This window comes from Podarcis pityusensis (genome assembly GCF_964106645.2).
Source record: "Podarcis pityusensis genome assembly, chromosome: 7".
Lineage (NCBI taxonomy): Eukaryota > Metazoa > Chordata > Lepidosauria > Squamata > Lacertidae > Podarcis > Podarcis pityusensis.
In genome coordinates, this window is record NC_138031.1 from 30718962 (window position 1) to 30863140 (window position 144179).

The following is a 144179-nucleotide window of genomic DNA, read 5'->3' on the forward strand; positions in this document are numbered from 1 at the left end:
ATCTCCTCTGAACAAGGACTATTCATAACACTAGATGGCCTGTCTAGAAAGTCTGTTTTTTGTGTGCAACTGTTGTTCTGTTTTCCTGGAACAGTATTTGCAAGCGAGACAGTTGGATCAATTAGCGTCTATGAAATAGAAAAAGGAAAATATATTGCAACATTTTCTATTTCTCCATCTGTTTTTGTTTCCACTTGCCTATTCATTAAACTTCACAGCTGAAAACTAACAGGGAATGGGAGTGGGTAGAAGTAGTATCAAGTTTGCAAGAACTTGGGGTCCAAGCAATGGTTCAGTTCCATGATGACCACATTCTACCTCCACCGTCAGACATAGTATGCCTCTGAAAAACAGTAGCTGGGAATTGTAGGTGCGCAGAAGCTTGCAGGCTTCTAATGGGCATCTAGTTGGCCAATATGAGAACAGGATTCTGGAATAGATGGGCTATTGGCCTGATCCAGCAGGCTCTTCTTATGTTCTCCAGTGAGAGTTCATCCATACAATATGCTAAAATTGTGTAAGGCTGCTTTGTGTGTCTCCACTCAAATTTCCTATATTCTCCGGTACATGGAGAGTTGCAATTTTGCCGCGTATGCTATATTCAGAGCAAATAGTTACCGTATCAGCTGGTTCAACTTTCTGCATCTCTAGAGAAGTCATGCACTATGTTTGCAGGTGTAGACTGAGAAAATGTGCATCTATTGAGCAAATCCCTTTATATCAAGCTCTACTTGCTCACTTTTGCCCACCTTTTTTTTTGCTTTAGAAACAATTGTGGAAATGCTTCTGGAGCAAATCAAATGAGGCTGGCAGAGCAATCAACTCAACACAACTGATAAACCAGGGATGGCACACCTGTGGCCCTCTGGCGGTTGTTGGACTACAACTGGTATTATCCCTATTGGTCGTGCTGGCTGGGGCTGATGGAAGTCGCAGTCCAACAACATGCTGTAGAACTTCCTGCTGCTCAAAATGTTGCCCGTAGGAGCTGCTCGCGCTCTCTCTCTCTCTCTCTCTCTCTCTGTCTTCTGATTGCAGAGTTTTGAAGACTGCAGAGAGAACTAGAAAGAGAGAGACTTAACAGATGACAGAGAGGAAGGAACTCAGAATGGTGTGTGATGCCTGAGACCTATACTTGCATCCCAGGTCTGTATAGCCAGACTAGTCTGAGAGACTTTAACCTCTCACCCATGTGTAACTCATGTTATTGGGACTCCATACTCCTTTAATCTGTTGCTCAAAGATACTCAAAATTGTATACCTACCCGACTTGTTTCCCTTCCTGTCAAACCAATCCTACCTCTTGGATTTTCTTAAGTTGCCCACTGCTTCTTCTCCCCTGCCGCCTTTTGAGAAACATGAGGTCTACTGGGCAGAAACCTCTCAGCCTGAATGTGTTGTTTCTTCCTTCCGTATCTCCCATGCCACTATTGTCCTCAGCTCCCACACCTTAGAATCTGTGATTTGCTTATAAATTTAATATACACACATACGCTATAGACTCACGTTCTCTTTAATAGTTGGCATAAATTAATCTGTCTTGAGTGATCCCAACAATGCACATTTCCTTAAAAAATATAATAAGTGCCCAGTCAAGCATTCCTGGCAAAAAATCTCAGCAACCAGCAGGCACTGAAATATTTTTCAAAAAAATTGGCCAGCGGACTAAGATCTCTCTTCCACCTACTTTACTCATGCACCATGTCAAATATGCATCATGGAAGCTTTCCTAGAAACCAAACTCGTGTATCAGACTTGTCACTTTTATTGATCTCTGTCTAATATAATTAGTGTTCTTATTTAAAAATGTATGCATATGTGACGGTAAAGATGAAATGAAACGTAAGAGAAGCAGGTCACCAGAATGGAAACCACATTTCTAATTAGGTTGTGCATGTTTAAAGTCAAACCTCAACCATAAGTGGACTGTTCTTCAATTAAAATAGGAGTCTGATAGCTAGTTAAGCATCAAGGAAAGGACCTTCTAAATAAACTAGAGGTGTAGCAGGAGCAAATTGTGCTAACGAGCCATAAACATACTGCTGGGTTTGTTATTTATTCAACACTAATTACTGAACTCAATACTGATTAGAGAGTTTACACATCTCACACACAAAAAAACCTCTAAGTGACAACTAACCACAATATGTATATATTGTAGAAACAGCCGTGGCCACAACAGTAAAGGTTGTTTCATTAACCAACGTTCAAATTTACTAGAAAGCAAAATTACACTAGTCCTTTAGTAAAGTTTATAAACATTTTTAAAAAGTGCATAATATCTGAAACAAGAAGAAAACAGGACATCACTTAAAAATAAAAATAAAGAAAACAAATTGGGATGGGGAGGGGGACTTGTGATTGCTGCTCCACTTGATTGCCACAGGAATATTCATGTTTAACTCCAATCTCAGCTGCTTAGAGACAAGGTAACCCCAGTTCTAAACACTACAATAAATTTATGCTTCATTTCAGGACACAAGTATTCAGCAACTTTCTGGGGCTTCTGTTTCATCAGCTGCCAACATATTATTTCTCCTTTAAAAAAAAAGTTGTACTGATAAGTTTGCTCTTAAAACCTCAGCACGAACATCATGTTTGTTTTTTGGCTTTTTAGTGGAAAAGGCCAGTTCCCTAAGGGATGAGATTAAATAAAAGATTCTGTCTGAATCTTGGATTTCCAACCATCTACAAGCAAAGTGACCGAACTGTACTGAGAAAACAACAAGACACACCAGACTATACGTTAATTACACTGTATGTTCTTATAAATGAAAGAATGCAGTTTCATCAGATTAGCAGCTGATTTGATAATCTTATCATGTGCACAACCCACCACACTATGCGAAAATAAAACCCTAGCCCTTTTAAAACAAGTGGTAGAAAAAAATCACAGTCACAGAAGTTGCCTTCATAAGCATTTTGAGAAGGGGCAGTGTGGCGCATCTAAACTGTACAATATAAAACATTGTAAGTAATAGAGCTGAAAACACAGAAGCAGAGTTCTTAAAAAAACAAACCAACGGTGCTTCCTTGACAGGTGATTTTAATAGGTGAACACCCTCTGAAGGTCAGACAACCTCTGAAGATCACTGGAGCCATTGTCATACAACGCAATTCAAGCCTCTGGTGAGTTGAGGGCTGTTTGCTACACGATGTAGTTTGCTCTACTTCCTACGAGCATTTCATCAAGTGGTCATTTGTGGTGAGATCCATGTTGAGAGAGTCTCGAGATGAGCAACCAAGTCTCAACCATTGCTAACAGAGGTAGAGAAAGTTCTGTCTGCTGCTACAGCCTGCTTTGCCCCTTTTAGCATTGGACCGGGCAGCTCCCAGGAACGAGGCGCATCCATTTTCATTTTTTGTTCAATCAGCTTGCTCACAAAATACCTTTTTCCCCAATAGGCTTTTGCGATTTGAAAACATCCCACAGTTGCGGCTGTCGGTCAAAATAGGATGTCAACTTTCTTGCTTTGCTGTTTCCCCCTGGGCTTCCCCAGTTTGCTCAGTGGGATTTCTCTGTGCATCTCCTTCCCCTTCTGCAAGAGAAAGAAAAAGTTAAGCAGTGGTGAAATAGCATCCAGACCACATAATCATAGAGTTGGACAGGATCCTCCAAGGGTAATCTAGTCCAACCCCTTGCAATGCAGGAATCTCAGCTAAAGCATCCATGACAGATGGCCACCCAACCTCTGCTTAAAAACCTCCGAGGAAGGGGAGTCCGCAACCTCCTGAGGGAGTCCGTTCCACTGTTGAACAGCTCTTGCTGTCAAAGTTCTTCCTGGTGTTCAGCTGGAATCTCCTTTCTTGAAACTTGAAGTTGTTGGTACGGGTCCTACCCTCCAGACCAGGGGCTAGCAAACTTTTTCAGCAGGGGGCCGGTCCACTGTCCCTCAGACCTTGTGGGGGCCAGACTATATTTTTGGGGGGGGGGGGATGAACAAATTCCTATGCCCCACAAATAACCCAGAGATGCATTTTAAATAAAAGGACACATTCTACTCATGTAAAAACACGCTGGTTCCCGAACCGTCCACAGGCTGGATTTAGAAGGCGATTGGGCCGGATCCAGGCCCCGGGCCTTAGTTCGCCTACTCATGCTCCAGACCAATCTAGTTTAAGCCTGCAAATTCCATGGCACTGAAAGACATGGATGGGTGTTTGGTTTGGCTTCAACAGTCAATTAGTTTTAGAAATGTGCCTGGTAACTAGCTAATTTAGAGTACATAAAGAAGAATGGAAGTTCTGGGGGTATATAGAAACGCGTGATGTACTTCACACTTGGATGTACATTGCTTGAGACGTAAGCATTATGTCATGTTATAACTGTGAAGGTCCATACACTCATGCAACTGTGTGTGCCATCCAGCTTATTGTATTTAGCTGCTAGAATTATTATTATTTAAAAGAAGAAGAAGAAGAGGAGGAGGAGGAGGAGTTTGGATTTGATATCCCGCTTTATCACTGCCCTAAGGAGTCTCAAAGCGGCTAACATTCTCCTTTCCCTTCCTCCCCCACAACAAACACTCTGTGAGGTGAGCGGGGCTGAGAGACTTCAGAGAAGTGTGACTAGCCCAAGGTCACCCAGCAGCTGCATGTGGAGGAGCGGAGACGCGAACCCGGTTCACCAGATTACGTGTCCACCACTCTTAACCACTACACCACCCTGGCATCAAAGGAGTGATGGGAAAACCCTTGGCTTTTTTCCAGTACCATTCAGAAAAATTAAGAACATGGCATTTATGTTATGGCAAATGGAATCCCATAGGAGGGACGAATTCTCTTTTGCGCTCACATTCCAACCACTCTGCAAATATTCACTAGTGGATCTTTCTGCAAGCTGTTCCCAGGAACTGGGAGGTGGTTTCAGCCACTTCCCATACAACCTTTATTACACCAAGAAATTCCATGCTTAGGTAGAGCTGTCATAACTTGTGTCAGTTTAATAGAAACAAGTTTTTTCAGACACAGTAACACAGCCAATATTTGTACCCCACACATGGGAAATAGCAGGTAGAAATAAAATGTCATTTTATTCCCTGCTGCAGCTCTGTCCCTTGAGCGCGGGGAGGGTTGCCTCACACCTCTGCATTCCTCTTTATGGTACCTAAGAGTATAGAAACCTCGCAGAGGCATGCGAGAATGGCATGAAAGGGAAGGCGTTTGCCCTTTGCTCCCTGTACATGCCTTCTTACCTAGAGAGTCCCCATGGAGCAAGTGGCCAAATAAACCCAGGACCCGACAAGTATTGTCCCCACTGTAATTACAAGGCTACTCTGCTGCAGTGATGTGGATGGAAAATGTAAAAAGGAAAATCTCTTTCATAAGTTCATTAGTAGCAATCAGTGGATGCCAACTGCAAATACAGTATTAGGGAAGCTTGGCAGTTTCACAGTTTTTAGCTGTGTTTGCTAAATACAAGCAAAATAAACATGCCAAATTGGATCGCTCTCTAGGGTATCAGGAAATCGAAAACTAAAAGGAAATTCTGATGCAAATTTCCAATGCAAAAATTTCCAGAAAGCCAAATCATTGCTCTGCGGGTAGGATTTCCTGGGGTATGTTAGCTTCGTGGTAGATGGTTCTGAGTTGCTAAGGTGTTGTTGGAGACCGTCTCCCATCAGCTCAAGCCAACATGGCCAGTCGTCAGCGATGAGAAGAATCAGTGACATTCTGCACAACAACAAGTTTCCCCAATCCTGTGCTGAGCAGACAGACTTAAGTGGTTCTTATTAACACCATGAAACTTTCTCTGTATTACAGAGCTCATGTCCATTGTGGAGATATTGGGGTGGGGGAAGAGAACTTCCTTCGTAGAATCTGGAAAGACTGAGTGGTATCCGACTAACTCCTTCCATCAGTGCAAGGGAATCCGCTTGCGCAATGCAACTCCACCCCTCCCCCTGTGTGTCCCCGAAATCTGTTCTGGGGGTTCTCCCAACCCTCCAAAGCAGATCTGGAGAGAGCATGAGAGGAGAGAGGAGAGGAAGGAAATAACAGACAGAAATCCTTGCACTGTTGGGATGCGGTAGGCCACAACTGCACCATACATTTAAAATACTAGTATACAATATTAAAGCTGTATACTAGTTGTATACAACATACATATAAAGTCGTATACATATCTATTAGATATGGCTTCCCCAAAGAATCCTGGGAAATGTAGTTTGTAATGAGTGCTGAGAGTTGTTTGGGAACTGTAGGGTCTGTGAAAGGAATAGGGGTCTCCCAACAACTCTTAGCAAGCTGTACATGGGTGTACTGTTTGAAGTGGTATAATAGTGTTTTAAATGGATGGTGTGGGTTTAGCCTTAGCTGGTAACCCAGGGTTATCAACTGGACTCCTCAAAGCACATTTTTTTTATACATTTCTCTAATATAGGCCCACCAGCTTGGCCAAAACTAACCAGCCACATAAAAGGCTAAATGACAATCCATCTGTTTTTGAAGGGGGAAGTTAGCATATTGTAGGTGGGTTGTGGTAGCCTGCATTAACTCAAAAAAGCAGAGATGTCCTTTTTATACAGCAACATATTTCATGAACTAGTCTACTATTCTGCTATGGCCTTGCACTAGACAGAAGTACATAAAATGCCCTCATATACAAACCAGCTAAAGACTAATTTTTAACACTGAATTTTAAATTTTTGTAGCCTGCTTTGGAACCTTAAGGAGAAGAGCAGGTAAGACATTTAATTTTTTTAAAAAAGTAAATAAATTAATAACAATAAATGTGAAAAGCCACTAAAGCCCAGCATGTTGTTTCCATAAATGATGTCCCTTGCAGACTTATTAATGATTTTTCTCTTAACCTTTCAGATTAGTACTTACCAGTTTTGTTTATATCAAGTTCTGATAACTTCAAGGATAGTTCACTAGAATTTCCACTTGCAGAGGACACAAGGATATCATGAAGGGCATTTCTTCTCCCGGTTCTCCCAGAAGCAATGAAATCTGCATATGTAGATTCCACATCAGTCATTGCTAACCAGTATCCACATAGCAGTACCTAAGAAAAAACAAAGAAAATCAAAAGCTACATTAGAGATAATAGGAGGGCATGAAGCAAGGAGACAAATATGGAATCATTAGATGATTAACTGGTAAGACAATTTCACACCTTGTATCACGGAAGGCTTTGGGGAAGGGATAGCTAACCTGTGTCCCTTCAGGTTTTGTTGAACACCAGATCCTGTCAGCGCCTGCTAGCATGGCCAAAGCTCAAGGGTAGTGGGAGCTGAAGGGCACCAGGTTAAAATAAGCTGATCTAAAAATGATGTTAATCTATTAATTAACATCATCAAAAATGGTTTAGAAACATTAGCTGGTGAAAAACGCCATGGCTGTCCATCATTTGCTAATAGGTCAGCCAAAGCACATTAGACTGGTGCTGCATCAGCTGCTTCTGCAGTTGCACAACATCTGGAAGGCACAATATTGTCTACCCAGTGTGTCTGGTTTATCTGACCAGCCTGAGGTTCGAGGTTCTCAACTAGAAAGAAGGGAACATTGGTTGGAGTCTGTTGGAGGGCTCCAGGTTGAGGAAGACTCCTTTATATCAATTCCAAATTCATGGTTGAATGAGGAGATCTGAAATAATGATTCACGTCCATCGCTATCCCAGCCCCCTCAGCCTCCATGTCTTTCCTGCTTTCAAACGGAATCATACACCTAAAATAAGCCTGCTAACAACAGGCATTTGCCTATTTTTAGCCTCTTTACTTGTGTCTCCCCACCCCCCCGCCGGCCCCCAGTCTTCCTTTCGATCAGACAAGAGACAAATAGTTACATGAGCCTTCCTGGAGCCAAGTGAACAGTTATTGGAGAAGCTGGCAGAAGGGGATTAGGTACAACATTTTATACGGGCTAAATATAGCCATATCGAATGTCTCTGAGCAGTTTATCCACACAGGGCTTCACACCGACAGAACTTCCGAGAATGGCATGCGGCAGGGCCATCAGCCCGAACAATGATACACTAACGTTAATGCTGTAAACAAGATCTAACATAAGGCTCAAAAATTCATTAAAACAAAGCTACACACACACTAACACAACAGCAGAGAAAACGTTTCTCAACAAACTTATTTCTAGCTTCCCTCACATCTCCGCAACACATATAGCTAACAGACCTCATTCTAGGGCCGAGGTAAAATAATACCCTGATACTATCATACTAATGTGTGCCTAAATTCATCACCTTTGGGCTAATGATAGAAAGAGATAGTACGGTGGTAGCGGGCCTTTCTTTCTTTCTTTCTTTCTTTCTTTCTTTCTTTCTTTCTTTCCTTCCTTCCTTCCTTCCTTCCTTCCTTCCTTCCTTCCTTCTTTGCTGCTGCCTATGGAAGTGGCAATGGCCATAACCAAGCTGGCAAAGTTGTTCTTCTTTGGTGTCTCCAGCCACCATTTTGTTTCCCCTTCCCAGACTGCCTTGGGCCTGGATAGTGTCATTTGGGATGGGAATAAAGCACCATGATGAAAGACATGGTGGCCCTTTGGAAAACTACAAACCCCTCTTAGGGGAAAGGAGTGGTATGCTGTCCCTTGCAAAGTTTTAAAAGCTAGGTGACAGGGAGGAGGGAGACCCTTGCTGATCTCCCCAATAACCCTTTCCCTCCATCACCCGAATGCATCTTTCAGCAGGGGTGGGGAACCTGCAGCCTTCCATATATTGTTGGATAGCAACTCCCAGCCAGCTTTCCCAGCAAGAGACGATGGAGTTGGAGTCCAACAACAACTGGAAGACCACTGTTCCCCATCCCTGTCTAGAGCCTCCTAGGAAGCTAAGGGAGCACAGGAAAAGTGGGGAAAGCACACTTCTGGCTCCTTTCAAATGACATCTGATCCAAGAAAGAAGTGCCGTCTCCATTGAACCAATGAACTCCATTGAACTCACCCAATGGGGCATCCTACATGGATAGCCATTATTAAAGAGAAAGAAAAAGGGCAGATGAACTGGCGTGGCTGCAATTCACTTACAGCAATAGGAAGCCTCCCTAAAACACCAGTTTGAAATATGATGCAAGGCAAAAAATAAAAAAGGCTTGCGGAGGGGGGAAAGCCAGGCCTGGAAAGAGTGCAGCCTGAGGAGCGTGTCCTGAGGGTCAAGTAGGTCTACATTTGGGGCCCAGGGCCTGTGTTTCCACACCACTGACTTACAAAGCTATCAGATTCATAGGTGAAGCAGGCAAGGCCAAAACAACACTGGGAAAAACTATGTTGTTTGGAGCCAGTGAACAAAAGCTTCCTAGAAGGGACAGGGGAAACTGCCCTCTGTCCCACTCAAATTATTCATTGAGGCTTTGATAGGCAGCTGGAGAGGAGAGGAGTTTGAGTGGCACCCTGAAGCTGTTCAAAGCTTCTTCCCAATACAGTGATACCTCGGGTTATGAACTTAATTCGTTCTGGAGGTCCGTTCTTAACCTGAAACTGTTTTTAACCTGAGGTACCACTTTACCTAATGGGGCCTCCTGCTGCCACACAATTTCTGTTCTCATCCTGAAGCAAAGTTCTTAACCCAAGGTACTATTTCTGGGTTAGCGGAGTCTGTAACCTGAAGCGTCTGTAACCTGAGGTACCACTGTACTGTATCTGCAGTATATGTGTGGCAGGCCCTTTCCTGCAGTGGCTCCCTGTTTCTATTTCTCTTTCCTCTTGGTTTTAATGTATCTATATGGGGTTTGTTGTCTGTTTGTTTGGCTGTAAGCCACTTTGGGTTGCCCTGGGCAAGATAAAGTGACTAACACACATTATATTAATAATAATATTATTATTAATAATAACACAAATACTGCAGATAATTTGACTGTGAAAGGACATAACAGGTGCAAGGTGGCAGAGAGAGGGACAAGAGGAAGGAAAGATTTTTCAAAGGTTCCATAGTAGACTGCCATCTCACTAGAAGGTAGACACAATGGTAAGTGAGAACTTAATGTTCTGTTTATCCTACTTAAAAAATAAATAAATTAGCAGTGAAAGAGAAAAGCTTTTGCAAATAAACAAAATGCAAGTCAAACAAAGTTGGGCTGACAACTGTAGGAACAATTGCTCTGGATTCGATGATCAGACAATTTCCTGTATCAAAATTTCATACTTTGATCCTTCCTTCCATGTAAACATATTTACCATTTGATATTTGTCTGATCCCTTTATCCAGGGATGATTTCCGAGACTCATGTGCAAAGCCTCTGAGTAATTGGGCAAAAGACCAGCTGCAGCAAGCCACTCCTCAAAAACAAATGATAACTGGGCTCTTGGTGCTAATTTCACATCACTCCAATGTAGTTCACTAATTATTCCCTGCCAGGCTGCTGACTTACAGCAATCTGTTAATGCAAAAAGCTTATTACAAAGCCTGTTCTCATGCACCACAGAAAACTGCATCTTGCTCTGCTGATTGCAGTAAGTTTGCTGGACGACTGATAATGATGGCATTATGTCATATTTAGTCAATTAAGCTAAAGAGTCACTTGTATATGGCGGATGGCAGAATTAGTAAGACTATTTTCTGAACTTTGCCCTTTTTATTATACTAATGATTATACTCTTTTGTTAATGCAGGCATCTCCAACCTGTGGCCCTCCAGATGTTTTGGCCTACAACTCCCATGATCACTAGCTAACAGGACCAGTGGTCAGGGATGATGGGAATTGTAGTCCAAAACATCTGGAGGTCTGAAGGTTGGGGATGCCTGCGTTAATGGATGCACTGCTGTCTGTGTTTTAGGATGATGATTTAGATGTACCTGCCATTAATCTGCATCATCATAAGGTCCCAGGGTGGGTGACAACAATGTAAAAATACATAAATAAAACCAGTTAAAACACTTTATCATTAGAAGAATAGGGTGGATCCTAAAAATAGATATCTTGGATGTCAAGCAGGAAATGAACAGGAAGAAGAAACACTCTCTTCTGCTTGATAGATGTGGGGATACTTATGGAGACATTTGCATGGACATCATGGAGGTACTGATGGGCACACTGCCCCCTCTTAGGAAATTCCATAGTTTCAAAATGAAGTGACTACTTCATTTTAGTTCTACCCAGGCAAAGAACCCGTGTAATACAGCAGCTAAAAGCAGGATCTGGGAAACTCTTAGTTCAAATCTCAGCTCAGTCTTTAACTTGACAGATCTAGAAACCAAGGTGTATGCTTTGTTTGGGGTGCCCTATGCCATGTTGTTTCTGCTTCTTCCAGATCATAACCTACACTTCCAAGAAGTGCCAAAGAAAGCGCAGAGGACACTCTGTATAGATAAATACAGCCCAGTACCTGGAAAGAAAATGAGGAAACAAGTCCTCTCACTAGAAGTTTTCATTTTCTCTAAGGAAACAGAAAGCCTTTAAGATCTATGAAGATCCCATAAAAACACATTAAATTTTTCATGTAACTGCATTAGCTGGAAGTCCTAGATTTTAAAATATTTCCCCCCAAAGAAAAACAAACCATTTACAATAAGTGAATTGCCTAGGGTTTCCTAAAAGCCTCATACATAATTATCGTGTGAGGAGACTAATGTAATTTAAATATAATAAAAAGATACAAGTCTTTTATAAATTCATGAGATTTCTTCAACTACAACCCTATGTCCATATTCCTGGAAGAAAGACCCACAGAGCTCAGTGGGACTTATCTCTGAGTAGACATATAGATAATTGTGCTGTTGCTTCTACCTTTATGCTTACCTAACTTAGGCTGTCTCAAACACCAAACAATATGCTTAAGAGTTTGGACTAGAAATAAAGCTCGCCTGCCATTGGCAGAAGTGATCTCTAAGAAAATAACCAGAACATGCAGACATTTTATTATGAACACTTTGCACTTGGAAGATTATGGTTGTGTTGGAAATACTGTACGCTAAAACATGTTTAAGCATTAGAAGTGCCACAACTCCTTTAATTTGTACAATACCATGTCTTTCATGACCCAAGCTGGGGAGGGAACACAGAGCACATGCTTCATATGTATAAGATCCCAGCTTCAGTTCCTGTCATTAAAAGGATCACATAGTAAATTTGTGAAATACTTCTGCCCGAGATTCAGGTGAGCCTCTACCAGCTAGAAGACCAATTCCTCCATTCCATGCCCCACCCCAAACAGAGCTTCGGCCAAACATGGGTCACTGAAACTTTATAGACCTTCAAATTGCAGATTTGGGTGAGAGCCATGACATGCCAGCTAATTTGTACTGAACATTTAAATTGCAGAACGTATTTACTTATTAAAAAGAAAGAACAAACATGTTCATTTGCTGGAGTTGGGTTGAAATTCGAGGAAAATAAATCACCCCCCCCCCCAAGGACTTGAAAGTCAGCGAGTTGGTTCAGTAATCAACACTATGATCCAGCAGGTACATCATTTGACTTCTTACTCAATCTCTTTTAAAAATAGCAGTTGCTATCATCTGACTTGGATCACCACTTCTCCTTTTATTGAAATAGAACCTGGTGGGACCTGCTGTACAGATAAGAAAGGATGCTTGTATCAATTCTTGCTTTAGTGCAACACACTAAACATTTGTCCATTCTTACTGGTCCCAGCTGAGATATCATGACATCTGCAAAAGGAAACAGATGCATTTTCAGATATTAGTGCTTCTTTATGGCAAGTATTCTTACATCAGGAGCTTTCAAAGCAGCAATAAAGAGCTGAAATTGAACAGTGTAAGCTTGAAACAGAACCATTAAGGAAACAGCCTTCCAAATATTTCCAGAGAGCATCCCTGTAGAAATATGAAGTAGACCCTAGTGAGAATGTGGAAAGACAATTTAGTTCTTTAATATGACCCAGGTCATACTAACACACAGTTTCCAAACAAGCTGATTTTCAGAACTACGCTTCTCATACAAGTAATTTCAATTACTACATGCATATGAAGGTTTGGTTGCCTTGATGTCCCAAGTCAGCTGCCCCAGATAGAGCTCAATGAATGTACCTGTCAAACAATATACATGCTTCAGTGACAAAGCAAGCATGAGTTATCACTTTAAGTGGTCACATGAAAAAAGTCAGATTTGGGTAAGCCACATACTATATACTATCGTTATGCACACAAAGATACTGCATCAAAACTTTGCAGTGTATTTAAATACATGTTGTCTTGTTCTGCATATGTATGTTAAAATGACATGCAATACTATATTCTGGACCAGATTTAGAGGTTTGTTTTGTGGATTTATTTCTTTGTCCCAAATCCAGTCAGAGATAGAGGGGGAATCAGTGAGACACACTGCTTAGATGGCAAGGCCATAAGTGAAGAATGGGCAAGGAACAGGACCTGGGATCTTTCACAGTTAATTTGCATGGATATACACACCTCTTTTACCTTAAGGCATTGGTAGGCAAACTAAGGCTCAGGGGCCGGATCCAGCTCAATCACCTTCTCAATCAGGCCCGCAGACGGTCTGGGAATCAGCATGTTTTTACATGAGTAGAATGTGTGCTTTTATTTAAAATGCATCTCTGGGTGATTTGTGGGGCATAGGAATTCATTCTTTTTTTCTTTTCAAAATATAGTCTGGTCCCCCACAAGGTCTGAGGGACAGTGGACTGGCCCCCTGCTGAAAAAGTTTGCTGACCCCTGCCTTAAGGGATATAAACAAACAATTAAAAAGCAGGACTGGGAAAGACGTTGATGTGCCCCAAGGCTCTGGAGGACTCCTGTCAAGAGTAAACAATATGACACTAGTTGGATCAACAGAATATAAGGCAGCTTCAAATAAAATCAAGGATGAAGATACAGGAGGCTGTAGAGCTCTTCCCTACATTATTTGAATTTTATGTAGAGGTTTTCAAACATAGAGGTATTAATTTCAATCCAGCACATGACTATATCTATCCTTAAGTGATTAAATCAGACAACGTTGCATGGAAATACAGTGGTACCTCAGGTTACATACGCTTCAGGTTACAGACTCCGCTAACCCAGAAATAGTACCTCGGATTAAGAACTTTGCTTCAGGATGAGAACAGAAATCGTGCTCCGGTGGTGCGGCAGCAGCAGGAGGCCCCATTAGCTAAAGTGGTGCTTCAGGTTAAGAACAGTTTCAGGTTAAGAACGGACCTCCAGAACGAATTAAGTACTTAACCCGAGGTACCACTGTAGTTAAAGCAAAGCAGACAGGCAATGGTTATGCATTTTACAGCTCAGTCCTCTGACTCAAGTCTTACTATGCCCAGCGGGTTTGCTCCCTGGTAAATGTGCATAGGATTGGCTCCTCAATTAATGTATGTCAAGAGACCTAGTAAATGCAAGAAAAGAGCTTGTTTCTCCTCCATCCCACCCTTTTGCTAGGATGGGGAACCTGTGACAGCTCAAGTGTTGTTAAACCAATGAGCCCCAACTAGCATGGTGGGTGGTCAGGAATCATGGAAATGGTAGCCCAAACATGGCTCCCTACCCCTGCCTTTCTGTGTCATCAAACTGTCCCTGAACCCATCATTTCCAAGCTATTTTCCTTCCCAGCTCTCAGCTCTCTGTTAGAGGCTTTCAAAGGATTACAAAACTGAAGCCTTCTGCAGATGACCTATCAGCAGTGGCAAAAAAATTAATGATTAGTGACAAAATAGGGTTTTAAGCAAGGAGTGTGAATATACCTTTAAGCAAGGTTGTGTGCGTGCGTGTGCGATACTGTTTTATATGAGACAAAATAAATTCACATGGAGGAAGTACTCAGGAAATTAACAGAGGATGTGCACAGTAATGATATTATCCTCTAATAATGTTTCAGAACCTACAGCATTTTTCTGGGGGTGGGAATCTCTGCCGCCTCTTCTTTATGAAATGCAAAATGATTCAGCAGGAACGCGTGATCTATCAGCTGAATAATACCCCTAAGAACTTTAGGGTATCTGTGATAGCCCTAACAAAGGGCTTATGCACCTTATATAGAAGATTCCTCTTTAAGGAATGAAACAGCTGACAGTCAAGGAATTCCCACTGTAGCTTTCATTTAATTTGCTTGGTCCTAAAATGGCATATGAACAACCAAGTTTTAGAATGAATTGAATTGTGTTTATTTCTCATTGGTTTAAAATTTAAAAAGAAAATAAACAGAGCGGTCAATCATTTTTCATGTATTATTTTTCAATATCATTTTAAGCAGGAAATTATATAATCAGAACTCCCAAGTCTGATGATTTGCTCCATTTTGATTTGAATCTGCTCACAGAGCTGAACCAAAAACAGCACCACACATACACAAAGGGAAGATCTTAACAGGAAAAATAATTAGAATATATTAATTAGAAAAGGGCCCTGGGCAAAGTGGGGGGGGGGGGACCCAAATAGCCAGAAACAAACCAAAACAGTCACATACACAAAAGACTCAATGGCATGAAATATAAACTAAGGGAGTGTACAGACTGATGATCAGAATTATAATAGAGTACCTTGGAAAGAAGAACAGAGGAAGAGAGACGTAGAATTATAGAGTTGGAAGGGGCCACAAAGGTAATCTATTCCAAACCACTACAATGCAAGAATCTTTCATCCAATGTGGGTCTCAAACCCATGACCCTGAGATCAACAGTCCCATGCTCTACCAACTGAGCTATCCCAGGTAGTTCTGTTGTGAATCATCAGTTGTGCACAAATGAAGCCATAAACACAGCACTTTCTACTCTTTTCATTTGCATTGCTGCAATCTTTGTTATTTAGGAATGAGAAAAGATAAAAGGATTAAACCAGATGTGCAACCGAACTGTCATCCCAAACTTCATTCACTGGAAAGTCAATGAAACCCAGTATGATTGCACAGCTGTCAGAAAGATTCCTTTTTATTGAAGCTTCTGAGAGAACATTTGAGGGAGATACAGTTTCATGGGCATGGAGGGCAAGGGCATAGATGAAGCTCTGTTTGCTAAATAAACATATTCAAACACGGAACCTATCTGGGCCACCCATTTTGTTGTTGAAATTAGCACAACCATCCTACTTGGCTCGCTGCTTCTGGCCTTGCAATGGAATGTAGGTCATATTCGTTCTGCTAGACTGGATGCTGTCTGAGCTTATAAAAGAACTGTCACACCAAATGGTCCATCTAGCCCAGTATCAGCAACATCTCCCCACGGCATCAACATGTAGGAATTCCCATCATTGCCAAATGAAATCAATGAACCTGGTCCATTAATGCATGATGAGGACATTAGTGACAGCTAAGCTGTGTACCTCCCCATTTCTCATTCCATCCCACCAAGAGGACAACTCCTTAACACTCTTAACTGTTACTCTCCCATGGGCAATGCCTGCAGGCAACAGATATCAGAAGCCTTCTTAACCAGGAGTCATTGATTGCCCTCTACTAAAAAACAAAAACAAAGCAAAACTGTAAACACATTGAGGATTTTACTCATTTGGAAGGCAAGCAGACAATTCAAAATGAGGCACTAATAAATGTGGCGACATTTGTAAAACTAGCTTAACAGCTCAGCAATCCTCTGGATTCACAGGTCGTTAGACTTTTAAAATCATGGCCAGTGCTGTCCTTTTTAAGTGTGGGGCAGCACTTTTTCTATACTAGAAAACTTATGGCAGTAGGTGAAAGAACACACACAAAATAAGTGGGGCTTTCTGAGAAAGTGGGAAGAACCCCTTTTGATTCCATAGGAAAACATCTTATACCAAATAAAAAAATTCCTTCCAGTAGCACCTTAGAGACCAACTAAGTTTGTTATTGGTATGAGCTTTCTTATACCAAGTCAAACTAGTCCAGTGTGGTCTGCTCTGACGTGCAGTGCCTGTCCAGGGTCTACCATATTCCCTGATACCTGAACTTCTGAAATAAAAGATGTTAGGGACTGAGCCTAGGATCTCCTGAAGGCAAGCTATACCCACCCCTAATGGCATTTTACCCACTTGCTGTAACAAGCCCCACTTGCAGTTCGGAAACACAAAAAAGCAGGTGTATGGAGGAGGGCTACCACCACCAGGATAGTATTCAGCAGGACTCCAACAAAGGGTTGCCTAAGCTGATTGGGAGAAGAGCCTAAGTCCAGAAGTAGAATAACTGCTTTGCATGCAGAAGATCACAGGTTCTATCCCCAACATCTCCTGACAAGGCAGGAAAAACAAATTTGACTAAAGTCCTAGAGACTTTATTTTCATTGAAGTATTATGACTCGATATTTAATTGGATGTATTTTATTGGAAAATCAATAAAAACGATTAAAAAAAAGAGAGAAGAGCTGCCAGTCAGAGCTAGATGGACAAATGGTCCAACTCAGCATAAGACAGCTTCCTATCTTCTTATTCTGTGTGTACAGATAGAAGAAATACATAAAGAATACCTGCTCAGAGAGGCTTATGCCTCACTTGAACATTTGTCTTTAGAACAAACAGTTTGCTTGTCACTTATCTACACACCTGTATCCTGGACATTCTATTATAACTGAAGATAGTGGGATTTTGTTTTGTTTTTTTCCACCAGCTAGGGTAAAGTCTAAGCCTCTCCGTTTCTGCTGTTATGCAACTACACAGCCTAATTAAGACAATTATTATTTCATCAGCCTTTTTAGGTCCGTTTCCAGCAGAAATAAGTTTACTGCTTCATTATTACACGGATCATTAAAGTTCCCACCACAGTGATGGACACAGATGGTGTCCATCTGAAAATATGTGTGTACCAGTTGAAAAACACAGGCAAAAACTGAAGGCAGCTGGTCTTACCCTAATTATGTCATCCTATCTTCCGGTAAGTGACTCAACATACTGCAAGCTTATATATAGAATTTATAACAGCTTAACTATTGCAACATCCCAAGAATCTTGGGAATTATGGGTGGTATCCCATGTTTTCTGTCCCCTGACAGAAGGAATCTGCCAACAGAACAGGGGAGGGAGGAAATTTCTGTTTATTCCCCTTCCTCCCACATACTTCTAAGTCTGCTCCAGAGCCGATGAGGGAAGGTACATGGAATCACCAGGAATTCCCCCACACTGCTGACCAGTTCCTTCCTATAGCTTTGTGAGGATGGATACAATGCTCTATTAAGAGACACCTAGCTCAAATTTCCAGGGCGTAAAAGGAATATTAAAATCAGTACGTGTCTGTACTATTTAGGTAATATATCTAAGCGTGGGCATGGAGTAGAAAGTCAGAATACATCTTTTTCTCTGGGATGATTTCAGCATGGCAAAAATGAAGCAAATCAGCTTCTCTAATGATTCTTCCATGCAGAGTTTATTTCATGCTCACATATGACTAACTACTTGTCAGAAGTGGCCCCCCCTGGGTGTTTTATCTTGTTGCTCGATATACCCATTGGCCTCTATGCCACTCCGCAACCGATCAACCTGAAACCGATTTCATATGTGCAGAACATTTTTAGCCTTCCACTGTCAGGGGCTCAAAATAAATAATGCAGATATAACATGGTGTTGCAAATTAACAGCCAATGTCTTCACAATCTGCTGCTGATGCTAGATATTGTATTCCTGCCCATCTGCTACATCGGGCTCTTTTGCTTTTTTTGATTGCCATCAAAAAGGTCCCTGTATTGAGCTACTTTCTAAGTCCTGGCAGTGAAGATGGAACTTCTGCTAGATGGAAAGAATAGCACAGTGTTAGGGCAGCTGTTGGAGCTCTGGCAAGCATGCCAAGGCAGGCCTTTTTTTCCCTTCCTCCAGCATTGGACTTTGGCTGCCAAGATGGATGACTGACTGTATCTTCCCATTTAGAAGCTACGAGTAAAAGATCAGTGCCTCTCGGGAACAAGCATGCTTCTGACAGCATTGTGGACCACATGGAAGTTGTTAATATTGTAATGCACATACCACTCATCTGGAAGTACTGAGTATTGGGCAGCATGAGAGCATAGGAAGCTGCCTGATGAATCAGAGCACTGGTCCACCTAAGCTCCATATGGTCTACACCAGGGATGGAGAACCTCATTCTCAAGAGCCAAATGTAGCCCTCTCTATCTGGCCCCAAGGATGCATCCACCCCTTTAGGCCACATCAGACCTGCTCCATACCCTCTTTGCGAGCTGTTGCCTGGCTGAAATGGCCCTTGCTGGCCTGGATTAAAAGGCATGGTGGGTGTATAAACATCTACCATCAAAACAGAAGCTGCCAGCATAGTTGCAGGTGGCTACGCAGCTAGTTAGCGGGGCAGTGTTGTTGTATTCTTGTACGTTAGGAGCTGATGAACCAAATGCTTTGCCAATAAAGAACTGAAAATCCAGTCGCTCATCCTCACTGTTTGGTTTTGTTTGGGACAAGGCCAAGAAAGCCCACCATGCTAATCTACTTTCAGAACTCAGTTATCATTGAGCTACCGGGAGGCTGAAGGAGGTGGGCAGGGTTCCATTCAAATAAGGCAAGTCTGTTTATACACTTTAAAAGGTTCTCGCTTTAGGGGGATCTGAAATGCTGCTAGACCCCCTTCTGCACTTCCACTTTGATCAGGTGCATGAAGCACTGAAGGAGATTGTTTGCTACATCTATAAGAGGGTCTGGCAGTTCTTATATAGACGTTAGAATGTGCCCAGTAAGGATAGTTAGGGGCTGCTTCATTTGCAACCCAAATACGTCCATGCACTGCCGCAAGTGATTGGCCCTTCGTAATCATGGCTGCCTGCCAGAGCTACACCTCCAATGAAACTGAACTCACTTTGTAACATTTGCCTTGATATACTGAGACACCTGTCCCTTCTGTTGTCCCACATTGCAGTGATGCAGAAAGGGGCTGTAGCTGAGTGGCAGAGTACATGATTTGCATGCAAAAGTCTCCAGGTTCAATCTGCAGCATCTGTAGGAAGGATTAGGAGTTGCCCATGTCTTAACCTTTGAAAGGCTACTTCTAGTCAGTTCTAGCCAATACTATGCCAGACATACCAGTGGTCCGAGGCAGCTCAACTACGCTCCTTTCTGTCTTTCTGCATTAGCCTACTGAAAAATGTATGGCAGGGCCGTAGCATTCAAAAGCTGCAGGAAAATCAATTCTTTCTCTTCACTTGAATGTTTCCAACAGCAAACACTGCTGAGCTCTCACAGAGCTGTGTGGTCAAGTGTGTGATTAAGCACAATTATATCCAGGAACATTCTCTGTAGTATTCACAGGAACTACCAAAGCAGGCCTATTGATTCATATCTGATGCACATATAATGCCATTTAGCTGCAAGCAAACAAGAGGATGCAAATCTTGGCTGAGAGCCCCACTGAAATCAGTGTGACCTTTTCCCCCCACTTTATCATTACATTTCTATCTCACCTTTCATCTAAGTAGCTCGAGATGGCTTACGTTGTTCTCCCCTCTCCCCATTTTATCCTCACAACAACCCTGAAAGGTAGGTTAAGGTGAGAGACTGACTGGTCCAAGGTTACTCAGTGAGCTTCATGGCTGAGTGGAGATTTGAACCCTGATGTGCAAGGTCCAAGTTGAACTTTCTAACCACTGAAACACACTGACCCTCTTGAGTAAACATGCATAAAAATCAGTCTGCAAAGAGTAATCAACCATTAGGGTGAATTATGAGCAATATTAACTGTATTCCACACATTAATTTACATGTGCATTATATTTCACACATTTACTTCTAGAGTATATTTCATATATTAATTTACTCATGGAGTATATCGTTTCTGTCTTGCACCAAAAGGAAAGGAGAAGGGAAAACACACACACACGCCCATCATAAAAGCTTTTCCATTGCAAGAAAGATACTGACAGCTGAATGGGACCTTGCTTGGCACACATGCTACTTCCTCACTACAGAACTATTTGAAGAGCAGCTTTGTTTGAAGTGGCTCCCATTCAGAAAAGGAAAAGGGTGACACAAACAAGCCCACGTAGACATAACTTTTTAAAGGGCAGCAAATCCAACTGCTGAATTAACTGGCATTTGTACAAGCCGAAAGATATACATTAAGCTTTACATGAGTTCAGCATCACATGAACAGCATGATGTGGGAATGTTTCTCTGTATATATATATATATTTGGGTGGGGTGGAGGCAGGCTGGGGGAATGGGACAAATATTACACCTGCTTTCCTGTAAAAACTAAAGGCCAAAGTTTAATGGAATTACATTGGGTTGAGTTCAATGTAGCGCTAAGGGGATCGATCCACTGCAAGCGTTTCTTCAAGCCCAACAAAATGATCTCCCCTCCCCTTGTACGCTTTCCCAGGGATTCTCCAGACCCTCTGGGGCAGATCTGAGAAGGGTGCAGGGGCGCATGGTGGGGAGAGGACAGAGAGAAAGTCCTGCTCTGCCAGTATGCCCTAAAGTAAAGGCTGGTTGCTTTCTCAATCTTTGCACAACCTTCCCCTGAATACGGTTCTGCTCTTGGGATATTTCCACTGGCAAAAGAGAGGGAGAGGGAATTTTCACCTATTCCCCCTTCCCTCTGATGGCCCTTTTACTCCTGACAATCTGCTCTGGAAGGTATGGCCCCATCTAGAACAGCATTGGAAGACAGTGGAAGGATCGGCAGAAACTCCACTGGATGTGAAATGTGAAACTCCACTGGATCTGAATCCCATCCATGTATAGAAGGAGCCCTTCTGCCTGCAGGTGTCTAGTTAGGATCCAAACCACCATTTATTACATTTATACCCAGCTTTTTTTACACGATGGAACTCAGGCTGCTGTGCTCAGCTGGTCTCCCATTTGAGGACCGAAAAGAGCCAGATCTGCTTGGCTTCAGTACAGTAATGGTGTGTGCTTTCATAGCATAGAGATTGTAGCATCAGCTGGAAACTGATCAATATTTGTTACTGAGGTAACACAAATAAAACTAACATTTCAATCAAATAAAATCTCCCTGCATCCCAGTGAAATTCCTTTGACACATCATTAAAAATGGACGATGGCAATAGAAAAAAGAAAAAGGCTAGGGAAGTCCATACTAGCTAGACTTGGGCATCTCAAGTTGCCAGTACTTATCACTCTACTTTAAAGATCACTTGTGGTGAACAAGGTCTTCTAAAAACACAAACACAGGCTGTAGGGAGGCTGGCATATGGAATGTAGCCAAAGGAAAAACAGATCTTGAGTTTAACAGCTGGAGACTTGCATAGATCCAAGCCCTACACACCATTTCTTTCCAGGAAGAAGCTATGCTGTCTTAAAGACCAGCACTGTGCATAAGGGTTGGCTGCCTGCTCCCCCATACCCAGCTTGTATTTCCTGGGAAGATGACTGATGAACTGGTCCCCTGCAGGTTGTGTCACTTAGAGGATTCTAGGAGTTACTGGCTGGATCACTACAGGCTGAAAATACTATTGCTGAAATCCACCTAGAAGAAGATTGTAGTGGTTCTAGGGGTTGCTCGTGCGTAAGCTGGTGCAAACACCTGGCTGGGTTGCCTGAGTGAACCTTTCCTGTCCGGACAGCCACTCACCCGTGGCTGTCTCAATCGCTGGCAGAATCCGTCAGTGGGCGTTTCTTAAACTTCTTCCAGCAAAGAAGCTCTTTGACGCCTAGTCTCCTCCTACTCTCTCTGCGCAAAAGCCTTCTGCGCAAGGAGGGCGTAGGCAGCGGAGGACCTCTACTCTCCCCGCTGGTCCCCGGCAAGGAGTCATGGGACCGCCTCGCCACTTCCCCCATCTGCCCCCCTTCTCCACTGGTGCTACGCTGATTCTCTTCCCCAGAAGATGGGCTGCTTCTCCCACTCCCGGGACGCTCTCCGGAATCCCTCTGGATTTTGCTCTCTTCCTCCGGCACTGATGGCAGTTCCCTGACAAAGATGATTAAAGTTACCCTGCTGTCAATGGACCCCAGTGCCACCTGCTGAAGTTCTCTCTTGCCATGAGTGCTGCTGCCTGTATTGTTGATCTCTTGGTGATCCACTGTTAGCTGAATAAACAACACTGCTTGCACATGGCTTATGAGTGGGTGTGTATTGTGGGAAGGCTGCTACTCATAGACATTCAAACTGGAGTCCCAGAATGTAATATAAGAATATCCTCTAGATACTGAACCTGGTCCCGAATGCTGACTCAAGGGTTACACAATACAGTACATTGGAACAGGTTCCAACAGCAAAAACTCTAATATCCATATTATTTTTAGTCTCTGTTTTATTGCCCTCTCTCAAAAAAGACTGAAAAAAGCAGAAATCGGACCCTCAAATGAGAAGCTAGATAAACCTGCTGAGATGACCTTACATGCAACAAATATCTAGGAGAGAGCAGTCGAGACTAAATATTGGGCCTGGTCATACTTTTATACTGCTGCTAAATGTGAAATCAAAAACTACTTGCATGACAGCACTATTTTTATCCTTTATGACATATACACTATACAACTCTGCCATTAAACTGATCTGCTTGGGAAGAAGATTTGCCCTTCTGATTAAATGAAATGGTAACACATTTTTTGGTGCTGCACACACAGGCTAGTTAACAGCCTTTAAGTGGGATCGCAGGAAGGCACAATTTGCTCCAAAAGGAGAGCTATAGATAAATGTGGCATTCAGGCCAGATTGGACATAAGATTAAATATGTGACTTTCCCTTTATGAGCATCATCATGGGTTGAATTTAGTCAGGTACACCAGAAGACTCACAAGAATAAAGTGGTCATACCACTATAATGCCTCTGAAGCACTATGGGTGAACAAATGGGAATTCCTTGCCCAGAGGAAATGTTTCCAGAACAGTATTATCTTTAAAATAGGGAACTTTCAAAAAAAGGGATTGTGACCAAAGGGTTGGTGTTCTCTCCAATATAGGCAGAGTTCAGATGAGTTATGAGAGCCACAGACCTAAAAAAACAATATGGAAATTAGAAAACAATGCAAATGAATCTTACTCCCCAACGTCACTTAGGACTGAGGCAGGACATACTTATGACATGCAGGAAATACTGTCTCCCTCCCCACACCTAATCTTAAAATGAATTTTTTTCTAGAGGGCTCATACACACTTCCACTTGCCCTTTGCCTAGAAAGCATGAGTCTGTGTGGTTTTCCGCTTGCCCCATGCTTTCTAGGCCATGGGTCCGAGCAGTTTTGCCTTTGCCCCGCTTTCCCCCAGAAAACACTCTCTTTAGTGATAAATCAGAACAAATGGCAATCTGCAGAAACCTGATTGTTGCTTGTTTCAACTCAGTGCTAAAGACTGGTTGCCTTTCATCTCAGAAATGGAAGTGCCAAAGCTGAAACATTTGTAAAGGCTCTGGGATCTTCCAAGATAAAAACAAAACGTTATGACATAAAATAAGTGCCTACAATACAAATAGTGGAAGACAAATGATTGCAGTTTATCTTCAGCTAAAGTATTTCTAAATACAGTGTTGCCTAACAGTGAGTAGGTCGCCCATTCTCCCTTCAAATAATTGAACCTGCATTTGTGACCATTCAAGCCAAATGCGCCCCATCAGCCCCATCCATTGTGCCTGCCAGACCTGACATTGCCAGCTCATTTCTTGCATTTGTCACCAGCAGCTCTTTCATGCCCTCTTGCTATTGCATTGCTTAACATTAACACCACATTATGATACTGCATAATTCACGCCCTTGATCATGCCATGTAGCTTTGTAATGTAGCATGTGTTGAGAATAATATAACACTGCCCCTCCCCATGTAATTCGTGTTGCTTTCACATCCTACATGCCCACACTGACAACAGTTATCAACAATGAACAACATATTTCTTTGACGGGTCACTGTGAAGCATGAGGCAGAATACGAGAGCACTATATTCTTGTTGGAATTTTCTACTGTTATTCTATTTGACCATCCAAGCACTTCCAGCACTAGAACTCGCCTGTAGAAACTATTACAAAGGGAGGTTACTTAAAATTCTGAGCCGAAGCTTGTTGTTCATTCAATCTTTTTTCCATGTGTACTCTCAACCCACTTTTTCTTCCAAAGAGAGACTGAAATTTCTACATGCTCTAATTCTTCTATGATTTAATGAGTGTCGCTCTATTTTCTGTTTGACTGTTGCCAAGCTTTCCCTCATCCACTCTCATCTAGCAAGTGCACCACACAAGGCCAGAAAGGGGTGAGGGGAAACTCCCCATTACCAAAAAGAAAAGACAGATTTCTCAACTAAAGCATTTCGTTGCATACTTGTTATGCGGTAGAATATAGAAGAACAAACCTTACCGAGAAAACAGCAGCGTGGCTTTGGTAGAACCATGTTTCGGCAATACAGTCATACCTCGGGTTGTGAACGTGATCCATGCGGGAGGCACGTTTGCAACCCACAGTGTTCGCAACCCACAGCGCCATGTCTGCGAACGTGTGTGATACAATTCGGCGCTTCTGCGCATGACGTCATTTTGTACTTCTGTGCATGCGCGATCACTGAAACCCGGAAGTAGCCCATTCCAGTACTTCCGGGTTCAGCATGGTCCTCAACCTGAAAACCCGCAACCCACAGCGTTTGCAACCCGAGGTATGACTGTAGTGTACAGCTACTTGACGGCATATACAGTCATGAGACAGGAAGACGTGTACACTTGGGTTATACAAATTCCTTATCATAGGTTCATGGTTGGGATAAGGGGATGAGTTCTCTTATCAGAGCCAACCTTTCCACTAAGCAGCCATTTTGATAGGAGGATTCAACTGTTAAGTCGTGGGTGAACATATCAGACGACACAGCGATTCTTCAAACAGCTCTTGTTTATTCACAGGCCAGAACAGAACTGAACTGAAGGGTTCAGCCAGCCAGCTTATATAGAGCTCCACTAGAACGCAACAGTAACCATTTTCTGTAACTATCCAATCACTTAATGTCACTTTCAATCCCTTATTTGCATATGTGGACCTGAGTGAAAACTATCTACAGTATCCCCCTGCTGGCCCAGGGTGAGAACTTCAGTACATAACATCAACAATGCTTAGTTAAAGGAATATGCTGCCCCAAGAAGTGGTGATGACCACCAATTTGGATGGCTTTAAGAGATTCATGAGCTGAGTATCAGTTGCTAGGAATCACAAGCGGGCAAAGTGCTGTTGCACTCTGGTCCTGCTTTGTGGGCTTCGCTTTAGGCATCTGGTTGGCCACTGTGAGAACAGGATGCTGGACTAGATGGGCCATTGGCCTGCTCCATCAGGCTCTTCTTGTGTTCTTAGTATTCCCAAAGGTCCCTTTCATGCCTCTGACCTCCACTTCTATTGGCTTGTACAGATGCTACACCACAGGAGCAGGAGACATGGCTTGAAGGATCACATTCCCTCTTCTCTGTCCGCTTCAGCTTGACTCATCTATCTGGAATGACCACACCAAAGTTAATCACAGGTAAACACTAACTAGGGTTTGCTCCTTTCCAGGATTTGAAGCCCATTACTCATTAGAAGAAAAAGGTGTTACAAGCGACAAAAACTGGTGACTGATATTACTGTGGAATAAGATGAACCATAAATGTTCTTTATGAATAGAATTGACACGGTGACAACTAATATTGATGCATTTCATCGTCTACCAAGAGTGGTTTGTCTAATTAGAATGTCTATAACATTATTGGATCAAGTGTTAAGTGTGTAAAGTCAGAGAATTATTCCTGCTCAACCAGTGGAGTTCGTTCAGTAATCAGACATGGTCATCACAAACAACTGAAAACTTGGGGTATAGTCCGCCTGTCATTTATTTTAGCACGACTAGACTTAAGTTATTTAAGTGGAATTGCAGACAGGCCATCGATAAACATGACAGCCTCAATAGAACCTTTCCATCCCACCCTCAGCAAGACTCATAGCAGCAGCAGCAGTGGAAACCGTATGCACGCAAGTCAATCATATTCAGCATTTCCTTCTGCAAGAAGCTCCCCCTAGAGAGACAACCAGTCTAGATAAATTAAAATTAGCTCTTGAAGCTTTAGTGGATTGCATCTTTACCAAACCATGACAGGAAATAAATATCCTCCACTGTGCACAGAACTGCAACCTTGGGAATCTCAAGAGCTTTAAAAACCTTGGAAGGGACGATAGAAACACCCTGCAGTGACAGAGAGGGGAAACTCTGGACGACAGTATCACTACAATACAGCGTAAGTAAAAACCATATGCTAAAACTGCAGATTAAAATATATGTCAACTTTACATGTCTGGGTAAAGGTAAAGGACCCCTGACAGTTAAGTCCAGTTGCAAACGACTCTGGGGTTGCGGCATTCATCTCGCTTTACTGGCCTGGGAGCCGCCGTTTGTCCACAGACAGTTTTTCCGGGTCATGTGGCCAGCATGACTAAGCCGCTTCTGGAGAAAGCAGAGCAGTGCACGGAAACATCATTTACCTTCCTGCCGGAATGGTACCTATTCATCTACTTGCACTTTGACGTGCTTTCGAAGTCCTACGTTGGCAGGAGCAGGCACTGAACAATGGGAGCTCACCCTGTCACGGGGATTCGAACTGCCAACCTTCCGATCGGCAAGCCCTAGGCTCAGCGCCACCCGCGCCCTCACATGTCTGGGTAGGCTAGCCTAAACAAGAGCACTTTTAGGAGGCACCAAAAAGAGTACAACAAGGCATCACAGCAAAAGATGCTTGACTGAGGAATCAATAAATTCTGAACATTTACAAACCAGGAGAATGCAATGTCATGTTGCACCATGCAACCATAACAAATGTCATCAGCAGCTTTTTTATTATAGGCTGGAGTTACCAACTTGACGCCCAAGTCTTTCATTGGTGCTCCCAGGCACGGGTCCAGACTCTGAGCTTTCGTTGTTTTATATACTGTATATATATATAAAAGCAAGTCCCTAGCCCTCCTAGAAATAACGTTAGGAAGCAAAATGTACAGGTACCCTTCTAAGCAATTTCTGTGAAATGATGCAGCCCGACTGCTCATGCCTTTCAGTGTTTTTAGCGAATGAGTGAAGTCAGAGCTGTCACTGATGACCGAGTTGCTTGGAAACCAGGCAATAGGAATCCCTGGAGTCCTAAACAGTTTGTATTTCCCCCTTTCCTTTAGTGCACTTCTCCTGCTTCTCTCTTATTTTCTAGTAACCATTGGAATACCCATGGCTTGCCCTTCCTTTTTCCTAGCAACCAGGATGCATCTTTCCTGTGGTGGGCTTGTCAGAGATCAAGTACTCCCTAGGAAGCTAATTTCCGCAAATACTAATACTTAATATCTAAACCCTTTAGTGCACTTCTCCTGCTTCTCTCTTATTTTCTAGTAACCATTGGAATACCCATGGCTTGCCCTTCCTTTTTCCTAGCAACCAGGATGCATAATAATAATAATAATAATAATTTATTACGGCCATAGGCCCATACAGATAAAAACAAGACATAAATAACAGCCTGTGCACGTGGGAAAAAACAGCCGCTAAAACACTACTATAACAATAAAATACTATAAGATGGAATGGCATACTACGCCTTAATTAGCTTGTGGTGCTCCTTGGCAACGCTTTTGGGTAAGGACAGCGACCAGGAACCTAGCCACTTTCAGGGTCGTATGGGTATCCTTATCCTGCAAGATTTGGGCAAGGTGGAATTTTGGTGGAGTACCCTCTAGTTTCTGTATGATTGATCCCAACAAATTTGCCCGTGGCACCTTGAATAAGGGGCAAGTGAACATAATGTGCTGAAGCGACTCCGGCGTCTCCTTATCACATTCGCACATGGCGGAGGCTTGGCCCTTTGAGAATCTATGTCTCAGGACATTGGAGGGAAAAACATTAAACCTCGCTTTGGTGAAGGCCAGCCTATCGGCAACAGTCGAAAGGGAGGAGAGGTATGATGGAACGCAGTAAGTTAAAGTGATACCAATGTTCTGGGGCGAACAAACACCTCCCCCCAGCATATAATTTCGCTGTAAATCGATGTCATCCAGTCTTTGGCGGATCAGTCTTTGAGCAGTGATTTGATCTAGTTTTAGGGAATCTAAGGGAGAGATTCCATAGCTCAGGAGTTTGGCATGAATTCTACTGGTCCAAAGGCTGGAGAATTCATCTCGCCATAAGCATTGGGCAAGGTAATGGTCTGGTAATCTATGCCACAATGATAACCAATAGTTGAAGACTTGCTTCCACAGGCAAGTTTCTAAGGATGCGATCTTCAATTCTAGTCGCATGGCTGCGTTGCTTACGCACAGGGGGAGCATTAGGAGCCGACGTAGGAATTGGTTTTGCAGAGTCTCAAGAGGAGCAAGGTCTGTCATCACGGCCCAGAGCGGGGCAGCATAAGCAAGCACGGGAACCACTTTTGCCTTGAACACCTTTAGGGCCGAGGGAACATGCAAAGCTCCATCCGAAAAGAAAAATCGGAGGAGCGCATATGACAGAGTTTTGGCCTTGTTAAGTAGGTGTTGAATATGTGCTTTCCACCCCAAATTGTATTGAAAAATAACTCCTAGGTATTGAAATTTTAGGACTTGCTCTATTTTTGCTCCACCAAGCTTCCATTCGTATAATCTCCGACTTCTGGCGAAAATCAGAATCTTAGATTTAGCATGATTGATGGTTAATTGGTTGAGTTGACAATACGTGGCAAAGATCTTCAGAGCTCTGGTTAGTCCAACACGTGTATAAGATAGAATTACCGCGTCGTCCGCATATAAAAGGAGTGGACAGCGGTAATCCGCTAGTCTAGGCGCATGTGTACTTGGAGATGAGTTGACTAGGGGTGCTCGCATGTCGCTGATGAATAGATTGAATAGGCAGGGAGCCAATATACATCCTTGGCGCACTCCCTTGTTTATTGGTATCGAATTTGTGAGGTCGCCCGCAGGAGTAAGTCTCACTCTGGCATGGGTACCTTCATGGAGCTGACTTATAAGCCATAAGAGTCTTCTATCGATGCCCTGTTTCGCAAGTTTCTCCCACAGAATATTTCTAGGAACGCTGTCAAAGGCTGCCTTAAGATCTAAGAAAGCAGCACACAGGTAGCCCCGGGGAGGGGAGGAGTACTTCCGTGCCAGATGGTAAAGAACTATCGCATGATCAGTTGTAGAGCGTTTAATTCTGAACCCTGCTTGTTCGTGGCCAATCTGGTTAGTCTCATCTACCCATCGCAATAGTTTCGTCAGCAAAAAGCTGGCATAAATTTTCCCTATGATCGAAAGGAGGCTGATGTTACGGTAATTTTCCGGCTCCATTGGAGAACCTTTTTTATGAATTGGTACTATAATGGCCTCCTTCCATATTTTGGGGATGAGACCAGAAGCGTTGATTGCGTCGAAGGTTTTGGCCAAGATGCCAGCCCACCATTTTGGGTGTAGTTTGATGGCTTCAGCAGGGATCAGGTCGGGCCCTGGGGCTTTGCCCGATTTCAGCTGGGCTATTAGCTTGGCTATTTCGTCAGGATCGGTGGGAGGCCAAATAGGTAGGTGGGAAAACAGATGCATCAGATGGTCGGAGGGAGCATCTGCCTGTGAGAAACATTTCTTCAGGAACAATTCCCATGTCGGTGCAGGGATGACTGCCCTTGGGTATTTCCTCACCCTTCTGTTAATCAGAGACCAGAATTCCCTGGATCTATGTGATTTTGAAGCAGTAATCAAGGCCTGCCAGCGATTATGTTGCCACTCACGTTTGGCAATTTTCTGTGTGCGTTTGTAAACTTGCTTGGCTTGTGCATAACTAGCTGGCAGAGTAGATGCATCGGAGGTCTTATATACATTATATATAGCACGAAGGCGCTGTCTTGCTTGTTTGCACTGAGAGTTATACCAGGGGGCACCGTAAGTATACTCGTTTCGATTTAATATTTTGGGTGGTAACCTGAAGAAGGACGTAAGATCAGTCGTATGATGGTGGAAGCGTTTCAACACTATGCTATGCTCGTCTGAGGCAGAGCCTATGTAGGGATGGGTCCCGAGGATTTCTTTTTGAAAGAATTCCTGATACCTTTGAGCCTGGGTCTCCGACCATTTGATTCCTCTTACTTGGAGAGATACGTTGGTTACCATCTGGGTCGCATGTCTATAGGCCTCCGACTGCCAATTCAGGGAAAGCTTGGCTACAAGGGGAAGATGATCACTAGATTGTACATTCTCGATCTTAAAGGTGGAAATACACTTAAGTAGATCACTGGAGACCAGCAGGTAATCGAGGACGCTGTTTGATTTAACACTCAGGTGAGTGAAATCCCCTGGAATATCAGGGAGGCATGTGCCATTTAGGGGGACCAGATTTAAACGGATGGCCATTTGGTAGAGGAATACTCCAGCCTCATTAACTCGTTGGTCTTTAGAAGTTCTCCTCATGATATGTTCCAGATCATAATTATCAAGGTTTGGGGTAACCCACCATTTGGCTTTGGTCAGCGAGTCCCAATTTGCTGCTGTGCAGGCATTAAAATCGCCACCTATTATGGCCGGGGTGTTAGGAAACTTGACATAGCATGAGAGCAAATGCTCTTCTAGCGAGCCCCATTTAGAGCCCAGTTCGGAGGAAGAACCCCCGGGTGGCAAGTAAACATTTGTAACTAGAAGTGAGATCTTTTCCCCCGCAATCAGCCCGGTAAGGGCGTAAGGAGGCAAGGCCTGTACTAGAGTAAATTTAGAATGTAAGTTGAGGGAGATGCCTATTATTAGGCCCCCTTTAGGGCAGCCTCCTTTCAGGGAGGGGCAGGCAGGGAGTTCTAGAAGCTCAAAGCCATTTAGATCAATTCTCTCTACTTCCCACGATTCTTGGAACAAGATGATATGAAACAGGTTAATATACTCCAAGAATTCTGGGTCAAGTTTTTTCCCCCTCCAGCCCGCAATGTTCCAGCTGAGGACTGATAGGGAGGAGTTCCTGTTGTAACCAATTCGCTGTCATTTCGGGGAGGGATGTGAGTCCTTTGGAGGCAAGGCAGACCCCACGAAAAAGTCAGTTATTTTACTTTGCATAGCAGGCACCTGCTGAAGGTACCTAGTCTTGAAGTTGGTAGTGAGGTATTCTGACTGGGGCGACAAAACGGGTCTCCCGCTGGCTAACCCAAGGGCGGACACTTCAGTGGGAAACTCCACAGGATTTGCTGAGACTGCCCCACCGCAAGGTCTAAAGGTCGCCGATGAAACCATTTGGTTTATATGTCCGGTCGGGTCTTCAATCAAATCCGGGCCATTTTTTGATGTAGGTGGGACACTCCCCTGACCTGATGCTGGCAAAGGTACAGGGGATGTTCGGCGTACTGGTACCGTTTGTATGTCGGGTCTATGCCGCTCAGGGGAGTATGAGGACTCCAGTTCCGGCATTGATGGATTAGATGGTAAGGAGTTGTTTTGGTGGAAGGAACTCTGAGTTACACTCCTCAGCGGGGGACTCTTGGAGGGCGAGTCAAAATTTATCAAGACTTGGGATGAGGGGCCAACTTGAGAGGCAAAACCTGGGTCTGCCAAGCGTCGGTGGGTTTTGCCCACAAGTGGGGGAGGCATGGGTTTAGGAGCTGGACTAAGGTATGGAAGACTTCCTGCTTCCTTAAACCACGACTCCGAAAAGCTGGCAGAGTTATCCTGAAAAGTGGGCAGGACTTTTCCGTTCTTCTGGACATGTATGAGCTGATGATTAAGTACTTCTAGTCTATCAATTATTTCTTGTTGTTCTCTCGGTGGAAGGTCGCCAAAGGTGGCTAAAAGCTCTCTTTCCTCCGGCGGGGTCAGAGAATTACTTGCGCCAGTGGGTTTCTTTAGAGCTCGTGGGGACGTAGGGTGAGTCCAGTTTCGGTGCGGATGGATATCCTCCAGGAGAGGAGGCTCGATGTCCCGAGGTACTCCCGACCTCTCCGACAGAGTCCACTCCGTACCGTGACCAGCAAGTAGGAGGGGGTGGATCATGCTATCCATAAAAACTCTTGTTGGGATGATATCGTACCTTGCCAAGAGTGGTTTCTGCCTGATGATAGCTGAAGGGATCCTTGGAGAGTAAAACGCAAGCATCACTTTCTGTTGCCCGAGGTGCTGGTTCAAAGGTAATACTGCAATGAGATCGCATTGTGAGATTTCTATGTTTAGGAGATTGCTTAGGTGCTTTTTAACCCCACTCAGAGTAAGCCACCTTGGAGACCCTGCCCCGATGTTTAGGCAGATTTTCTTAGGTTGCAGGGACAATGCTTGATGTTTCAGTGCAGGATTTGGTTTATATTTAGGGATCACACTTCTTTTTTTGGTAGAAGGCAAGGACCTCTGGCACTTCAATTCCCCCGTATCTACAGTTGGTTTAAACTTTGACCAGAAGTTATCCATTTTCTGTTCGAGGTTACATAACTGGGAGGCTAGCACATCAATCTTCTTGAATATGCAATTAAGGGTTCTGACCACAAGATGGAGATGTTCATGTTGTTCTTGTCTTGCGCAGTCCTCAGTTCCAGCGTCCTGCACCACCCTCAATGGGACACTCCCTCTTCCTCCAAGCTTGCCGTCCGCAGTTTTAGTCTGAGGTAAAAATAATTCCTCTGGTGTTGACGTTGTTTCTGGAGACATTAGAGGGTAGAAACGGTTCTGAGTTTTCACCCTATAGCAGAGTTCAATGGGGTCACTCCGTTTGTCAGACACGGGGGGGTCGATTTTTAATTGTTTGGCTCTTGGGGAGGGCAGAGCCTCGTCACAATCCCTTAGGCGTTTGCCTTGGCCCATCGTTATGAGTCTTTTAAAATAGCAGTGCTTAAAAGATAATAAAAGGTAGTAGAAATAGAAATACAACTGGATGTGAGCTGGCGGAAAACCAGTAAGTCGAAGGCTGCTTCCAAGGCTGCCGGAGAATGCAATTATCTGCTCATTAAAGCTGATTTACGATGCAGGCTTTACAGTTATTAGCAATGTGAACTCCTGGCATGGGCTCCAACACCCTGATACAATCTTCAGCAAAAACTTGAAAGGCTGGGAGCCACAGCACAAATTTTAGGGAGGATTCGAGATGAACTCCGGCAAATGCGTCTTACCTCGTCGCCATCTTCTTTTTCCAACCAGGATGCATCTTTCCTGTGGTGGGCTTGTCAGAGATCAAGTACTCCCTAGGAAGCTAATTTCCGCAAATACTAATACTTAATACTAATACGTAAGTGCAGGTGGATGTTAAAGAATCCCCTCTCTAAACAGCAAAGGCAGAGTGCTAAAATTTTGCAAACAGGCTTAGGAATGTCTCCCAGGCTTTGGGTTTAGGGTTGGCACTGCCTTTAGCAGTTATATCTGCACAGTCAGGACCAGCAGGACATCATTGACTTCCTACGGTAAGCATGAGGTTGTTCTGGGGGGTAGGGTGGGAAGAGAAGCAGCAATGACTGTATTGTCTGTAATTCTGTTGCCCCACCCCCTGCGGTAGCCCTGTTGCGCTAGGGCATGCTCCAAATGACAGCTTGTGTGTGTGTGACTGGTACCTACAATGTTCTCAAAATCTGAAATGTGTCCACTGGTCCAAAAAAGGCTGGTGGCCCCTGCAATAGGTTAATGTCAGGTGTTGAACACAGCTTCAATGTTATTTAATTTAGAGAAAATCCTAATTAATGTTTTGGTCATGCATCATGGCATTAAAAAATTATTAATCTAACATCAGAGTAATCTTAATCCCAGCCAGTGAACACTGGAGTGACAAAGTTAACAAGCAGCTTTGGGTTCAGTTGACCCATGTATGGTGCTATTACAACGGCCTATCCTTATCACTACCAGTAGGAACGCTGTTGGCAGCAGTTTCTCAACTAATCACACTTATGGTTGGTTCCACAGGGGGATAAGGGCTCAGAGGAGGGAGACTTTGCCCTTTCTTTTCCGTCTTTCCCAGCAGCACCATAGATCTGAGCTTTAGGATTGATTTTACAAGTATTATAGTGTAGCCGACAATTTTTCCCCTTCAAGTGTCAATATTTTGCAAATGTCTTATATTTCCCATCTTCTATTCAATTTGGATGCATTTCAAGGATACTCAGCAATAATATATACACATACATAATTATTTTCACATATTCTTTGTGTTCAAAGAAAACAGCTGTACTCTAAACAAGGAGCAGAATCTAATAAAAGTCACATGGCTTTCTGAAATGGAACCACTCTAGTAGAAATGAAGAGTTGTGACCATTATTAAAAATCAGGATAATGTTGGCCACATAATATTAGCTGCAAGCTCTAAGGGCAGTGTGTGGGGAAGACTTGTAAGCCATCTAATTCAGCCTCCTGTTCAATGTAGGAAATCCAGAGCAAGGGCATCCCAATAGATGTCTGTGAAGCCTCTGTCTGGATATTGTTAGTGAGAGAGGGAATATCATCTCCTGCTAGGCAACCGTCTCCATGTTCAAACTCCTCTTACCGTTAAGACATTTCCCCTCCATGTTCAACTGAAATCTACCATCCTGTACCTTGAGCCCTTGACATATAGTCCTGACCTCTGGAGCAGCACAGAAACATTTTTGCTCTTTCCTACGCAACAAGCCCTTCAGCTCCAGCAGAGTTGCTTGGATACAACCAGAGGGCTTCCAACCCAAACGAAATCCACATCTAACCACAAGTGTGTGCTTAATATCTAAACCCAGTTTTGCCTCCAGTGCACTCTGGTCTCAATTTAAGCACACCACTCATGATGCAAAGCTCCAGAACAATACAAAGTCCCCATATAAAATAAGACTCTCTTTAAAATCTCACCTATTTGAATACAGTCTTTTGAATTGCTAGAGATTAATCAGAGCCTTCCCTTGACTTTCAGAGACCTTAATTTGAGAATGAACTTTCCTGGGCCGAACACACAGTAAATTTCAGGGCACAATCTGCAATACATGTTGGAGATAATGATGCAATTTTTTTCAGGATAGTAGTGTACAGCAGGGCTGGAAAAAAACACCAGGGTTTTCTGCTGGGTAATCTGCAGTAGATTAGAAAGATTTCCTGATCAATAGCAACAACTAAAAGGGCCCCTCCTCTTAATTAGCCAATTAAAATCCCTGATCTTCAGTTACTCAGCTACAGCTATGACTCATGGCAAGGGTGGGAAGATGGTAGACTGGGGTCTACCAATAGGTCTCCAAGTCGTTTGCAGAAGATCAGCAAGGATTTCTGACTCTCAAATTTCTAACAAATAGAAGGCAACACACACAGAGCTTGCCCACCGGAAAACCATAAGTGGATTTTTGTGTGGCAGGAATTATGAGCTTGGTGCTGGTACTGATCACAAACTCCTGGACAGAGCCTGAACCCAGAGACACCTGGTTCCTTAGTTCCTAGCTTCCCATCTGAGCAACTGTTTGGTTCTGGTTGGTAAGACTCCGGGTTCTAGTAAAAAACAAAGCAGGTCTTCCAAACCTGCAGTCTGCCCACCCAGCTCATGGAGTGCCATGGATACTTAGCTCCACCCACTGAAACCCGCACCCCCCCAGTGTGAATCTTACTCCATCCACCCCTAGTGACTATTTTGAATTTGGAGCTGTGTAAAAAAAATGAATTAGAACCTGCAACCTTCAAGTCTGCCAATGGCTGGTGTTCTGCATGATGATACCTTGGCACTAAGGACCATTTCACATATTACGCCGCAGCAGGCCTATATCCAATAGTCAGCCACAGCCTCTGGTCTTGGATGAGTGCTCAGCTTATTTTCAGTAACTTTGTCATATTCATTTTAGGTGTGAACTTTTTTATATAAAAAAAAGATAGATGTGGCATAGCTAGTGATATCAAGGCCCAGAAAAAAAACTGGAAAAGTTGGGGGGGTGGGGAGAGAAACCAATTTCCTACCATTTTTCCAGGTCTCCACATCTCTAGGAAAGACCCCCAGCAAGAGAACATAGGATGAACTCTGCTGGATATGCCCAGTGGTCTGTTTAATTTTTGCATCGCATCTCCCACTGTGGCCAGCCAGATTCCTCTGGGAAGTCCGTAAGTGGGGCATCAAGACAACAGCCCACTCCCTCTGACACACCTCAGCAACTGATTCTCAGAGACATGTTGCCTCCAAACAGGGATGACTCATAAAATCATCATGACTGGCACCATTGACAATACTTATTCTTTGTGAATTTGTAATCCTCTTTTAAAGTCTTCTAAACTAGAGATAACTGGCATATCTTGACAGCAGTGAATTCCAAAAATTCCACAGGAACCATAACCAATCATTCAACACCTGGAACTAAGGTTGCTAAGGCTTCTGCAGTTAGATCAGATCTAAGCACCTATCTTTAGAGGAACAAAAGCCTGCTGTTAATGTAAAACCATATTGATTCTGTGTTTATCAATCTGAAACCCCTTGCTCTCTCCTCTATCACTATTGAATACAATCTTGTACTTCCAATCAGCAGAATGCATGAGAATCACCATTAGTGACAAATTCACTCCTCCTTTTTTTACCCTAGGTGGTTCCAAACTTGCATGCACAAAAATGTAATGAACAGTACAACCCTATTCATGTCTACTCAGAAGCAAGCTAAACTGGGGGCTTACTTTAGAGTAGACATGCCTTGGTTAGGCTAGAATCCTCATTAAGTGATATCCAGTACAGGCCCCTTCCCATCTCCATTGTTGTGAAACATTACTTTCTTTTCTCTAGCAAACACAAACAGCTCTTTGACTGCACAAAATGCTGTGTCAACATCAGCACCTACTTACGCCATCCTACACAACAAAAAGAAAAAAGGAAGAGTATTGCAGCAATGTGTTTTGCTCAGCAGAAAATAAAATTAAATATGCAGAATATGTGAACAGCATGGTAGTGGGGAGGGAAAGAGAAGGAAGTATTATTCAATCACCCATTCTATTTAGCCATACAAAATGAGGAGATGCATGGCTTAAATCATCAATCTGAAACTGTAATGTATGTTTTAAAACTCACTGTTATGTTCAAGGTTAGTACAAGGACAACTGTAAATTGAGGGAGGGGGAAAGATGACAAAAACGGATCAATACAGACCTCTGCTTTTTAGATTCCTTTTAAAACAAGCAGCATAGATTAACAAGTGGATAATATTCAGCAGAGCTAAGTTAATAACTTGTACTTAGGTTCATTAAATCAAGGCTGTTTTGAGCAGAGTATCACAAGGATCATGGTTACAAAAAGCATGTACTATTGGGAGCCAAGTACTGTATGTTTCAGCTCCCCAAATATGGGGCTCTTAGAACAAGATGCTGAATTATAGAAGTTAGAACAATAGTTTCAGGTGCAGTAGCAAGAGAGGAAGGCACCCTAAAATCTGCAGCCCTCAAAACACTGCACAAAGATTTGTGAAGTCCTTTCAAGATATGCCTATGCTATGTAGAGGGAACCAGCAGCTATGGCTGGAGAAACTCCATCTCCCCAAAGTCTCTGTAGCTGTAAGTTCAGCAACGTGATATGCAAGAAATATATGAAAAAGAGTTTGATACACTCCTTGCTTTCTTTCACTACCAATGTGACATAACCTCAGCGCTTATACACATACATATCAGCATCATATATAGATAGATAGATATATTTTAAATTGGGAGTCTTTTCCTGGTATATTACAGGGGAATTTGCAGTGGAAATTTTTCAGTCTAAATCAAAACGAATTCTGGTACCCTAGACTGTTACCTAATTTAGCATGTCTATTTTACTTGCATTTAATAAAGCTTAAAACACTGAAACTACCAAGCTCACTTAATATTATTGGCAATTGGCATTCATTCATCGTTTCCAATATGAACTTAGGAAACAGAACGTTTTCCATAGAAAGATAAAGCATTGGAGAGAAAGGAAAAGAAATCAGGATCCTGCACTATGTCATGTATATTGATGCAGAGACTTGAAGCACAACCACTCAAAGCTCACTTGCAATTCATGGTTCACATCTTCCAGTTCACGAGCACTAAGCAGGTACCTTAGCCTGGTGTTCTTTTTAGCTGGGCACACTCACTTCTTGATGGAAGCAGCCAAGTCACAAAGGAGTGCACCAAATGTGCTTCCCAGCTCTAACCTTCTCTCCCTGGCCCCACAAAAATGGGGCAGGGTAAGGAAAAGCTTTCCACCAAGTCCCATTTGCCTAAATGGAGGGAAGGTGGGTAACGGGTAAATGGGCGATAAATGCATTACAGCACAGGGAAGAAGAAAACAAAGGGTACAGCCTCTGTCTGGAATAGCTTTAACATTTAACATAGGCAGACATGCAAGAGTAGCTGAAGACTTATGTTGCTATCTTCCCGCACTAATTAATGCCTCTTTCTTTCCATGCAAGATGACTTTGCCTCTTTGTCCTCCCACAAACACCTCTATATTTTTCTCCTCCTCACTGTGTGAAGTAGCTTCTCCATATCGGCTGTAATTGCCTCCCACGCTAACATCTGCTTCCAAAAGACAACTCTACCCTCTGAGGCATGTCAGGTTGTGGGAGCATTTTTATGAGAACAGAATTAAATCAGCACCCCACTCCCCCCAATTCTTCCTTTCAGCTCATCTCTTTAGAGAGACCCATTTCTTTGGGGCTAAGCTACATAACTCACACAGTTTTAGCTTTTCCTTTTTTAAAAAAATAAAATGCAGCCATGGAAGCAGTATTCTAAGGCAGAAGAATTTCACCCTGAATTGGGATGGGTGGGGAAGGCAAAAGCCAGTTAACTTTCCTCTCAAGTGGTTATGCCATTAAAAGCTATATACCCCTATATGTCAATTCCTAGGCAAACGTGTGTAGCTTAACTATTCTGAGGTGTACCTTCATCCTCCTTTACAACCAATTAATACAGTTTACGGGTAAGCACAGCAAAGGCTTCAGTGGATTCCTCCTCAACTTTCATATGAATCTTGGCCACTCTGCCCAATAAATTAGTTTCCATGTTGAAAGGCAGACAACAGATGGAGATAAACCATTTCATGTTGGTATCAGCTCTACCAACAAACAGCTTGCCATAAAAGCCACAGCAACATTTGCTCTCTCAAGACAGACCACAATGAATAACTTACTGCTAACGTTGCTGCTTTTTTGTCTGGTGGCGCTTCTGTAATAGCTGCAGAGCAGACAGCAAATCCAACAGATGCAGCTTTTGCTGGCATGTCTCATTCCCAGTTCTGGCTGCCATGCCACTTAAAGGCACAACAGCCCCGATGGCAACTCTGTAGGCATTCTCAAGCTTGCAATGCCAAACCAGTAGGATTGAATCAGTTGCAATGGATCATCAGGATTGCTTACTTCTAACAGTTCATAGAAGAAGCGATTTCAGGAGGTGCAAGTCTAAGCACCCTGTCAAAAACTGCATGACAATGCCAGATTACACCAGCCAAAATCCTCTTCCGCACAGCTACTGAAAGTAAAACAGTTTTCCTGTTCTGCTCATTCCAGAACCCAGCAAGCTGAAGAAATAGACTCACAAGGCCAGTTGCCCAAGCAGTGATACAGAAGGAATGATGGTGCAGAAAACACCACTGATGGTAAAGGCTATTGCTATTGCTAAGCTGAAGCTCCATGAGCACAATGCAAGATACCAACCTATAGGTGGCTGAGGTAAATCATTATTTCATGCAGAACGAAAATCAGGACAAGCCTTGCTTAAAGACAGCAGCAAAACCACCACAGACTGCTGCTAAAACAGCTGAGTTAGCCTACCACAGAAGAAGAAGAACAGAAAGGACCTCCCATAGTTCCAGTCCATCTCCTACTCTAGCAAGACTATTTTTGGCTAGCTGTAGACCAGCTGAATGGGGATGTAGGTGGCGCTGTGGTCTAAACCACAGAGCCTAGGGCTTGCCGATCAGAAGGTCGGCGGTTCGAATCCCCGCAATAGGGTGAGCTCCCATTGTTCAGTCCCACCTCCTGTCAACCTAGCAGTTTGAAAGCACGGCAAAGTGCAAGCAGGTACCACTGCGGCAAGAAGGTAAACGGCGTTTCCATGTGCTGCTCTGGTTCGCCAGAAGCAGCTTAGTCATGCTGGCCACATGACCCAGAAGCTGTCTGTGGACAAACGCCGGTTCCCTTGGCCAGTAAAACAAGATGGGTGCAGCAACCCCAGAGTCGTTCGCGATTGGACTTAATGGTCAGAGGTCCTTTTACCTTTAGACCAGCTGAGGGCAACTTTTTCTTTCCCTTCCTGCCCCCACTCCAAATGGAAGGAAAATTAATATGACAGCCCCAGGATGGATATAGTTTTGGATCTTTTTCAAGGCCATGATGTAGGGGGGAATCCTGTAGATCATGGCTTCGCCTGACACACTCCATTTCCCCCTGCCCACTGCTGGGGACATAAATAGTACTACCAAGACAGCTTTGACTGGCTGACTGAAGCAGTTTAGGGTGGTTGATGGGTCTCTCTTGGTGCGTTAAGGACATCCCCTGCATGAGAAGACAGGCTCTGGTGGATTGAGCGGATAAGACCAACAGTAGGTCCAATGGTCAAGGAGGCAGTTTCTGCATGTGCTGTAGAGGGAAATGAGGGTCAGATGGAGCTCATTAACATGGGAAGTTAGCCCTTCTAGGAGCAGGAAAACTCTGATTCTAAACTTCCCCTGCCTTGCGGAATATCTTCAGGAGAAGGCTAAGGACGAAATGGGAGTGGAGTCCCTACAGGTATTTATTCCAATTTTCATGAAACTTCTGGTCATCCTGGTCTCTTAGTCTTCCTGTTATTCTAGCCAGTTCAGCATAGTTTATCATCTTAATCTGCCAGTCATTCATAGTAGGTATTAATTCCGTTTTCCAGCTTTGGGCTAACATAGTTCTAGCGGCCGTTGTGGCATATAGAAACAGATTTTTGTCCTCTTTTTTGATTTCCTTGCCAACTATTCCTAGCAGGAAAGCTTCAGGCTTTTTGGGAAAAGTATATTTAAAATTTTTTTTAAGTTCGTTGTAGATCAGTTCCCAAAAGCCTTTTACTTTCCTGCATGTCCACCACATATGACAGAACTCACCATCCCCCTCTCCACATTTCCAGCATTTCTTAATCTTCAGTTTGTAAATCTTAGCCAATTTCACTGGTGTGAGTCAGAATGGTCAATCTAGCTCAGAGCTGTCTACACTGGTTGGCAGTGGTTCTCCAAGGTTGTCCAATAATACGTAGCTTCATTTGTTTATTATATTCATGATTTCTTTCAGAGATTTTCATGTTCAATGAGTCTGTACATGTTGGTGTGAATGAACACATATGGAATTTGTGTCAATATGAACTAAGAAATGTGGTATGCAGGTGTGTACTGCTGCACGCATGTGTTGAATGCAGAGTTCTTCTATGCTTTAGCAATGGATACCTATTTTGTAGGCCTATCCTCTTAATTTTTAAATTGGCTTATTCTTCACTGCATTTGACATCACTGACTAACTGGATATTGAAAATTCTAGGATGATTTGCAAGGAGTTTAGAGTCCAAAGTTTCTTAAAACACACACATTTGTGGTCTAAGGCACTGCAATCATTTGAAAAATGTGAATGAAGGACCTTCCTCAAAACAGGGCATTAAAGTGTGTCCTTAAATCAGGGATCAGAAATGCTGGAGACTTATAACTTGCACAAACCCTCATCAATGGCCATGTTGGCTGGTGCTGGCGGAATCTGAGAGTGCGGCAACATCTCAAAGGCCAGTTTCCCTAAACCAGCCTTCAACAATCAAGATACTTCCAAAGTGCTCAGAGCTAGAATGGGGCACATGCATAATAAAAGGTAAAGGGTAAAGGGACCCCTGACAATTAAGTCCAGTTGCGAATGACTCTGGGGTTGTGGCGCTCATCTCGCTTTACAGGCTGAGGGAGCTGGCGTTTGTCCAATTTCACAAACAGTTTTTCTGGGTCATGTTGCCAGCATGACTAAGCTGCTTCTGGCGAAGCCAGAGCAGCGCACGAAAACGCTGTTTACCTTCCCGCCGAAGCGGTACCTATTTATCTACTTGCACTGTGTGCTTTCGAACTGCTAGGCTGGCAGAACCTGGGACCAAACAACGGGAGCTCACGCTGTCATGGGGCCTCGAATCACCAACCTTCCAATCGGCAAGCCCAAGCAGCACAGTGGTTTAACCCACAGTGCTACCCGCGTCCCTTCTGCACAATAAAAGGGTATGTCAATTACCAGAAAAGTCTGAAAGGGATACATTTTAAAATCTCATTCCAGAAATTGTGAAGCTTAAAGTTTACCTCTGTCACAAGACCAAGATATTCCCAAATTATCTAGGAAGCTGAAATGATGTTACCTTATTCTGGGAAAGTGACCTCCTGATGAGGCTCTAGTAATTTCTGCATGTCACACAGCAGCTACAACCATAAGAGCCTCATCAGAAAATAACTGAGAATTCTAAATGTTGATTCCCCTCCCTTAGATTTTTAGTAGTCATCAGTGGTTTAGTAAACCGATTACTAAATGAGCCACAATTATCTCCTTAACGCGTTGTGTGTTCTTCTCAACTGCTTCATAAATGTAACCCTCTGTGAAAATATCTACTTGGGGGGGAAGATTACTTAAATACCGAGATCATTCTGATAGTTGAGAAGCAGTACATATCCAAGAACTGTGGACAATTAGGCTCTTAACCAAGATTCACACCTGTCAAACATAGATTCTATTTTAAAACAGTTTCTCAGTTGCTCACAAGATGGAATGTACACCAAGGAAAGCAAAAGATGCCAAACTATAGCAATAATGTATTTGGGTCTTCAAACAGGTCATCTATGCTACTATATACAGAAACCTTCAAAAGTCCAAGTTTGCCATGCTAAACAGGAGAGGATGGGACACTTTGAGCCCATTTCTGCAGGCAGCGACCACTTTGATACGCATCATTCCTAATTTTAATCAAACAAGATAGATGACTTGGCTGGCAGTCTCTCTCTTGAACAAGCGGTAGTGTTGATTTTAACCTATATTTATCACTTAAATTAGTAGCATGTGGGGGTAGAACTTGGAAAGGCCCACAGCAAGTACTTCCTTCTTTTCCGCATTTTCTAAAAAGAACAAAATGCCCACTATGAATTCGCTTCCAGCAAACATAAAGGATGCTTCCATGGCATTCAGCAGACTATTGGCATAACACATTGCACATTCTGGCACAAAACCCACATTTCAGGCAGGAAGGATTTTCCATTACTGGAGGGAAATGATAGATTACTACGCAACCCACCCATTTGTGGGTTTTTATTCAGCCAAATGCTTGAAACACTGAAGGCATCCAACAGCAAATATGGGGGCTGCTGCCTGACACCTTTCCTGTGGTTGAAGAAGAGAGATTCAAATCAAGGGTCCATATAGGTGTTACGTAGCAAATGTCATCCTTCAGAGAACCTAATCCTTTAGGCCATTTTTTAAAAAATGAACACTCACACAGAAGAGGGTTAGTAGCACAAAGGACAGAAAGCATATATTTTGGGTTATGATCCAAAACAGGCTCAATATTAGATTGCTTCTCTTTTTGGACTCTGATACAAGAACTGGTTCATATCTTGACACATCACAACTAGTTCTTCATGGGCCTCACTGTTGTTACTGACATTTCTCAACTACCAGCTGTGTAACTGTATGTGCATAACATTAAAATGGCTGCTTGTGTTTGGGGGTGGGGTGGGAAGACACATGGTAGCACCTTTTAAGAGCAGCTCCCAATAAGCCCCAGGGCTGTGTGGGGAGAAGCAGGAGTACCCATGACCCAGGAGCAGTAAATGACCACACACAACCCGCCCCTCCAACCAGCCTGACCCCCCAACCCCTGCCATCATATTTTGGCCTACCTTTAAGTAAACTGAAGTAGAGCTGTCACATGTCCCATAGTTTAGGCGTCATCCCTTAGCAGTCCACCACACTGGCGCGTAGGTCCGTCGTTTATTCCATCCCGCCGGAGCGCCACAAACCCCAACGGGTGCCCCTTCTTTACGCACGTCCTGGGGAGGAGAAGAGGAAGCAAAGGAGCCGCCGTCACGCCGGTCCTGGTCCGAGGAGAGGCAGGAGAGAGGCAGCGGCCCCCCCTCCCGTCCCCAGCCACCATCCCTCCCTCTAAACACTCCGGGCTATTTTTAGGAAGGCGAGAAAACAAGCGCTGCCCCTCGAGGAGGCGGCTCGCTCTGCGCGCAAGCCTGTTTGGAAGACATAAGGAGAGGAGGGAGGGGGACCCCCGAAACCAGAGGGCCGGGCAACCCTTCCAAGTCAAAGTCCCCCCTCCGACCCCAATTCTCAGCAGCTTAGGGCCCCCGCTGTCACTCGACAGCAGCGGAGAGGCGGGCGTGGGACGGGGGGAGCCCCGCTCGGATGCCAGCAGAGGAGCATCCCCGATCTCTCCGCAACAGCTCCTCCAGCCCCCACCACGGGGCGCTCGGCCCAGCAAGCGAGGCTCTCTCGCCCACACCGTCGGTTCCGCACGTGTTGCGCCTCCCTTTGCTGAAGTGGCAGCGGCGGCGGCGACGAAAAGGGTGTGTGTTTGTATCTTACACATCTACTCACCTCCCCGACGGCCGATTCAGCGCATCGTCTCCTCTTTCCCCCCTCGCACTGCGGCTGAACCTTCTCAGCTTTTGGGCAACTCTCCGCCCCCTGCAGGTTGTTGCGGGTGGTGGTTTATTTGCAAAGGAGGGGGTGTCTTTTTTATTTTGGAAAAAGATTACGCCGGGGGTGCTTTGGACAAACGCCCGGGCGGAGCTCCCGCTGTCATTGCCTCCCCAACGTGCAGCTGCAGCTGCTGATCCCAAATTCACGGCGCTCCGGCTGCATGAAGTCATCGTGCTCCTCCTCTTCCTCCCTCCCCCACTCCGGATCACCGCATTCAGCTCTTACCGGGGGTGGGTGGAAAGGCAACCCCCCCCCACCGCCATAGATGAATGAAGCAGGGATGGATAAATGAGGGCGTGGGGAAGCTTCGCGCCTCTCATTGCTAAAAGCTTCCATCTCCGGGAAACCGGCGAGGCTTGGCGTGCCAAAGGAGATTCCCTGCCTTCCCTCCCTCAGACTTCACCCCGGCTTTGGATGCTTGATGGGCTGCTCCGTGAAAATCTCCCCTCCCCTCTTAACTTCTCTCCGGGCTCCCCCGAGGATCTATTTACGAGGGGGCGGGAGAGGAGCTGATGATCTGTGCGCTTTAGCCAGGATCCATCCATTTGCACCTGCGAGTTGCAAACCGGAGTAGCTGTGGAATGCAGAACTTGTGATCCTTGAGCCTCGTTCGCAGGCTGAGCAAGAAGCAAGAGTGCTTGGGGAAAAGCGATTGCTCCCTGCAGAGCGTTTTCGAGGAAAGGCTACGTAGGCCTCTCGCGTGGTTGCTGTAGATATCTGCTGCAGTCCCAACTGTTTGCAATAAGGTTTCCGCAGCGTTTTAGCAAAAATCTGTTCGATCTTTCTCATTTCTGTTTTGTTAGAGCCAGGCTTAGTCATGCTGAGAGCAAAACTGTGAACCTTGGAGCTAGTCCCATTAATTTCAGTGGGTCTGCTTTAAGCGTGAGTAACCTTCATCTCACTCGTAATTTGCGTAAAGCCACTATGCTATTGGTAGCCTTATTTTTGGCCCTTTGCGCTGAATTTTCATTTTTCACAACTCCCACCAAAAGAGTTGGTACAGTGGTACCTCGGGTTACATACGCTTCAGGTTACATACACTTCAGGTTACAGACTCCGCTAACCCAGAAATAGTGCTTCAGGTTAAGAACTTTGCTTCAGGATGAGAACAGAAATCGTGCTCCGGCGGCGCAGGTTAAGAACAGTTTCAGGTTAAGAACGGACCTCCGGAACGAATTAAGTACTTAACCCGAGGTACCACTGTATTTTTATTCAGCTGTTCACCACGACCCCACGATCACTTTTCAATTCAGTCATGGCCAGCTCAGAGCCTATCGGTGTATATGCAAATTTTGGGTTTAAAAATGTTATTTTGCCCCAATGTGCATAATTCCACAAATACTTACATGAAACTGCACTTACCATTTTCTTGCACATTTGCCCAGTTTGGAACAATCCTTTTGGGTGCTTGTCCTGAATAATTTGGTGTCACCATCAAATTGGCTTCTCAAGGTTCTCTTTAAGACTTTTTGTGAATGGGGGGGGACGTCATTCCCCCCAAATTTTAGGGGGGGGGCACTTCTTACATTCCTCCATTGTAGGATCCACCCACTTGCACCTACTTTATGCTCCCTGTTCTTTATAACCAGTTACTATTCTGTAAAGGACCAATGCTCTGATCCCCTGACGGCTAAGTTTACACATTAACCTTTTGTATGTTTTTGTGTGTGTTCCAAATCTCTTTAAAAGTCCAAACCCAGATAACCCCATTTACATGCTTTTTGACGCTGAGTGGGACAGGACTTAACCTTTGCAGAAGCCATGTTGATTCCTCTTCAGTAAAGCTTGTTCATTTAAATCCATGTTATGTTCCTTTAATAATGATTTCCATTATGTTAAGCTAATTGGCCTGTAATTTCCCTGGATCCCCCTTAAAAAATCATGTTGCACTGGCTTATGAAGTTACAGATGGGTAGCCGTGTTGGTCTGCCATAGTCGAAATAAAAAAATTCCTTCCTGTAGCACCTTAAAGACCAACTAAGTTAGTTCTTGGTATAAGCTTTCGTGTGCATGCACACTTCTTCAGATACACTGAAGAAGTGTGCATGCACACGAAAGCTTATACCAAGAACTAACTTAGTTGGTCTTTAAGGTGCTACAGGAAGGAATTTTTTTATTTTGGCTTATGAAGGCTGGTCTTAGGGATGTATTGAACTTTTTTGTATGTAAGCTCAACAATTTCACTTTTGAGTTCTTCAAGGACTCTTATGCAGATGCCACCTGGACGCAATATTTTTGTCTGGCTTGAAGCATCCTCAGATTGTGATAACTCCCCTCATCGGGGTGGAGAGGTGATTTTTCCATGGCTACAATATAATTTACCATACAAAGTAAGAGTCACAACCAATATTACTCTTTCCACCTCTCCCCACACATTGTCAGTATGTGGCCCTCAGAAGGTTACCCATAAAGAAATGGGCTGAAAAAATGTCCCCCATCCCTAGCTTACAATGGCTAGATGTTTTCCAATGCCAGGCACATAGGCGGTTAGTAATAGGAAGACAGTGGGCAGGGCTCACCTTACCAGCAGAAGCCATGCTCAGGACTTGCACAGCAGGGTTTCTTCCCTTCTGCTCCCCCATGTGCCCCTGACCCCCTGGAATTGGCTCATGGCAGGTGGGTAGGTCAGGAGAACGCTCAGAACCACACGTGGGGTGAGGAGAGGGGTATCATTCTATCTGGCAAGCTGCAATACTTTCACGGAGAGATCAATTGGAAGAGTGTGACATTGAACTGCACCCAGTGGTTTGCAGTATGTTCAGAGAGCCTTTTCCTACAGAATACAGAATATTCCTACAGAATACAGTGGTACCTCGGGTTACATACGCTTCAGGTTACATACGCTTCAGGTTACAGACTCCGCTAACCCAGAAATACTCCCTCGGGTTAAGAACTTTGCTTCAGGATGAGAACAGAAATCGTGCTCCGGCGGTGCGGTGGCAGCAGGAGGCCCCATTAGCTAAAGTAGTGCTTCGGGTTAAGAACAGTTTCAGGTTAAGTACAGACCTCCGGAACGAATTAAGTACTTAACCCGAGGTACCACTGTACCCACAACCATAGCTGGAGTTTCCAAGCAAGTATTGAGGCCTGACACCTTGCTCACTTGAGAAATTTTAGCACTGTAATCTTCAAGGTCATTGCCTCATGCGTTTCTATGGTGATTCAGCTGGCACTTCTAAACAAAAATGCAGCCTCTTCACACAGATTATGTTTCATCAGAACCATCTGCAGAGAACGCTCAATGGCTTTCTCTCTCTCTATTGATCGCCTATTGCATTTATAACAAAGTTTGCCGTAATCCCCACCCCCTTCTCTTTCTCCCCCTCGGACTTTTATTTTATACTTATAAATATTCTGTGTAAAGTGTATACTGCAGATACTTCACATCTGTGGCCAGTGATTCTAGTGATTTGTGGTGGATCTATTGTTTCTTCAAAGCTGCAGAGTGTTCAAAGGAAGGGCAACTTGGGCAAGATTTTTAAAAATATCACAGGCTGACATGGCAAATATATAGAACTAGTAGGCTGAAGTGCTTGATCGAATCCCACAAGTAGGCTGAAGTGCTTGATCGAGACCTTTCTCTTGAGTAAATTCTCTTGAAATGGATGTGATTTGATTATGTATAACATTCAGTTGTTCATTTTTGAAAGTGTTTGTTACTTACATCCTGCTTTATAGCTCTGAGAGGCTCCCAAATATTAAATAGTTCAAAAGGTTAGCAGATCTAATGAGGGGTGGGGAGAACCATAGTGCCCAGTTCGTTAATATGGCCTTTTGTTTGCCTTCATTCTTGGCCTTCATTGGTGTGGATCTTTGAGAAAACTGGAACTGATCAGGTGAACCATGAAGCTCAGTCCATAAACGGGTCAGGTCTTTGCTGGTTGGCAGTTGCCAACTGCTTCCACTGAGGACCTCTGAGGCAAAGGAGTAGTTCAGCCCATGATGCATCCAAGTTCTTCCCTTGTTGGGAGCTCTTAATCATCACTAGTATTCATCTCAGTCTTAAGCCAGTTTCACCTGATGGGGTTTGAGAACCCTGAAGATACTAAACTATGAGCTACTGAGAAGGGACAGAGCTCAGTAGAGGATACTATATACTTTGCATTCGGAAGGTCCCTGGTATCTTCAGTTAGAAGGATCCGAGAGAAGAAGATCTAGAAAATCTCTCCCAAGGAGCTGCTGGCAGTCAGGGTAGAACAGATTACGCTGTTCTAACAAACAGTCTGATACAGTATAATAATCTTCTGCTACTGTGAACAATATGCTAGATTTTTAAGAGCAGCAAAACCTGCTCTATATTTAGAACTTCGTATTTTTACCATGTCAGTATAACAAAATGAAGCTCCTGCCAGAAAAGGGTTTTTGAATTTCCTTTGTGAGATCCTGCAGCTGTGCTTCAAGGGCCCATTCAATCAAAATGGGAGTCAAGGAGAGCAGATAGTAAAAGCAACAAGAGGCTGTGCTTTAAAAATATATATATATATATATCCATGTGCACTTTCATGCCCTTGGCCACGTTAAACAAACGAAGGCGGCCATAGCTGGCTAGTAACTGATTGGTAGAATCTCAGCCCAAAGCCCTGAGAAGACAGCATTTCAACTCACTACTGCTGTGATATGCTGGCTAGGATTGGATGAGCATTACTTGAGCTGCAGCTTTTGCTGCTGGAGGATGCTCTGAAAAGTGGAACAGGAAGGGAAACTGCCTGTGAGCACTGATCCCACAAGCAAAAGGAGAAGCAGAAGCTCTTCAATTTTTTATACCAGAAAGTGAAGCTTGAAACCACACATTCTTCATTTGCAACTGCTTCAGATTCTGTATATCTGATTTCTCACAGTCTTTCTGCTGCTACCATTTTCATAGAGTTCAAAAACTGCACTTCGATGACTTTTTTTCTCTGCCGTCAGCTTAATTTTTGCCATCTCTTGAGGTGGGATACATCTGAAGGAACTCTCTATCTTCTAATGCTTACAGCAAGTCGGCTGCAATGGTTGTTGGCAAGGACTAGCAGCGTAAATCCTATTCATGTCTGCTTTGAAGTAAGTCTTACTGAGTTCAATGAAGCTTACTTGCAGGTAATATAGGATTGTGCTGTACGATTCACCAGTAGTAGTGGTCACAGTATCAGTCGCAAGAGATTGCCTGATGTACCAAAGGTCTAGAAAGGTGGAAGGACGGATTCAGTTTTGTAACACCCAATCACTCAGATTCTAAGCCCTGAAACTCTTGTGGCAGATGTGTGCAGTTGTGTGCCCTACCATGTCAACACTGAGTACTTCAGCAGCTGACTGCAGCAGAGCAGCGGTTTTCTTCCTCTTAAAAATATACTACCGCCTAATTTTTTTACCTGACATTTCAACAGTCTGGTATTAGTTCCTGGTTGAAGCATCAGATATATAATCTGGGTGTATTCCTCAACTTGACCGCCATTAGAAGCCAACATGACCTCAGTGGTGGCTAATATATTTTCCTAGCTATGGCTGGTTTGCCAGCTATGGCCATTCCTGGACAATTACGGCTTGCCCACTAGTGACCTCCCATCTGGATGATTGCATGGCAGGGGGTTGGGCTAGATGACCTTTGGGATCCTTTCCAACTCTGCAGTTCTATGATTCTATGACTACAGGTTGGCTCAACATGGAGCTGGCCTTGAAAACGGTCCTGAGACTGCAGCTAGTACAAAATGCAGCAGCCAGAGCTTACCGGGTCCAATCAAGGATATAGTTTTAGCATGCAAAGTCTTGAATGTCTTAGGCCACTTGTTAATTAACTGCTCTCTATAGTGCTGAGCTACACATATATTTTAAGGATGTGCATCCCTTAACATTTTCACTACCACTTCACGTTGCTATTCATCACCCGTAAGTGCTGTCAGCCTTTTCATATAAATTGCTTTCATTGATTCTGCCTTCCACTGAATGAAATGCATGGATGACTCCATTCAGACATTGAACTTCAAGGAAGAAAGAGGTGTGTGGATCACTTGCATGCCTACATTTTCTGTTGCCCCCTCCACCAAAGTCCCACACCACTTTTAGACAAACTCATGTGCTGCCAGGGCATGTGCCATTAGAGACCGGGGAGGTGTGCCTGTCTGTGTAAACCAAAACAGAAGGACCCTGTACAAGAATATACTTATAGGCAGTGATAGCTACCTGAGGAAGGGAGTACAAACCATAACTGCTACAGCCAATGCTATTTTCCTAGGAAAAGAGGTAGTGGAACTCACTATGAACCCCTCCCTCATTCTCTGAGAATGGCAATGGCGCCCACCTAAGAAGTGCTGGAACCTACCTGAAAGGTGCTGGAACTGAGTTCCAGCTGAAAGAAAGCCCTGGCTACAGCTGATATATTAGGTGAAACCAATTACCGCCACAATTACTTAGAAACACAGCACAGTCGTGTTCTTGACTGTCTGGGCCAGCCTTTGCCAACCTGGTGCCCTGCAGATGTTTTGCATGACAGCTCTCTTCAACCATGGCAGCAGAACTGTAGTGAGCAGGCCCTATGGAGGTTTTATCCAAAAGATCTGCAGGGCATCAAGTTGGAAGCAGCTGGTTTGGGAAAGCGAAGGGTGCCTAAGAGGCAATAATAGTTGGATTATCCAAATGAAGGAATAGGAGGCGTGGAAATAGGGGGTGAAGATGAAAGGGATACTAAAGGTCTGCAGAACAGAACAGGACGGCAGCTTTGTAACTGAGTGAAAAACGAAAAAGGTTCTTAGTGTTGCAATATGTGGGACGATGCAGGAGGTTACCGTGGGTTAGGGAGTGGTATGTGTGCAGGGTGGGCCGGCTTGCCAAAAAAATGGGAGGAGGCATGGACATGGGGATAAAAGTGATGATGGGTGTGAGGTGAAAGCTGCAGAGATAGTGCAGGATAGTGTGCACCCCGGAAATGATCTCTTTCAGCTTCTGCCTTCTGGAACTAGGACTAGCCGCCTGAGAAACAGTTTCTATCCAAATGCGATTTTGGTTTTAAACAAAGTGTAAGGTAGTCTTTATGTGAGTATATTGTATTCAATTATGGGGTACCAGAGTTTCTAGGGGCTAACCAGGCTGGGATAGCTGGGATAGCAGGCTTGTGGGTTTTTGAATGTCTGATGTAGATTTTTTCAATTTCGTTGTTCTGTATAGGACAATGACAATAAAGATTATCGTATTGTATCATATCATGGAGCTGCTAAATGGAAGAAAGAAGCTACTTCAGAAATAGGGTTGTGAAGTTGAAAATACTGTTTAGCGCATGGGGTGGGAAGAGGAAGCTCAAGGGGTCTAACATGGTGGGGAGTAGCAGGAGGTTCGGCAGGGGAGTAGCCCCTAGTTCAGCTATAAAGACACTGTACCCTTTTTGATCTTGTGTCGCAAATCTTCTGACAAAACATTGTAGCTGATGGTGTTCTGCACCTATTTATGATGCATGTAAATTCCATTGAAACCCATCAGGTCTGTAATACCCTGACACTTTTGGTTACACAACTACCTACCATCACTGATGATGAGATAGATAACTCTTCTAAGGTTCATGGTGCACCAGAAGCTCTGCAGAAATGAATAGTGGCAATGTAATAACAGTGATGCTACGCTCAGGAATAGGCAAGTGTGCCTACCTTTTCATTTCTGGTTCCACCTGAACTATGCGGGCTTCTTTTTGGAGGTGGAGGGCTAATGGTGGCTGAGGAGGACCCTTGAAAGCAAAGGGTGGCCTGAACATCTTGAGTCCAGGTTTCCAGGATGCCTGTTTATGAAGGATGCACTTGGCAGTTAAAATTATGAACTGCAAGTGACTTTGTTTTCTTCCTCCTCCTGTCTGGTACCTTTGATTGCTTTCAGACCAAGTTTATCATTTGCTTTGCCTTCCGTGTATCCAGCAGGACCCTGCCCAAACTATATCATGTTTCGCAGGCATTTCCTTTAAAACGGATTTCAGAGCTCTTCTTTCTTTGCCCTCTTGTTTTCTCCACAATGTGTTTATTGTAAGCACACTGACAATATAATGAATGCCCAGACAGTCCCGATATTGTCTGGCGCTTTGTCGCTCCACTGCGTACCGTTATAAAGGATTTGTGCTAGAATATATATTTTGTGCTGTTGGTTCATTGTGGCAAACCTCATTAAAACTGAGGGATGGGGTTTGGAAATACAGCCCTGGATGCAAAGGTCACTAGGGTCACACAGAGTTGACGAGATGGGTTGCACGTAAGGCTTTGATAATATCTTTAAAAATAGGATGGGTAGCTGAAGAAGCATTTTATTTTGCAGGTACTGCAGGGCTAAGGGAAGACGTTTTGATGTTCAAAATGGCTGTGCTTCATGACGCAAGAGATGTGCAACGATTCAGTTCCCTGGGGAAAAGCACAGCTTGTGTGATTATGGCCTCCTTGGTGTTTCTAAAAATATTACGATCCCAAGCAACCAGTTGGACTTCTTGTGCCGTTGTGCTGACTCCGGTGGACTGAAGATACACAGAAATGCTCTTAGTAAGTGGATTAGTGTCATATTTAAGGCTGAAAGCTAGGGACTAGCTCATACACTATAGAATTGAGAAAATATAAAACGCAGAAATACAAAGTAGCTGGTATAATGCAAGGATGCCAACAGGATTTCCTGGGCCTGGTACACTGTATGTGGACTTCCCTTTCCCCCACATAACCTGTGATCTATTGGAAACAACTGCTACTTATGTACATACAGTGGCACCTTGGTTCTTGAACTTAATCCATTCCGGGAGTCAGTTTGACACCCAAAACCATTTGGAAACCAAAGTGTGGCTTCCGATTGGCTGCAGGAACTTCCTGCACTCAACTGAAAGCCGCGTAAGCCGCGTTGGACGTTCAGCTTCTGAAAAACGTTTGCAAACCGGAACACTTCTGGGTTTGTGGCATTCAGGAGCCAATTGGTTCAACAACTTAACCTTTCGGGAACCAAGGTACCATTGTATATTAACTTAACCTAAGCCTACCTCTTGTACAGAAAAATATACATGCACCAAAGGCAGAAAAGCAGCCCCCGTCTCCTTGCAACATTTCAGAGTCCTGATATTTACACTACAGTAATTATATTATTTGTTAATTTAGTTGTTAATTTTTATCCTCCAAGGCAGCCAAAGCAGTATATATGGGTTTATTCCATTTTCCCTCCTACAGCAATCCTCTGAGGTAAGCTTGGCTTGCACAAGTTCACCCAGTGACTGATTTTGTACCTAGGCCTTTCTGGCCCAAACCTAGTACATGAAGCGCAGTACCTACTGATCCAAGTTCAACACCACACTACGGTTATGGTAAAACTACAAACCAAAAAATACAGTAATAAGACTGTACTAAAGCTATGACTTATATAAAGTGCATCCGTTTTTAAGGCAAATGCAATGGCCCCATCTCTCATATAGAAAGCTGCCTCATGCCCAGTCAGACCATTGGCCCATTTAGCCCAGTATTGTCAACACTGGCTGGCAGCATCTCTCCAGGGTTTCAGCCACAAGCCATTCCCAGCCCTACCTGCAAAGCCATTTAGACTGAGGACAGTTTATCAGCTCCAGACAGAGAGCTAATCTGACTCCTGAGTAGTTTTGCAAGTATTGCACTCGTTCCAATTTCCTCTAATCCACTCGTTGCTTCTTTCTCACTTTTTCTTTATTTAATACATTTATAGCTGACATCTTCAACAACTAGGGTTCTCAAGTCAACAGGTAATACAAAAATATGCAACTCCTTCCCTGAAGGTATCAAACAATCAATTAAATAAAAACATAATAATCCAAACTCAAATCCTAACAGCAGATTCCTAATGCAAACTTGAGTTACAGGAACCTAATTCAGGAGAATGGAAATACTTCTTCCTTGCCATATCTTAAGGCGGGGGTAGTTTTGCAGTGTGTCATTTTTGCATCTTGTGCTAAACCTCTCATTTGAACTTGAGAGATCAAGTTGTAAAAACACCTTGAAATAGTTTATTAATTCAGGCCATACAAACAGCTTGAAAAGCTACATTGTTTTATTTGAATATATTCAAAGGCTGCCCTCGTGTGGTGGTCTTTAAAATAGGAATGTGTCTCTTACATAATGGCATTACGATTGAACACAAAAATCTACCTACTGATTATTATTTTTTTTTTAAGTTACAGAAGCAAGAGATTTCAGAACTTGCACGGGACTGCCCAGCCTGATACATATCTAAACCTTGAGATTTGTACAAAACTGGTCAGCATCCTTATTCCAGAAGGGATGAATATATTTATAAATCTTGGTTTCTACCGATTTATTTCATTTTGCGCATGGCAATTTAAATTCATTACATATCTTCATCAGTTTGTGTTATGGTTTCAGTGAGAACAAACAAGGAGGTCCTGGCAGGATTCATCAAAGGACAATTGGGAGAAGATTACTGAATGAGGTGGCAGGTAGACCCCAAGTCGTTCACTAAGAGACGTTCCTGCCCACAGAGGCAGGGGAATCGAGTCTTCCATCACCCACCTCAGTGAGGTTGCCCTGGTAACCAAGAAGGCATGAACATGAGTTGGACAGTGAGCAGACTGAGACTCATGAAGTTCCACAGACCCTCCAAGTGTCCCTCTTTTCCAGGGACAGTCCGGGATTTACAGAAGCTGTCCCGGTTTCTGATTTGATCCCAGAATGTCCTGCTTTTCCTTAGGCCCCTGTTTTCATCAGAGACATGTTGGAGCATATGGAGTTAAGTGACCCCCCCCCCACCAGCCAAGGAGATAAGTAACTATGCAACCTTCAGAAGACATCTGAAGGGGGCCCAAAACAGTGGAACTTCTGTTGTCGAACATAATCTGTTCCAGAAGACCGACTTCCGAAACGTTCGACAACTGTGGTGCAAAGAGCTGTTGGCAATTTTCATTGCGAAAATTAAAAAACACGTCTCAGAAGCCGTTCGACTTCTGAGGCGTGTTCAAAAATGGAAGCAATTAGTTCCGGGTTTTCGGTGTTTGGTTTCCAAAACATTCTGCTTCCGAGACGCTCGAAAACCAGGGTTCCGCTGTATAGGGAAGTTTTAATGTTTAATGTTTTATTATGTTTTTATATATGTTGGAAGTCACCTAGAGTGGCTGGGGGAACCTAGTTAGATGGGTGAGGGACTATATATACGTATAGGCATAGGACATCCCTATTTTCATCAGAGAACTGTTGGAGGGTATGGTTCCAGTGCTGCTGGATGTCCGAATGTGAGCAGACCCGGCCTACCCACAGGAATGTCTGCTTGTCCAGTCCCGTAGGGTGCAATCATGTACATAGCTAGCCCAAAGTCAATCCAGCTGAGTTTAGTGGGGCTTACTCCTAGGTATGCATGCTTAGAATTGCAGCCTTAGCAAACTGACATAATGTACTCAGAACCTCATTTGTCCCCAGGAATCACCTGATCCTTCTCTCTCTGTGGCCTCTGCCCATGGCTGAAATGGAGACTGGAAGCTCTTTGCGGAAAGAAAATACCCCTTTTGCTTATGTTGCTATTTATTTATTTCGTAAGGTTTATATGGGGACGCAGGTGGCGCTGTGGGTTAAACCACAGAGCCTAGGACTTGCCGATCAGAAGGTCGGCGCTTCAAATCCCTGGGACAGGGTGAGCTCCCGTTTGCTCGGTCCCTGCTCCTGCCAACCTAGCAGTTCGAAAGCACGTCAAAGTGCAAGTAGATAAATACCTCCGGTGGGAAGGTAAACAGCATTTCCGTGCGCTGCTCTGGTTCACCAGAAGCGGCTTAGTCATGCTGGCCACATGGCCCGGAAGCTGTATGCCAGCTCCCTCGGCCAATAAAGCGAGATGAGCACCGCAACCCCAGAGTCGGCCACGACTGGACTTAATGGTCCGGGGTCCCTTTACCTTTAAGGTTTATATACCACTTGATTGTAATAAAATTCAAAACAGTTTACAAAATCTAAAGCGCTGTATACATTTAAATAGGGCAAAGACAAATAATAAATAGACTCCCAGCCCCTGCTTGCTTGGCAACAGGCTACGAAAGACTGCAGCCTGTGTTCATGTTCAGGATATACCTACAAATGTGCCTCATCCCATTCTGGCAATCATCCATGCTTTCGCCTGGTGTTTCCCATTCCTCTGCAATTGGTTTATTTTGAGCACGTCTTTCTTCCCTTGCGCCCTTCGCTGATGTGGAAATATATGGGTTTTTACGTATATTATAGTGCACAGTAGACAAGCATACCTCAGTCATCAACAGATATTAGCAAATCAATTACTTTACCTGTGTGTTACCTTTCAAAGTTAATGAATTTCCAATTGGGTAGCCCTGTTAGTCTTTTGCAGCAGAAACAACAGAGTCTTGTGGCACCTTAAAGACAAAGTTAATGAAGTGGCTAATGGCCCATCACAAAGCCATCTACGGCTGCAATTCTAGCCATGTCTACTCAGAAATAAGTCACATTTGATGCAATGAGGCTTACTCCCTCGTAAGTGGGGCTAGGATTGTAGCCTTTCCCACTAGCCTGATTTCACAGTTCAGCAGAAGCTTGTCTTCCTTCTCCTTTCTGTCACAGAGGTATCAGGGAGGAACAGTTTAGCACGCTTGGTATTTTGCTCTTTGTGTCCTCAATTGCATGAATTACTCGTGACTCAAATGCAATACTTATTCAACCACATTCAAGGCCTTTTTTATTGCAAGGTTTTGTTTCACAGATGCATATTCTAGGCATAAAAATGGATGTGTGCATCTTCTCTCAAGCTAGTTTATGTTTCAGATCAGGCTCAGTGAGGCAGCTGTCTCAGGGCAGCAAGTATGGTACAGCTGGGGGGAGAAGGAGATCTGGGTCCAGGGGAAGCTAGCTGTTCGCCACCCTGCCGCTTCCCCTCTGCCACCACTGACTTCCCTTCTGCCCCCGCTGCTGCTAACTCCTCCTCTGTCACTGCCCACCAATGCCACCTCCTCTCCCCGCCAATGCTGCCAACTCCTCTCCCGAGAGAGCCAGTGTGGTGTAGTGGTTAAGAGTGGTGGACTCGTAATTTGGTGAACCAGGTTCACGTCTCCGCTCCTCCACATGCAGCTGCTAGGTGACCTTGGGCTAGTCACACTTCTCTGAAGTCTCTCAGCCTCACTCACCTCACAGAGTATTTGTTTTGGGGGAGGAAGGGAAAGGAGATTGTTAGCTGCTTTGAGACTCCTTAAGGGGAGTGAAAGGCAGGATATCAAGTCCAAACTCCTCCTCCTCCTCCTCCACTCCTCCTCCTCCTCCTCCTCCTCCTCCTCCTCCTCCTCCTCTTCTTCTTCTTCTTCTTCTTCCCGATACCGACTCTTCCTCCCCAGCCTTCATTTCAGCCTTTTTCTTGACGTCATTGACTGGGTGGGGAGGCAGAGGTGTCATTGGCAGTGGGGAGTTGCAGCATTTTCTATGCTGCCCAAAACAGCAAAACATCCTGTTTTATATACTGGGATTTTGCTGGGCGTGAGGCAAGGATTTTAAACCAACGATTTAGCAGACAGATACAAATCTAGAAGTTTCTTTCCACTTTGTCAAAAAGGCTCAGAGGAGCGCAGATGAAGTCAACAGGTAACAAAAAGAGACCACTTAGGCTTCTGGTCTCCAGAGTTATTAGGCACCTTTTAGAAGACTAGGTATCATTATTTTGCATTGTTCAATGGTTGCTTAATTTTGTAAAGTAGGTGTTTAATGGCCGGAAAAGGAAGTTTCACAAATGGAGTGCCAGAATTGGAAGGTCCCATCCCTGTAAGCAGGTGTGTACCTAGGGATTGACCCCTGCTAAGGGCCCAGGCCTGGTGTGGGGAGCAAAAATTGTGTCTTTCCATTCTGGCTCCCTGCAGCAGCCCTGTGAGGTCTCCTCCCCAGTTGGCTGGTGGTACTGTTAGCTCCTGGCCCATGGTGCAAGGGAGCCTAGGTTCATTTCTGCCTGTAAGGTACTACAGTGGTACCTTGGGTTAAGTACTTAATTCGTTCCGGAGGTCCATTCTTAACCTGAAACTGTTCTTAACCTGAAGCACCACTTTAGCTAATGGGGCCTCCTGCTGCCGCCGCGCCGCCAGAGTACGATTTCTGTTCTCATCCTGAAGGAAAGTTCTTAACCCGAGGTAGTATTTCTGGGTTAGTGGAGTCTGTAACCTGAAGCGTATGTAACCTGAGGTACCACTGTACCTCAATTCTGCAAGGATACTCAGAGTAAGGCCTCAGTTGAAAATCTCAATAATCCAACAGATTTTATGTGGGAGCATTATGTCCTTCAGAGTTGTCTTTGTTTTTAATTCTATTATGTATTTTGTAGGTTTTTTATGTTGTAATTTTAATTGGTGAACTGCCCTGAGATCTATGGGTGTAGGGGACGGTATACAAATTTAAATAATAATAATAATAATAATAATAATAATAATAATAATAGAGATGGGTAGGCATCAACAAGCACACTTTCCACACTCGCCATGGAGAGCTTCAATCTCACTATTGTTTCATAATTCCTTGTCAAACCTCCTACAATAATCTTCTTGAAGACCTTTTGTGGTAAATCCTATTCAACTTCTCATTGTCGCCATGTTTACTTGACAGTGAATGTACATGATTTCAGTTTGGCTTCCTTCCAAATTAATAGGGTTAGGATGGCAGCCCATAATTGCAACTTTAAGATTTCAGAGTCCTTAATTCATTGTGGGCAAAAATGCATGCACAAATAATCAGCTGTTTAATTTGGAGGGTGAAAATGAAAAAGCAGTGCAGAAGAGACATTCCCATGGAACCAATTGGTTGTTAATCCATCCCATAGATTCTCAGTGGGACAGAGAAAGAGAATTAATAATAGCATTTCTTCAGTGGGTTTCATGCAACACTAAATCTACTGAAGGGGATTCTGTGAGGATGCGTAAGAGAGGTTTTGTAATTCGGCACTTTGATACATTGAAAAGTGCTGCAAAAATGTAAATAAATAAATAAATCTCAGCTGGCCATGTTATGCCTGAATGGAGTCTTTGGGAAAATTGATTTGGGAATCCAATCCCCAAATCTGTTTTATTTACATTTATTTATTACAGTTATGTATATGCATAGATCCTATTTTTGGCACCTTCATTATTTACCCTGTTTCCAGATGTGTCCAAGATTCAGAATATTTCAATATGGGGAAAACACACCCACCAAATATTTCCTGATTTCTTCATGCGCTTTGTACTGTGGCCTCGTGGTGGCAGAGTAGGCTAAGAAATCGCATTCACGTGGGTAGATTTAGGACTGAACATCTGTATGTGTGGCAGCAAACATAAGCTATTAGACTGACGATTCCTTTGTCTGCAGTCCAGCTTCCCTGGTTCTTTTTGATGCTCTGACTTTCTCTCATTAGATTGGTAACAATGTCACCTCTTCATAGGAGACAATGGATAAATCCAGGAATTTGATACTGCAGTGATTTGGAAGCAGCAGACCCCAAAGAAGGTAGAAAGAAAGAAAGAGAGAAGTTTATACTCTTTCGCTCAAGTCTTGGGACACATGCGCACACACTTGTGTGTGTGTGTGTGTGTGTGTGTATTCACACACCCTGTAGATGCTTTCAAGTAGTATAGATGCCATGTTTCAGATGGGTGAGAGACAAGTCTGAATAATATTATGCCCATATCACAGGGAGTAATGAGGTGAAGCAGGAAGAGTGAGAAATGTACTATAACCCTGCCATTAATGTAATGTAACAATCTGCTGCTAACATCTGCATATGGCAGAATAGGAAGAGGCTGAGTGAGAGTGGCTGCAATATCGTCTTTTCTTACAGGGTTACAGAACCACCCTGCATTATGCTCTCCGAGGTTGCACCCCCGCATTAGGCTTCCTGCATTTTCGACAGGGGTGAAGGCTGATAGATAGGAGCTCTCTAATAAAGGCTTCAATTACTGCCACCAAAATACTACATCACAGACACATGTCTTTACTGGAGTACTACATGCAGATAGATAGATAGATAGATAGATAGATAGATAGATAGATTAGATAAGGATTTTACAAAGAATATGCATATGTTTCAAGTGACATCATTTGACTATCTTGGCACGTGTATCTAAATTACTTGAAATCAGACAGTTATGTTGGAAATAGTGCAGCAAAATGAATCCATCGCCTTTGCAAAGAGATCTATCTACTTAGGCACCAACTTTAGGGTTCATACCTGGTCTTGGGCCACAGAGACAGCAAGGATCCTGCTGGGGCATAGCGTTTTCCACCCTGCTAACCACCAAATTCCCTGGCTGGGGTGGTTTCTGAGCTTGTGCTGGAGAACCTCAGGACTATTGTTTTGGGAGACTTCAATGTCTATGCCAGGAAGGGCCTGCTTGGGACTTTATGGCTGCCATGAGGATGCCTCAGTAGATCATCAGCACATGACATTTGTTTTCTGCCACTGGGGAAATGAGGTATTGTTAAGCACAAACTCTTTCCTTCTTGGGTTTGGATTGACAGTGGAAATCCTTCCCTGAAGGGTGGGAGACAAATTAAGTTGTCTGCCCCCCAGGGGCACCTATGGGATCCAATGGATTGCTGAATACTCTGGGGAACTTTCTGGTTGACAGATTCTGTCAAAGCTTTGGTCTCACTATGAAATGACGAGAGTAGGGAGGGTGATTGACTCAAATTCTCCCTGGTACCCTCTCCAGTGCTGCAGAGCCTATAAGGCTCCCTGGTTCTCAGATGGTCTACAGGCAATTAAGCAGCTCAGATGATGGCTGGAGTGCAAATAGGCCAAGTCACACAGTGAATGTGGTCAAGCACAAGCAAGACGATAACATTGTGCTTACTATGTGGCAGGTAAAGAGCACAATGGAAGCATGTTTGGAAGGAAGTTGTTTGGAAACCTTTGCTTACCTGCTGTGTCACCTATTTCTTCTTCTTCTTCTTCTTCTTCTTCTTCTTCTTCTTCTTCTTCTTCTTCTTCGCTAAAGACTTTGAGGTTCTACTCAAATCTTGATGCCACAGTATCTCATCTGGGAAGGTGTCCAGCACACAGTCTAGTCAAGTTTCTTCTTTGGATCAGTTTCAGTAGTTGCAAACTGAAACAGTCAAGCCACATGTTCTCCCAATCCCTTTCCTGGTTCCTATTGGCTTGAAAAAGGCAGTGGTGCAGTCTTTCCTGAAGAGTGATGACATTAAGACCCCTGAACAGTTTGAAACCTTGATGCTTGAGACCCATATATTCCTGCCCAAGAATTAAGATTCGCTGGAGAGGTTCACCTCCGCATTTCACCTATGGGAGATGTGCATCTTCTTGTGCAACAAATTTTTGCTGGCGCAAAACATTTTGCCAGTGGAAGAAGACATACAGCTAAGGGTCTTGAACTTAGTACTTCATTGGATGCAACCTCGAGCTCTCTTTAAAGTACCACACAGAATATGGGAAAAAAATGATAAAATATAAAGCACTACATTAAAAGGTTGGAAAAATATAGGTCAAGATAATGAGGCCCACACAGAAGCACAGTAGTTGGACAAAAGCAACAATTTATTAGAGCAGTTAAATTTGGACCACAGTCACCATTTATCTCAGCGCTGTTCCTGAATGGGCAAACACCACGCTGAATGTTAATTATTAAAATGGGCACCATATGCATATTTTCTTTTTTAAAAAGAAACAGCAACAGCCAAGAACCACTCACCTGATTGGAAAGAATCACTCTGTTTTAGAATAGTGAAGTGAATGGTTGTCTTAACCTAGCTCTTTTTGCCAGTTTGTAGTTTTTGACTTAGGGATGATGAGAATACATCTCGGTTCCAATAGATATTTAGGGCACTGTTTAAATGGGAAGAATATTTCAAACAAGGGTTATTGTGATTCAGTGAAATAAAACAAGAGCTAAATATGCTGAAAAAATAACATCCAAATCTAGATCTATGAGGCCCTGTGTCAGATGTAATAGAGGGGAAATGGTTTTGTTTATGGTTTGCTTTCTTATTCCAGGTGGCCAGAAAGGTCCCATCTCATTAGATTGTAAAATGAGTATTTTTATATACAGCAGGCATTCTGTTCCATTCAATCCCTAGGCATTTTGCACAAATGACAGCAAAGGGAGTGGCTATTGGTCCATTTCCATACAAATCTTGTATTGGCTGATATTCACTCAACTCATATAAAACTCTTTAAAAACAGGATAGTGAATGTGAAATGTTCAATCAAAACATGCATAGAGTCTTTCTCCTAATGCCCCCAACTGCATTACTTCTCAGTCATTTGAATCTGAAAACAGACGGGAGTGCTCTGAAAAACACATATTTCATTCCCTGTAACTGAAGGGTAATACAGGTAGAGATACAACAGAAGAGGGGTGGGTGGGGGAAGGGGGTAAGCCATCTCAGCCTGCTTTCAGAAGAAAGCCTCTTTTAATTCATTCCATTTCAATTTTGCATCGGTGCTGCCTTCCCTTTAGCCAAATTAATTTTGCCATGCTTTTGCAAGGAAATAATGTCACACTGAAATCCAGGCAGTCCCTCCTTATCAGTCAACAACTGTCCCCAGACAAAGCATTTTAATTTTGAAAAAAAGGAGGGGGGGCGTGAGACGCAGTGGGATTGGAGCAGCAATACATTTTCATTGACAGCCAGGCAGCAAACAACCTGCGTTCTATAATACCTTTCCTAGAGTGGTGGGGATCATTTTTGTGTGTGTGTGGTAGGCAGAGAGGGATTGGTTTATAGATGCACCTTCCTGTCTCCCATAGCTGAATTTTTATATATCTCCTCCCTTCAGGGGTGGTTTTTTTGTGCTTTGTTTAAAGAGCTTCTATGATAATTTAAAACTCATTATTTTTGCAGGTTCCTTGTCTTTATGGAGCGGTTCCTTGTTTGCTGTGTGCCTGTTGTCCAAGCAGCAGGAATGCCATTGTAACCAGAGTGGTGAGCTCAGCTTCCCTGCAGTTTTCTTCTTTAATTGCCTTTATTAGGTTTGTCCCTAAGTGAGGGAAGGCTCCAGCTAGGGATTCAAATATGAGAGGGCACAATGGTTTTATATATATCCTGCAACGAGAAGTCCATTTTTTTTTTTTAACAAAGCCATAAAATCAACCAGAAATGATTTTAGTTACCTGTGAAATATTCAGAATAAACAGGATTAGTCAAATAGTTCCAGCGCTATAACTTCCATCCAGATTAGCATAGATGTGGAAAGGGGCGGGGAGCAGAAATCTGCGTTAAATCTAAAGTTGCAGCAGGACAAATGCCTGCCTGCTTTGTAAGGACGCATTAAATATATGTGCTTCTTAAAAAAATGAGTTCATTTTACTATGAAGTGAATCTCTTACTGTGAATAGCTGAATATACAGAACTTGAAAATGTATAATTGTGACTGAAGTAATATCAAGGAGCCTTTGGCACCTTAAAGATGAGAAAACGTATTATGACATAAGCTTTCGTAGACCATAGTTCACTTCACCAGATGTATCTGATAAAATGGACTGTGATCCATGAAATCTTATGCCATGACAATTTTTCTAGCGTTTAAGGTACTACAAAGTGCTTAGTTTTTGCTACAACATCCTAAGGCTGTGTACACACTCCTGCTTACTCTGCATAGAGTGAGCTTCCACCACTGGTTTGGGAAGCAGTAAACACACGACATTAGCCAGTCTGTCTCTATCCTTTCCCTATCCTGATGCTTCTCATGAAATACTGTGTTTTGATGCATTTTCCTCCAAACCACCTAGGATCTGAACTGCAAAAAGAATGACCTAACTGCATTTGTACACTGCCTAATATGGCTATCTTCCTGGAAATGAATAAAATTCAACCTGTAATGTGGAATTACATACCAATTAAAGTCATACCTCAGGTTACAGACGCTTCAGGTTGCGTTTTTTTGGGTTACGGACCGCCGAAACCTGGAAGTACTGGAAGGGGTTACTTCTGGGTTTCGGCGGTCGCACATGCGCCGAAGTGCCGAATTGCAACCCACGCGTGTGCAGACGTGCCGCTGCAGGTTGCGGATGCTGCAGGTTGCAAACGTGCATCCCAGATGGATCACGTTCGCAACCTGAGCGTCCACTGTACATACCAAGACCTTTGATTCCAAAGGAAATAGGGTATAGTAGACTAATAGTGGGATGCAACAGAGGCAGTATGCTGGTTGGGGAAGCAGAGGAGGAGCAGTTAGGAAGTTTGATGGATTTTGTTTCTTGAATGACAAGTTCCACTGGCGGATGTTTCAGAGAAACAGCAAGAAATGTTCCCATCTCTACAGCAGGGGGGCTTACAACTGTCCCCAATCCCAGCTAGCATGGCCAATGGTCACAAGTGATGGGAGTACCAGGGTATCCACATCTGTAGGGTATCAGGTTGCCTATGCCTGCTTTAATGCTTCTTAACACAGGGCTTGCCTGTACTTCTATATTTGCTCAAATTGTTAAGGAGCTGTTAAAGGTGAGCTGGAAGCCGAGTGACCAAGCCAAGGGGTTCAGGCTGAGGAATTCATGGAAACACACCAGAACCAGGAACGCTTTGTTGCTCAGGCATGATCCTAGTTCCAATAGGCAACCTTTTATAGCCTCGTCTGGCCAGTTTGGGTGAGCAGGGCTTGTCCACAGCAAGATATTTCGCTGCCAGCAAGATGTTCTATGCTAATTCTGATAGCTATATGGCTCACCTTGCAACTCTGGGGTGAATGCAAGATTCCATGTGAATTCTAAGGACAGCAGTGGCCATAATTACCAAGTGGGAAACCCCTGATAATAGCCATCACCAACCTGGTGCCTTCCAGATGTTTTGGACTACAACTCCCATCAGCCTCTGCCAGCATATGCTGGCTGGGGCTGTTGGGAGTTGTAGGCCAAACCACCTGGAAGGCAACAGTGTGATGATAGCTGCCGTAGAGGAACAGTCAGCACAAAGACAAATATGCTTGGTCCACTTATGCCAATAGTCATCAATGTTTTATCTTCCACATCCTTATCTGGCCCTTTTGCCGCATTCTGATCCAATGTTATTACATTTAAAATCAATGTAAAACATGCATTTGGTTCAAATATCCATAGTTTTGAAAACAGCAACGGAGCTGGAAAACATTAGATTCTACATATCTATGGGGTTACAAAATACAAAATATTACATTTGAGAGGACTTAACTCAATAAATTCCTATGATTCAGTGAATTCCTAAGATTATCAGATTCCAACTAATCTGATAGTTCCCTCCTCAAAGAACTTTGTATTGGCATCAAGATGAAATAATTCAATTGGACACCCATCATGGGTTGTGCTGTGACTGTTAACTTTAGAAAGATGGGGGCTATAGAAGGAATGTACATAAAATCAGGAGCTGATTCAAGCCAACATAAATCCCCCCTAATTCCAACCAAATAATCTACAAGCTAAATTCTTATCTATTTTTTGGCATAAGCTTGCACCCCCAAACATGTAAGTAAGCACTAACTGGGCAACTCAGATAGCAATTCTTGCTCCTTGCAACACACCCAGGTACGCTAAACATACAAGGGCTTGGCCTCTTTTGTTTTGGAGTAAGTAAAATAAGGGTAGTGGCCACAGCTGGAGACAGGGATGGGAATGTTTTCAGCCTTGGACTACAATTTCCATAATTTCTGACCATTGGCCATGCCAGCTGATGGGAGCTGGGGTCTAACAACATCTGGAAGGCCCGGCTTCTGCATCTTCTAATATTAGCATAGGTACGACTGTCGTAGATACAACAGAACATACGGTAACTTTAAATGCAACGTGCACATCTCACGAGACGTATGAAAGTGTGCATGCCAAACCTTTGATCCCTTTTAGGGGGTCGTGCTTTAGTAGTAGTAATTGGTGATTCCCCCCTTCCCAGACTGATTTGAAATGGAGCTCTGCAAACCAAACTAATTTTCCAAAATGGGAAAAAGCCAGTTTTGCTGATTTTTCCCTAACCACTCTGGTTCTACTCCCCAAACACAATGGCACCATGAGGAGGAGAACAGCAGGGTATGTGTGGCTTCTTGCTTACTGGGAAGCAGCAGCACCTAAGGTTTGTTGAATGATGATGATGATGACGACGATGACGACGACAACAACAACAACAACAACAACAACAACAACACACTTCTCTGCTAAAACAGTGCTCCAGGAATTAGGAACCAAGATGCTTGAGTCTATTATTATTATTACTGCTATTACAAACACCCAAGTCAGAGATCCAATCCTTCTAGAAAAACACGGCGAAACAAAAATGTCTTCATTTGTTTCCGGGATCTACAAATAGTGGGCAACCTGTGGTATCTCAGCATGGTCTGTCACACAGAAAGCCCTGCTTCGAGTTGCTGTGGCGCATCTACCTGAGATTGTAGGGACCAAGGACCAATGCCCCCACAGAAGGCAGTGACCTACTGGATATGTAAGAGAGAATGTATAGGGCCTTATATGTTAACAAACCTTGTTCAGTAGCAGATTGACAGCCATTGCGGATCCCATAGGTTCCCAATTGTACAATGGAACTGCCCCCTGCCCCCAGGCATGCCGAAATCTATTCTGGGTTTCCCCTACCTCTCTGAAGCACAGGGCATGTGTGGAAAGACAGAGTAGATGGGTTCCTTATACAGTACTGTAGGAGCAGGTTGGCTGGATACCACCTAAGGAGAAGAAGAAGAAGAAGAGTTTGGATTTGATATCCCGCTTTATCACTACCCTAAGGAGTCTCAAAGCGGCTAACATTCTCCCTTCTCTTCCTCCCCCACAACAAACACTCTGTGAGGTCAGTGGGGCTGAGAGACTTCAAAGAAGTGTGTCTAGCCCAAGGTCACCCAGCAGTTGCATGTGGAGGAGCGGAGACGCGAACCCAGTTCACCAGATTGCAAGTCTACCACTCTTAACCACTACACCTGTGTGTATGTGTTGGTGGTAGTGGGCCCTAGTTACAGCCTCAAGGGTAGCCCCACATAGAGTGCATCACAGTAATGAAGGCTTGAGGTTATGAATGTATGGACAATTGCAATCAAGCTACCCTGATCCAGAAACAGCTGTACTGCCTTACTAGGCGAAGCTGCGAAAAGTGATGCAGTGAAAACTCCCTGTACCAGGCCCCTAGCAACTGGTGCTGCTGTTGCAACAATGAAGGCACTAATGATGAATGTGGAGGCACTAGAGCTTGGTAATAATCTGAGATTTACTCTCAGCAACCTGGCACTCACTTTAAAATCCAGCTGGACATTATGAGCTGGACAGGCGCACATCTTTGGTGATGAAATGACATGAAGGTCTTTTAACCATTATGTGTTGGCTGGGGGTCCATGATAAAGTCTGCTCTTCCTTTGGAGTTCAGCAATTAACAGCAGTGTATACAACATCCCAATTCATATATTAAATAGGAATGTTGCAAGTATGCAAATCGTAATATGTTGCAAACCTAATTTGCTGCATGCACAAACAGCGATTTTGTACCGATGCTATCCTAGCATATTACAATCTCCACGAAGTAATTGGTAATGTTTGCAATAGGCCAAATTGCCTGATCCGGCCCAGAAACTGTAGATCACGGAAGCGTCAGCAGTTCACAATATTCTCAGCTCTCCAGCAGGTGGCAGCAACCCCCAATAGATCAAGCCCTATCCTGCTATAGAAACAAGCGCAACTTTCTTCCTGTCTCCTGCCCTCATCTGCAACAATCACCAACCAGATGCATGTCGGTTTTAAAGTTGGACACCAGAGACCAGATTAGCTCCTAAAGCCTCCAAAATTATGTTACAGAAAGGAAGTTGGTTTATGAAGATGAAGCAGAAGGAATCTCAGCAGGCAAGCTGCACCCTTGTCTGGCAATAGGTGGGACAATCTAAAGAGCTACAGTATTTAAATTAATTAATTTAAATTAATCTTTGGAAGGTAAATATTCTAGGAAAACACAAGGGCTGCTATATCCGTATTGTTTCCTCTCCCGGTTGTTCAGGCTCTGCCATCGCACGTATGTAGCATTATTTTAATTTCTGCACCTTTTTAAAGTATGCAGAGTTAGTACTTCACCATCTCTTAATTTACTTTATTGTACAGTAGAACCGTGAAGTAATTTACTGGGAGCCAAAGTGGATCAGTGTCAATTCAGAGCAGGTATTATCTCTAAGAATCCTGGTTCCAGCCTCACCTTTGTCATAGTAGTGGCCTTTCTTCTTCTCAGCGCTGTGACACATTTTGTATAGCATTTTGCAAACAGTGTGGGCAATACTGAATCAGACCAATGTTCCATCCAGTCCAGCATAACCTACTTTGGCAGTAGCTCTCTAGCTAGGGCAGAGGTAAAAGTCATGGTGCCCTTCAGATGTTCTTGGACAACTTCCATCAACCTTTAGTTTTGGCCATGCTGACTTGGGGCTGATGGGAGTTAGGTGCCTTCGAGATGTGATTGGGCTCTATTTGGCAACCTCTGAATTAGCCAGAGGTCTTTCCTAGCCCTGCTGCACTAAGGAGTGCGTTCTACCATCAGCCACAGCCCTCCTCTTGAACAGAGGCCAAGAGATGGCGATGTGTCTAAAGACATACAGTAAATGAAAGACTAATGAGGAATTTCTGCGATGTGTGTACAGCTGCAGTCTGCTATGCTGTCTACTGAACCCCATGGTGAATCAGGGTTTTGCCTGTGCCTGTCTTAATATTTAACATCTGTGTAATAATTAGAGTTGCTAACTAGAAATTAAGCCAATGGAATTTCCTCCCAGTAGTTATCTCCACATTAGGAAACTCTTCAGCTGCTTAACGTTCCCGAGTCAGGCTGCTGCTCAAGGTAAACAAGCAGAACCAGAAAAACAGCATCAGTCTAATTGCTAACACGGCACAGAAAAGGGTGGAGACAAATTTTGCAGAACCAGAACCATTCATTCATGCACTGTGGGTTAATTACACTATGACCTTCATCGAGCCATCTCCATTGGCACAACCCTGCTTCCTTGACACATTGTTTAAATCTGTTCCAATGGGATTGCAAAGCACCAAGAGAAGTTTAAAATGAAGTCTCAAAACTGCATGTTGCTGTTGTCGCCAAGTAATCCCACAGCTGAGGCACTGAGCTGAGGCCTTTCTCAGACCTGAAGCCATACACATCCGCTCATGACCGCATCTTCAGGAAATGACTTTGAGATGCAAGAAAACCATTACAGATTGAGCACCATGGACACAACATTCATATAATTTCCCTTCAAGTATCAGTGAGTCATCTCAGCACTGAGCAATAAAATGTCAAGGAACCAAGTCATGTACATGCAAACTCTACACATGTGTTTTCATGGAGAAACGTTAAGGATTCTGGCCTCAACTTATTAAGGTATATAAAGGTAAAGGTAAAGGGACCCCTGACCATTAGGTCCAGTCGTGGCCGACTCTGGGGTTGCGGTGCTCATCTCGCTTTATTGGCCGAGGGAGCCGGTGTACAGCTTTCGGGTCATGTGGCCAGCAGGACTAAGCCGCTTCTGGCGAACCAGAGCAGCGCACGGAAACGCCGTTTACCTTCCCGCCGGAGCGGTACCTATTTATCTACTTGCACTTTGACGTGCTTTCGAACTGCTAGGTTGGCAGAAGCAGGGACCGAGCAACGGGAGCTCACCCTGTCGCGGGGATTCGAACCGCCGACCTTCTTATCGGCAAGTCCTAGGCTCTGTGGTTTAACCCACAGCACCACCCGTGTTGCACCCTATTTGCACCCTATATGTTGCACCCTATTTGCAAAATGGTGCATTATCCAGTTAAGGTTAAAACCTTTCAGCTGGGAAACATACTAACTTCTTATTGGCATGTACAATTCTTTTGGCAACGGGTCTGAGTTAAACTAAAAAATACAGTGAAAGATAATGTGTATGCATAGCAAACACCCTCTTTGTTTAGATAGGTTTTTCCCATGTTTAGCAGAAGTCAGTGTTCCCCTTTATTTTTATACTTCAAGCGCTGGCTGCATTGTCTTACAAAGTCCAAACAAGCTTCAGGCCTGCTGCAGTCATAATTGTGTTGTGGGTCAGTTACCTCAGAAATTGCCATCTCTCCCTCAACAGAAATGTACAGTACTTCAACAATTTAGCAATTTGTGGCGATTGCATTGCCTAGAAAGATGGCAATAGCAATGCTTCACTATTGGTAGGTTCAGTCTGGGTATTAATATGCGCCCTGCATCGGAACAATTGCTCACAGTTCTGCTATTATTGCTCACTTTGAAATTCAGTCAACAGCGTGTGATACCAAAAACAAGAAAAATATGTACACTTATCTTCAAGCCATTAAAACCTTACAGCTGTGTTTACTTTCTTTCCTGTGCAAGGAATGAGTAAAATGGTTTCAGACACGGAGCTTTATTTGGGGGGCTGGATAAGGAAAAGGAAGAAAGGGAAAGAGTAGGAGAACAGTGGAGGAGATATATCACGGTTTCTAGTGGTTGTTTCAGAATGGTAATATCTCATCTAATTTTAGCTTCTCTTTTGAAAGAGCAGAGATTCCAGCACCCCAATACATAATGGGTAAGGACCCATGGGTACACTTCAGCAATCTAATCATTCCAGGTAATTTGCTGTATGGATGATTGCATTAAGGCACTGTGGTCTAGAGACTTCAATTCATTTCCACCCCCACTCAGAGTCACAAGTGAACTGGAATGAGATTCATGCTTTAATCTCAGATTTTCAGCCACCATTTACGCTAATGTTTTTAACCCTGCAGTTCAATGGAAAATGTATGCATTTTATTGTCTTAGATTCACTTCCTTTGCTGGAGGCAGATGCTTGCAATCTAAGCAGTGGCTAGAAAAAGAGGGCAGAGGAACCAATCAAGGTGTTCCTTGGAATTAATGACAGCAGGCCTCTGAAAGCAGTGCTACCTGATCAAGAAGGTCATCTTTTTGAGAAAGCTGTGCTGATATTTTTTCTCTCTCTCAGCAATGGAGGCAACTCCTCTTTGTTCACAAAAAAACATCACCTGTGTAGCAAAATTCTACCCATATCCATTTATCATCTGGATAGCTGTTTGAAAAGGCTTCTTTTAACAGATAATCAAATAAAGGAACAGTCTAAATCAGGGGTGAGGAATCTTACATTCCTGAAACTGAGTTGACTTAGGAGAAAGTATATACTGTTGCTGGGCAATATACTGTTGCTGGGCAGGACCAAAGCTTGGATAATTTGGAGTCTTGAGCAAGATCCACAAAATGGCAGCCTAGTCAACTTACTCAGTAACAGCCTTTTCGAAGCAAATTTCAAAGCTCCCAAGGAATGTTCAGGAAGTTAAATGGGGTCATAATGCCAAAGGTTTTTAAAATTGCTAGGGCAAGAATGACGGTAATACTAAACTCGCACCAAGTACTTCTTTTTTTGTAAAGCATATGTGCAAATCATACATGTGCAGATCAAGTGGACTGGCTCACATAATTAGCATAGTCACAAATGAAACCTTCTTTTCAGAACAGTCAGAATCATAGAATTGTAGAGTTGGAAGGGACCCCGAGGGTCATCTAGTCCAACCCCTTGCAATGCAGGAATCTCACCTAAAGCATCCATTACAGATGGCCATCCAACCTCTGCTTAAAACCTCCAATGAAGGAGAGCCCACAACCTCCTGAGAGAGACCATTACACAGTCAAACAGCTTTTATTCTCAGAATGGGTAACCTGTACTCCTCCAGATGTTGTTGGATTCCAACTCCCATCAGCCCCAGCCAGCATGGGCAATGGTGAGGGGTGATAGGAGTTGTAGTTTAGCATCATCTGGAGAGCCACAGGCTCCCTACCCATGGTGTAGACAATATCATGCTAGAGTGATCAGCAGGCTGGCTCAGTATAAGACAATGTCCTACATTTCTCAACAGTTATCACCTTCTGTTGCTGTTGTTGTTGGCATCTGTCTGTCTTGGTTGAGTGTTCCTTTGGAGGGGAAGTCAAACTATCAGAGAGTTACAGTGCCAGCTGTGGAAGTACAGACCGATACAGGAGAGACATATTTTTTGCAGCTGGGGCAGATGAAGGCGTATGGTTTTGCCGTTACTGGTGCACAATGGCATTTCCTTCCCTCTGCACTCCTCTCAGTGGTCATTCCTGCTCTGGTCACTGCTGTGGATAGGCAACCTGACCTCTAGGTACTGTGATGATCTGTGAGGAATTCCCATATGGCGGGGTTAATGTTGCCTGCCTTCATGTCATGTTTGCAGACATCTTTGTAACTCAGAGTTGGTCTGCCAACAGGCCTGGTGCCAGCTCCCCACGGAGCAAATCCTTGGGGATCCTGCCACCTTCCATTCTGTGTACATGACCAAGCCAGAGTAGACGTCACTGAGACAGAAGTGCAAACATATTGGGAATGTGGGCTTGGCAGGGCACATCTTTGTTTGAGACTCTGTCCTGCCATGTGATGCCCAAAATCTTCCTGATGCAGTGCATATAGAAGGCATTGAGGTGTTGCTCTTGGTGTGTGTAAGTTGTCCACAACTCACTTCCATAAAGTGGTATGCTCAATGTGCAAGCTTGCTAGACTTTCATCTAGGTGTTAGTCATAAGCATCACATTCTCCCATACCCCTTTGGAGAATTGAGCCACTGCCAATATGCTTGTCTAGCTCATCTTCTAGCCATTTAACATTAAAGAGCTGGAGTTGGTGGTCTGGTCTGCACAGAAAGGACCATTCCAAGCAGGGGGAAAACTTCATGGCCAAATGGCACCACATTTATATCAACTGAACATTATAAGATAGCTACACTTGTCTATATGAAAGGATGGTGGAGACGATGTCAATATTTAAAAGGCAAAAATGCTAAGTAGCTACAAAGAACTGCTTCGTTAAGTAAGGAAGTAAAGTATTCAATAATTTTATGAGCCAGTTTCCATAGTGGCTTTATACATACACAACTGTAGATGAAATCTAGCCCTCTGCTATGAATAATTCTCTTCATGGCAGCTCCAGCCTTATTTCTGTAGGGAAATGGTATCTCTCCGTTTTAAGAATTTGATAGCTGGAAATGAATAGGTAGAGAACAGGAAGACAATGTGGAGAAGAGAAAACAAAATGCAAAGTTAGGCGCACATTTCCATACTGAGGAAGTCAGCTGCAATGTGATCTGCGGCAGACCCAACCACTTTCTCTCTTGGGTACTTATATGCTGGATGTGCTGGATGAAAATATGTTTCTAGTTGTCTGATCCTAAGATGTGCTATTCCAACATACGAGGGCTTAGCAAACAAATGTCAACAATTAAGCCATCATAAAACGATGGTGTCATAGCAATGTTGCATCAGAGTTGCAGGCGGATGTACCTATTTAAATATTTAGAATCTGGGTATAAAGCAGTTTTTCAACTCCAGTTATCAGTATAATAATGCTTCCATGTTAAGTTAATGCAGCCAGTATGTGTTTCTGCTGGTAGAATAAAAGCTTTTCATGAAGAAGGTCCCAGGTCCAGTCCTGGGCATTTCCAGGTAGGGCTAGGAGAAAATCCTGTCTCAAGTCCCAAAGGGCTGCTGCTGTCAATCAGTGTGGACAATACTGAAGTAGATGGGCCAATGCTCTGATTTAGTATAAGACTGTATTCTATGTTTCTATGTTCCCAGTGCCTCTAACTTTACATGTTGTTCTCTTTAGCAATATATGGATCGTTCTGATGGGGCCAACATGGACTCATCACTGGAGAGTAACACTCCTGTGAACAAACAGCCTGCTTGCTTAGCAGAACCACCACACAGTTGTCTCCTGCACAGAGGTGGAAAGAGTCGAGGAGAGGGCAAATAGATACTTTGCTGAGGCCCAAGCCAAGATTTGGTGGGTGGTTTTCATGACACCAAAAATGTATGGTTACTTTGATTATGTGGGCACTTTCCACAGAAGCTTTCCCTTTCCACCAGAACCACTGACACAGTTGTGTGGAAAATATCCAGGTAATTTTAGATATTCACATAATCTGAAGCATCTTTGAGACCCAAAGCAATCACAGGACAAGGGCAGTTTTGTGGCAGCAATAATGTGATATAGTATGTGGCTGAATCAGATCAATCTAGTTCTGTATTGTTTGTATCTCAACTGGTAGTCACCTTCCAAGTTTTCCAGTAAAGATGCGAAAAAAAGAACCACTTTGCAAGCTGAGATGGGGTAAACTGAGTCTGTATCTCTATACATGCAGAGTACCTGCTCTATCATTGAAATTTAGCTTAAGAGCCTCTTTGCAGAGTTTAGTTTCAAGAATTATGCATCTAGATACAGAAGAATAACTGCAGCCACTCGTTCCTACTTAGTTTTACAGTCAGATACAAATAAAAGAGCTCCGCTTGGCCTTTCTTCATTTTTTTTGGGTGGGGAGGGGAGTTAATTATGGATTTTGTTGTCGTTGTCGAACATACAAGGCTTAAAAATATGAATGCTATTTCCCTGGGGTTCTTAGTGATCTGCAGGAGTCTGAACATACCCTAATCTCACTGACTCAAAATGGATCAGAAAGCCATGTTTATTCATAATGACTAAATCATCTGTACAATTGGTCTGCTGGACTGTTAACATTTAGGAATGCAAGTTGTGCATGTATACAGCAGTAGATGTTTGGGACTTTAAAGGCTCACATAGTTTATTAAATAAGGTTAGGCCATTGATCTGTTTTGGCGGGTTCAGTAATTCTATTTTATTGCTTGCTGATTGAAGCAAAACAGAAATTGCATTTTAAATCCCATCTTGGAAAGGGGAAGTTTCTGCATGAGATGCTTCTGCTCTGATTCTCTTGCGGAAAGTTTTTTTCTTGAGCTTACAGTGCTTAGCTATGCCTCAGGAAATCTAGGTGCACCAGTCTAGGATGATATTTTCACTGTTACCTCATATGACTGGGCTTACAGCGATATGTGGCTTAAACGTAGCAAGCATACAAAACAAATAGACCCCTTCTGAGGCCATTACAGGCAGCGCTGTCTAGGACCAAAAGAAATCTTAATGAGAATAAAGGCCAACCATACTGAACTTTGTTTTAGGCTTGGCCAACCATAATCTTTGGTCAGCTTGCCCTTAAATATCTCAGACGACAGAAATAACAACTCATACCTCTCTAGTCACCTGAGGTAATTCTTCTCAAGCTACTAGCAGTGTGTTTGTGTGTGTGACCTCAGATTAGGGAACCCTGTAGGTTAGCTCCTCACCTCAAAAGCAGACCCGGTACCCCAACTTTTTTGAGAGGTACTTATGGGGGAACATTGCAGCGATCTCCACCATTCTTGTTTCTCTCCTCCTGTTACTCCCCTTCTAAGTTTCTGGTGAGGGGAGAAATTGCTGTCACTCTCTCCTCTAGGGTTCTCACCATTTAAAATCAGAGTTGGAAGAGACTTCGAGTGACAACAGCCTAGATAACCACTCCTACGAGTGGTTGGTAGGGGTGTTGACTGGAGCTTCATGGGGGGGGGGGGTTACAACCTGCTTTCATCACTCCTGTTTGACATTCTGACCACTGTGCACCACTGCATCTCTCACACTTGCTACTTGCCCACTGTACTTATCTCCTCTTTTTCTCCCCAGAACAAAAGCTCCTATTAGCATGGAGCCCATGACAGCGGGATGGATCTAGGAAACACATAGGCAGAACACAGCTCATCAGTCTCCTCCGCCCTTTGTTGTTCAAGATCTTTCTCCAGCACACAATTGCCTATTTATTTTCTTTTAGATATAATATAATTCCATAAGAACATAAAAATGCTTTTGAGTGTCTGACAAGAAATATGATTCAGCCTTAGTGCTTCTCTAACATACAGTCATTCCCCCCCCAGATAGGTGACATTCTAACTCTGAATTTCATTTACACAAAGACTATGATATTAGGAAACAATTTAGTGTAATCACTTGTTTCATTGCAAGGAAGAATCCAAACATTATTCTGTGGAATGAATTTTTCCTGCAGTGTTGTAGATAATAATGATGGTTTCCCAGATGTTGTTGCTGAATTTTTCTTTTAACCTTTTTCACTCTCATCTCGAAGGCTACTTTAGCAAGGTAGGTTGTGATTGTTGCTGGGGTATAAAATTAGTAAATGCCCAGGTTTGCAATAGCACTTAGGGGCGTGTATCTACTGCTTTTTCCCATCTGTGTCCTAGCACATATTAGAAAAAAGCTGCACCTCATCACAGGCAAAATCCATTGTAAGGACTTCACTTAGGCATTTGGTCTTGGAAAAATTAGTGCCTGGTTGAAAAGGTACTCACTTCCTTACAGTGGCCCAATGTCTGAACAGACATCACAGATATTATGGTCTTTGCCACCTGATATAGCAAGCAGTCATGTCCACCATTAATTCAAGCAGGAAACCAGCATGTCAACCCTCGCAAAAATGTTTTTGCATTGTTTATTTTATTTACCGTATTTTTCGCTCTATAAGACACACCAGACCACAAGACGCACCTGGTTTTTGGAGGAGGAAAACAAGAAAAAAAATATTCTGAATCTCAGAAGCCAGAACAGCAAGAGGGATCGCTGTGCAGTGAAAGCAACAATCCCTCTTGCTGTTCTGGCTTCTGGGATAGCTGTGCAGCCTGCATTCGCTCCATAAGACGCACACACATTTCTCCTTGCTTTTTAGGAGGGAAAAAGTGAGTCTTATAGAGCAAAAAATACGGTATATCCTCCCTTTCTCCCCAGTACAGGACCCCAGGAAGCTCATGACATGGATCAAAGAATCGTCAAACTGTAGAGTTGGAAGGGACCTGAGGGTCATCTAGTCCAGGGGTCAGCAACCCGCGGCTCTGGAGCCGCATGTGGCTCTTTTACACCTTTGCCGTGGCTCCGGGGCGGATACTAGCGAGGGGAGGAGGCGCGTTGTGTGCCCCGACACTCCCCACTGTGGCAGGCGCTGTACTGGCTGTGATGTCGCATGGGGGCGGTGCGTGCATTAGTCAAGCACCGTCCCGACGTCACCTTCCCGCCCGCTGTCAGATCGCGGCTCTGGAGATATATTTGTTTTAAATGTTGCAATGGTTTTGCGGCTCCCAGTTTTTTTTTCTTCGGAAACGGGTCCAAGTGGCTCTTTTTGTCTTAAAGGTTGCAGTGGGATTTGGTTGTACTTTCGAGCAGCTCTTACTGTCAGAAAGTTTTTCCTGGTGTTTTGTCAGAACAGAGGTGGATTTAGAGGAGCACCACAGGTGGTTTATTTAACCATTCACATTCCAAACACACCCAACACACACACACACACACACAGAGAGAGAGAGAGAGAGAGAGAGAGAGAGAGGTATGCAACAGCAGCAACTGTCTTGGCAGTCTGGCAACCATTTTGCATTTCTCTGAATTTAGCTTTTTTCTGTGCCCTCGGTGTGTGTGTGTGTGTGTGTGTGTGTGTGTGTGTAAATGGCGGCCACCCCACAAAAATGATGGAGAATATTAAGAGAAAACTCTGCAAAGTCTCCTTTTCCTGTATGTGTGGCATGTAAAGAAACATCTCAGAAATGTTATCAGAAAAAAATGTCTTCTGAGGAATTTTCCCTCTGCTCTAGTTCATCATTCCCCTCCAAGAAACACCCTCCTCCATTTTCTGCATCTCCTTTCTTGAGTGGTATTTTTGCAGAGAATTATAGCAATATTATTTTAAACAATATTATTTTAACAGGATTATAAAAACCAGCTGCCCTTTTGTTCTCTCTTGACTGGTAATCTTTTATTTATATAGTACATCCTGCCAGAATAATACTGTGGGTGCGCAATTATAATGCGGGTGATGTTAGAGCCCAGCCTATAAAACGGAAACAGCAAAGGGAATCATTTATATCCAGAAGAGGGAGAGAGAGAAAAGAAGTTCCTTTTATTTTATGCAGAGCAGGTCATGTATTTATTAAACATATTTATTAAATGTGTTTGTTTTGCATTTTTTCTTTTTCTTTTGGGCACAAAGTGAAACCACAGCTCTGTTCAATAGCATCAAGACTTGTGGTTTTGGTTTGAGGAAAATATTTTTCATATGATGTTTCCTTATTTCCCTGCTTGTACTGCTTTTTACAACTTAGCATAGAGCGGGGAGGAAGGAATAAATTCTGTGGCTGATAATGGGCTCCATGTCCACTGAATCATGAAAAACTACCATTACTGCGTTTTATTTTACCAGTGATTGGATTCTGCAGGACCTAATTTGTAAGCAACGGCATGGCTTGCAACAGCTCTACTAACTCTCTCGTCCCGAGCGTAGAAGCCGGACGCCAAACGTATTGTGAAACCTCAGGGCTTGTACACATAACTTCCGACCTAATTAGTCAAAAACATCATTACTAAAATTATTCCAACTTCTTTTATTGCCATGCTATTATCCCTGGTCCCTTTTTAGATTCTCCGTTATTAAAGTTTAATTAAGCTTCACTGCCCTCCAGTGGTGCATGTTATGAACAACATTTCAGAAACTGCAAGTGGTCGAATAATGTGGAGAAGAAATGATCTCAATCCATTTATAAACAAGGCGAAATATTGCGCGGTGTCCACAGCTGAGCTGTGCCTCACAGGGCCATGTCTTAGCATTGAAAATGACTCGAAGCTATCCTCTGCATATCATGTGAACGGTACAAGTATGTTTTTTTAAGTAGCTGTGCAGCCAAGGGACGTGGGTGGTGCTGTGGTCTAAACTGCTCAGCCTCTTGGGCTTGCCGATCAGAAGGTCAGCGGTTCAAATCCCCATGACGGAGTGAGCTCCTGTTGCTCTGGCCCAGCTCCTGCCAACCTAGCAGTTTGAAAGCACGCCAAAAAGTGCAAGTAGAGTACCTTCCTACCTCCGGCAGGAAGGTAAATGGTGTTTCCTTGCGCTGCTCTGGTTTTGGTGTTCTATTGCTGGCCACATGACCAGGGAAAAGTGTTTGTGGACAAACACCTGTAAAGCGAGATGAGTGCTACAACCCCAGAGTCGTCAGCAACTGGACTTAACTGCCAGGGGTCCTTTACCTTTACTTTTTTAGCTGTGCAGCCAGAGACCATGACTCTCTATATGGCTGGAAAATGAGTAGAAAGGAATAAGAATCAGGGCCAGCCCTAACATTAGGCAGAATGTGGCAGCTGGCTCAGGTGGCAGAGGCTGAGTGGTGCAGAGCAGACTGAGCTGTGACGCAGCCCTGTGCTCCCTAAGCTAGGTGGTTGTTGCTACTGAGGACAATGGTGGAGCAGAGAGCAAGGAATCTTGATTATCTGTTTGTTGCTTTGTGTGTCTGTGTTTAATTTTGCCCTTTCCTAAAATTTATTTATTTATTTGTGTGTGGTGGTTTTCTTTTTTTTAATCTACCAAAGAATACGATAAAATGAAAGAAGGATTAAGGGGTTTTCTCAGGACGGTGGAGGGTGTGTGTGCTGTGTCCCGTTGGTCTAATGGCAGTGGCACTCGCCCTTCTCCTGATAGGAATGCTCTACGGGAGAGGGGACACCCAAAATTTGGGGAGGTCGAGGAGGGTCAGTTGTGGTGGAGAGTGAAAAATGTTCCTATTTTCATCTGAGGAATGTTTGTAGTATGGGCAATTTAAAACAAAGGGGAGCAGCAAAGACAGGTGGTCCATGCTCTTTCTAACTCAGGTTTAATTTCATGGGGAAATGTTTGGGGTTTCTTTGAGCATGTAAATACGTGTTGGGGAAAGAGTACCATGGCTGAGGGAGCAAAACAGCCCAGTGTTTCTGTATCAACATTGTGGTGGGGTGTGCGTGTGTATGTGTTGAGAAAAGTGGTGTGTGATAATCCCGCAGTGTAGTCTAGTGTTATCCAGTTGGGCTTTTCTTAAATGGAAAAGTTGTTGGGGTTAAACTGACCAGTTACACAGGGCTGTGGCAACATCACATTCATTCTGTGATCTCTGATCTCAAGCAAGGAGAAAACAGGGTGCAGATAGTGTCAAAGGAGCAGCAAAGAGGTGTTAAACAATTTACCGTTTGGCTATCGTGTTTATTTTCTTTGTACATCTGCTTTTTTATTCTTTTTCTTTGAATCAACCTTGCCCTCGCACCCTACTCCACCTTTTTTCGAGAGTGTGTATTTTACCCTGAACTATGTTGTGAGATGCTGTGGTCTAAGCCCACATAAGCCTCAGCCCACTTGGTTCCTATGCTCCACGGTTATAATATCTTTATAAAACTGGTTAGTCTACTCCTGTTATTGTGTGTTTTAAAAATCACCCTAGGCTCTGAGGGTAAGCAATGTGTTGGCTCAGCTGCAGGAGCTGCCGGAGCAGCCGAGTTATTGCACACCAGTAAGCAAAGCTGTGCATATGATGGAGCTTTTAAAGTGCTGTGAAGCTTGAAAGCTTGCACACCGTACCCAACAGATGCAACTTCAAATAAAAGGCATCTTATCATTATCTACTGCGTTCCTCTCGTCCTTTGCAACTATCGCAGTAATAACACTCCTTCATGAAAGGTAATAATAGCTGTGATTTCTATTGATAATTCAGATTTTCCAGGGCAGGAGTGATTGCTGATTGCTGATTTTCTGATCATTTGCCATTCATTACTATGCTATTGATCCACCTGTGAAGTATACAAAATTACCAGATGTGTCCCCATCCTATTAACTGTGAATGTATATGGCTGTGTTTGCAATATAATTATACATTTGACTAAGGTCAGTGATGCCATTTTGTCTGGAAAGTACAAAGACCAGTGTTGCCCAATGCAGGCATTTATCTTGCCTGGTGCAAATTTCCAGAGATACACTTTCTTCTGCCCAGGTTTCCTTGCACCTTCTATTTGATCTGTTTTATAGGAAGAAGCTTGATTTTGTTCTTCATTCTCTCCTTCCATCACCACCCCCCTCTCTATGAGTGCAGGGAGTGCACTTTGTATTGCATATTCATGATCATTTGTGGTCATGATGATATTGATATGTGGTCCTGCATTCAGCTCTTACCTGTGGCTCCTGGAAGCTGTCAGCATGCAACAGCGGCCACACCCCAGGAAACGGATTTGAATGGCCAGCTAAGGTAGCAAATGGGTCTCAAACCCTCAGTCGGTTAGGGACTTCCCCTGCATGTGAAGATGATCTCTGGCGGATTGAACGATTGTGGGTCCAATGGTCAAGAAGGTGGTTACTGCACGTGTTGAGGGAAAGGAAGGGCTGTCCACCTGGTGACTGTCCACCTGGGAACGTAGCCCATCTTAGTACCTGATCTTAAACCTCTGCTGCCCTGCGGCTATTCTCATTCATGAGAAAGGATTCAGGTGTAAACCCTGATGGAAAATCCATACCCGCTGTCTTGTGGCACTTCTTCAGGAGAAGATGTCCAGAAGCCCTACACAAATCCAGAGTGGAGTCCCTAAGATGGTTGGATGGTGTCTTATATGCTTCTTTCCAGCAACTGCTGCAGCCAAGCTGGTGCCAAGTGTGTTGCTCTGCTTTCCTTTGGACCACATGAACGAGGCTGTGAGGGAAGTCTTGTCGTCTGGGCAGCCAAGGACATCCTTACACACTGCCCAGGCTTGCAGAGACATCACTTCAGTGCTGCTAATGCAGCAAAAACAATGCAGGAAGCAGCAGTTATGAGTTACCAGTCTCTGCAGCCACAGCAGGCGCTGTGATTCTCCAGAGATTTGACTTCACCCCAATGTAGGTGCACTGCATTGTCTTTTGAGACAGACAGATGCCAACAATGTATGTTTTTTATCCAATATTGTATATGTATATGATTTTAATTCTATGAATGGCTGATTGTTTTTTAATGATTGTTTTTCCTATGGCTTTAGCGATTCTTGTTTTTAATCTGTAAGCCGCCTTGAATCCCATCAGGGGAAAAGGTGGGGTATAAATAAATAAATAAATAACAATAATGGGTCGAATCCCACCCATTTTGTATATATCTTATTGTACAAAATGCTAGTCATTGTAATACCAGCTCCACCTCAGCTGGTTGCCTGCCTTGTAGATTTTAGGACTTGGCTGTCTTCCTAAATCCAAAACATACCTATTGCTGCATTGTAAACCATTCAACACTGCTAAAATAAAAGTGTTCCGTTAAACATGTTCCAAACTTACACCTTACCACAGGCTTGATGTTAGATTTTTACAAGCTCCCGTTGCATATGCACCACATATTTCCAAATAGACAAGGTTTCACTTTGCTGGCATATTATTACACTTTGAGCAGTCTCTCAGAATGCCGCCATAACAAGGGCCGTTCTTGAGATTCTTCTGCCCCCACCCTCGTATTAGCAATGTGACACTGATAACCCCCACACCTTCTCAATGTCAGGCTGCCTTTCAGTGACAATTAAAGAACTTAAACTGAGCTGATCTCAGAGAGAGTAGTTCATGTCCTCCCAAAAAGCATGATTGGATCATCATACTCATACTTTACCCTGGAGAGGGAGCCCATTGTATATTGGAGAGCTTGCTTTTCACAAATGTTCTTTCTTTTTCACAGTTAAGTCTACAAGGTGGCTTGATGGATTGAGTGCAGGACTAGGTAAGGTCCCCATTGTTAAGATTCATAATAGCACAGTCCTTGGGCCAGGCTATCTTTTCTTACCTAACAGACCTTACAGCTTGCGTCTTTACCGTAAAAAAAAAAAAAAAGGTTCAGCTATTTTAAATAGGTTTGGAAGTGTTTTTTCTTTTCGTACCCTCTAGGTATGCTTAAGCAAACAGCAAATTTTAAATAGTAAATCTTTTCTACATAGTAGTACAATGATGCATATGCAAAATTAGCCCTGAGATCACCGGTTGAATGTTTTGACTGTTTTCATAATATTTTTAAAATTGATTTTAGTATGCTTTTTGAAGAGTTGTTTTATCATGATGTATTTTCCGGCCTCGGCTGCTTTGGAGGAAAGGGTGGGACACAAATCAAACAAATAACAAACCATCTCCATGTCACAAAATCTGTGTCTATTAGTTTATTGTAGATTATATTATTTAAAAGACAGAAAGAAAGAAGGGTTAAAAGAATGAATAGCGTTCTTGAACCAGCAGCCATTCCCCCTCCACGAGGTCCTCCAGTTACACAGAAGGCAGATTTATAAATCCACAAAATTAAGGTAAAGAGAGGCCATGGAGAATTTACATTCCTAATATACAGGAAATGGTTGCGAATGTAAAAATACTAGGAAGATCTGACATTATTTGATAATGGGATTTTTGAATTCCAGCTCAGTCTTGTTTTAAGAGGTTTTACTAAGCATGGCAGCAGAAAAGTATTGAATTTCAGGAATGCAGCATTAGAATTTAGCAATCAAGATACACAGAGCCAGATGCTGAAGTCCTCCCTTTGAGTGCCGCCAGCAGGAGCTGCATAAGGCGATCAGGATTTACCTTCTATAACCCTGTAATAAAAAGAAATATTAAAAGTGCAACACTGTGGAAAAGGGCTGTGATTCCCAAGAGAAAGCTTAAATTAAGACTCAGCTCACAGCACAATGTAAGCAGAATAAGCAGGCAACTGAATGTAGCTGGTTGTTTTGCTTTTTTATTTTTTATTTAAAAAAGTAAGTAGACCACACATGAAAATTCACAATAGGCTGCTCATAGGTAAAACTGAACAGGATCGTGTAAGAAAATACACAAGGAATATATGTAGTGAATGTTGCTTTGTGATGAAAAGGTGTTGTTCCATCGAAGAGAATGGATGTTTGCCAAGGAACTATGGAAAACAATTGGAACGTGTTGTGTGAAACCCCCACGTAGTATGATGGAGAGAGTAGAGACAAGCCGCATGCTTTCCCATGTGGGCGTGTTTACTTCAATATTGTATCTATGGAGTACAGTCAAACATCGGTTCTCGAATGGCTCCATTTTTTAACGTTTTGGCTCCTGAATACTGAAAACCCGGAAGTAAATGCTCCGGTTTTTGAACATTTTTTGGAACCCGAACGTCCAACGCAGCTTCCATTTTGAGCTTCCCTATTGAATTGAGGCTTCCACTTTCAGTTTTTGGTTTTTGAACGTTTCAGAAGTTGAATGGTCTTCTGGAATGAATTGTGTTTGAAAACCGAGGTTCCACTGTATTTCTTTGTGTGTGTGATGACCTTTACTTATAAATTAAGAAACTGCACTGCAGGATTCCTTAGAAGAGAGTTGGGGATCTTGTGGGTCCTCCAGTTATTGCTAGGCTTCAGGTTCCATCAGATCCCGATGGCCAAATCCCAATACTCCAACAATATCTGGAGGGCCACTCCCCAGATTTTACATCTCCAGAACTGAATTATAAGCACATATATAGGGTTGAGAAAAGAGTTAGCGTATAGAAGGTTGGCACCACAGGAAAAGGGGATCAGGGATGCCCTAGACGTGGGACAAAGGTTCAAGAGTGCTCCCTGAAGTACAAAAAAAGCGCAACAACCAAACTAAACCTCATGCATTTGTTGAAAACAAAGAGGCAGTGAGCTTATGAAAATAGGAAACCCATTATAAAGTGCTGACTGTATCATTTATTTTGAGGCTGAAGAACACTGAGTGTAATTTTAAAAAATGTATAGAGTAAGAAGCAGCTAATTTAAAAATAATTCAAAACACATGTATATGTGTGTGATAAATAATTGGGTTGTGTGAAATATGGAAAATATGTGCAATTGTAAGGAAATAACACTCATAACTCATGAGATTACAAGCAGCCAAAACAGTATTACAGAGCCAGAAAAACCACTTACAAAGGGGAATAAAGAAATTCCACCAGTAATGGTTAAATGGGGTGTTTTATTCGTTTATAATATTTTTAATATATATTTTAAAGACGAAAAGCGAAGCAAGGCTATCTGCATCCGGGCAAAACTCATAATGCTGAAGAACAAAGGGAAAACAGGGCAAGGGAGCCTTGTGATCCTTTGCAAAGAAAACCCAAAACGTGTCTCCACTGCAGCAGCAGAAATAAGACGAGCTACAAACAACCTCTCCTCCCACCCCTCTGACAAAGCTGTGCATTTTTTTCATACCATTTTGCAGTTTAACAAATTTGTTCATCTCTTAAGATAAAATGGCATATTTTTTGACGCTAACATGATGTAATGCAGAGCCATGCAGCGAATTCTTTTGTGTTTAAATTATGCAAGTAGATATTTTCTGTAGCAGGAAATTTGTATAAAAGAAGGCAAGGAAGGCTCGGAAATGGGCAAACCTGCATACTTGGTTTAGTTCCTGTCGAGCACAAGGCGTTGGGGACTCAGTTGGGGCACCACTGCTCAGCATTATCTGCCATTAACGTTAGCTGCCATTGCAGTGTAGTGGGTAGAATGTTGGACTAGGATCTGACAGACCAGGGTTCAAAGTCACTTGGTCACCATGGGCCAGTCACAGTCTCTCAACTGAACAGACCTCATTGGGTTTGTTAGGATGATAAAATTGGAAGGTATGCCAGCTTGAGCTTCTTGGAAGAAAGTTGGGAGATAAATGCAATACATAAATAAACAAATCTACTATATATTTTGGGAAATGTTTTCTCCATCTGTTCTCCATGGGTTTGGAGGCCTCTCACGATATCGTTGGCAAAATCAGGACAAGGGTTCCTGAGGTGGGAGCAGTGGTTATCTATCAATGTCTGATGCCAGCTGCTATTTTGCATCAGGATAGGGGTCTGAAACATTACTTTGGAGCGACTTTGCTCTATTTATGATGTGACAGGTCCAAATGCAGTATCCATTTAAAAATCACATTATGATTTTTTTTGTTTCTGTAAACTCCCAGGGAATGCTGGGCACATCCTACTAGTAAGTAAGTAAGTAAGTAAGTAAGTAAGTAAGTAAATTCTGAAGACCTACCTAGATTGCTCAGCTTAATCTTGGAGAATGTCAAAATTCTTAATCAAATTGGTGGCTTCCAGATGTGGTTGGACTTCCATTTTCCTCAGGTCTACCCAGTCAGAGATGATGGGAGTTGTAGTCAGGCTTGCTAGAGAGGTTAAAAGCAACAAAAAAGGCTTTTATGGGTATGTTCGTAGCAAAAGAAAGAACAAAGAAACAGTGGGGTCACTCAGAGGAGAAGATGGTGAAATGCAAACAGGGGACACAGAAAGGGCTGAACTCCTCAATGCCTTCTTTGCCCCAGTCTTCTCCGATAAAGAAAACAATGCCCGACATGAAGAATTTGGAGCAAATGATTCAACAGAGGAAACACAGCCCAGAATAACTAAGGAGATAGTACAAGAATACTTGGCTAGTTTAGATGTATTCAAGTCTCCAGGGCCAGATGAACTGCATCCAAGAGTATTAAAAGAACTGGCAGATGTCATCTCAAAACCACTGGCAGTCATCTTTGAGAATTCCTGGAGAACAGGCGAAGTCCCAGCAGACTGGAGGAGGGCAAATGTTGTCCCTATTTTCAAAAAGGGGAAAAGAGAGGACCCAAATAATTACCGCCCAGTCAGTCTGACATCAATACCAGGGAAGATTCTGGAGCAGATCATTAAGCAAACAGTCTGTGAGCACCTAGAAAGGAATGCTGTGATCACCAATAGTCAGCATGGATTTCTGAAAAATAAGTCATGTCAGACTGATCTCATTTTTTGACAGAATTACAAGCCTGGTAGATGAAGGGAACGCAGTGGATGTAGCCTACCTTGATTTCAGCAAGGCATTTGACAAGGTGCCCCATGATATTCTTGTAAAGAAACTGGTAAAATGCGGTCTTGACTATGCTACCACTCAGTGGATTTGTAACTGGCTGACTGACCGAACCCAAAGGGTGCTCATCAATGGTTCCTCTTCATCCTGGAGAAGAGTGACTAGTGGGGTGCCACAGGGTTCTGTCTTGGGCCCGGTCTTATTCAACATCTTTATCAACGACTTGGATGATGGACTCAAGGGCATCCTGATCAAATTTGCAGATGACACCAAACTGGGAGGGGTGGCTAACACCCCAGAGGACAGGATCACACTTCAAAACGACCTTGACAGATTAGAGAACTGGGCCAAAACAAACAAGATGAATTTTAACAGGGAGAAATGTAAAGTATTGCACTTGGGCAAAAAAAATGAGAGGCACAAATACAAGATGGGTGACACCTGGCTTGAGAGCAGTACATGTGAAAAGGATCTAGGAGTCTTGGTTGACCACAAACATGACATGAGCCAACAGTGTGACGCGGCAGCTAAAAAAGCCAATGCAATTCTGGGCTGCATCAATAGGAGTATAGCATCTAGATCAAGGGAAGTAATAGTGCCACTGTATTCTGCTCTGGTCAGACCTCACCTGGAGTACTGTGTCCAGTTCTGGGCACCACAGTTCAAGAAGGACACTGACAAACTGGAACGTGTCCAGAGGAGGGCAACCAAAATGGTCAAAGGCCTGGAAACGATGCCTTTGGGAGGAACGGCTAAGGGAGCTGGGCATGTTTAGCCTGGAGAAGAGGAGGTTAAGGGGTGATATGATAGCCATGTTCAAATATATAAAAGGATGTCACATAGAGGAGGGAGAAAGATTGTTTTCTGCTGCTCCAGAGAAGCGGACACAGAGCAATGGATCCAAACTACAAGAAAGAAGATTCCACCTAAACATTAGGAAGAACTTCCTGACAGTAAGAGCTGTTCGACAGTGGAATTTGCTGCCAAGGAGTGTGGTGGAGTCTCCTTCTTTGGAGGTCTTTAAGCAGAGGCTTGACAACCATATGTCAGGAGTGTCGCTGATGGTGTTTCCTGCTTGGCAGGGGGTTGGACTCGATGGCCCTTGTGGTCTCTTCCAACTCTATGATTCTATGATTCTAGTCCAAAACATCTGAAAGGCACCAGATTGAGGACGGCTGACCTAAAGCAGGCATAGGCAAACTCCAGCCTCCAGATGTTTTTGAACTACAATTCCCATCATTCCTAGCTAACAGGACCAGTGGTCAGGGATGATGTGAACTGTAGTCTCAAAACATCTGGAGGGCCGGAGTTTGCCTATGCTTGACCTAAAGGATAGTGTACTGAAACGTTAAGAATATATTTGATGAGCTGCCTGGCACACCCACATCTGGGAAAAGCATTATTCCTTTTTTTTTGAAGCTGTACTTTCTATTAAAAAAGAATAGCGTTTTTCATATGAGATGGTTTAGCATAGGAATTTGTTGCCACTTCCTGTCTTCTTTGCTTATGAAATATTTTTATTTCTCTCTATTATGCTAATCCGTGCTCAAGCCAGACTCCATGACTTACCTTCTGTGGAGCCCTTCTCCCAAAATGATGATTAATGAAGGCCCTACTCATTAGAAATGAAAACAAACCTTTTTTTTTGTCAATAGCAGCAAATTGTTCATGCCAACAAACCATCATCGCACATGCTGCAAAGGAGAAAGCAAATATGGCCTTCTTTCCAATTCCAAGACTAATTAGAAAGGAATGCACCTTCCTTAGACTATAATGTGCCAAGGCATATGACTCTGTGCAGCACTTTTATTTCTGAATTCTTTACAAACAGAATTTCCCATGCGATTTTATTGTTCTCTAAATGTGAGGCTATGGGACAGCAATCTAAGGCCCCAGCCAGTGAAATGAAGTGCTTCCTTCCTTAAGCAAACCTTCTGTGTAACGCCATCCATGTGCCAAGCACAGGTCACTGCTCCAAAGGGCTTACAATATATGATTTTGCATGGTATGGAAACAGAGGAAGTAGAAGTGAGTGGAGACAGTAAACAGGGCAGTCATGTGTAGCTACTCCATTACAGTTACTTAGGTTTTGATGTAGTAGGGCATGGGAACTAGGTGCAGTAATTCCTGGACAGCTGGCTTTTCAATGCGGAGCTCACAGCCAGTAACCAAGAAGGAGAGAGGGAGGGGTGAAGCAGGCAGGTGGTTGTGCAGAACCGGGAACAGCAATGGGAGCATAGGATTGGCTCCACTGCTGCCCTTGTACTGCGCCAACCTCCCCCTCTTAACTACCAGCAGTGACCCATCCAAAGCAGGTTGGAAGGAGGTCTACCGTCTATGTGTGTATCAATATATGCATATAGCTCTCTTCTACCCAAGGTGGAACTCTGATTTGGCCAAAGCTCCTCTTAATGTGTAGATGCTCTTCCTATGTAGTCCAAATGTGTAGATAACATGGGGGTTCTCCAACTCTACAATTCTGTGATTCTGTGGATGTGTCAGTGTTGAGGGAGTTCTAGCCTATATGGTCCTGTTTCTCCTTCCCCACCCTACCACGTGTTTTTTCAACATGTGCAGGAGGGTCATCCCAACCCCCTAATATGAAGATGTACACAGTGATTGTTTAACAAAATTTTAGTATAGCCAGTCTTAGTTTAATGGTTAGAGCATTTGACGGATGCTGGATAGAGTCAGGTTGAAATCCCCATTCAGCCATGAAGCTCACAAGATGGTCCTGGAAGAGTAAACCCTTCATAGTCTAACACATAGGCTCACAAGACTGTTTGGGGCATAAAATAGGTAGGGAGAAACCAGTCACACAACCCTGAGCAGGATAAACAATGTCCTAAAGCAAACCATTGTACCCCAAAAGGTTCTCAAGCTCATTTGGCACCAGATCTGTTGCAAATGTACCTCAATCTTGCTCATTTGAACTGACCAATTGGATGGTTGCTTATTTGCAAAGTTCATTCAACCCCCCACGAAGCTTGTACATACAGAGACTTAGCCTATTTCTTGTGTCTGCTTAGAAGTACTGATCATCACCTGAGAAGACTTCACAGTGAATCTACTTATGTACGTAAGTTCTTTCCAACTTCAGGGGCCCATTGAGTGTTTCAAGGCAGAACAGATCTTTTCATTGTCAAGAGATTTGCAATGTGAAGGATTCACATGGGCCGGTATGTTTCACAAGCGCCACTGGCCATACCAATATGAGGTGCACTTACTACCCAATCTCTCTGGTTTCCCTATCTGTAAGTGCCTGAGGTGTAAAGGTATTTTGGCAGGATAAAGCTTTGTTATGTCATAGATGTATCATAAATTTAGGACATAGTTGCCATAATTGAAGTTTCTGCTCTGGAGAGATTCAAGCCAACCCAGCAGCAGAATTAATTATTGCCTCAGGAGAGAATCACCTGCCATATCAAGATCAAGTTCTTTAGGAAAGATAAATTCTAGAGTCTTACTAGCTTGCTATAGTTCATCTCTGTGTTCAGAATTCCAGCCTCGCTAAGTGTTTCATTTTGCTCTGATTTGAATATCATGCTTGAGGGCTTTTATACATTTTTCCTATGTAAATTGCCTCCTTCACGGAATTTACATGCATGTCAGAGTCTTCTGTTCAGGGCGCACCATTTCCAAACTGATCTGGCGTTGCTCTGCTATGCAGCTTCATGTTTACATAAAGTAAACAGCACAACGAGATATATCACAAAAGACACAAGAGTCAATATGACAGTTCTCACAAAAAGAAGACGTGATAAAAATGAGAGCTGACAGAGAGGCAAGATTTGCATTAGAAGAAAAGGGACTGGTTGGTATATTCACATACATCACTTCATTTCCCATCACTGAATGACTCAGAACAGAAGAAGGAAAGGGCACTGCCAAGGGCAGGGCTGGTGCCAAATTTGGCAGGGTCCTTTGTGCCCCCTGGGTGGGGGTCATCAGTGGCAGCATCCTTCCCTTCTCATACCTTGGTGGTGTGAGGCAGCTCAGCAAAAATAGCTGGTCTAGGTGGCAAGCGCTGCTGTTCACACCAACTCTTGAATATCCACAAAATGCCTCTGGGACCCCAGCAACTCTGGTGCAATGCAATGTCAGGCCCCCAGAATACTTGTGCAGGAGTTAAATGGTGAGTGGGGAGGGGAGGACAGGGAGACATTTTATTTTTTGACAGCCAGGTCTAGCTTTCAACCACAGTGAATTGTTTTCACAGTGCGCTCCAATCACAGTGATTTGGAGGAGGGGCGTTGTAGCAAACAAACGTTGTTCTTCACGTGGGTCATCATTCTCATCTGAGTTTTGGCTGTGAGCAGAGCAATGAATGTAAAGTTTACCTGTGTACAGTAGGCTCCACCCAGGGAAGCAAGAGGCATGATCAAGGTCCGAGGACACATTTCAGCCAAGAGAAAACAGTCAAGGAGGCTGCCAAGCAGGGCCAGTGAAGGGTATGACTTAGTGAGAGAAGTTGTGGCCTGGGCCAGGCAGAGATGTGGAAGGGCTGCATTTGGCTCATGGGCCTGAAGTTTCCAACCCCTGCTCTAGAATTTCATCCTGTATCTGGGAAAAGCATTATTCAGTTTCTTGAAGCTGAGAACAGATTTTTTACTCTGGCTTTCTGCAGTGTTATAAACTTTGCTAAAGACCATGGATTAAAAATACTTAACAATACTGGCAACACTAAATACATTCTGCATACTCAGGTAGCATCCATACTGACTTTTGATGTTATTTGAAGGGGAAAACATGGTGTGTACCATCAGCAGGAAAGTCAAAACAACTTCTTCTTCAAAGTTTTTTAATCTACCAAAGAGAACCTATGAGATGTTAAACACATTAGGAAACCAGAATAAAATTCTGTTGCACTTTTAAGGTTTTGTTTTTTTAAAAAACAAAAACACAGAAAAAACTTTTCAGTTATTCAGAGGAAAAGACTTAGCTTTTTCAAGGCTTAGGGAGAAAGCTGAAGAGAGAGAAAAATGATGAGATCTTATGACCATGCTTGTTAACAGTTTGTGCCATTGAAATGAAGGTAGGCAAGGGCTGTCTGCAATTTCATGTGAAACCATTTTTTTCTTTAATAAGGTTGGCTTTTTAAAATAAGAGTTGACTTCTTGTGTTTAAAGTTTAGTGTACAAGGCTTTATCAAGGGAGAAAATGCTCTGACATATCTGAACATGGATAATAAATCTTTCCTTATTTATGGCCTTGCTATCCACATATAAATTTAGATCAGGGTGTGTTCAGTGCTTGATAAAGGTAGGACTATTCAATTTCTTATAAATATAATATTTCTTCTGGATTCTCCAGCATTCCTTCCTCACCTCAAGATTCTTGTCTGCCCTCAGACAAGAGCTGACTGTCTCTTTAACTGGGGACAAACATAGGAAGAACTTGCGGTTGTATGAAGTTGCTTTAAACTGAGTCAGATCATGGGTCAATTTAGCACAGTACTGGCTACCCTGACTGCTAGCAGCTGCCCTGGATTTCATTTTACCCTGATATATGTATCTTTGTACGCATTAACTGGCTGAAAAACTGTGCTGCAAAATCCGAAGAAGCGCAAATTTCGAAGGGTGGCTGGATTTCGGTTCACATATTCTTTGGGGAAGTGTGAATTAGGTAGGTTCACCTTTAAATGTGAAATAACTAGCGTTTCTACCCCATTCCTCCTCATGCCTCATGGTACCACCTGTTAATCAGCCATGAGAAACCTGGGATTCCCAGAAGTACCTGATGCCACACACTGTAAATCAGTGGGCCCCTCTTTGTTAAGTGATCAGTTCTTATATATTCACCAGGTAATCACCTTTGTGAGGACCACCCAATGCAAGGGAAGCTGCACACACCCCAGTCTCTAATTGCTTCCATAAGCCAGGATTACAACACACTTCTTTTCCTCTGGATTCTCCAGCATTCCTTCCTCACCTCAAGATTCTTGTCTGCCCTCAGAACGGTTCCCTTTTCCACACACCTCCTTGGAGCCTTGTTTTCTGCTTCTTACACCTCTCCTTCCACAGCTCATGAACATCTGGCTGCCTTCAGGACCATCCTTGCATCATCACTCCATGTGGTGGATAGGTCTCTGTCATAGGTGTCTCCTTTACACCATTGTTAAATTTATCTGCTGTTATTTTCTGCATTCTTTTAAATTGGTTTTTTTCTGAATTTTGTAGACCGCCTTCAGATGTGTGCAGAAGACAATTCATTAATGAACAACAACTCCTTTCCCAGTCTGCAAAGGTCAGGAAAAAATACTCCCCCCCCCCCTGTTTCTCTGTGTGTTTTCAAACATCAGAATATCATCCCTGGTTATGTCTTTCTAGTTATGATGCTGCCTTCATTGCTGTCCTCGAATATGTAATATGGACTCTGCTGTCCTGAACTAAATCTTGTTTTTCATGCTCACCTCCTTAGTGCTTTTGTTCAAAACATGCTAGGCTCACTTTACCAACCTGTCCCCCAGAAAAAAAAACCAAGGGTTGAAGAAGGAAACAATTGCTTAGTAAAACATTTGAACTGAATTTCCTACTCCACAGTCATTCATGTTCCAGATTGGCCACCGTCCTGAACATGCAGGTGTTTTTGGAAACATAGAAGGAACATAGGGAGCTGCCTTATACTGAATTGGACCATCTATCTCACTGTCCTCTATACTGTCTGACAACAGCTCTCCAGGGTTTGAATGCAACTGGAGATGCCAGACATTAAATTTGGGACCTTTGGCATGCAAAGCTGATGCTCTAGAACTGAGCTACAGTCCCCCACCAAAAAAAGAGTGCTGCAACTGAGCATGATAACAAAACTGGTCTCTCCTTGGATGTAATTCAATTAAAATATTGTAACAATAGTCATGATAGCATTGCTGCCTCATTTGTTCGGATTACAAAACACAATTACTAAACTAGATGCAACAACATAAATGAATGAATGCATCTCCGTCATGATTAAACTTTTGTAGATAGAAACTACTCTCTCAGTGTGTTGCAGACCAGCAAGACTATGGTACGGATGAGAGGGGTTAACTATTTTCTCCTCTTATTGTTTTCCCATTGAAAATTAACTTCAGAAGCCTCTGTTTGCTCCAAATAGAAAAACATAGGTGTAAACTGGGGTGGGGAGACGACGACGACAAGATGCTAAAGTACTATAAAATCTATATCTATAAATAAATGGATATATTTTAAAGTTTTCTTTGAATGAAATAGTTTTATCCTTACGTTTAATAAATATACCCATTTATAATTTATGTGTTTTGTTATGCATGATACATATTTTTAAAGTAGTATGGTAAGTTTAGATTTGACAAGATGATCAATACTGCATATATTTAATTTTTTTCTTATGATTTATTTTCCACTAGGAAAAAAATGAAAGCAATTTCCCAAATGCTTCAACGTTTCTGAAGATTTTACCCCTCAGGGCCCCTACACTTTCATGGTATGCTGGGATGCATTTATTGACATGCAACATTTGGTCAAGCTTAAATATCTATGGTGAGGTGGCAACTGGAAGAGGCAGAGTTCGCTCACAAAGTCTGGCAGGTCTGCTTGTGAGCACTAAATAGTAGTCTCAGAATGCCACTCAAACTGAGGCATTTGGACCAGTTTCTGGTCAGTGACATGCTGAATATATGCAAGAATGCAGATTATAACCTAGATATGTAGGGACACAGTAGCAGTGGCTTTTCAGAGCCCTCATATTGTCTTTCTTGAAAGGTCTGGAAATGCAGAAGCACAACAAATCTTCCCAAGCTGACACAATTTAGAAATGCACGTTATTGTTTCAAGCTGATATTCTGCCTTCAGGAAAGGATACCAAAGTGACATATTGAAGTCATAAATTGCTGGTATGTCAATTTGCCTAGTAATATCTTCCATTATAAGCAGTGCTATTTTTCTAGAAAAAGAGATGCCAGAACTTGCCATTGATGCCTTCCTTGTTCTCTTATAATGGCAATGGTGCCCACCTGAGAGGTTCCAGAACTGAGATCTAGTGAGTTTCGGCTGGAAAAAAAATCAACCCTGATTATAAACTTGATTTGGGGACAACAGATTATTACATAAAATAAGTGGATCTTCTAGGGAGCCCTGGGAATACTGAAGAATGAACAAAGGGTATACTTGTTATTGTTTTTTTAGACTTTCTTGATAGCTCCAGTCTCAAATTGCTCTTCAGTTCAAAGTTTCATTGCAAGACATATCAGATATGCCATATGAACAATTAGTGGGCCTTGGTTGTAATAAAAATAGCTCTGATTGCTGCTTATAGTAGTTGACAACTGCAAATAGTTCACGCTAGAAAAATGCACTGGACCCAATCCAACCATATGAATTGTGCAACCCTGTCAAACAAGGAGTAATCATGCAAGTGACTGTTTCTTTTTTGGGGGGCGGGGTGGAAATAGGAATAGTGTGCAGAGTAGAGACTTGTTTGTCCTCCTACTCCTCTCAGACAAATGAACAAGCGGCGTTATACACTATTTTTGTTCTTATCTTGTATTTTTATGTTGTGAACCACCCTGTGATCTTGGATGAGGGACAGTATACAAATTTAATAAGCAATAATAATAGCTAACACCAAGTCAGACTGTTGGTCTATCAATACGGAGTGGCCCTCACTGACTGGCAGTGGCACTATAGGGTTTTGAGGCAGGGGCCTCTCATAGGCCCACCTGCAGATGCTGGGTTGTTCAACCTGGGATCTTCTGTATGCAAAGATGCAAAGCAGATGCTCAACCACCGAGCTACAGCCCTTCCAGGGCTACTGTTATGTACTGAAGTTCTCACCCTGGGCCAGCAGGGGGATACTGTAGATAGATTTCACTCAGGTCCACATATGCAAATAAGGGATTGAAAGTGACATTCAGTGATTGGATAGTTACAGAAAATGGTTACTGTTGCGTTCTAGTGGGGCTCTATATAAGCAGGCTGGCTGAACCCTTCAGTTCAGTTCTGTTCTGGCCTGTGAATAAACAAGAGCTGTTTGAAGAATTGCTGTGTCGTCTGATATGTTCACCCACAACGTAACAGCTACAACCAGTGTTATCACTGGGAGTGGCAAAGTACATACAGCCCTGTCTGCCAGATGAATTTGGGGGGATTCGCTTCAGCAGCCACCTCTATCTCAGCATCATTACTATTGGTTTCCAGCTAAATCAAACATTATTTTACTGAGTTAAGATATGAAACTGCTGTAAATAAATGATCCAAAGTAAGTGGCTTGCAGTCTTTCTCCTCTTGTCAGCAGAGACTCCTGTAGGTTACAATCCAGTGTAGTTTGGGGCTAGAAAGGGCAACACTGACTGGCATTAAGCTGAAGGAGAGATTTATGCAAGGCTGTGATTAACATATGTTTACACATTGCTTTGCTGAAGTTCCACAGAGAGATATTGTGATTAAGTAGTGTCAGGGAACTGCCATCGGAAGGAAGGGAAGTGAAAGGGCTCACACAGGTTGGGAGAGACTCAGCAGCTGAAGAGGGAACCAGTAGGGGGAGAGGAGCTGAGCTGAGGGAAAGGGAGCTGGAGGGATGGCTCAGAGACACTTCCAGCGAAAACAGTGGGGAGGTTTCAGGACCTCCTGTAGGGACACCCACTCCTCGCCGGAAACTGTCACGCAGAGAGTCCAGAAGACGTGTTTCCGTTAAGGAGCTTTTATGTTGGAAGCGATTCCGAAAGCAACCACTGTCGGAATCTGCCAGCGACTGACGGAGCCATGTTTAAGGGGCTCCGTTACAGACAGAGGTTTGCAAACTTGACCAAACTCTGAGGGACTAGGATTTTACACACAAGCAGCTCATCGTCCCCTCACAGCATTCCGACAGTCTTCGTGAGCAGCTTGTGCAGGAGAAGGCATCATGAGCAACCCAGCCGGAACCGGAGAAGCAGGAGCTGGAGCGGGTCCAAGCCTGGAAGAAAGGTACCGGGTGTTGGAGGTCCAGCTAGCGCTGCAGACGGCGAGGCTTGAGGAGAGGAGGGCTCAGGATGCAGACAAAAAGGGGAAAGACACCCAGCTCGTCAGAAAGGTACCAGGATTGGTGCAGAAGTTTGGGGGGGAGCCCAAAGACTATCATGGCTTTCGGACAGAGATGCAATATGCCCTCAATCTGCAGTTTGATGAATTCCCTGACGAGGAATCACGAGTGGCTTTCGTGATTGGGCATCTTGAAAAGGGGGCGAGAGACTGGGTTAGACCCCTGATGGCAGCGAATAGTGACGTCCTAAAGGACACGATGAAGTTCTTTCGCGCCATGGATCTGATGTTTTCCAGCGATATTGAACAGGGAGTGGTCCGCAGACAGTTAATGGCTTGCAAACAGGGGAGCCGATCTGTCCGTGAGTACTGGACTGAGTTCACCATGTTGATCCATAAATTGGGGTGGGATCTATCGGCGGAACCCATTCAAATGCTCTTTGAAGAAGGGCTTTCTTCGGCTGTGAAAGACGAACTTTCCCGGGCGCCCAGGGCGGAGTCTATGGACCAGCTGACCAAATCAGCGCTGACCATAGGAGCGCGCCAGGAGGCGAGAGCATTGGAGAGGCGGGAAGGGAAGGGGGAACGTTGGAAGGAGTTCCGCATTCCAGACATTCCAGAGCCAACTTTCCCGCCGGCAGAGCCGATGGAAATCGGAACAGCGCGCGCGCGCGCAGTTTCAAAGCCCAGTGAGGGGGGAAAGAAGGAGGGAAAAGGCGCCCGGAAATGCTATCTCTGCCAACAGCCAGGTCACTTTGCCAGAGTCTGCCCCCAGAGGAAGGAATGGCAAGGGATGGTAGGAGTTGTGGAGGGAAGAGAGGAAGAAATACCGAAGCAAGTAAAAGCCAACGCCTGGCTGCCACCGTCGGGGCACAGCAGCCAGGCCAAAGAGCAGTGAAAGTGCCCACGCCAGAACCTCCTAAACCCGCCCTAGTGATAGAAGTGGCGCTAGAGCTGCCAAACGGACACCCTCTAAAGATAAAGGCGCTGTTGGACTCAGGCAGCTCCTGCAATTTCATGAGCAAAGAGTTTGCAGCTGAACACCAGATACAGACGATCCCTTTAAGCAACCCCCTGCAGGTGACCACGATCGATGGCAGGGAGCTGTTGGGAGGAGAAGTCAGCTTGCAGACCGTCCCAATGATAATGAAGGTGGCAAGGCACACCGAACTGATAGCGTTTAATGTGGCCACCTTGGGAGGAGCTCCCATTATATTGGGGATGAGCTGGCTAGCGTTACATGATCCGCTGGTGGGCTGGCATCAGAGAGTAGTTTCTTTTGGTTCAGCACATTGCTTAGAACACTGCAAAGAGGGAAAGGGTTTGGCAGGGGCCCAAGCCACCCTAGCAGGGACTGAAGTAACGGAGAACGTGAAGGTACCACGACAATACGCAGATCTCCGCGACGTCTTCAGCGAAAGGGAAGCTGACCAACTACCCCCGCATAGACCCTTTGACTGTCAAATCAATTTACTCCCTGGGGCACAGCTCCCTGTAGGCAAGCTGTACGCCATGTCAGACAGAGAGATGCAGGAGCTAAGAGAGTTCATTGACAAGAACCTGAAGAGAGGGTTCATCAGAGAGTCCAGGGCGGTGGGGGGCAGCCCAGTGTTTTTTGTGGATAAAAAAAACACGAACAAGCCGAGGCTTGTGTGTGACTTCAGGGCCTTAAATGCAGTGTCAGAACCAGTGGCTTTCCCTATGCCCAGGATTGACGACATTTTGACAAGGGTCAGGAAGGGAAAGATTTTTACTAAACTGGACCTAAGGGGGGCGTACAACCTGATACGAATAAGGAAGGGGGATGAATGGAAAACCACCATGTTCACCCCTTTGGGGGCATTTGAATATTTAGTTATGCCCTTCGGCCTACAAGGAGGCTCCGCGTGCTTTCAATCGTTTATGAACCACGTCCTGGGGCCTTTGCTTTACAAGAATTGTGTGGCCTTCTTAGACGACGTGTTGGTGTATTCTGAGAATGAGGAGCAGCATGTGAGAGACGTCAGAGAAGTGTTGAGCAGGCTGCAAGCCAACCAGCTGTGGGTGAAACTGGAGAAGTGTCAGTTTCATACCAAGGAGGTGGAATTCCTGGGGTATCGCCTGTCAGACAAGGGATTGGCCATGGATCCCGGCAAGGTCCAGGCGGTGCTGGAATGGAAAACACCCAAAACAAGGAAGGATGTGCAGAGGTTCCTAGGATTTGGGAACTTCTATCGTAAGTTCATCCGAAACTTTGCCCACCTGACGGCGCCCATTACGGACTGTCTCAGCAGTAAGAAGAAGTTCGTTTGGACTGAGGAGGCGGAGCGAGCATTTGAGGAACTAAAAAGGGCCTTCGCCTCGGAACAACAACTCCTGCATGTGGATTTACAAAAACCGATGAGAGTGGAAACTGACGCATCAGACAGAGCTATTGGGGCGGTGCTTCTGCAGCCAGGGAAGGAGGAGTCAGAGTGGAGACCGTGTGCCTTTTTTTCGCGAAAGCTGAACAAATCCGAGAGGAACTACACGGTGTATGACCGAGAACTACTAGCCATTCATGAGGCGTTCCGGAGATGGAGGCACCTGCTAATTGGCGCACAACATAAGGTGCAAGTGTGCACTGACCACAAGAACCTAGAGTATTGGAGGACGGCACGAGTGCTCAACCAACGGCAAGTGAGATGGGCCCAGGAGTTCTCCAAATTTAACTTTGAGATTTGTTACGTGCCAGGCCCAGAGAACATTAGGGCGGACGCTCTCTCACGCAAACCTGAATATTTGGAGGGGGAGGGAGCACCCGAAGAGAGACATGTCATTCCAGAGGACCGCTGGGTGTGTGGGGCGGCATTGGTGGGACAAAGAGAACTGGTAGAGGAAACAGAGAATGATGAATACGCCCAGAATAAGCTCAGAGGTCTTAGGGGTGAGGGAGAGGAACCAGGGGGTTTCGAGGAAAGAAATGGAGCTTTGTATTACAAAGGGGCACTGTATATCCCTGAAGGAGACTTAAGGGGGAGGGTACTCAAGCAGTTGCACGACAGCCCCACGGCGGGGCATTTTGGACAACACAAAACCATGTGGTTGGTCACCAGGGAATTTTGGTGGCCTAAGGTGAGGGAAGATGTACGGGAGTATGTAAGAGGGTGTGAGCAATGCCAGCGAGCCAAAGGGGAGAGGCGGGCACCGGCGGGGCTATTAGAACCCTTACCAACCCCAGAACGACCTTGGGAGGCAGTGTCGATAGATTTTATGACTGATCTGCCGAAGTCCAAGGGGAAAACAGCCATCATGGTGGTGGTAGACCTACTAACAAAGATGTGCCACTTTGTAGCCTGCTCGCATGCAGTCACGGCGGAAGAGACAGCGAAGTTATTTGTAGAACACATTTTTAGGTTGCACGAGGTGCCATTGAGGGTGGTCTCAGACCGAGGAAAACAATTTACTTCCAGGTTCTGGAGGAAGCTCATGAGCTTACTGCAGGTGGAGGTCAACTTTTCGACTGCCCGGCACCCTGAAACCAACGGGCAGGCGGAAAGAGCAAACGGGGTCCTCCAGCAATACCTGAGGTGTTATGTCAATGACAGAGAGAATGACTGGGTAGAAAAGTTGGCGCTGGCGGAATTTGCCTACAACAATGCCGAGAATGTGTCCACAGGGATGAGCCCCTTCTTGGCTAATTATGGGTGTCATCCCAGGGCTTTCCCAGGGGGAGAAGGGGAGAGATGGGGTGTCCCGGCAGCCGAGCATTTTGTAGAAGAAATGGAAGCAATCCATCGTCAGCTCCAACTCAACTTAGAAAGGGCGAAGGAAGAATACAAGAGGCAGGCAGACAAGAACCGAAGGGAAGGTGAAACCATAAGGGTGGGAGATAGGGTGTGGCTGTCAACCCAAGGGTTGCCGTTTAAAGGAGGTTGTAAGAAATTAAGACCCAGGAGATTGGGTCCCTTTGAGGTCATTCAACAGGTCAACCCAGTGGCTTTCAGGCTCCGGTTACCCAACCACATGAAACTGCACCCAGTATTTCACAGGTCGTTACTGTCACCGTATGAGGGGGGACGAGAAGGGATGGCCACTCGGGGACCGGTCATAGAAGAAAGGGAATGCAGCAGCCATGTGGCAGAAATCCTCGACGCCAGATGGAAGGGGGATCAGGTGGAGTATTTGGTAGCGTGGGAAGGAGAACCGGAGTCAGAAAACACTTGGGTAATGGCAGAAGATATCAATGACGAGGTATTGATAGAAACGTTCCATCAAAGGTTCCCAAGGAAACCTCAGCCTGTGGAGAGGTTCCGGAGGGAATACTTTGGGACCACCGATGAGGAGGAGGAGTTGGAAGGATTCTCGGAATCGGAAGGGGAAGGGGAGATGGACTCTGAGGAGGAGGAGTACTTCGAGACCAGGAACCGCAACAGGTGGAGAGAAGTGTTCGGGACATCGGAAGATGAAGGAAGTTCATTCCGGGGTTTTGCCTCCTCACCGCCCGTAGAGGAGGGGGCGAGAGGGGATGAAGGGGGCCCTGGAGGGGAGGTGGATGTCAGGGAACTGCCATCGGAAGGAAGGGAAGTGAAAGGGCTCACACAGGTTGGGAGAGACTCAGCAGCTGAAGAGGGAACCAGTAGGGGGAGAGGAGCTGAGCTGAGGGAAAGGGAGCTGGAGGGATGGCTCAGAGACACTTCCAGCGAAAACAGTGGGGAGGTTTCAGGACCTCCTGTAGGGACACCCACTCCTCGCCGGAAACTGTCACGCAGAGAGTCCAGAAGACGTGTTTCCGTTAAGGAGCTTTTATGTTGGAAGCGATTCCGAAAGCAACCACTGTCGGAATCTGCCAGCGACTGACGGAGCCATGTTTAAGGGGCTCCGTTACAGACAGAGGTTTGCAAACTTGACCAAACTCTGAGGGACTAGGATTTTACACACAAGCAGCTCATCGTCCCCTCACAAGTAGCAAGTGCAATTAATCAACCAGAATGGTGGAAGCATAGAAGATGACAGACTAATACAAGCAACCAAATCAACCATGAGATGATGTTAGAAATTAGCATATACCACAATCTTTCATATTTATTTAGTATTTTTTAGCGGTTCACCTCTGAGGCAGAGGGAAATGAGGGAACTTCTAGAAAGGTGGTGGGCAAGTTGCCTATCAGCTATTTTCTTTCTATTCAGGAGCCCTTCATAAGCATTCAAATGTATTTTCAGAAGATAGCTTTGCATCAAGTGGTATACCATATACCACAGGATTTGATGGTTGGCATGCAATGATATTGAAAAATATCTGTCAGTTGACATATAATAGCTGTCTTGTTGTTTTTTAAACTTATTGCAGGGGTAATCAATAGGGTGCTCTCCGGATGTTGTTTGACTACAATTTCCATCATTCTGCACCATTGGCTATGTGGGCTGAGGATGATAAGAGTTGGAATCCAACAATATCTGGGTCTGATACTTCTCGCATATAACTGATAAGATGCAATGCAGATACACAATAAGGTTTGATCCAGTGAAGCATGAGCACAGTGTCCACATGCAAAGAATCCTACTGAGCTCAATAGAGTCCTTTCCCACTTCACATCAGTCTAACTGCACTGTTCTCACACTTGCTCAGGATATGTGTATCTACATAGGTATCAGCAATCCCATGGTCTAGACATCCTGGTTCATTTAGGTCTTCCCTACTGTGTGTGTAGCTCTAATCTTTCTCTGTAACGCTAATCAATCATAGCTGTTACTTCACCCATTGGCTAAAAACACTGAAAGGGAGTTGCCCGTACTGTGTTTCCTGGTTTTAATTACCACATTATTTCCTTGTAACAGAATATTATCCAGCAACCTCTTCAGGTGGGCCAACTGAGGGACCATTCATAATGTCAGTAACAAAACCATAGATATTTCTGTATCCCAGAAATCCCACATGAGAGTTCTGTATCCCATTTACACTCATTATTTCCCACGCTAAAAAGTAAAGGTTGCTTATCTCTCTTTTTTTTGCTTTTGGAATACAATAGGCAAAAATACCTGTTTGCAATAAAAATGGCACTATACATGCCATTGTTTTGTACAGACACAGCTCTACATTGGTACCAAATGCAATTTAGTAATAGAAAATTAAAATGTTCAGTCTCTTGAGCAGTGAAACCACAAACTGGTTTATTGTTGCAGAAATATTTTTTTTAGAATGTGGGGAACAGCCCTTCCCATTCACATTCCTCCTGCTAAGGTTTGTTAAACACCCATGGCTGGATTAACAGACCCTCCAAGTGTCCCTATTTTCCAGGGACGTCCCTGATTTAGAGAAGCCGTCCTGGTTTCTGATTTGATCCTGGAATGTACCACTTTTCCTTAGGATGTCCCTATTTTCATTGGAGAAATGTTGGAAGATATGGTAGGATGGAGAACATTGGAGAAATACTGGAAGGTATGGTTATCTGACCCCCGAGCTATCTGAAGGCAATCCTGTATTGGGAAGGTTTTTTAAAAAAATGTTTAATGTTTTATTATGTTTTTATATATGTTGAAAGCTGCCTAGTAAGATGTGTGGGGTATAAATAGTAAAATTATCATTATGGAGTGGGACGTCCCTGTTTTCATCAGAGAAATGTTAGAGGATATGGATTAATCATTATTCTAAGTACCATTTCAGTGTACAACTCCCCAAAAAATCTGGGGCCTGGGTGGGTCACCATTCCTGCTTTTTGAAATGAAGTTTTGTTTAAAGCTAGGGAAGAAAGCACTTTAAAGAAAAATGAACTGAAGCAGGAAGAAGGAAGTTCAGGCATGGCTGGCAGAGAAGAGGCACATTCTGATACATACTGTTCCTTTGCTTAGGGAGCAAATGGGAGCTGAAACAGCCCGTTGGTTTTCAAAATGAACTGTGAGACCATGCCTAGACCATGTCCCCTTCCCAGGTTGCACCCTTAGTTGTCCCACTCCATGCCCTTCTCAAATGTTTCTTCCTAGCTGGAATGTGCCCTTGAACTGTGATCTTGCTTATCCTTTGCCTGGATGGAGATTCGTATTTGTAGAAATCTCTGATTTATGCGTAGTTGGAATGTAATCTACTGTACAAAGCTAAAAGACACACCTATGGGTTTCACTCATTTTGGCCTCTGGCCCCATCTTGCACCGGCATTTACCCTCCAGAATGAATGAACCCATGGTTCCAAAAAGGGTTCCTCATCCCTGATATAAACCCATTTGCTCCCTTGTTTCACAATTCTGATAAAGAAGTTGTTTTTTTAAAAAAAAACTTCTGTAGAAGCAGAACTGAAGTGCTAGCATTTCTCTGCCCCCTTTCCATCCAGAATTAGCCAACATTGCTGCAACCGTCTATTTATTTCATCACATGATTGTTTTAGTGTTATTTGAAGCACTATTTTGGAGCCAGACATAATCACATTATACAGTTCCCCACCTTATTAACTGGCAGAGAACCATTCCCCATTAGACAATTGATCCTGGGTAGATGAAGCCATTAAAAACAGCACTAATTAGCTGAAGATAGGAGACAGAAACACAGGCTGTATCCTTTCCTTTCATGCTCCGGGAAGTTCATGTTCCAGACAAATAATAATTGATATGTACTCTTCCTTAATTGTGGATGTTAACAGCCCGCAGTATAATGACAGGCTGACAATCCCTGTCTAGCCCATTGTATGTTTAGTTTTGAATCCATGTACCACTGACTAACATTTCTGGTTAAAACCTGGATTTCAGAGAATACACTTACAACATTGTCATAATCAGAGGTGGGCAGACTACATTAGTTTTCCAAATTACATTTAATATGTGCCCGAGTGTCTGTTGTTTTGTTGGCTCGGAGGACTGGATGTTCATAATTATGAAATAGCGAATGAGAACAGGAAAATAATGAGCAGCATGGAAAACCAAAAACACCTAAGCAGAGTCCTAAGTCGAAACAAAAGATAGCAGCCTTAAGTTCACGGTGTTGTAGGTCACAGGGCTAGGAAGTGATATATAAATACTGCGTTAAGTAAAACGGCACTTTTACCATCCCTCAAAAAACAATCACCTGTAGCCGAATTCTTGTGTCTCGTCTGCAGCCACACCCTGTGCTGCCCTGGTAACACAAGAATGTCTGGGGAGGGAGGAGAACCTGAGACTTATTTATTATTATTATTAAGAGTAGGAGCAATATTAGCAATAGCAGCTGGCACGGCTGTGCAGGTGAGGCTGCAGTGGTCTCCTGTCTTCCCAATGTCACATGACACTACCATATAGCAAGAGGGAGAAAGGACAGGCAGCAGGAGCTCCATGTGATGTGTGCATGGTGTGGAGCATCAGATTGGCTCTGCTGCCTTGCCCCACCCCTCTAGGTAAGCAGCAGCAGCATGTGGAAAAGACAGGAAAGCAATGGAACCCCACCAGCCACTTCTTAGTGTTCAGGGGTCGTCAACCTTTTTATACCTACCGCCCACTAATGCATCTTTCTTGATGGTAAAATTACCTTACCGCCCACCAGTGCTGCAGTAACATGTGCCATAGAACCCCCTACCGCCCACCAAAGGTGTCATGGACTCTGAAGATGCTCAAACTCAAACTCAGGACGAAAGGGAGAAACGTGCTAAAAGGAAAGCACATTTGGCAAACCCTCACCATGATCAACTCCTGCCTGGAAACCTATGTCCCCACTGTGGAAGGACGTGTGGATCCAGAATTGGCCTCCACAGGCACTTATGGATTCACTGTTAAGACCATGTTCATGGAAGACAACCTTTACTCAGCTACGAATGATTGCCAAAGAAGAAAGAAGAAGAAGATAGCATGCAAAAGTTATGAAGTCCCTACCCAGAGATCTTATAATCGCCACTAATAGATTGGTCACCTGGCACCATGTGGAACTCTATTGAATCCTTCAAGTGCATCAACACACACACACACACACACACACACACACACACACACACTTGCCTTGAGTCCAGTTTGGACTGTTAGAAAATATATCAGGAAGTGCAAGACTGAGACAGTGAAACTAGAAAGGTACAAAGTGGTGCCTAGTATGTTGGATCAACAGCCTGTCTACCTGCTCAGTCTGAAGAGTGGTCTCATCCCAAGTACACAGGGAGGAATGAGCCGATCAATATTCTAAAACTATGTAGGGCGGATGGACCCTAAATATGCAATTTAGGAGTGGGAGAAGAAAGGGAAGTGACATGTGGGATAAATGGAATGTTGTATATCTGGGTTGACATTAGGATAATTCTTCTGTTTTATTTATACTATGCTATTCAGAATTACTCATTATCAGAGAAAACAGCACACAACAGATACTCTGTTTGACTGATTGTACCTTTGAAGAAGCATCAGATTAATACAACCTGCATAAGGGCCAAGGCACAAGGACATTATGATTCAAAGAAATAGGAGATAATTGGAATCTGTCCTGATGTATGTCCAAATGTGGAAAGCCTGATAGCTATTAACGAAACAGGAAATTTAATGTCAAATATCAGCATTCAGCAAACTCTTCAAAACTAATGAGTTAAGCTGTTAAGATAAGATGTTTCTCCGTTTATAAAAGGGCAAGAAATAAAACTACTAAAGGGAAGGAACTCCGTGAAATAAAACGATGAAGGCTGAGGCAGTGTGTTATGGAGACTGGCTGTCTACTCTTTACAAAGTGTAAGTCTTTGGTCAAGCAAATGTGGAATAAAAAGCCATTACCCAAGAACCCTAAGAGACCTGTAATAACCCAAGTTAACATGAAGTTATAGGGCATGATTTTCTTTTCTAATGAGGAACAGGGGGAACCCCTGATGCCGTAGTAGTGCCTGAATGGGAGACCACCAGGAGCCCAATATAAGCCACTCTGAGCTTTCTAAAAGCACCGGGAGCGCATATTAATAGAAAATGGAGCTACCCCAGATCTCACTGATGAAGATGTATTACCTGCAAGGCAGACACATTAAAAATACACAGCAACCTTGGAAGCCTCAACCCATGTCTGACTTCCTCACAAAGATATATGCCTTAGCAATTTCTATGTAACATTTCTTTAGGAACAAGAATTTCCTTACATGGCACAGCAACAAACTGAAGTTTACCATTGATAGTGGGTGCCAGGTTATTATAGCTCTTTGTCAAATGTACATCTGTTCCAAAAATGTACTTTCAAACATTTGTTTCTCACATTCACACATTACTGTATATTTTTAGGTACATGTCATAGGCATACACCCCTACCCTCAAACAAGTATCTGGTACAATCCCTTCCCATGTGGGTATAGTGGTCATGTGCAAAAGGATCCTCACAGATCCCAAAAAGTTTCTTCTGCCTCTACTGCTTGTGCATGAGTGTGCATACAGAAACCTATGAAGCTGCCTTACACAGAGTTATGCCATTGGTCCTTCTCGCTCAGTATTGCTTACACTGATTGGTAGGCAGGAATCTCTACCAGTCCTACCTAGAGATGGTTGGGGTTGAAAATGGGACCTTTTCATGCAATACCTGAGCTGCAGTGGACCATTACAGAGATCAGATGTGTGGGGAGAGGGCCAGACACAACTCTTCCAGCCTAGGCTTCTTCTGGTCAGCCAAGTGTCATGAGTTGAGGTCTGGAGGGCATGTAAAGGTAAAGGTAAAGGTAAAGGTACCCCTGCCCGTACGGGCCAGTCGTGTCCGACTCTAGGGTTGTGCGCCCATCTCACTTAAGAGGCCGGGGGCCAGCGCTGTCCGGAGACACTTCCGGGTCACGTGGCTAGCGTGACGAAGCTGCTCTGGCAAGCAAGCACCAGTGCAGCACACGGAAACGCTGTTTACCTTCCCGCTATAAAGCGGTACCTATTTATCTACTTGCACTTCGGGGTGCTTTCAAACTGCTAGGTGGGCAGGAGCTGGGACCGAAAGACAGGAGCTCACCCCGCCGCGGGGATTCGAACCACCGACCATGCGATCGGCAAGCCCTAGGCACTGAGGTTTTACCCACAGCGCCACCCGCATGTACAGCGCCACCTGCATGTACAGACCACTCATTGCTGCCTGGGCATGTTGCTTGCATGCATGTCCCTGTGCATGAGAGGAGAAACAGGGCTTTGTGGAGCCCTATGAACAGCTCCCCCCCTCCATGAAAGGGCATTGTTTCTGCACAGAGGAGGATTATAACCTAACCCAAGGTGTAGAGACGTCCATCGTGAGTGTCTTTAAATGACAAGCAATAAAAAGCTCCTATAAAAGGAAACCAAGAGACAGTATGTAAGTGTGGACACTCAGAAAAAGAAGATTATGAGAAATCACACACACACAAACACACACACACACACACACACACACACACACACACATTCCTTGAGTGTCCACTTTTGCAGGCTGTCTCTCAGCTTCCATTTACGAGAGCTTATTTCTCTTACTTGTCATTCAAATACACCCACTAAGAGAATGAATAAATGCCATGAAAACTAGCAAGATGACATAATGAATGAGTTACTGTAAATGCCTCCAGCATAAAACAATTATGTACCTGCTATTGTCAAAAACATTCAACATTTTCTTTTGTTGAAAAGGAAGCAGCTATAAATTATTCACAGGGGCACTGAAAGTACTTCTTTTTTCTTTTTGGTTGCTACCAATTAATTCTTCCCTGAACATCCCCAGATATTTAGTTAAGGACAGAAAATTTACATGCAGAGTTTTGATTTTTCCATGGGGTTATCTAAATGAACATCCTTTTGTTTAAAATATAAAAAAATGACATTTGCGATGTGGAATGGTGAAATACCAACTTTGCATCTGTGAGCTGAGCACTGTTATAGGGGGTAATTTAGGCTCTGTTTTGCAACAGCAATGCAAAGCAAAGTAAAAATAAGAGCATTGCAAAACAATATATGTTGGTGTTCACGTTGCCCTTGTTTTATTTAAAAAAGAAATTAATAAAAATGAGGGAAATTGAATCAGATCATTATAATGTTGACTCAAGAGTGAATGCTTATTGATCGATTGATATGAGCACTTACAGACTGTCACTATTTTCGGATGGGATTCAATCACGGAACAGCAAATTCAGGTTTCTCATTTATAGTCGATGGAGACTCTTGTTCAACAAACTCACTTCTCCAAAAGATTGGACTTTTCACGATGAGGAAAGTGATGGGAAAATGCAGTGGAAAGTGTGGGATAATGCTGGTTTGATGCAACGTCATCTAACCCACCCACAAACAAATCAGGATTTAATGGTCATTCAATAGCCAACATCGCATAATCTTCCTGCAAGCAAATCAGAGAGAAAGCTTAATAAACAGGTTGTCTGGACATGCTATCTATCTGTGTCTGAGAAGAAGCAGGGGCCTGGGAAGGCAGGTGGGAAGAAATTCTCAAAATTCTCAGGGAGAAATATCTTATGAGGTAAAAGCACTAGACTGGCTTTCCTCCCTCAACAAATGTTTTCATCCTCAGACTTAGTTGCGCCACTGCCACAAAACTACAACAATCAGCAGCCTGCAGCCTGCCTATTGAAGACACCTGTGTGAGGGCAAAACATCATTCGAGGCATGGTGTGTGTATGGGGTGTGTGTGTGTGTTTGTGTAAAATGGTGGCTTCCACTGACCAACCCAGCTGGCTACAACTGTTGTAGCGTCGTCACTGCTTGAGGCAATTGCTAAAGAAGATTTTTATTTTTAAGTTTATTTTTCACCTTCCTCCCAACATACATTGCAAGAGTCACAAATAAAAACGCACAATCAATAGAAATATTTTAAAAACAATTAAATAAGTAACCCTATAAAAGCGTGTGTGTGCGTGCGCGCGTGTGTGTGTGCATGTGCGCGCACACACACAGATAGAACTATAACATTCACCGTCAGAAGACCATGTCACAAGACCCAGTTAGTGGCCAAACGCCAGTCAAAACAAAAGTCTTTGTCTGCTGGCGAAAGGAAGGTAGAGAAGGGGGCAGTCTAGCCGCCCGTGGAGGGGGAGCAGCCACTGAGAAGGCCCTCTCTCATGTCCTCAGAAAACGTGCCTGTGAAAGTGGCATGGCTGAGAGATTTTTTTGTAGCAAAACATGTAATGCCACTGATGCTTTCCTGGTAAGCCCCTCCCCTCCTTCCCAAAAATGTTTGAAAAATTCTTCTGCCCCCTGATAAAAATGGCTGAGATGTTTCCATTCACTTTCAGATTTCCAGTCTACTTCCACTCCATTTCAATGGCCAACCACAACTTCTAGTACAATGAGGGCAAGCAGAAGAATGCCACACCATGCATAATTTTGCAAACACCTACAGGTTCCCCTTTAAGACCGCATCTTAAAAAGCAGAGACATCACCTTGCCAACAAAGGTCCGCATAGTTAAAGCTATGGTTTTTTCCAGTAGTGATGTATGGAAGTGAGAGCTGGACCATAAAGAAGGCTGATCGCTGAAGAATTGATGCTTTTGAATTATGGTGCTGGAGGAGACTCTTGAGAGTCCCATGGACTGCAAGAAGATCAAACGCATCCATTCTTAAGGAAATTAGCCCTGAGTGCTCACTGGAAGGACAGATCCTGAAGCTGAGGCTCCAATACTTTGGCCACCTCATGAGAAGAGAAGAGTCCCTGGAAAAGACCCTGATGTTGGGAAAGATTGAGGGTACAAGGAGAAGGGGATGACAGAGGATGAGATGGTTGGATAGTGTTCCCGAAGCTACAAACATGAGTCTGACCAAACTGCGGGAGGCAGTGGAAGACAGGTGTGCCTGGCGTGCTCTGGTCCATGGGGTCACGAAGAGTCGGACACGACTAAAAAACTAAACAACAACAGGTTCTCCTTAGCTGTCTCTCCCTCTATAAGATAAATAATCCCAAATGTTTTTAGCTTTCCTTGCAGGGAGAATGCTCCAACCGCTTGCTCACCTTGATTGCCCTTTTCTGTACCTTACTGTCTTGTTTTTGTCCGATGATGCAGTTTTGCTCCCCCCCCCCACTCCCTTTGGATCTGCTTTTTTCCACCTTGGGACAAGAAGGAGCCTTGTCTGGTTTTTCATCTCCGTAACACCCTGGAAGGCTCCATTTGTTTGGACAGGCTCACTCTGACAGGATTCAAGAACTCCCCGACTTAGGCATAATTAGTCATTCATACAACTGAGGAACTGGGTATATACATTTATAACAATTTAAGCTGAGATGTTTCTTAAAATAATTCTGGAAATGTGCTTAATTATTAGGTACTAATGCCAATGCCAATGGCTTACAATATGATACCATAATGACTTCCCAGCAAACAATGGGGGAAGTGAACACTTCATCATTGTAAGCTATTTAGAAGACCCTGTCTAATATTAGTCTACGACTACTTAGCGAAATGAGAAAACAAACTGTAAAATCCTAACAGAAGAAACCCACTTCCTTTCCGAGTCTCAAGAGGGAGGGTTGGGCTGTAATAAAGCTTTGTTGTCAATTAAGCATATTTTTCATACCCTCATTAGCGCAAACGTCTATTTTAGGAAAGGATTTCTTGTTGCCATTCAGCTGTAACATTTAGGCTTATGTTGGCTCCCAGAGTCTCTGCTTTAAAAAAAAATACGAAGAAAAGAGGTGTGTGTGGGGGGGGGGAGGGAATATCTTCCATGGGACGTGTGCGTGTGAGTCCTGTAACTGTTAAGTGTAATTAATAGCAGCACATTGGTAGAAAGTCAGACATAATAATTGATTTCTTCTTTTTACTGTGCTAAAGATCAAGGGAACATATCCTTCATCCTCCATTATGCACGCACAGCAATAGCAGAATAGATCCTTTGGGAGAGTTTGAATATCCGGTGTTTTGCTGCCCACAAGATCCTTATTATAAAAGGTGTTGTAAGCTAGCCAAGATGAAGAAAAGCTGCTGCTGCTGCTAGAATTACTGAAAAGTGCTTAGCTCTGATTCCTCATTACAAAAGGAAGGAAGTGGGGGCAGGGAAACAGCACCCCAATAAATGAGATTAATAAATGAGAGGGAAAACCAAGTTGTTCCGAACAGGCGGCAAGCAGAAATAAACCTCTAAAACCCTACTTGCGGCTGCTTTTCTGTAATGTATTGCTCTTACACTAACTGTATTTACTCAGGAGTAAGTACATTTGATTTCATGGATAGAATTATGATTGTAGCCTTAGGCATTGTCAGTGGCTGCCCTGGAGTGGCGAACACACTTCTCCCTGGAGATTTCCCAAAGTCTGTGTCTGAGGGTGCACACCGGTGTTTGTAACATACAAATGTACCAGATGTGTGCTCAAATCTCCTTTAAATTTGGCTGGTGACCAAGCCAAATTGAGAGAGTTCATGCTGGGCCATTGGTCGTCTGTGTGAATTATGAGTGTCTCCTGGAGCAGGGTAAGGTGTTTCTATTTGAATGGCTTTTGATGACCAAAGACAGGAAAAGATGTGTTGAAGGTAAGGAGAGTTAATTACTGTACTGTAGCAAAGGGTATCTAGCTTTCAACCACTGATACCTCACCAAATTTCTTGGGATGGAGTAGGGTGAGAAAATGTGGATGGATCCAACCTAGGAAGAGAAGGCAAATGAGAAATGTCTGCCATGGTAGCTATTTTCTTAGGACTTAAATTTTCAAAGAGATTGTTGTCTACTCAGCTGGTTGGAAATGATCAACTGGCAATTTTAGCTCCCACCTCCAGGATCCCATCTTTCTATCCATGGAAGCTTTGGTCAGCTACTTTATGAGCTGGAAGAAAGGGAGATGGATTCTATATAGGCCATCAGAAGGGGAAATCATTTCCCACTCATCAAAGCCCATGAAGAGTTTTGTTTTTTAAAATCCAAGTTGCTATCCACAACTATTTCACTGTGATCAAGATGGCTAAACTTACAACAATGTGATTAACCACAATCCTGTAATTTGCTAACAATATGCCTCTCAGTTCATTCAATATAGAATGGATGTTTCTAGATTCTGGTTGTTATTCTTTAAGAAAACACTATGACACAGATAACAGCTGACAGAATGTCATTACCATGTCTAATTTCTGTGGTTTTGCAGCTACTTATGATCAATCTAACCCAACAGATAATGTAAGGCAGGATATATCTATACAGCAATTATAATGAGGCTAAGCAGCTGAGCCAGGCAGTTGATCATATCCACCACCCCCATTTCAGGATGAGTACTGGTCCTGGATATTGTGGTTACTTCCTATGAGATTTATCTAGGAAGGATATAGAATTTACCAGAAGCAGAAGTATCTGAGGATATAGTGTTACAAAACCGATTTCCTATCCCCATTATTCTTTGAAGCTGTGTTGACATGGGCATAAGCAAATAGTAAGGCAATAAAGAGCTACTCAGAAGTGTGAATTTATCATCTTTTTAAAGAAGGTAAATATATTCTATTTTCAACACCCTCGGCAGAGGGAATGACATTCAGTGAGGCAATGGCGGGTGGCCCAGGTTCTTGGTTCTGCTTCCTACAGTATGTTATTTATTTGAAATCTTGCCAGGCTTCTTTTCTGAGGAGAAGTCTCTCAAAAGGCTTAAGTGGTTTTTAAGAAGTCAAACTCCAACTGCAAAACATATTGCCCTCAGACGGTTGTCCATGAGGGAACATGGCCCTTGGGCTGAAAAAGCTCCCTCACCTATGAACTGATGGAAGGACCTCCAAGAAAGAAGATGTCACCACATGCTTGTGAACATGTGTTATGTTTTTGTCACATTGCTATGTTAGCAATGTGATATGTAGGTTTAAGGGTCTCATGAGCAACTTTATGGTTGGGTTTCAAAGTTTATTTAGGGAAGGAAAGCCAAATCCTTCCTACATTCGAATGCTTCCTTTGCTGTTACTCTATTGAACTTGAGAGAGTTGTATCACAGATGTTAAGACCCACCCCGCATAATAGATCACATGACATGGTGCATGTACACCATTTGAATGGCAATGCTCATCAATTTTGTGGGGGCCTGGCCCCCTCAGGTATTTTATTGTGAGAGTTGAAGCCCCAACAGCCCCTAGGAGTTGGCTCCTATGATAAGTCTCTCTCTCTGTGCATCTTGATGATCTCTCTTTAAATTCAGGAAACGGCATACTAGGTCTACAGAAGATTTTCTCTCAGCACAGTTGAACATCCACAGTGAACCTGCTGCTGGTGGGTATAATACTGTGTCAAGTTTTACATTTTAATGCATTTCATACACATAACACACAAATACTCAAAACTGAGTGTTTTCCTGAGAGCATAAAATGGTATGGTATTTATGATGAGCCTTAACCTTCACAGTGCACTTTGTATGGCCAATACAGTCGTACCTTGGTTCTTGAATGGAAGTTCGACTTCCGAAAACATTTGAAAACAAAGGTGCGGCTTCTGATTGGCTACAGTAGCTTCCTGCACTCAATCGGAAGCAGCGGAAGCAGAGTCGGATGTTTGGCTTCCAAAAAACGTTCACAAACTGGAACACTCACATCCAGGTTTGCAGCGTTTGGAAGCCTAAACGTCTGAGTACCAAGGCATTTGACAACCAAGGTACAACTCTAATGATGATGCCAAACCATAGAGACCATATAAAATGTAGTCTCCAATCTACTCTTTTTGTAACCTCAAGCCTATAGCTGGGGGAATAATTGCACCCATGGATAGCTGTAAACAGTGCTTCTTTTCTAAAAAAAATGTTTAGGGGTACTCTCAATTTCCTACTCATATTAAAATATTGCCCCTCAATAAGGCCAAACTTCGATTCACAAAAATGTTTAGAGGTATGCGTACCCCTGCATCCCCCCAGAAAAAAGCACTGGCTGTAAACATAACAGAGCTTCTTTTACAAGAGTCTCAGGCATCTTGTTAGTGTAGGCCAGGGGTATCCAACATGTTGTTGGAGTACAACTCCCATCAGCCTCATCCATCATGGCCAAGCTAGTCCAACAACATCTGAATGGTCATAGCCTCCCTGAAATATGATATGTGCATGCATGCAGTGCCACCAACATTATTAGCTGGGATAGAACTCATAGTAAACATTTAAGCTTTTTCTGAATGGTTGCTGAGCAAGTTCATAGATACTAAATGAATTTCAAACAGAGTCAAGGTTAGTTATCCCATTACTACTAAAAAAATTAATGATGACAGACTTGAGATAAGCTTTAGGAACTACCACCTGTGGCCTTGACCAAGACGTTCCTGCTGCATCAAGCTACAGGTCTTCCTTTGCGTAAGGTGAGAAACTTTAGCAAGGGCCTCTCCCACTATTTTTTTTTTTTAATATGAAAGGTCACAGTTGATCAAAGCAGCCAATGATGATATTTTGCATTGAGCTTCTCCCTCCCAAGATTTTACCAAAGATTTTAAGTGGCCACACAATATCATTGCCATATTTAAACTGTTTGCAGGCGCATTTATAGGTTCTTAAAGCTTGCTGAGGCAATTGGCATGCGGAAATTTTATTTTTTATTCAAGTTATGCATCAGCCTGGTTTTAGTTTCTTTGGATTGTTGTTTCAGACATTGTTTTAAGGTGTTTTGTAAGTTGACGGGGTAACCCATCATCAGATCGACTGACAAAAATATGCTTAACAAATAAATGATGTTAACTATCCTTGTGAACGGTGTGAATAGTTCTACTTTGCCAGGCCAGGGTTCACTGAACAGTGGGGAGTAACTCAGTGAGGCCGATAGAGCCCAGACAAATGCATTGTTGAGGGATTTGATAGAAACCAGGTGGTTCTGATCAAAGGGTGGTTTGGTATTGAACACTGAGCGTTAGCAAAAGCAGCTAGTGTGCTGAGCATGCTAAATTCTGGAATTTGACTGGATTCAGTCTTGATTTGTGTGGCCTCATACTGTTTTAGCAGGGACATGTTGAGAAGGTTAATGTCCCATCTCTTGTTGCTCACCCACTCCCCCCTCTCTCATCACTGCCACATGCTGTCTGGGAGTTGTGCATCCTTGGCTTCATTTGTTGAGAGGAGCATCATGTTCTACCTTTTACCTCAATGTCTCTGTCAGACTCAGCTTGGGGAACAGTGAGAGAATCCCCCTTGGCTGCTCCAAGCCTGCAGGTAAAGAGAACAGTTTTCTAAACTCTCTCCCACAAGATCTGCAGGGTCTGTTGGCTCAAAAACTTTGCCTATTTCCCCCCAATAGTGATGCCATATTCCATGAACTTGTCAGCTGCTGTGACATTATCCCAGTCCTTACTAACTATTGTTTCCTGACCTTCTTTTATTCATCTGTAAACAAAGCCTCCATCACTCCAATGATGTTGCCCTGAATGTCCCACTGCTCAGAGAAGAAGTGGGTAGAGGTTAGAACAGACGCTTGTCGGACATCTGGAAACAAATACTCTGTAAGTGGATAATTGTTCTGTCCCAGCTGGCAACTCCTTCATACACACCCTTTTTCTTTTCCCTGTTCCATGGATTGAGAAAACAAGGCTCTGTTACTGTGAAAATGCATCATGTTTAGAATTAAAATGTGTTCTGAGAAAAATGATGCCAGTCTTGAAGGCAGGAAAAAAAGAGAGTCTCTGATCAAAGATAATTCCATAATATTAATTTACTGGATAACCCCTCTTAGTTCTTTTATGAATAGCTGGCGCACAAAACATACTTTCTGTCCAACCCGATGCCTGGTATCTGATCTTCGATAATGTGTATTACTCTTTGAAATGCAGCCATTATTCTGTGTTATCATCATATTTATATGGGGGTCATGTTTTACGCTGATGTAATACAGCCTAATATACGCGAACATACATTGTATGTGAGAACATATATTTTTAGTACTGACCTTGAACTAACAGCAGTTTGATAGCAATTATCTGATCTAAATTATTGTTTCCATTTTAGAGAACCCAAGCGTCTGGGAAGGGTTGTTTTTTTAAAAATCCACTATTAGTCCACAAACACATCATACTGAATGCACAGCTCTGTATAATATAATCTACAGTAAACCACTGGGAGCATTCACGATATAGCTGGGGTTTTTTTTGTGTGTAATGGCTTTTGAACAACCCATTTTCCTGAATAGATGAAGTGGGCTCCATTTTTGCCTATAATCCTGAAAAAAAAAGTATGAAAGAAAGAAAACCCAAGGAAATGGAAGGTTACACAGGTGACAAGAATATGTTGGTGAAGATGCCTAAGTGCTGCTCCATGCATTTTTGTTTCAGAGATTGCCAAATTCAGCCCACCAGCTATTTTGTCACGGGATGACTCTGTAGACCTCATGGAAGGACATAATTTGTATCTGAAGGCTTTTACAAAAGCTTGTGGAAAATAAAAGAACCTAAATGGCTCTAGAAGGATATCATGAAATCCAGTTGACTCCTGACTATCTCTCTAATTCCTATCAATTTTTGGGTTTTTTTGGTGAAGTAATTTAGAATGTGAATGCAAAAGAGGAAATAGAGTCTCTTATTACTTGGTTAGTTATATCCTGGTTTTGCTATAAAATTTTTAAAGTGGCTTACTTTTTAAACAACAGCAACACATACTGAGAAACAATTGTTGACAAAAAATGGAGTCTGTCCCCAAAAGAGCACCCATTGACTAGACTTCTCTTTTGACTTTAAACTAACACCCACTATGTTGCCCACTGACTTCAGCCCTATTCATACTCACATGATTACCATCACTGGCCCTACCTACATCCCCTGCTGAACCTCCCCATTTCATCCATGTATTCATGGACCATGAAGTCTGAAGTGGGCAGCCTCCTCCAAATGTGTAGGCTCCTTGAACTCTGGGCAATCAGCTTTAACTTCCTGCTTGAAAGCTTTCCCCCATTCATGGGTGACCTGGAGTCTGAACACTTGACTAGGACTCTGAACAGATGACCAGCTCTCATTCATGGTTCCATCAAAGCCCTACAGAATCACTTCAAGGACCTAAACCGTGGTCTGCAGGCTGCCATGGGAAGGATGCCTCTGCAGCAGCATCTCCTAATCTGCTTCTTTGGAAGGAAGGGTGGAATATAATTGAATAACTAAGCAAGCAAGCAAGCAAGCAAGCAAGCAAACAAACAAACAAAGCAAGCTGATTGAGTGATAAAGTGCTCTTCAGACAGTGGTCTCTAAAGAAGAGAAAGAGTGCTGATCAGGAGATCAAATTCCTCTGCCAGTTCCTTAAAAATCCTTATTCACATTATATAAATAGTACTTAGAAGGCAATAATTGCACCTGAGATTTAGAGAATAAATATGGATTTATAGATCTAATTTTGTAGAATGAAATAATATTATGCCAATTTTCATGTACAACCAGTAAGGAAATGTCTCTCTCCTTACCTAGTTGGCTAGGTAGCCGCTAGTATACAAGGGACAGAGTCTGCATTGGTATCAATTCTTATGGAATTTACATGCACAAATAATAGATACGTATACAGAAGAATAGATGTGTTATTGAGGGAGACTTGAAAACAACAGCAATGAGAGCAGGAAGGATCTTGGTAAAATTTAGAAAGAAATCCAGGAAATTCAGATTGGCAGCCCAGGGGCCCAATGCTAAACATATTTACATGGAAATCTCATTGATTTCAATGGAACTGAAATCCAAGTAAGGATATTTAGTTTTACAATATAAGAAAGTTCTCACCAAAAGAGAGAAAATGTGTGTGTGTGTGTGTGTATGAGAGAGAGAGAGAGAGAGAGAGAGAGAGAGATAATACCCTCCAGTTTGGAATCATTCATGGGGATGGGAGAGAAATTCAGTTTGATTCACATGCATGAACTGAAACACAGGAACCTTCAAAATTCACATTTCTCTGAATTTTGCAATGCAGTTCTCTGTCAAAAATAAAATGTATACAACCGTGGGAAATCTGAAAAAGTGCATATATGAGTGAAAATAGCATATAAAAATGCAAAATTGCTTGCAAAAACATGTCTCTTAAAATAATGTGCATGAAAATACCAACAAACTTTTATGACAAAAAAGAATCACAAACTGATATACTAATATGGCAAAGCGAACTTAAAACAAATTAGAATCTGGGAAAAAAACCCAAAATTCCCTGCTTGGGAACATTGCTACTACAAAATAGAAAATGAAGATATTTTTAAAAATAAAAAAATTAAAATATACATTCTAGTCAATGTGAGATTACATTTCATTTGCACAGGCAGAAAATGAAAACGAACCAGCACCTCAATGCTTAAGGAACCCAAAACATGTCACTCTGTGGTTATGCCAGTGTTTCTGACCTTTGTGGTCTTTTAAGCTCCATCTTCTCAAAGCTGGATACTCTGGCTCCATGCTCAAAAGTCTTCTGTGCCAAGGTGATAGAATGTGGCCTTCTTCAGTGGGGGAGATGTATTAGTCCTGCCTATTTATAATTTAGAATGTGTTTTCAGCTCTTGCTCTTTGTTTTATATTGGCTTTGATGTATGTTCTATTTTTTGTAAGTTGCTTTGTGTTGCTTTTTGTAAAAAAAGAAAAAAGGGGGGGAGGAAGGGAGGGGGAGTGACTAGTAAGTTCAGTAAGGAAATGTATAAATAAACCAACAAAAATACATGACCAGTAGAAGAGGCTCCCCACTGCAGACATTCCCTTCCCAACACAAAACAAACACTGCCTTGCAGACCTTTGACAGAAATTCTATGTACAATAGAACAAATAAATGACAGTAGCAGCTGCTGTGGTGGGACAGGGTTGCAGAGCTGACCTCCCAACCCTGGTGTCACTGCAGCATATCTGGAGAGCACGAGGCCATGAGCAGCAGCAAGGTTGGAGCTGACCCTGCAGCCCTGAGCCTGCCACTCTTTCGTCCTACCCCACTGCCAGCCAGGTAAGCTGTCATAGTCTTCTTGTTGGTAGGAAGGCGCCATGGCTCTGCCCCACCTCACTGGCTTCTACTGAAGGACAACAGGTATGGCTACCCCCCCTTGGCATGCTTGCAGCTCATGATTATTACACCGCCCAAGCCCTCTTTCTTTTAGAGTTTTAACCCCTTCTGTGCAGTTCAAAGCTTTCATTTGTTTCCATATTCCTGTCTTGAAGGGCATCCTCCCAATTTGTACTGATTTTGACCCTTGATTCGTGAAATGGACATTAAAATCAGAGAGCAGATTTCTAAATGGGATATGTGAGTGATTTCGATACTCCTTTGCCTCCTAATTTGCACTCTCAGCAATGTTTTGCAGGTGTTTTATATGACCCTATCATGCTTGGAAATAAAATGTGGCTGCACTATGTTGATAATATTCCAAAGTCATTTGTTTCATCCGTTGCTAGATTATTAAAAGTGAAAAGATCATTCCAAGCAATTTACTTGCTCCCACCTCACAACCTCACAGAAAATTGTAATTAAAATGATACATCAGGGGACTGGGAGGATTAAGGGGTTGGAAAAATGATACAGGGGCTTTCTTCCATTCCCATTCTCTCCCTCCCCCGAGTTGCTGGCTCAAGCTTCGTCCAGGACAATAATGTGAAAAAGTATAATTAGTTCGTTGTGTTGCTCATAAAACTGGAAGATGATTTATTAAAAAGCTTAGGCCAAGCTTCTCATAGCTGTTGTCAGGACATTTCTGAACTGCAACCACGTGCCTGCAACAATAAGTACTGGCATATTGTGCCAGTAACACTGACTCCTGGATGGCTGAGTCTTAGTCAGTCCTGGGAGTACATTGCTCCACATAGGAAGGATGATTACTTTGTGGAACAAGGGAGGCCTGTAACAAAGTGTGCTCCTGTACAGGGATCAAGCCAGCCATGCCTTTTTCCATGGTGCACCATTTCATTCACTCCTCCATGCCCCCTCCTGATTTCCGTATTTTCCCCCAAGCACACACTCAGCATTCTGTGCTGACTGAGCATGCTCAGGTCTCACTGGATTTCATTGGTTCTCCACCTCCTCATAAGGTTATCCTTTAAATGTTTTTGTACTTCTGCAAATCTGGCGGTTTCAATGAGGAACCAAAAAAGGTGCAGGAACTCCCACTTTTGGGGGATGGACAACCCTAAGTTGATGAGCTTTTTAAAGGGTGAGCCAAAGTTGTTGAGCTTCTTTTAGGGGAAAAACAATGAGGTGCCGGAATGCACCAAAGAGGTTCTGGAACTTGGTTCCTGTGAGTTCTGGCTAAAACAAACCCCGGGTTTTATTCTTTTTGTTATGTTTTATTCTTTATTCTTTATGTTATTCCAACAGTGTTTATACCACTTAATTACATTTGTCTATAAGCTGTGCACAATGAGCTCAACGAAAACAACAGAGATAAAGTGTGTGCTGCAATAAAGAAGCCTTGAACTGGGTGCCAGATGTTCAACAAGGAAGGGACCTGACCTCTCACATTATACAGAGTTTATAACCCACTTATTCTCAGCAGCCAGAAGCCTCATGGCCAGACACTGGAGAGACCTGTCAGGAGTAAACATGGACCAATGGTATCTAATTGTATGGGAAACGGCCTTACTAGAAAAGCTAACCAATAAACTAAAACTGACAGGGGGACAAATAGAAGAGGACTCCTTCACCCCAGTGTTGTTGTTGTTTAGTTGTTTAGTCATGTCTGACTCTTCGTGACCCCATGGACCAGAGCATGCCAGGCACTCCTGCAATATTGTTTTCCCTTACTGGCTTTCGCTGGAATCAGGAAGTCAGTTCTGTCCCTGGGCGGGGACAGATAGTCGTAACCAATGCCTAAGCAACCACTCACATTTATGTATTTTAATAAAGTTGTGGCCAAAATTATGCCAAAAACCTTAAACAAAATTTCTGTGTCAATTGTGATTTATTTGGGGGTGGCTTGGGGACCTCAACACACAACGAATTGTCTCTGCCAGTCATTGACTCTGGCTTTACCTCCTGCCTCACCATTCCAATGTGCACCACCCAGTTCTTGCAGGAGTGGAAGACATAAAACCCCCAAAGAATTTGTTTCCAGGAGTTTGGGTCTGCAGAAGAAACCAGGCCGGGCATGTTCACGCACTGCATAAACAACTGCACTTCTAAGCAGTGACATCAGTGCTACGGCCTCCGCATTCGGCACAGCACTGCTACATGCATGTCACCAAAATGAGATTATATGTGCAGCAGCTTGAAGTAAGGTACGGCATTCACAGTTCATCAGTTTCTGCCATTTGTGTTAGACAGTATCAATTGCTAGATTCCACCAAACCCTAAGCTCATTTCTGTAATATTTATATTGTCAATTTGTCCACAACACTGGGGCACTAGAGCAGAACTCCCTGCGCTAGATGTTACTATATACTGAAAATTGCATATATATATTTTTATTCTTCGCTTAACTGGCAATGCCATTACACATGAAAGGAAGAACACTTTAGAAAACAAGAGCTCCGAAATAAATGCTGTGCTAAGAATAAAAAAATGAAAATGAAAAATGAAACCCTGAAAACATTTTTCATTGGAAAAGATTTTAAATCTTGGTTTCCTACTGAAAAATAGGATCAGGATTAAAGACAAGGCATTATTACAATTAGATTTGTGGAAGACAACCTTGCAATGTTGAACAGCAAATTCAGGAAAATATTATAGGTCAAATTTATATATTATTTTGCCTGAGGTGCTATAAAAATACCTATATAGAAGCACACTTTGTAATTTTTTTTCTTAATATTTAGCTCTTGTTTAGTCTAGGTCATTTTTTTCATTTAACAAAAACTATACTTTACTCAAAAAATTGTGTGATTAATGCATTGATTTAGTTTCCCAATGTGCACTGCTGCTAGGCAGATTCCAATATTATTTATTTTTATTAGTTTATAATATGTCAATTTTTCTTGCTTATCTGTCAGCTCCCACTAAAATACATAAATCAAGGATATAGCAATGTGGACACTAACAAGGCATAATTATTGTAGGGCCTGTCCCCTTTTAAAGAAAAATACAATTACCTACCAGTATGTTGCTTAGATTAGGTCAGAATTTGCATAATCCTGACTCATATTTCCCTTAATAATTTTAACTTCAGACAATAGGTTCTGCAAATCTATATCCCTTTCTCCTCTTCCCAATTTTATTTTTCAGACTGAAATAATAAGTTCAGTCAAAACAAGATCATTATTGCAGTCTATCTCCACCAAAAACTTTAATTACTAAATGGTGTGTGTGTGTGTGTTTTGGATGAAGTCAGGATTTTTTTATATATATAAGGCTGGACCTTTTAAGATCATCAACAACAACTGTCAATTAAGTCTGCCAAACTATTATTTATTAAAGTGAAATATATTCATTTTTTCCAGAGATAAATATTTAATAGAAAACAACTCTATCACTGCAGGAGATTAAAGAAGAATTCCACTCCACTGTAACCTTCATTAAAAAACAACAACAACAGTGGGATTTTATTTTATTTTTTGTCCTTGGCTGCATAACCAAATAGCAAACGATGAGATGAAAACAGTGGAAAAGTTTTTCACTCCAGCACAATAATAGCATGTGAAGCAGAGCCTTATGAAATCCCAAGTAGCTGAATATGCAATGAATGATCCTCTCTGAAATAAGGCAAAACCAGGGCTTGCATCCAGGGTTAAATAACTGTGATATATTTATAGAGGGCAAGGGATCATCATAAAATAAAGCAGCAAATAGTAAAGAAGTCAATGTAAAAGAGAGGCCAGGGATTTAGGGTATAGAGATCATAAATTTTCATCGATATAAACAGCCCATGTACCTCAGGAGCTAAGGTTTAGCTATAATTTCAGCGCTGACCTATAGGCTGCTGGTGCTCACAGTGCATGCACGATCAAGATGCCATCTCGGGAGGAGGAGGTGGGTGGGTGTGGGGAGGAAATGTAGCAGATCTGTGTGATTTACTCATTTAATCATCTCCAAATCCACCCCAAACACAGCAGCGCCGTGCTGAATATCAGTACTTGAGAGGATTTTATTGTCCCAGTAAATTACATTTAATTCTTACTACGGCGTCACGTATAAACAAGTATAGTGAAGGATTTCTTCCCCTGAGCATCCCTGTGCAGGGAAAGAGGAAGGAACCACTGCAAGGAGCACATAGATCTCTCGTGTCACTCACCAGCTCTGTATCCTTCAGATCACTCAAATACACCAGTCAGCTTTTAGCAGAAATGGATGCTTCCCGCACACCCTCCCACAAATATGCATACACAGCCTGCTTCTCCAAGATACCATTTTCATATTAATAATAATTAATAGCAATAATGATAATAAAGGATGATGGCATCCACAGGAACCACTGATGCTTTTAGCCGGGGCCTAATTGCCCTTAAAGAGAATTCTAAATGCTTTCCAAATGACTCAAATGATCTGGCTAAACAGCTTGCTTGCTCCTTTCTATTAGTTTGAGTTGGAAAACATTGTGTCAGCACTAAGTGAGCTTTTTGTTCTCATCTCCATCCTAATGGACAATCAGTTTGTAGAAGACACCTCACCCACGTACTTATCTAAGAAGGGGATAGTTAATGGTCAGAGGTGTGGCGTGGGTGGGGGGGGAAGAGAGAGAGATGTTTCAGCCCCCGCTGGAAGTAAACGAAGATTTTGAAGAGGAAGGTTGTATTGACAGCCTGTTATGGACAAGACGTTACGAGCTACACAACTACCAAATTGACACATCCCTTTTGTTGTCTGCAGTCTTTACAGTGTATTTCCAGCCTGGAAAAAACAAATTTCTGCATGATTGCTGCGACGTTTGCGAGCCTCGCTGGTAGCTGCAAATAAAATCAAGGGATAGAGAAATGCTTGTTGAGGACTTTGGGGGCCTGGTGCTATAACCCCTGTCCAAGAGAGTAATTCTTGCTCATATTAGTCCTATTGATTTCACCAAGCCCACTCAAGTAAATAAGAACTGGCCCCCTGAGAAGAGGCTGTAGGGGAATAATTCAAACAAGCACCCACCGACGCTAACAATCCCTCAAGCCATGTTTATCATTCCGTAAGCTTTGCTGAGCCCTTCAGAGTTCATGCAAAAACACACACACGACGCTCTACAAATTCCAATGAGATAATTGACTTTTTTAAAAAAAAAAGTCGGAGAGGGGGAGGGGAGCAAATGTACAGGTGCTTGTTTTCAAATGTAGTGTCTGGAAAAGTAGCAAAAGGCAGCTGTCCCTGAGTTTTCCGGGAAAGGGTTCAGTTCTGTGGCCACTAGGTTGTGCTGTTGTATAGAGAACAGGCATTTGGGGTTTTTTTGCCTCCTGCATAAGAATAGTTTCACGCTGTGCAGAATCTTGTAAATACTGTTTTGCATTTTTCACTAACAACAGAAGTATACAAGCCAGAGTGAGAGAAGGAGAGAGAGTGAGACTGTCATTTGCTTCCTCCTCAAAGCCAGGTTAGCCATTTTTGTGCTCTGCGGTGGGTACCCTGAAGATACCTACCTTGCCATATAGAGTGTGTGTTTATGTGCCACTAAGACCATGCACTTCCCCTTCACAAAGCCTCAGCTTGATATGTTTGTTCTGAGAGGCCTTTCCAAAGCTCTTATGGGCTTTCTGAAGTTAAAGGCAGAATTTGCCTCCCTTTCCCAATTTGGCGCCGTACTTTCTGCGGCCTGCACAATAGACGTTATTGTTGACCATGGTGATGTGCAAAGTGCTTTACAATTCTTACTTCATTTATCACAGCAACACAGTGAGATGGCCCAAGGTGAGAAACAATGACTTGCTCACTGCCACAGTGATCACTCGGCACCCTTCTGAGTGAGGCCTCCCACCTGCAAACCCAAACCACGGAACCAAATGGGCATTCTTAGTATAAAATGCTGTTTTCACATTTGAGATCAAAGAATCAGAGAATCTGAAGGGACCCTGAGGATCATCTAGTCTATGCAGCTGTCCCACACGGGGATCAAACCTGCAACCTTGGTATTATCAGCACCACACTCTAACCAACTAAGCTATCCAGGATGTGAATCATCATTAAGCACAATAGTCCCCTTACATGTGCAATACATATGGAACATACACAAAGACTTTTTGTTGCTTATGTGTTTGAAAAACTTAATTGCTTTTCTCTTTACATGTTTTTCTTTTCCATTCCCACCGTCCAGCAAAAAAACAAAAAACAAACAAAAAAAACCTTTCAAAATAATGTGGTTTCAATTTGGGCAATATGCTGATGTAACCTATTTGACATCATGCAAGCTCTCCTGAAAGAGGCTTCATTCTGTATATATCCAGTTGGTTTTCTAACACACTTCTCCTCCTCATATGAACTGTGTTTTATTAAGCAAATGACTTACAGGTATTTTGTGCATTTGTGTGTTTTAAGAAGAACAATCCATTCCCCCTCCCCTGCTCGTCTTTGGTGTAAATCTTTCTATATTTTGCTCTATGGATTAACACCTTCCTCGTCCTTCCTACTCTTTGGTAAGCTGAGACAGTTATAATGAGGAGCAGAGCCAGGGGCTCTCTCCATACCAAAGCTGTCGGGGAGAATAAGGTCATCTCAAAAGACTTGAGTCTGCAATTGGTTAGCTTAGTTGGCCTGGTATAAGACTTACATTTGGGAACTATCAGCCTCAGGTTTTGAATCTTTCAGTAACAAATTCTTTGCCTGTTAATTAATTTCTGACTGCTGTTGTAGAATACAAGGACCCTTTCCCCCAAAGGGTACACAGATTAAAAAAAACCAACCAATTGTACTGATTATGAGAGCACAAATTGCATATAATCAACCCATAACAGAAAGCTTGATATTACCAACAATGATGTAATCTAAGAAACAATAAGAGATATAAAAATGTGTAGTCCAGCTTTTGTTTTAACACTCAGTTGCTTAAATCTTTTGATTCATTTTAAGGGAACTATAAATCACTGACAAAATTCAAGTGCTTTCTCTACTAAAGCTGTGAGTAAGTCACAGATTCCCTCTCTAAATAAGGTACACTGAAATCTCAATTGGGGATATCTATATCTGAATGACATGAGAAACGAAGTCCCAAAACAGAACACCAGTTGTACAAATTCTATCCAGCAATTAGAATTGTGAATGCAGAATTTGAAGATTAGTACAGATTGTGGAACCCAGCACTTTTCATGGGTGCCATTCTCAACCCTTCCTCTCTTACGCATGTGTCTTATGAATAAAATGTCTGCAACATACAGTATGTGTACTTACAGCAGGGATTCATAAGTTACTTTTACCGAAAACTGCAAGCATCTGTTTCTATTGAACATTGCCATATGAGGAAAGAGCAGTGGTGGATGGTAGAGCACTGCCTCTCACCTGATCTCAATTCGCTTGCTTCACTGCTGATTACTGGGAGGTAGAGGGGAAAGGGCAAGGCTGTGGAGAGGTTGGCATAGTGCAAATGCATCAGCAGGAGCCCAGAATTGGCTCTGTTTTCACCATGCTGACCTCCTCACCCTGTCACCCTTCCCCTTCTCCTCATGGTAAGCAGTAGCAATGTGACTGAATGGAGGTCAGGTGAATGGTGGTGCCCCACAATGCCATCTGCTACTAGGAAAGAGCACATGACACTCTTGTGTCCACTCTTGTAGATTGTGGTGACAGAAGAAGCATGGAGGATTATTAACTCAACACAGGGTTGCTGAGTGGTTAGCTGCACCAAGAATGTGTGACTGACAGTATGACCCACACCTGATATTATAGGGTTGCCATATTTAAAACAGTGAAAATCCCAACAGAAACATCCAGATTTTTCCAGACATTTTACTAGTTTTCGCCTGGACGCTGGTGCCAACTGAAGTATTCCGGATATGTCTGGGAAATCCCTATGATACGTTGCAACCTCCATGCCCCCAATGCTACCCCCAACACCCTCAGCTCTGCCCCACAGCCCCAAGAGCAGCACTCAGTAGTGGATGCAGCTAACCAACTCAGGAGTCATTGTGTATTTTTTTTTATAAGAACTTAATCGGTTCTGAATGACTATGATCTGAACGTCTGAATAATATTGGCACATTAACCAGAAGTTGAGAGGAAGAGCCATGCTGTGCTATAATACAGCATTACTGGACACAAGAGGGAATGTTTATTTGTTTATATACCATCCCTCATCTGCAGATCCCAGGGCAGTTCACAACACAACAGTACAAGATAAAAAAACACAAAATACATAATAAAAACAAGAACAGAACAGAACAATAAGCCCCTTTCCCCACCACACACAAACACATTGAAAAGCATGATAATCAGCAAAAGGCCTGGTTGAAAAGAAACATTTTTGCCTGGTGCCTAAAGGTGTATAATGAAGGCACTGGCCAACTCTCCCTGTAGAGAACATTCCACAAATGAGGATGCATAGGGGATATTTGATACCTATGGCTGCAAAGAAGGAATTGATCTAATTCAGGGAGCTTGTGTGAAGAATCAAAGTGGGACCTTCTGCACATTTAATCAATATGTGGTTAATATAGTTTTCCCAATGAAAACTGTTATCTGAGCCCGAGAGCTTAATTTAGGTGCTCTGTGACAAGAACACATAAAATCTCCATATTTATTTTAAATTGTATTCATATTGCTTATTTTATTTCTTATTATGTACAGTGGTATTTCTACTTACAGACACAATCTGTTCTGGGGTGCCATTCACACCCTGAAAAGTCCATAAGTAGAGCACCGCTTCTGTGCATGCGCGTGATGCGATAGAGCGCTTCTGCACATGTGTGAAGCGGCGAACCCGGAAGTAAACACTTCTGGGTTTGCCGCATTCATAACCAGAAAAAACGCAATGTGAAGCAAACACAACTCAAGGTATGACTGTATTTCAGCTTATAATTTATGGAATGCAAATGGCAATACAACAAAATACAACATAAGACGTAAAAGCGTTTCCAGCATGACAAATTTCAGTTGCTACAACTGGCAGAAAAATCACCACATGGTCCACCAAGCCTAATAGCAATTTTAAAGTGGTCCATTGTGATAGTGGTGGGATGTTGGGAACCACTGATATAACAGAAATTTAGACCACTGCAAGAATGGTGTGTGCTAAAACAATGGCATTAATGGCGTCATAAGGAGAAGCAAGAGATTGGGGGAGCCCCTCCCACTCAGCTGGGTTCCAGCTGAGAAGCATCCAATGTCCCAGCCAAAAGGCCAGCTTTAGACTGCTGAAAGTGTGGCACATCCCACATACACAACATTAACATTAACCAAATAGAAGAATTTGTGAGCCTATATAAACCTAGCCTCTTGATTACTCCCAAGTAACAAATGAGATTTCTTCCCCCTGTGGTTTGCTCATCTTTGGCTAAAACACTATTCGTCCTGACCTTTAAAAGAAAATCCATCACTAACAATGTATTGGGGGGGGGGGGAACATCACTGCTAAGCATGTAATTGCTATTAGTGTGGATAGCAGCAAATATGTTCAGTGCCAAATCTTTCTTTCTCCTTAAGTGTATGAATAAAAGGAGGGGGGAGTATTTGTGCAAAGCGGACAAAAGATAGACATGACTAATTATGTCACCATTATCAAAAGAGATGATCTATCTTCCTATCTTTATCCAGAATTCCTCTTGGCTGAAATTAGTCGTATCAATATTAGTAGTAATAACGATGATAATGTTCACTATTTCAATTTTTGTTTTAGCGGAGACAATAAACAAATGGATGGGTGGGAAATTAGCCTAGGGAACTTTCGATTTCTAATGCAGACACATACATATTACTTGTTAGGCAGCTGAGGAAATTTAACCTGTGTGACTTTTCCTCACAGACATCCTCAGACAAGCTTATTTCAGTCTCATTTTTGCTCCACATTGTTCGTAGGATGTGGCCACCGTTTCTCATTAACATTCAAGGGGGTATGGGGCTGTGTAGAGACTGCTGTGTATATTATGCATACAAAATCATTGTTCAAAAAGATTTCTACTGCCTATTCCCTTGTAACACCTCTGTACTTGAAATGTAGTGTGCCTGTACCAATCAGAAAATGGAGTGATCATAACCTCTTTGCTTACATTGAAGGGAACTAAAAAAAAGAAGAATTCTCGACTGTCATATCAATGGGCTAAAATCCTTCTTTACTGAGCAGGCTCAAAATATTTTAAAAATGGTAAACACTAACCATTAGATGCAAGTTATGTATGCTTTGCAGAGCTTTAAAGGCAGACCGCTTCAGCCGTGCAGGTGCCTGTGGGGGGGTCTTCAGCAACTTGGGTAACCAAGTCAGTCAAAAGAATGGCTCCAAGAAGTACATGGGGAAGTTCATATATTTTTAAATTCCTAGATTATACCAATGATATGCTGATACATTCGGAGGCAGCAGTGCCTGGAATACATATTAAGAGTATCACTACTGGCACAAAAGGGACACATCATTCCCGTGCTCTGGTGATGGATGCTAAATCCCCCCACTGCATCAATAACTGTTGGCACTGCTATGCCATTATGATGCCTTTTAATATGATACTTTTACATTTTTACAAAATGCTTCCTAGCAGTTTCGATTATGCCCACCCCCACAACAGCCCTGGGTCTGCATAAGCCCCCAAGATTTCTCTTGCAACTGCGCAATTTTATTTTTTTAAAAAAAGATTCAAATCTGTTTTGAGTTGTTCTGTGTTCTCTCCACTGAGCTGCTCTGTATAAAACCAAGCTCTGTGTTTGTGACTCACTATAATGGGAAATCTAAAAATGGCTCCATAATCCATTATGAAGGTTTTGTCTCTTGGTTTTCCTTACCTTAAAACGATTAAGAGGAGGCTGAGTGGTGTGAATTTCTGCTCGTACTTTTTTTAAAACTGCAGCTTCACTCCGACTTTTCCTTTCTGGTGCTCGTGTCCTCGGAGAGGTCTTAAAATGAAAGGCTGTTTTGAGATGTGACATATTTTTTAAATTGTTAAAGTAGTACAATGTATAGGGTTTTTTTTGTTTTTAAAAGCTAAAGATGAAGCTTTTGATTTAAGCAAAATTTGTTGCTACTTTGATTTAATTACAAATCAATCAATCCAGAATACTTCAGGCAGCATTTTGGACAGCCTCACTTACTGCTAACTCCATGGACCGGGAGACACATTAAGATATAGGAAAAGATAAAGCTTTCAGGTCATAAAAAGTAGAAATAACTGAGTGACATGAGGCTTTATGGGGCCCTGATTTGACTTGGGGAGAGGGTTATTGGCATGACTCTTTGACTCAGGAAAGGGGGAATCATCTCATTATTTGGCATACAGAGATCTGATGCACACCCCATGGGATTGGTGGTGGGATGGCGATGAGTGGTCAGAGGGAGAAGACTGGGTGGAGGAGGTGTCAGAAGCTGAAGAGGTATTAGGGCTTGGTGAGGAGGGAGATAGAAGTGCAGAAGCAAAAGGAGAAGAGTGGGATGAAGAAGGCCAAGAGTCAGAGATGGGTCAGGCTGGTGAAGAAGCACAGGGGTCTCCTCCTCCTGCTGCAACAAGCTCCCCTCCCCCATGGCCTCCCAGAACCAGAAGAGGCATGAAAAGGGTGGGTAAAAGGCAGGCATACTGGCATAGTCTCAGATTGCTTAGGAAAAACCCAAGAAAGAAGACTTAGACAGCTGTGGGAAGGTGGGAACCATTATTCTCCTCAATGCCTCAAATGGCAAGGCCTGGCACTCCTGAGAAGAAACTCCTGTTTCTTCTAATTAAGAGTTCGCTTCATTTGCTCCATGTGATTTATTGCTGTCTTTAGAATTCCAGTGGGTGTGGGGATTAATCTTATCATTGCAAGGTAGTCAGGTGCAGTGTTTGAGTTTTTCTTTCCATTTATCCTGCATTCTGCAGGCTTCCTGTTTGCCCATAGTTCCTGATCTGAAAAAGCCCAGTGGGAGGAGTTATCTCATTATGCCCCTGCTGTAGGCTTTAATTGAAATGCCAGCACCTGAGAAGGCTGCCAAGTGAGATGATTTGTAGGATGAAAGGACACTCACAAACACCATTGGACACTTCAAAATCAAGGTAAACATGGCAAGAGCCTTGCACCTAAATTTCATATCTGCTTTGTTACTTTTTGGATGCAATTTCTTTTCTCTTTTATTGATGGGAATGGTAGAAAAAAATATGGGAGATTTTTTGGCAAATCACATTTTTCAGACTAAACTAAAACAACAAGAGGAAACTCTTGGAGGAAGCACCAGGAAATGCTCTCTGGAATCTGAGAAGCTACAAGTCTTCCATCTGAGATAACCTTTGTAAGCCTTGTTGCTCATCATTTCTGAATTTTCCCTTTAACACACCTCAAATAGGAAGCCTTTTGGAAATATTGTAAATTGGATGTATTTTCTGTTAAAATTTGCAAAACTTTTGTTTAAAGAAAAACACATGTTTGATATTTCCTTTTTCAGCAGTTTTGGCATCTTGTAATACAGAATATTTCTTAATATAGTAGCAAAACAGGTGAGTAGCACCAACTTCAGTTGTCCTTAGTTCTTATAAGCAAAAAGAAAGCCTTATTGATTTCATGCTGAAAAATGCACCATACCTGCGAACTATATGTATGAAGCTATACTTACGAACCTGAAAGTAAGTCCCTATTGAACAAATGGTGCTTACTTCAAAGTTGATTGCACTGCATGTTATCTTATAAAATTTAGCACAAGAAAGAGAGAGCTGGTACACACACGCCAACTGCCACATTAAAGGGGTGGTTTTGTGTCCTTCAGTCTCAACTTCAACAGTGAATGCAGGGCTGCTCCAATTATTCTGGGTTTTTTTTAATAGCAAAGCTAATGATTTTTTTTAAAGCCAGGCAGAACTATCCTCCATAAACCACATAGAAAAATGGTTTGTGCACAATGTAGAGCCAAGTGAGTGTCCTGCCATTTAAAAAAACCGTCAGCAGTGTTTCAGGGTAAAATGTGTGACTTCAGGAACCTGTACATGTTGTAATTTCATCCTAAGCAAAATAAGTTTTATAATAATAATAATAATAATAATAATAATAATAATAATAGTAGTAGTAGTAGTTTCTACCCTTGCATTTAGGGCAAGCCCTAACAGAAGCATAATACTGGAAAGATGTTACATTAAAATTTGCCTTTCAAGAGAGGGGTTGGGGGACTTAGCAGTATCAGCATGATTTGGAGAGGTTGTATTTGAAATGGGGGTGTGAAAAGTATGGAAGAGCATTGCATGAGCTCCAAAGTGAGGGAGAACTTAATGTAGTCTTGTGTTTTCACTTCCCAGTGATGATGGACACTTCTTTTATTAATAGTTACATGTGAGTTAACAGCATCCCCCTTGCAGATGCCCCTTAACCACTCTAACATTCTCTACCAATGAATATAAATGACTAATCTAATCAGTTTCCCTTAACCACCTTACCATCTCTTATCCTGAAATTGAAATGCCTCCAGCAAAATTTATTTCAGTGCTGACCCCTACCCATTCTGACATACCTTATTTTGAATTCTAATACCACTTCTCTCGTGGCACTTATTTATAGGCTCCCACCCCACAAACTATTGTGCCTATTGCCACAATGTCTCAGTTCTTCACATCACTTAAGGAACTTTCTCTCAAAATCAGTATGAGAGAGATATGCACCAATAATGTCCTGATTTTGTGGTTGGGGTTCAAACAGTGCATCCTATGCATGTCTACTCAGAACTAAGTCTCACTGATTTCACTGGAGCTTACTTTTAAGGAAACTTGGGTAGGATTGCAGCCTAAGAATTTGCAAGTTGACTATTTTATGCAGGATACCCATGGCAAAATCAGTAGCATAGTTTTAAGAGCTCCATTGCTCCACCTTAGCTACAGAGCACATTGAACTTTGCACTTAATATTAGTGCATACAAATAGCATGTATGCAGGCTATTTGCCTAATTTAAGTCCTCTTGGAAATTCATCAGCATTTTAGTGTGAATTTCTATTAATATACAGATTTTATATACAGTTTTGCCTAACATGAACATTTTGCAAATCAACTCTCCCTAATGTAATGTATTTTTAGTGTGAAATTTCCTCTAACATATGCACATTTTATCCCATTATATATATTCTTGTGCATATTATTTGGCTACAGAACTGCACTGCAATATTCAGATAAGTGTGAATTTTGGAAGAAGGCTCTTGTGTTTTCATTCTAATACCTTTTTGGGAAACGTGAATTAAGTAGACTTGACTTTAAATGTGAACAGAATCAAATTTCTTCCTCATCATTAGTTGAGCATCAACCCTTCTTCCATTTTGGCTCAAAGTGAGTACAATACATATTTCTTTGCTAAGACATGCTTCTGCCGGGAGCTTATTGCTGAAAGTATTATGTACTCCACTTTGCTATTTAAAGAACCTGTGGTGTATCAGGAGATGTGTTTTTTTTAATCACAGTTATTTTTACCTGCTGTTGGGGTTCATAGACTCCTGGTTTGTGATAGTTTTAATATGATTGATGGGTTTGGGGGCTTGTATTGTGTCCCATCATGTGATCAGTTCTTATGAAGGGTGGCTTAAAAAAACCAACAGCAGATATATCTGTTAAGTATAATTGTTTAATTGACACTGAAATGGAGAATGTCTAAATGTGTATTGCAAACACTGGAGTTTTTCCATGGTACCATACTGAGCTTTAACTAGTTGTAAATTAACTGAATGTTCTCTGCTGAAGGTATTTGGTTGCAAATCTCCTTTTTTAAAGGGAGTTGCCTTTAGTCTTTTGTTCCCAGACTTATTGGGAGTAAGGGTGTGCAAATGAGCCTCTCTGTGAGTAAATACAGCTCCAAGCAAAATGGAGGACAGAGAGAGAGAGAGAGAGAGAGAGAGACCTTTGATTTTAGGTGGTGTGTTTGGAATTATCTTTTATTTCTTATAAGAAAATGAGCCTGTGTTGGACATGCACAAGGTATTGTATGGAATTATTTGGACACATCTTTGATATTTTTGTTCTGTTTTGAAGCAAGTTCTGCAAGTAAAGTTTTGAATTATATCTAATAGATCTGGACAAAGTTTTATTCCAAAAGGAGTCAGTTTTGTATGTATCCTTGTTGATTCATGCTGCATAATATTAATATCTGCAATAATATTTCCGTCATTGCTCTCCATCCATGGAACCCCTGATCCTCTTTCTTTTTCAACCACATCCTTAAGTATCCAAAATAATCATCTCCCATAATATACATCATGCCCTGGGTTTTATCTTTTCTTATTGATCAGTTGATTTAGATTTCTTCCCGACTCATTCCTAAGGGCTCAGCTCATATCACAGTATATCCTTTGTTCATTTTAACTCTGTAAAAAAACCTTTGAGGAAGATTAGGTTGAGAATGTCCAGAGGTTACCCAGTGAGCATCATAGCTTTCAACTGTTATGCCTAACTGCAGTGGTCAAAGAGAGGCCTCTAGAAAAATCAACTCAACTGATATGGCTGCTTCAATTATCTTGAGATTACCTGGAGTTACATCACTGGCTGTTTCACTCACTTCATCCACCTTAAGCACTATAAAAATATAGATGTTCACAGTGGGTTATGGCAAATTGAAAGGAGAGCAAACAAAATCGGGGGATTAATTTCCTCCATGCCAAGATATGAGTGCATAAATGAAAATACAAACCTAAATTCCTAGGCTGAGCCACAGCTATCAATGCACAGGGTGAATCCGTGCCAGAAAATGGAGAACATCTCTAATTTTGAAAAAGCCCACTCATGTGACTCATACATTTGCTTCTGTTACCCATGCATCCCTGTTAATGATAATCTCATTTCTAATGACCTGGAAGATGACAAAAATACAAAAGACCCACTACACTGCTTTTTAGCACACAGCCCTCTTTTCATTCGCATATTCAGAAAACTCTTTCAGGAAGAATGCATTTATAACACCATTGTGGTAGGACCTTGGCAATAATAACATCTCAATAGCCAGAATCACTTACAAAGGGAGGGTGAGTGGATAGGGGGCTTTGGCCCTGAACCCTCAGTTAAGTGAGTTTCCCCCACCCCTTAACACACTCCCTGTGGTACATTAAATTTTACTGATATCTAATAGCTTCACTATCTCTGGCCTTGATTTTATTAACCTAAAGGACTGAAGAATAAAAGACATATACTGCTGACAGGTTAAAAATTCCTTAACAAAGGTATCATTAACGGCTCCTCAGAATATGCAGTGAAGCGACCTATAATACTCATTCCAGCAGACATTTATTATTTTGGACTCAGTAATTTTCCATGAAGGATGTTTTGATGGGTTTTATGTCTTTATGTGAAAGTCTAAAAAAAGAAGAAGCAAAGCTGTTGCCTGCATTAAAATCTTACCTTCTTGTTCCTTCTTTCTCCTATTTCTCCAAGCAACTGTTAGCGACGAAGCAGTGTATAGCGATACAGATGTGATAACCAGCAACTTTGGCCTAAACGCTTCTCTCAAAATGATGTCAAATGCTATCTGATAATCAATATCTCGGCTTGTGGTTATGGGCAAATGTGTTTCTAAATGTGTAACTGTTGGTTGCACTGCCGACAAATGCAACTGTTGGGGATTTAGGACAATTTGGGTGCTGACGTGATGAGTCTAGAAAGCAAAAGGGTTGTGTGACTTAGAGTTAGCTATGGTCACCAACCTTTTAGGGTCAGTGGGCATATTTGGAATTTTAGGAAAGTGCTGTGGATATCAGTTACAAAATGGCTGACATGGGGTGTCGTATAATGGCTGCCACTTCTAAAAGAACAGGAAAAAAGACAGGAGCACAAAATGGTGTGGACATGGGCTCCATCAGCCACCTCATCAAAGTGGGGGGTGGGGAGACACCTACATCAGCCACCGCCATGCTCACTCACAGAGAAGATCTTTGCACCTCTCCTCTGTTCAGAAGAAATGGAAAAGTGGGCCTCAAATCCTGGCATCCAACAAAATGTCTGTTTGTTTCAGGGGTTGTATTCAATTAGAACCAGTGCAAACAGTAATTGCACAGGAAGAACAATTTCTCATGTATTGTATATTTCTGAGTATGCATGTATGGAGACCTTTTGAGGATGACACAGGAGGTATTGGCAGGCATTCTGGCACCTGTGGGACCATGTTAATTAATTTTAAGGTCAGTCTTATGGGGACAAGTACAGGCTGTGCTTAATTTCTAAAATGAGATGAAGTGCCAGAGGCTGGCCTCTGATCTAGAAGCCTGTATGAAATGATCAAGCAGGACCTGGGTACAAGAGCACTGTCCCCTCCTATGGTTTCCACCAACTGATATTTAGAAGCATTACGGCCTCTAACTGAATCTAAGCAGATACAGTGGTACCTCGGGTTACAAACACTTCGGGTCACAGATTCCACTAACCCAGAAATAGTACCTCGGGTTAAGAACTTTGCTTCAGGATGAGAACAGAAATCATGCGGCAGCGGCACGGCAGCAGCAGGAGGCCCCATTAGCTAAAGTGGTACCTCAGGTTAAGAACGGTTTCAGGTTAAGAACGGACCTCCGGAACGAATTAAGTTCATAACCAGAGGTACCACTGTACATATCTAAGCAGAATAACTGAGATCCAGTTCTGGGGGCTTTTTGGCAGTTCTCTCACTGCGAGAAGTGAAGTTACAGGGAACCAGGAAGAGGGCCTTCTCGACAGTGGCATCTGCCCTGTGCAACGCCCTCCTATCAGATGTCAAGGAGATAAAGAACTACACAACTTTTAGAAGACATCTGTAGGGATGTATTGGGAAGTTTTTTTATGTTTGTTTGTTTGTTTTCAATTTATTTATTTGGTTTTTCAAATTAAATTTTTACAGATATATCAAACATTAAAGAACAAGATTCCAAGGAATCTCCTGGACTTCCATCCTTCCCTTTGTGGGTCCTATTATTAATCATTTCCTCCTGCATCTATTATGATGATCCAAGTCTTTCACATCTCCATTGTTTCCAGAATTCACCCTTAAACTACATGTGATATTCCAATCCTACTAACAAGTGATATTCCAATCCTACTAACTGTTTACAATGGTCTTTAATATAAGTTATAAATGTTCTCTAATCCTTATTAAAACTTTGGTCTTCCTGATTTCTAATTCTTCCGGTCAATTTAGCCATTTCAGCATAATCCATCAACTTCATTTGCCATTCTTCTCTGGAAGTTTTTAATGTTTGATATTTTATTTTGTTTTTCTATGTGCTGGAAACCACCCAGAGTGACTGGGGCAACCCAGCCAGATGAGTGGGGTGAAAATAAAATAATGTTAATGATGATGATGTCAGTGTTTGCCTAGTGTGTATTCCCATGCCAGCAAAATGCACATGCTAGTGATGTGTTGTTGCACATTTTGCTAGCTAGGGGTGGGGCTAACTTGCATGGCCTTGTGATCTCCCTCAAATGCATTGGTGGACCTCTGGTCTCCCCCAACTAAGAGAAACTGTTGTACACACACACACAAAATCACAATTTGTATATGTGAGCATTTGTGGAGGAAGCTGCATTGCACTGGCAGACTGTACCACATCCTCAGACTACGACACTTTAAATATACCATGTGCTCAATAGGAGGCAAATTTTCACCCATGTGAATTGGTGTGAACATGAGTTGGTGGGCACAGCATTTTGTACGAAGGGCACATGAACCTGGAGGACCTTGTGCTGACTATCTTGTTCTAGAGATTTTGTGAGTTTAATACTGTGGAGGCAGCCTTTTTCTTCATTCCAGAAAGATTCATTGTAAATAAATCAATGTCAGGATGCACTAATTCCTGTGATTAGTGTGGTCTTTAAACACCGACCTCTATTTAGTTCTAAGCTTGACATTTCCATCTTTAGTGAGACACACAAGTTAATTTTAGAATCAACTCATTAACCTGTATATTTTAATTCACTTTATCTGCTTTTACTGAACTTGATCTGACTGCAGCTAATGTTAATTTTGTCATTGATTTGTGCAAGCAGGATTGCATCCACTTTATATGTCCTGTACACTTAAAGAGTGTAATCTGTTGTGAGAGGATTTCAGCGATGGATAGCTGCATACCCACAGAGCTAGGTGGTACTGTGGTTGTTGGCAGCTCTGAAAGAGACAGACAGACAGACAGACAGACAGACAGACAGACATGACCCACAAAGCAACAGTGTGATTTTTTTAAAAGAACAACTACTGTATCACTCAGGCAGAATCCCCCCCCCCCCATTGTAAAATAAAATAAAATAATTTCACAATTCAATCTGACATTTCTTCTCTGGATTTTGTATGAAATGGCCAGACCAGGTGTATATGATCTAGGATAGCAAAGGTTTTGGGGTGATTTTGCAGCAAAATATACTTCTGGACTCCAGAAAAACTTCTAGAAGAGCCTCCCACCATCTAGTGCCCTCCAGGTATTTTGAGCTATGGCTCTCACCATGCCTCAGCCACCAGGATCGCTGGCCAAGGATGATGAGAGTAGCAGTCAAAAATATTTGGAGGTCACCACTACTAGAGGCCAATTGAGAAACAGGTCAAGAACTGCTAGGGTGCTGTTGGCACCATCATGTGGCCTGTGCATAAAATCTGGAGGACATAATGGCCTTCTAGAACACAGAAGTTGGCCACATCCATCTTCATCATAGCTTCCTGGTTCTCTCTGAAATGAATCCATTTGTTCTTTTCTTATCCTTCCTGAAAAAGATTCAAGATCCACCAGGGATTTTTCACTTCGCAGAGTAACTCACAACACCATATATTTCTTACACAAGGAGAAAAGTACAAAATGTACCAACCCAGTTCCTGTGGGCCTCCATTAAAATAGTACGTGTGCCAGGAGTGGCGATAGGGTAGAATGAAATGCATAGTTCTGGCCCTGATCCTATGGGTCAAGATCCAAACCTCAGCTCAAATGCTGGGTGCAGCATCCATCCCTGGTATTGATGTTCGTCTGTTTTAATGCATAGCAGAGCAGTATGGTGCAAGTGGGTGGGGTGGGGATGGCCAACAAGATGGCCTTTTAAGCAGAATCTTATGAGCTGTCAACAGGCATCAGAGGTGATGACAATGTAGAGATTCTGAGCCACATTCCACAGTAGTACACTATTTATTAAAGCACTGGAGCAGAACATAACTTTGCCAAGTCTGCAGTCAAAGATATTGTTTGCACTGCTGTAGCTGAAAATTCATTAGTTTGGTCAGCCAAAACAGTAATCTCCACTTGAATATAGAATGCTTAAATGAATATATTATGTAACTGATATCTGTTTATTTATTTTTAAATATTTCTAGTTGCCTTTCTGGGTAATCATCTTTCAAGGTGGCTTGCAACATTAGCAAACAAACATAAATGCCAACAATGCAACCAAAAATAAAAACTATCATAGAATTGTGGATTTGGAAGGGACCTGAGTGCTATCTAGGCCAACCCCCTGCAATGCAGGAATCTTAACTAGATCATACATGATACAAGGCCATCCAACCTCTGCTTAGAAATCTCCAAAGAAGGAGAATCCACTACCTCACGAGGGAGTCTGTTTCACTGGCGACCAGCTCTTACTGTCAGAAAGTTCTTCTTGATGTTTAGTTGGAATTTCTTTCCTTGTCATGATGTCTTTCAAATCTCCTCTCAGTCTCCTCTTTTGCAGGCTAAACATAACCAACCCCCTCAACCGCTCCTCATAAGGCCACTGAGAGCCAGTAAAAATAATACTCAGCCAACTATATAAAGCTGCCTTATATTAGGGGATATTCGTGCAAACACTCCTCTTGCATTGAGTTCATGTACGGTACACATTACAGTGGTACCTCGGGTTAAGTATTTAATTCGTTCCGGAGGTCCGTTCTTAACCTGAAACTGTTCTTAACCTGAAGACCACTTTAGTTAATGGGGCATCCTGCTGCCACCGCGCCGCCGGAGGACGATTTCTGCTCTCATCCTGAAGCTAAGTTTTTAACCTGAAGCACTATTTCTGGGTTAGTGGAGTCTGTAACCTGAAGCGTATGTAACCTGAAGTGTATGTAACCCGAGGTACCACTGTATTTGCTTGGAGAACTACATTGCAAAATTCAAAGTGTGCAAATTTTGATGGATAACTGCGTTTCAGTTTGCTTATTGGTTTGAGAAGTGCAAATTAGGTAGTTTCTCGTTCGAATGCATACAACATCAAATTTCCCTCATCCCCAATTGGCAGAGCTCCATCACATATAAGCCAAATGTGCGGATGACAAGGACTTTTGACTGCCATGCATAGTGGTGGGGACAGTGGATTCGGCTGTACAGATTACACTTCTGGAACATATAGGGGCATCATCTGATTCCTCCCCCCCTTGTTGACTCAAACCATTGATCTGTCTAGGCAAGCATTTCTAAGCCAGCTACCTGAGATTGTTTAATTGGAGAGATTCCAGGGATTGAACTTGAGACCTTCTGAATACAAAGCATATGCTCTACCACTGAGCTACAGTCTTTCTCCATGAAGTAACGTTTATAAAATTAAGCATTTATGCATTAAGAAATTCTATGCAACAGACTGAGAGCTTGCAGAGAACCATGCCATGCTCTTTTTTATCATCTTCATTATAAGTTTCATAGGTTTGTGAATCAGAAACCAGAAACCTCCTGTTTAGATTGCTCTCCAACCACCCTGCCTTGCAATTATGTTAAGTTTGAGAGAAAAGGTCAAGGAAGAACAGTGGTTTCCTCACTTATTGGCTGAGTAGACTGCAGTGAAATAAAGCCTGAATAAATGTATTCTTAACTGTGCAATCCTGTGTGTGTTTACTCATAAGTAAGTCCAACTGTGTTAAAGGAGAGTAAACTCCTGCAACCTTAATGTAACCTAATAAATACTATTCACTTAGTGTTTACTTATCTGGCATTTAGGACTTGGAAAAAGTATATTTCATCTTCTGATCAATAAAGAAGGTACAAGTAGCTCAGGTCAAGCCAAATCTAATTTTTGATGCTGTTTTACAATAGGGCTTCAGCATTTTTTTATTTTCTTTTTCATGTTCTCAAGGTATGGTGGGTTTGGAAATTCATGCCAGCACAAAAATCTGGCTGAAACAAACAAACAGAATCAGAAGCAATCCAGTCAGATGGGTGTGGTGTAGTAATCATCATCATCATCATCATAATAATCATACACAACCATACAACAAAAATAAGTTTGTCTTGCAAATGAAAGTCTCAAGCACTTGACTGATTTAAAGTAGCCCCCTCAAATCCCAGTAGGTCATTAGCAACCATGCCTAGCATTGCCATATTTTGTGCACAAAAAGTACATCCATTTTATGTCTTTGATGAAGCATTGTGGGAAGTGGTGAGTGTGTTCCGATTTGCCTCCCCATTTCCCCCAGAGAGGATTCTGTCAGCCCAACTTGGCACTGACGATTTTTCTTCAGGACACTAAACTGTTTCTAATTGTTTTCTTTTCCTGCCACATGCCTCTTCCTGCTATTGCTCATTTCTGATATTGATACCTTGCTTCCCTTCTCCTGTCTAATGATGTACATGTCAAAGCAGACCACCTTTCAAAGCTACCCATGAATGAACTGAGGGAGGGCGCAAGCCAGCTGCAGTCAGAAATCGAGAATTCCTGAGCAAAAAGGCATAATGGCAATGGTCCAATTAATGGTGAAGCCAAGAATAGTGTGAAGTAGCTACTGTTGCATAGTGACAATGGAAGTCTAAGCTTCACATGATTATTTCAGTCCACATTCTACTACTGTTTTTGCCTCTGCCTCCTTCCTTAACTCCCCAGTAATGAAACTTGTATCTTATACTCAAGTTTGTACCAAAATCTGTATGCGGAGTAGTCAAAGTCAGAAGTGTCACAGGACCACATTTCCTATTTCTCATGTCTACATGGAAGATGGATGGATTTGCAAAACACACTTTAAAATAAATAATTAGTGGATTTCTCTACCACCTTTCAGCTACAAGAGCCTCCAAGGTTGCTCAAAATATAGATCAAAAGCATCTACAACAACTCTACAATAATACCACACTAAAACATACAGGAATGGAATGGAGAGCTTAAAAAGCAGAGCTACATGAAACAGTAGCAGGGTGCGAAGTTAAAATTATCTGAAACCCTGGCAAAAGAAGGTCTTGACTGTTCACAGAAAGGATAAATCAAACCAACCAAGCTCTGCAAGGAAGGGCATTCCACAACCTTAGTGATGGCCCTGTCTCGTATCTCAAATAACTGTGCCTCTAACGGCAAAGCCTCTGTTGGAGATAATAAAAGATAGAAGACTTAAATGAGAGAAGACAGACTTTCAAACAATATGGCCCCAGACCATTTAGGGCAGGGCAGCCCAACTTCTAACACAAAGTGGGTTGCAAGAGTACTTTGACACAGAACCTATGGGCCACAAGCTGCCTTGTTGCAGAAGAGCAGGGAGCGAGGCCACAATTTGACACCCCCCTTGTGCTGTCTTCCCAAAGTTGGCTAAGCAAGGCACTGGGCTTTGGGAAAGAGGCACATGGCTGTGGCAGGGTCCTAGAGCCCTCCCACCTACTTTCCTAATCTGGGAAAGTGCTAACAAGGCTTTGGGAAGCAGATGGGAAGAATCTAGGACCCTATCAGAGCTCTCATGCCTTGCTTACTCAGGTTTGGGAAGGCAGCTTGGGAGAAGCATAAACTTGCCAAGGACCAACATAAAAGGTCTTGAGGGCTGCATGTTGGACAGGCAACTTAAATTGTACCTGGGGAACAAACTGAGAGCCAGCGCAACTTGCTGGACTTATATGTAGTCCCATAGTTCCATAATAGTTTCCCCATTGTCTAGAACTCTCATTATTTATTATTATTTATTTACTTATATGCTGTCCATCTGACTAGGTTCCCCCAGCCACTCTTGGACGCTTCCAACAAATCAAAATACAATACAACATCAAACATTAAAAGCTTGCC

General features: G+C 42.9%; 1 protein-coding gene and 1 long non-coding RNA gene across 3 annotated transcripts; one reads left to right on the forward strand and one right to left on the reverse strand.

Moving 5' to 3' along the window:
* Window positions 1-1497: 1497 nt before the first annotated feature.
* Window positions 1498-45402, reverse strand: PKIA (cAMP-dependent protein kinase inhibitor alpha). Its single transcript, XM_081013712.1, has 4 exons — window positions 45158-45402; window positions 44452-44601; window positions 6832-7009; window positions 1498-3539 (listed from the first exon to the last, which is right to left on the reverse strand). Exons 3-4 carry the CDS (start codon window positions 6980-6982, stop codon window positions 3460-3462), a joined length of 231 nt encoding a protein of 76 aa, XP_080869838.1. The 5' UTR covers window positions 6983-7009; window positions 44452-44601; window positions 45158-45402; the 3' UTR covers window positions 1498-3459.
* On the forward strand, window positions 44884-110785 carry LOC308481418. 2 transcript variants are annotated; one of them, XR_013988658.1, is made up of 3 exons: window positions 44884-45126; window positions 53525-53742; window positions 110727-110785. It is a non-coding gene; the product is annotated as an uncharacterized lncRNA (long non-coding RNA). The 2 variants fall into 2 exon arrangements; XR_013988659.1 differs by lacking the exon at window positions 110727-110785 and adding an exon at window positions 64021-64969.
* Window positions 110786-144179: the final 33394 nt, after the last annotated feature.

Bases quoted from the DNA above. Each gene is read 5' to 3' on its own strand.
- PKIA (XM_081013712.1), bottom strand. From the start codon at position 6,982: ATGACTGATGTGGAATCTACATATGCAGATTTCATTGCTTCTGGGAGA. The intron at 3,540-6,831 runs GTAAGTACTAAT...TTTCTCTTGCAG, and splicing joins ACTTGATATAAACAAAACTG to AAGGGGAAGGAGATGCACAG.